The sequence below is a fragment of the Neovison vison genome, chromosome 12, assembly GCF_020171115.1.
Source record: "Neovison vison isolate M4711 chromosome 12, ASM_NN_V1, whole genome shotgun sequence".
In the NCBI taxonomy this organism is placed as follows: Eukaryota; Metazoa; Chordata; class Mammalia; order Carnivora; family Mustelidae; genus Neogale; species Neogale vison.
This window is the reverse complement of record NC_058102.1, coordinates 42,936,165-43,050,793: the sequence shown is the minus strand read 5'-3', so window position 1 is coordinate 43,050,793 and position 114,629 is coordinate 42,936,165. Positions and strand designations below refer to the sequence as shown.

Below are 114,629 nucleotides of genomic sequence, written 5' to 3'. Positions count from 1 at the left end.
GAAATGGATGGGAAAAGATTAAATTGATTAATTTAATTGATTTAATTAATTTAATTGATTAAAGGGAAATCAATTAAATTTTAAACCTCTGAAAAGTAAATGTATGTTCTTTTAGGAGATTTTATTTTAAAATGTGACCTTATAAAATAACAGGATACAGACAGTATAACTTTTAAAACCTACACAACTATAGCAGAGTTAACACCACCTCTACAAACCAAAGAATCAGTCAATTCTGCCATTTCTTTTGTCTGAAGACAAAAAACAAAAACAAAAACAAAAGAAACTATTAAATTAATTCAGTTTCAAAAATCAGTTATGTTGAATTGTTGACTTCTATGGGCTAAACTATCTAGATCTCTTTCTTCTCAACTAAAGCAATCACCAACCTCCTCAGATATAAATATTAAAAATCATTTTAAAATTTATTTTTAAACAGACATTTTTTAAAGAGAGAGAGAGTGCAAGCAAGAGAGGAGCAGAGAGAGAATGTTAAGCAGACTCCTTGCTCAGCATGGGGTCTGACATATGACTTGATTTCATGACCCTGAAATCATGGCCTGAGAGGAAATTAAGAATTATATGCTAACTCACTAAGCCATCCAGGCACCCCCAAATGTATTTTTAACATGATTGAGAGTTATTTTGTTTATATTGCTAAATACCTAAGAATCTCCACATATCTGGATGATTATTGCTATTCTTTAAAAAAAAAGAAAAAGCCAAATGATTTTATATTTCAAATATGTTTCTATTAGTCAAGATTCTCCAGAAAAGCAGAACCAACAGAGAGAGACGGAGACACAGAGAGGGGAAAGATTCATTAGAATTGTCTTATATGACTGTTAGCTAGCAAGTCTGAAATCTGTAAGGCAAGTTGGCAGGGTGAAAATTCAAGTAAGAGTTGCTGTTGCACTTTTGTGTCTGAGGTCTTGGAAATCAGGCAGAATTTCTATCATGCAATCTGAAAACAGAATTCTTTCTTCAGGAAATCTCTTTGCTCTAAATGCCCTCAACTGATTGGATGCAGCCCACCCTCACATGGAGGGTGATCTGTTTTACTTAAAGTCAACTGATTGTAAAGTTAGTCATATCTAAAAAATAACTTTACAATGATAGCTAGAGTAGTGCTTCACCAAACACTTGCCATCATAGTCTAGCCACACTGACACATAGAGTGTCACCACAGTCTAGCCATACTGATACATTTAAAATTAACTATCACACTGCTATTTGTCATCATCTTTATTGAATCATTATCTTTTCGGTAAACTACTGCTATTTGTTTAACTATGGCATTGTTAAAATTTAGATCCATAATTACTCCTTAACTTGCAGTTTGAAATAAGTGAAAGGTAAGCTGACACATATACATATATTTTGTGTTGTCTTCACGGATTTTTTGAATTAAATTTTTTCATGAATAATTAAAATATCCTCTGATTTTTAATATAATCATCTCCTTATCTTCTTCAGATACCTTATTCATCCAAAAGCATATTTCCTTAAATCAGATTAACTTAAGTTCTACAGAACACATAAAAAATTAATTTTTATAGATTATATTCTCTGGGGGAGGAGTCAAGATGGCAGAGAAGTAGCAGGCTGAGACTACTTCAGCTAGCAGGAGATCAGCTAGATAGCTTATCTAAAGATTGCAAACACCTACAAATCCAACGGCAGACCGAAGAGAAGAATAGCAATTCTAGTACAGAAAATCAACCACTTTCTGAAAGGAAGGACTGGCAGAGAAGTGAATCCAAAGCAACGGGAAGATAGACCCTGGGAGGAGGGGCCGGCTCCCGGCAAGCCGCGGAGCAACGGAGCACAAAATCAGGACTTTTAAAAGTCTGTTCCACTGAGGGACATCGCTCCAGAGGCTAAACCAGGGTGAAGGCCACATGGGGTCAGTGTGGCCTCAGATCCCGCAGGGTCACAGAAGGATCGGGGGTGTCTGAGTGTCACAGAGCTTACAGGTATTAGAACGGGGAAGCCAGCTACAGAGACAGAGACAAGAAGTGAGCTCCCAGCTAGGGATTACCTTGAACAGGTCGCAAGCTCAGTGAGCTCGGAGCGTGGCCAGAGGCCACAGAAATGGGAGTAATTGGGCGCAGTTCTCTGAGGGCGCACTGAGGAGTGGGGCCCCGGGCTCTCAGCTCCTCCAGGCTGGAGACTGGGAGGCTGCCATTTTCATTCCCGTCCTCCAGAACTCTACAAAAAGTGCTCAGGGAACAAAAGCTCCTGAAGCAAACCCTAGCGATTACTCAGCCCAGCCCCTGAGACATCTGAGATAAGCAAGAGGCTTAAAGTCTGTATCCTAAAATTACCCATACTTTTCAAGTGAAGACAATATCTCTGTAGACACAACAGAAAAGTAAATCATATTCAAAAAGAACATCTGCAGCATAACTTTAGTAAAATAAATAATTTAGTGATAATTTATTTTTCACATTGCTTGTAAAGAAATAGATGATTCTGTCAATACACTTTAACAATTCCAATGCCTTCAAGAAATTTAATGAGTTAAATTGTATCACCACTTTCAAGATTAAACAAGTTAAAACTCTTTGAGGGCTAGATGAATAGGCTAAAATTTCAAAGTTCAAAAAGTCACAAGCTATAAGAACTTATGAGAAAATGAACATCTTTTAGTACCACTGGGGAGAAGAATTTCCTTTCCTATTCATGGTCCTTCTGGCTTGACTAAGAATCAAATTTTCATGAGACAGATTAACAAAAGAATATCAAACTTGATTTTGTATGTATGGGGAATCCAAACAGACATAGAAATTCCAAAGACAGGCAAAATAAGGTATATATATCATTCTGAACTACGGAGAAGGGAACAGCGATCTGGATCTCAAAGAGGAGGAGTGCAATTCACAGGAAGATCAAAAAGTAAACGTTTAATAAATGTTTGCTGGAACTTTCAGAAACAAGGGGACAAAAAACAAACAAACAAACAAAAAACAAGGGGACCTAGAAGACTTTGATCAAACAGACCCTGCTAGGTTCCTCCCTGTCTATCAAAACTAAGTCATAGTATAATGTAGTCATCTATGGCAATAACTCTCTTCCTGGAGCAGTCCTCTATCTAAATTCTTTATAGAGACCTCACAGTTGCAGGGAGATAAAGAGCTTTACCTGAATCTGCTGGGTTTTGATTGTTTTTGAACTCAAACTAGTCTTTATGCCAGTGTCCCATCTTGGGATGGCCTGCCCAAGGCCTCTGATATAGACTCTGTGATTTTAATACATAAAATGTTAAACAGTGGTTAAATAATCCTCAAATATAACATACCCCTTTAAATTTTTTGAAAAATGTATTTTAGAATGTAATACATTTGAAATGATTCTTGTATGAAGTACATAATGCGGACCGATTCACTGAAAGACTGAATATTTTGCAAAACATTCTCAGCAAACCCAACCTCTTTCTGCACAAAACAAACTACCTGGCTTTATGGGTCCTTTCTCTGTACTTCCATTTTAGTCACTTGAGTTTAAAAACTAGCTCTACCATATACTGGCTGGTGACTTTAGAACAATTATGTGACCTCTTTTTCTGAGTTTTCCATCTGTTAATCAGATAATCGTAGTGTCTGTTTCTTAAAGCATTTATGATTTAAATGAATTGATATTTTCCAAGCATTTAAAATAGCCCCAGATAGTTCTGGAAACACTAATGACAATTATACAATACTGTGAATGTAACTGCCACTGAATTTTACACTAAAAATGGTTAAAATGGTAAATTTTATGGTAATGTGTATTTTACCACAATAAAAAAAAATTAAAAAATAAAATAAAATAGTGCCTGAAACAAAGTAAGAATTTTTTAAATAAACTAAAAGTAGCATTTACTGGGGCACCTAGGTGGCTTAGTTGATTGAGCATCTGATATCAGCTGGAGTCATGATCTCCGGGTCCTGAGATGGAGCCAGCATCAGGCTCCAAACTCAATGGGGAATCTACTTCTTCATCTCCCTCTCCCTTTGCCCCTTCCCCTGCTCATGTTCTCTCTCTCTCCCTAAAATAAGTAAAATCTTTTTCAAAAATAGCATTTACTACTCTGCATCATAATTATTAGTTTATTTGTATCACCCATAACTAAAAGCTTCATATGGATAAACTACATATTTAGTTTGTTCAGACTACATATTTAGTCTGTAACTCTAACACCTATCAGGGACTCAGACATATAGGAGGTCCTAAAGAAATACCCATGATTGAGTGTGGTGTCCAGCAATAGGTTGCCTAAGAGATAGTAACTTCCTTCTTAGTATAATTATTTAAGGAGAAGTATAATGATCTCCTATTAGTGATGTGTCAGAGCGTCTGACCAATACATAGGACTAGTAAAATTGTCTAAAATTTCTTCCTAATCTAAGATTTCATTATACTATTTATCTTGTGCCTTGATACAGCAATTTTCATAATCTAACAACAGTACCAACATAATAAAGGAATTCCATCTTTCACCACATGCCACCTCCATCCCTGTGTTAGTACCTTTGGTACTAAAACAGTTGTAGTCTTTTCAGATCTCCTGGTATAATTACATGCTCTTTTCCCTTTGCTTAGAATGTGCTCTGTCACGTGTATGCTTCACATTCTTGAAGTTACGTTCTCTAGAAAGGCTTCCATGGTCCTCATAAAGGGTGTTAATTGTCCCATACATGCTGCAACAACATTTTGGTTTTGTTTTTATCACATGTTAATAGAGTTACCAGTTTGCTAGTTCTCTAAACTATAGGCTATTTGGCAGTAGAGTCTGGGTCTTTCTCATTACCTAACACATTGCCTGGTAATAAACACTTATTAGAAGTATAACAGCATGAATGGAACCATCTTGTGAGGTCTACTGCTTTCAATTGTATACATCATCATTTTTCAAAAGATTATTTATTTTATAGAAAAAGAGACAAAGAGCAAGACCATGACAGGAGGGGGAGAGGAAGAGAATCTCAAGCTGACTCCCCACTGAGAGGGGAGCCCAAGTTGAGACTTGATCCCACCACCCCAGATCATGACCTGAGCAGAAACCAAGAGTCAGAGGCTTAACCCACTGACCCACCCAGGTGCCCCTGTACATTGTAATTTTTTAAAGCACATTTTTAAATATATTTTGACCAGCCAGATGCCAATGCTTTCTTTGTGGCAAAATTCTGTCCCAGTGTCCCTGATTTCAAGTACCTCTTCAATGCCATGGAGCACGGTTTGTTATATGCAAATGTGTATCCCAAGCCAAATATGTGCTTTTATTTTGCGCCTAGAACTTACATTCCTCAAAGCAAGTTTTCTTCAGCAAAATGTTTAAACGCAAAGAGACCAAGCCAAAATCTGCTAAGACACTAGCCATTTTGTCTGAAAGAAAGAAATGAAAACAAAAAATGAGTTCTTACCAACTGTGAACAAGACAATTTGTCAGAGATGATGAACTCTGATATTATAGGCTGTCTATACAGATCTGGTGAGATGAAATGAAAATACTTTAACCTTAGGAGAACTTGATGTTTTCTACTCTACCCCCTACAAGCTAAGCTTTCCAGTCTTCCATTTATTCTGTGGTTCCTCACAAAAGATTATTAAAACACTAACAGAAAAATCTCAGTAAGGAAGTCCGAATTAAAGATGAAATGCCTTTGTCCATGAGGATAGGAAAGGGTGCATCCCGCACTAAATTTTCAACTCAAGAGGCAAGAATGGAAGAAAAAGATCTACTGAATTTTCAACAGTATCAAAGAAGAATGCTCATTTCCCCTTGCATAATTAGAAAGTTCCTCAAACACGTTCATTATTCAGCAACTGGCATTCAGTACAGATGGCTCATTAATAAACGATGACACATCATGTGGTATCAGAAATCAACTTTGGATAATATTTAGTTTTTGGTTTTGTTTTTTTAAAGATTTTATTTTTTATTTGACACAGAGAGAGGTCACGAGGAGGCAGAGCGGCAGGCAAAGAGAGAGCGAAGGAAGCAGGCTCCCCGCTGAGCGGAGGATGGATGTGGGGCTCAATGTGGGGCTCGATCCCAGGATACTGGGATCATGACCCGAGCCAAACGCAGAGGCTTTAACCCACTGAGCCACCCAGGTGCCCCATATTTAGTTAGCTTAGTTTAGTGAAAAGCCTGTACTCCTTTGACTCAAGCCTTTCTTCGGTTAGTTCTGCAGATTGCTATGACTCTCGGCGCCTAAACCTAGGACTTCGTTACCGCTTCTTCCTAAGCGCCTCCAAAAGCAGGCCCAGCTTGCGTGGGTCGGGGCGTGGCTTGGTTGGGGCGGGCTGGCGCGTGCGCACTGGCCTGTCTGCGACGGGTGGACCATGGAGGCTCCAAGGCCCTTTGCGCGGGAATGGTGCGCCCAATCACTTCCTCTGATGCGAGGAGGCGTTTTGAGGCTGTGGCTACTACTGCTGGATTTCGGTTTGAACGCGACACTTCCTCACGAAGAGGATGTACACTTTATCAATGAGTACGTGAACCTCCACAATGAGCTCCGGGGCAACGTCCTCCCCCGAGGGTCTAACTTGCGCTTCATGGTGAGGCTCTAAGGCGGTTGCCCAAACCAACAACCTCCTTGTCACAATGCCACCCCTCAGCCTCAGAACCCGGGCACGGCTTCACTGAGGTTGACGGATCGCAGGGAACAGCACTTTTAGTTTGGGTTTAAAAAATACCCTCAGATAAAAAACACGTCACTGTGACACGGTTATTGCCAAGATTTTGCACAGTACTGGGATTTGCAGTAGTACTCAGCTGAGGGATTGTCTCAGTCACCTCATCCCAGCCCTGGCCTTGATTTTGCATTCCCTTACAATGTTGTTCTTCCTTTTTCCTCCATTTTCCCCTCCTATTTCCATTTTCACCTCATCAACTGTTCTCTTGCTACTAGTCTTTGTGACTGTCATTTAAATAAATATTCTCTTACCAGGCAATTAGGAGCTTCCAATTTATATTATTAAATGATATTAGAAGGACTGTTTCCATAGACATAAGTTTTTTCTTCCTTCTGGATTTGTTCCTTAGACAAATTCGAGAAATAGGATAAATAAATTAAGGGTATGGTATTTTATTATATGATATATAGCAATTGCTCTTCTAAAGGACTATGCCAAATTAAGCAAATATCAGCAGTGTATTAAAAGATATTTTCCCATAACACAGTCATGGGAAGCAATGACTAAATGCTTACAAACTTGGACTTGAGAGTTGGACTCCCTGGATTTAAATCCAGGCTCCACAGTTTACTGACTCTACGTAGCTATAAGTAAACTACTTAACTTTTTTGTGTTTCAGTTACTTCCTTTGTGAGATAAAAGCAATAATCATGCATAACTCATGGGATTATTGTGAACATTGAGTGAAATAATGCTTAGAAAACACTTAGAATAGGGACTAGTACATAGTAGCATGTGATATATAAACAATATGCAAAACGAAGCAATAGAAGGATAGTCCTTGGAGCATTGTTTGCAGATGGAAAGCTGTCTAAAAGGCCATTAATAGGGGAATGGTAACAGGTATTATAAAATATACATATTGGGGAATAATACTGTGCTGACTTGATAAAACTTGGGTAGATCTAGTTATGCTAAAACGGAACAATCTCTCTTAAGTGAAAACTGCGAATTTGAAGGCCAGTTATATTGTGTATGGCATGATTACAATAGTATAGAAAAAAAACCACCCAATACCTACCTATAGCATCCCTGCTTATATCTTATATTTGAATATGTTTGTATATGTATATATACAGAGATAGAGAAATGTATACATAAGCAATATTTTTTAACAATTTTTACCTTTGGGGAGGAAAGTGCGAGGGATATTCTAAAGAAATATTTGTTTTCTATATTTTCTATATGTATAATCTATGAAATTAACTAAGAAAACTCAAAGGAAATCTTGGTATTGGTTTTTAGAAATGTTTATTTTCAGATATATTACAGCATGTACAAAGCATTTTGATTTTACAACTTTCTTGTTGATTTATCTAAATGTACAGTGAATTTAATGAGTCTCAAAATAGTAATAAAATTACACATTTCTGAATATTTCTAGATAGGTAACAAGGGAACAGTATCTTGTGATATTTTCTTATATTTCTGAGACTATCCACAAAACTTTACATGTGCATCTTTTATAATATTCAGCAAGTACAACTATGTGTTAAAATTTTATATTTATAAAATATAGAAGACAAAATTTATGCCTGACTTTGTATTTTATTCCCCACATTACAATAGTTTGCATATACTCAGTATTCAATAAATAGTTCTTAGATGAATACTTTAAATTATTGTATTATTATGTAGAAAAGGAATGAGATTAAAAGTATATATTCTGAACAGAATACATGTTAGAGTATATAACCATTTGCATCATCTAACAATATGAATTTTAAATTACAATTATATAGATAGTCCTTTGACTCAGGAAATAATTATTTCATTTATGATTAACTCAAGAACATTTTCCCCCATAGAAATTCTACCAACAAGCTCATAAGCACAGTTTTGAATTGTTTTCCTTAAACAGAATATGAGAACTCAAGGAAAATAATTTAGAGAACAAGAAAAAAATGCTCATTATTATTATTTTTTCTTTGCTTTTTGCATTTTTTTCAGACTTGGGATATAGCTTTGTCACGGACTGCTAGAGCATGGGGGAAAAAATGTATCCTTGAACATAATAATCATTTAGAAGAACTAAAAATGGCCCATCCTGTATTTAATGGTATTGGTGAAAATATATGGGTCGGACCTGAAAATGAATTCACTGCAAGTATTGCTATCAGAAGTTGGTATGAAGAGAGGAAAAGGTACAATTTTGAAAATGACAGTTGCTCTAGTGTCTGTTCTAATTATAAACAGGTATCTAATTTTTATATTATTCAATAGACTCCTTACTTGAGTTCTACGAAGTTTTTGATTATGTTTCAATTTTATAAATAACCTCAAATGGTAAAGTTACTACTTCTAATAGAATCAAAATTCTAATCAGTCCTAGATCTTCAAAATGTCTGTGATTGCATCTATTATGTGAATCATACAGTTAAAACATTCCTTTAAATGTAGTAAATCTCATTTCCATACCCAAAAATGAAAGGTGCCTTTCTAAAAGTAATACACACTGGAAAAGGAAGAAACTAACAAATAAAAATTGTTTTTAAATTATTGACTGTAGACATAAGTAAAGAACTTCTTATTTTTTGCACAGATCTGTACACATACTACCATATAGCTGATTGATTTAAACATTTTAAGTGCAAATTAATGACGTTGTTTTCCTGTCTCGTCTAACAATCCACCTTTACACTTTATACTCCAGCAATACTGAACCACTTGTTATTTCCTCGATATACACTTGTTATTTCACTGTCACATTATTTATAATCTATATACTACACTGAGTACAGAGAGTTACCTTATCCATACATTCTCAACACAAGAACATAACATTATTTTGGTTTTCCATAAATATTTGTATCAGGAATCAAGAAATAATTGGATTAACTTCCAAGCTGGTTTAAGGGATGATTATTTTAAAAAAAGAAAAGGAGATGATTATTTTTCAGTCAATAGACTATGATGTCATGTTTTATGCAGAACTTAAAATCCTATGATTTTGTCACATTAAATTCATATCTAAGTTCTATCGAATGAATCGTGTTTCAAAGCTGTTTGATCCATTCTTTCTTCCAGAAAGTTAGAGTGGTTCTCCATTGTTTTGCTCATATCAAAGTTAGACTCCTTAATACGATTTTAATAATCCCAGTAAATTAACCAAGTCTACTCCATGATCTTCTCCTGTTATTTTTTCCTCTTTAATTCTGGTATCCTAGAGATTTTTGTTTCCTGTTTTTTATACCTGCTTAATTCCATTTTAACTACTGCTGACATTCTCTTCTCTATTCTTTTAATATATCACTCTGTTTCTTTAAGAATTGTTTTTTTTTTATTTAATTTTTTTTCAGTGTTCCAAGATTCATTGTTTATGCACCACACCCAGTGCTTCATGCAATATGTGCCCTCCTTAATACCCACCACCAGGCTCACTCAACTCCCCATCCCCCTCCCCTCCAAAACCCTGGGTTTGTTTCTGAGTCCACAGTCTCTCATGGTTCATCTCCCTCTCCAATTTCCCCCAACTCACTTCTCCTCTCCAACTCCCATTGTCCTCCATGTTATTCCTTATGCTCTACAAGTAAGTGAAACCATAAGAATTTTTTAAATTCTTTTTTAAAAAATTCTCATTTTTTTATTCTTTATTCTTTTATTTTTTGTTTATTTTTTAATTCTCATTTTTTAAAACCACTAAAGCTTGGGATAAAGAGAAAAGGATACCAGAAACTGTTTCTCTCTTCCACAGATGTTAACAGACAAAACAAGTACGTTTTTTGTTACGTGAAAGTATTTTAAATACTAAAGTCCTACAAAGAATTTCTGGAATATCTTCAATCATTCTCATATTGTCACTCCAATTCAAGACATGTTTTTCTTTTTATAGAAACCAGCTCTTTTATACATTTTTTTAAATTGCAGGTCCAGACTCTATTTTATTTTGTAATGGAATTTCCTCAACAAAAGAAGAGAAATGCTGACTGCATTCAGTTACCCTCTACTCTTATATTGCTTTTCCATCCTTTCTATAATCTTGATGTCATTTTTCTCCTTTCCAGTCACAACTTCCAGTATTCCAAAACTTCTCTTTTCGTTGATCCTCTCTGTGAATAACCTAGAACTCTCAGATTCAACAGGAGTTTGAAAATTGATTCAAGGTGTAAAACTCTCTGGGTCAGTGTTTCTCAAACTCTTTATCCTAAGGAAGAACCTGCTAAAGATTTCCTAAATAGAGTTTGGGAAATGCTTCCCTAAATCTATGAGAATTCTCTACCTGCATGCAAATAGAGAATACTTCATATTCCTTAAATTGCTTGGTTAACAGTTCCTTGTGAATTGACTATATTATTGTTTATAACATGACAATAAATGTTTAGAATCAAATTTTGTTTCCTTTGAAAATTTTATTTTAGCTTGTTTGGGACACATCTTACAAAGTTGGTTGTGCTGCTACTTCATGTACAAGAGTTGGACATATTAGATATGCAGTAATTTTCATATGCAACTATGCACCAGGGTAAGTTGTTTAAAATTTTAAAAAGAATATAAAAATAAATCGGGAATTTTTCAAGGTTAAATTTTCCTAACTTTCAAAATATTCTTCTAAATGTCTTTGTGTACTATAAAAGAATTAAATGTAAGATTGTAGAGATTTTAAATTGAAATAGTTTCAATTCTATATTGAAAAAAGTCATATTTTGGGCATATTGATTTAACATACAAATTAACCAAGGATTACTTCCTTAAAGAATTTTAACTTTGTGAATGGTGTAAGTGAATGGCCGAGTTTCATTCTTCTATACATAGCTGTCCAATTTTCCCAGCACCATTTAGTGAAGAGACTGTCTTTTTTCCACTGTATATTTTTTTCCTGCCTTGTCAAAGATTATTTGACCATAGAGTTGACGGTCCATATCTGGGCTCTCTACTCTGTTCCACCAGTCTATGTATCTGTTTTTGTGCCAGTACCATGCTGTCTTGATGATCACAGCTTTGTAGTAAAGCTTGAAATCAGGCAATGTGATGCCCCCAGCTTAGTTTTTCTTTTTCAACATTTCCTTAGTGAATTGAGGTCTTTTCTAGTTCCATACAAATTTTGGGATTATTTGTTCCAGCGGTTTGAAAAATGCTGGTGGAATTTTGATCGGGATGGCATTGAAAGTATAGATTGCTCTGGGCAGTATAGACATTTTAACAATGTTTATTCTTCCTATCCATGAGCATGGAATGGTCTTCCATCTTTTTGTGTCTTCTTCAATTTCTTTCATGAGTGTTCTGTAGTTCCTCGAGTACAGATCCTTTACCTCTTTGGTTAGGTTTATTCCAAGGTATCTTATGGTTCTTGGTGTTATCGATTCTCTAATTTCCCTTTCTATATTTTCATGGCTAGTGTATAAGAAAGTAACTGATTTCTGTATATTGATTCTGTATTCTGCCACATTACTGAATTGCTATACGAGTTCCAGTAGTTTGGGGGTGAAGTATTTGGGTTTTTCATAAAAAGTTTCATGCCATTGGGGAAGAGAGAGAGTTTGACTTCTTCTTTGCCAATTTGTATTTCTTTGCCAATTTGTATTTGCCAACCTTGTATTTCTCTTCATTGTCTGATTGCTGTTGCTAGGACTTCTAGTACTATATTAAACAACAGTGGCAAGAGTGGGCATTCTTGTCGTGTTCCTGATCTCAAAGGGGAGGCTGTCAGCTTTTCCCCATTGAAAATGATATTCTCTGTGGGTTTTCATAGATAGATTTTATGAAGTTAAGGAATGTTCCCTCTATCCCTATACTTTGAAGAATTTTAATCAGGAACAGGTGCTATATTTTGTCAAATGTTTTTTCTGAATCAGTTGAACCCAAAATGGATGAAAGACCTCAACATGAGTCAGGAATCTATCAAAATCTTAGAGGAGAGAATATAGGCAGTAACCTTTTTGACACCGGGTACAGCAACTTCTTTCAAGACTTGTCTCCAAAAGCAAAGGAAACAAAAGCAAAAATGAACTTTTGGGACTTGATCAAAATAGAAAGCTTCTGCACAACAAAGGGAACAGTCAACAAAACAAAGAGGCAACCCAGGGAATGGGAGAAGATATTCACAAATGACACTACAGACAAAGGGCTTATATCCAAGATCTATAAAGAACTCCTCAAATTCAACACCCAAATAATAGATAATCACGTGAAAAAATGGGCAGAAGATATGAACAGACTTCTCCAAAGAAGATATACAAATGGCTAACAAACACATGAAAAAATGTTCATCATCATTAGTCATCAGGGAAATTCAAATTAAAACCTCATTGAGATACCACATTACGCCAGTTAGAATGGCCAAAATTAACAAGACAGTAAACAGCAAGTGTTGGAAAGGATGTGGAGAAAGGGGAAGTCTCTTACACTGTTGGTGAACATGCAAGTTGGTGTAGCCACTTTGCAAAACAGTGTGGAGATTCCTTAAGAAATTAAAAATAGAGCTACCCTATGACCCTGCAATTACACTACTGGGTATTTATCCCAAAGATACAGATGTAGTGAAAAGAAGGGCCATATGTACCCCAATGTTCATAGCCGCAATGGCCATAATCACCAAACCATGGAAAGAACCTAGATGCCCTTCAATGGACGAATGAATAAAGAAGATATGGTCCATATATACAATGGAATATAATGCCTCCATCAGAAAGGATGAATACCCAATTTTTGTGTCAGCATGGACGGGAAGAGATTATGCTGCATGAAATAAATCAAGCAGAGAAAGTCAATTATCATATGGTTTCACTTACTTGTAGAGCATAAAGAATAACCTGGAGGACATTAGGAGAAGGAAAGGAAAAGTGAATTGGGGTAAATTGAAGGGGGAGATGAAGCATGAGAGATTATGGACTCTGAGAAACAAACCAAGGGTTTTGGAGGAGAGAAGGATGGTGGTTGGGTAAGCCTGGTGGTGGGTATTAAGGAGGGCACATATTGCATGGAGCACTGGGTGTGGTGCATAAACAATGAATTCTGGTACACTGAAAAGAAATTTAAATTTGAATTCTTTCTCCTTACTTACCATGTGATTGTTTACTCTACACCTGAATACCTTCCTATTATGGGAAATAACTACCTTCCAAAATAGCCTCCATCACTAGAGAATTTTGTGGGAAAATCTGAAGTTTTGTTATAGGTCAAGATTATATTATAAGTAATATTATTAAAATGTCCAATCAAGTGAGAAAATATCCTAATCAACATGTCAAGAAAACAGTAAAAATTAAGAAAGAATTTCTGCCGGGGCGTCTGGGTGGCTCAGTGGGTTAAACCTCTGCCTTCGGCTTAGGTCATGGTCTCAGGGTTCTGGGATTGAGCCCCGCATCGGGCTCTCTGCTCAGCAGGGAGCCTGCTTCCTCCTCTCTCTCTGCCTGCCTGCCTACTTGTGATCTCTGTCTGTCAAATAAATAAATAAAATCTTAAAAAAAAAAAAAGAAAGAAAAAATTTCTGCCAAATAAAATGCTCTGATACTAACCAAAAAGAAAACACAAACAAACAAACAAACAGAAAAACACATCAGTTACTGATTACTGATTGTATTCCTCTGGTTAGGGAAAATAAGAGAACTATGATATAAATCAAATCACACTCAGAAATCCCATTCCTGACCCTGTTTTGTGACCCTGAACACAGTCATACAAAACAAGTCCAAGACATAGCATCATTTTAAAATCTCTTAGGCTTCCTTTCATTTCATTTCATTACTACAGAATGAAAGCATTGGGATGATATCTGTTATAGGGAGAAACTTTTAAAAGTTAACTGCTAATTGGTATTGAAAATTTAGGGAACTAGGTACTGATTTAAGGGAGGAAAGAGGTTTCCTCTGAGGCACTAGTCTTCATTAATGCACTTAACACCTCTATACAAGGCACAGATTTGTCTACCAACAAGACCAAAAAAGGCTGACCATATTTAGTTTGTAGTCTTGGAAGGGAGACAAACAATAAATAAATAAACACATAAATAAATAACATTTAATTAGATAATAAAATATGCCATAAAACATAAGGCAAAACAAGCAGATGGAATATAGGCAAGGTAGTTGTAAGAGAAAGTGGCATTTGGCCTGAAGATGACTAAATATTTCAGATAGAAATAAGAGCATATACAAAACCTTTGAGCTTGGAATGAGTTTAGCATGTCTGAGAAATGCATAACTGGTAAGAGTTCAAGTGGAAAATTAGGTGACAGCTACCAAATAGCATGTTAAGGATTTTGGAACTTATCCTACGTAATGGCCAAGGCAATGGAAAGTCTTAAACAAGTGAGTGAAATGATCTTTTTTATGTTTTGAAAAGAACCCTTAAAAAACCAAAAGATTATCCTTGCTATTATATACTGAGCACTGAGTATAGGAAAATATGGGTACAAAGAGGAAGTAAACATAATTGGATTTTTTCTATATTACAGGCTATAGACTATGGTATTCTTTTTTTTAAGTAAGCCCTACAAACATTGTGGGGCCTACACTCGTGACCCTGAGATCAAGAGTAGCACGCTATACTGAATGAGCCAGCCAGGTGCCCCTAGTCTATTTTGGATTAGGGTTTTAGAATGTGCATTGGTTTTCTATTGTTACATAATAAGTCACCACAAATTTAGTGACTTAAAACAGTACCTTTTGTTATCAAATTGTTCTATAGGCTGTAAGTTCATGCACAGCTGTGGCTGGATTCTCTGCTCAGGGTCTCAAAGGCCAGTATCAAGAACTTGACTGAGTTCTTATCTCTAAGACTCTAGGGAAGAATCTGCTTCCAATCACATTACAATTGTTAGGAGAATTCAGTTCAATGTAATTATAGGACTTGGACCACATTTAGCTGCTGGCTGTCAGCCAGAGGTTCCTCTCAGCTTCTAGAGGCTGCCCACATTCCTTAACACAAAACTGCCCCCATCTTTAAGTCAGTAAAACCTTCTCATGCTTCAAGTCTCTGACTTCTTTTCTGTGACCAGCTAGAGAAAAGTCTTTGCTTTTAGAGTGCCAAATAATTGAGTCAGGCCCACCTGGATAGTTTTTCTTATTTTAAGGTCAACTGTGCCATATAACATAAACCATTATTAATAGAAGTAAAGTTCATCATACTCACTGTCCTGGGAATTAAGCAAGACATGTATATACCAGGGGAAGGGATTTTATGGTCCATCCTAGAATTTTGCCTATCATAGAATGGGAATTGAGAGGAAAGGTCAGTTTCTGCATATATCATGGAGTTAATCTGGAGCTAATAATATTAGTTTATGGATTTGATTGAGGGATAAATGGGATCAATAATCCAAGATGATACCTATGTCTTTAGTTTGATAAACTGGATGAATAATGATGCCATCAATTCAATAGGGAAGAACAGGAAATGTGTTTTGGTTTGGACATCTTAGGTGGAAATATAAATATGGGAAATGAAATGAATCATGAGAAGTAAAAAGTTCTGCAAAGATCTGGGATAGGTTTCTAAGCAGAGGACACTACTGGTATAAAAGCCCTGAGATAGAAATAAATTACAGTCTTGAATGAAATCACCTTATGTGAGAGCATAAAGATTTATTTTAAGGGTCAAGTCCTGGATCACTACCATATTTCAACTTTAGACAAAGAAGATAAGAGGAAAATCTAAATGGTGCTGGTAAGGGGTACTTGGAAGCCAAGTGAAAAACATGAGTCAATATGCTCAAAGTGGCTAACTGTATGAGATGCCTCTAAAAAAATGAAAAGCATGAGGAAAGAGAGATGACATTTTCATTTGATAAGATGAAGGTATTTGGTCACCTTAATTACAGTAGTTGAGTGCAAGACTACCCTATAAGTATAGTGATAATATGAAGCTACAAGGTAGGATTATTATACTTTCCACCCACCTGTCCCATAAGCTTTTCTTGAAATTTCTATCAGCCATTTTTCTTTTGATGCAAATATTGGCAAGTTTGCCCCATGAAGGATCTAGATTAGAACATACATTAGTCAACTCAGTCCAAGTTTTATTTTATATGTACTCAAAGTAGACAGTAATAGCTATCTTTCATAAGAATAGTTAGCAGAAAAATCAATCCAGCATAGTATTATGAAATACTGAGTAAAAATTAATATAAGAGAGACAAACTGAAAATTGGAATGTGTAGGGAACTGAATGGTACCGCACCCCCAGCAAAGATATAACCAGGTCCTAATTAACAGAACTGTCAATATTAACCTATGTGACAAGAATGAGTATTGTCTTATATGGCAAAGATGTGATCAAGATAAGGATCTTAAGAGGAATTGCTTAGCCTAGAATATTTAAGTGACCCTAAATGCAATCACATATATTCATGTAAGAGAGGGAAAGGGAAATTTGGCACTTAGTTACACAGAAGAGGAAGAAGCAAAGAGATCATAGAAGAGGTTGGAGTGATATATTAATAAACCAAGGAACTTCTGGAGCCACCAGAACCTGGAAGAGTCAAGGAAATCCCCCCATGAGCCTTTGGAGGGAACGCAGTCCTGCCAACACCTTGATTTTGGACTACAGGCCCCCAGAACTAGGAGAATAAATTTTTGTTGCTTTAATCACTGAATTTATACTAATCTGTTAAAGTAGCCACAGGAAAGTAATACAGAATGGAAGAATAAGACAGATTTGCCATAGAGAAAATATAAATCAATGACAACCTTGAACCTCTTAGAACACAAAGATGAAGAATGGAAATCAAAATATGTATAAAGAAAGAAAGGAACTATTTAGGACAGATAAATCTATAAACTGGTGCTCCTAAGGAACAGAGAAGAATAAATGGAGTATAAATAATAATCAAAGAAGAGAGAACATTCCTAGTCTATAAAATACTCATATAAAGATTAAGATCACTTGTAAGGATCAGAAAAAAATGAACTGAAATAATATTTATATATATCATTTTCTAGTGATTATAATTCAGTTTCAAAGACTCATATATTTCTAAAAAAAAAAAAAGTAAAATTTTAAAAATATTAATTAGACTAGCCTTGAACTTAGACATTGGAACTGCTACAATCAAATATGACCATGAGAAATTAAGTTTCAGTGATAGGTTATTTTATTAACTAAGCTAGGAAAAGATGTAGTGTGGAGGGAAAGCATTTGTTTATTTTTGGACATGTTGTATCTGTAGGTGACTGCAGGACCTTTTGTTTAATTAAATATATATTTGTGGGAGGTGCACCAAACGCTGACTAGGCAAGAGAATTCCATATTTTTAAATATGGTGTCTATCCTAAAAATGCTTGTGCTCTGTTGGGAAGGAAATGTGTAAAAATAAACAAATGTATAAGTAAGTAAATAAATCAAAAAGCAACATTAACAAAATGTACACATATGTATACTTTAAATAGAATAGAGTTGTTGTAAAAGCAGGTATGAAATGATAGAAACATTTACCTGAATATAGGTTTAAAGGTAAGGTAAGGGATCTGGGGTTGATGAAAATGACTTGACTCTAATGCCAAAAGAAGTAAATGATAGTATCCAAAAGTATTTAATAAAGAAAATTTTCTTTATTTAATAGTTAAGGGAATAGAGTTTGGCAGGTGGTGCCATTTTCTTTATTTCATAAACAGATAGCTAGAATATATTTTTCCCAGCCTCCCTAGAAATTTGGTGGGGTCCTGTGACAAACTTTAGCCAGTAGAATATAGGCCACTTTCAGGCCTACCCTTTAAAAACTATCCCCATGTTCCTTCACACTCTGATCTTCTTTCATCTGTTGGCTGGACACAGAGGATCTGGTGGAAGATTCAGTTGTCCTAGAAGGTGGCACAGCCATGGCTTAAAGTGAGCCAGTGTCCCAGGATGACTGTTCAGAGGAAAGTTCTGCTCTACCACTGTCAATACCTATACTTCTATGACATGAATTCTGCCTACCATTGGATGGAAATGGTGAAGGAAGGTCAGATCAGGATTTAGTTTGAAGATGGAGCTAATAATATATGCTGATTGATTTAACTTTAGGAGTGAATGTAATAGAATAATCAAGGATGATATATCTGTCTAATTTGAGCAACTAGATGAGTGGTGATACCATTAAATTAGGTAGAGAAGGCTCATAAATGAGTAAACCTTGGGGGAATAGAAAGTGTTCTGTTTCAGACACATTGGGTAGACAGACAACTATGGGAAATGTAAATGAATCATGAGACATGAAGGTCTAGGATAGGTTCCAAAGTAGTAAGAACTGCAGGTAAAGACTCTGGGGCAGAAATGAGTTGGTCCTTCTTGAGATCACCTTGTGAGAAAGTTAAGTATAGAAAATAGAACAGAAGAAACTTAAGGACGAAGCCCTTCATCACTACAGTATTTTAACTTCAGGCAAAGAGTTATCAGGAGTATAAAGAGAGTCTAGTGAGGTAAGAGAGAAACTAGAACTGTGCTGGCATTTTAAAAAAATAACATTTAGACTTATTTTCCCACCATTTTTTAATTGTATATGAGATTGTTCTTTTTCATGTTTTTCTGCATACATAATAATTTATGATTCGATGATATATCATATTGTAATCATTTTAGACATTCTGAATAACAGTTTAAATACATTAAGGATAAACAATGCATATGACCATTTGAAGCAATGATAATATGAAGAGCTATGACAAGTTCACAAATGTTCAGTGACAACCATATCACATTCACTGCTTGGCTATGATTTTAAGACATCATCAATGGTAACATGTATCCCATTTACAGAGATGTTAAAATATGAAAAGATGTGCATCTTAGAAGTATGAAATACAGTATATAACTAAAAGGAAATATCTAGAAAACAATATGTATCCTTAAAATAAAAACATGTTACATGAAATAATATTTTGCTTGCAATTTAATACAACTATTTCATATTTTAAAATATTGGCTATGAAGCACTAAATTTGATTTTATGAACTATTAAGGCTCATGACTTGCAGTTTGAAAAATAATGCCAATTTAGAATACTACTCTGATTAGATGATTGACAGCAGAGAGAAGAAAAAGAGGTCAGTGTGTAGAGTTACATGAAAGCTGTTTTTTATAACCTTGGTTACTAATGCATTTTTATAAGCTAAAGAAAGCCATCAATAAAAAAGAAAGAGGTAGACTATATTAGAACATACGAGGGAAGGGGGAGGTATTGAAGTGCAAGTTCTATATGGAAAAAAGCAGAAGAGAATTATAGGAAAAGTAAATGTAGAGAAAGCTTAATAATGAATATTTTTCTTCTTTTCTTGTTTAATGAAGCTCATGAGGATTTAATCTATTTCATTGATCTTTCAAAAGAAAAGATTCCAGATTGATTCATACTTTCTAATTTCTTTGTTTACTTTCTTTTTTGTAATTTTGAGATATTCAATCTTCCAAGTATCTTTTAGGTTGTTTTTGTTAAGGTATACAACATTCCTTTATCGTTAATCCTACTTAATATTGAAGATATTTACAGTTATATATTTTCTTCTGATTGCAACTTCTGCTGGCCCTTAGGATTTTGTGTGGTAAAACCTCTTTCTCATTACTTTCTATGGACTGTAATTCTAGGTCATTTTAATAAAATATGTTTACTACTTAATAGTCATAATAGAAAAATCATGATAGAAAATTGAAAAGAAATTAATGCTCCCATTTCTGTCTTCCAGTTACCCTCCCCAGTATTTTATCTTAAAAGATATATTCTATGCATATACCAAAGTATATCTGTCTTTGTGAGTGAGTGTGTGTGTGTGTGTGTGTGTGTTCGTGCGTGCGTTTCCACAATTCAAACAGAAGTCTACCTCACTTCCTGTGGTGTTCTTCAATTTTTTGTTTACTTAGTGATATAAACTGAAAGTCTTTCCATTTGAGTACACAAAGAGTTTCCAGATTCTTTTTAAGGGTCTTTACGGTGTTCTGTTTTTCAATGAGTGTGCAAAAGTTCATTTACACAATGCTTTCAGGGTGCCTGGTTGGCACAGCCAGTTAAGTGTCTGGCTCTCAGTTTTGGCTCAGGTCATAATCTTTGCAAATAGAAAAGAACTCAGTGGGAACCCTATATTTGCCTTGGCTTTCTCTGAGAGAATTCTCGAAACCAGAGCCAGAGAAACAGAATCCAAGCAACAAATGTGTTATTTGCTGAACATAGGAAATATCAGTGGTTATTGATGTTAAGATACCTTATATTCAGGATTAGGATCCCGAAGAGGAGAGGATTGCAAAGAAGGACACCCCAAAACCTGTAAAAATTATTTATGGGTCCTTGGTCAACTCCTAAGCTACCCATCCTAAGACAAGATTCTGGAAAGATTAAATAGGAACAGTTGCTCAGAAGCTGAAAATCCACACAGAAATTTCAGAAGCTGCACAGCACTGAGAAGACACAGTTGCAGTCTGGGCTCAGCCAAAATGGAGAGATCAGCCTGGGGACTTACCAAGCAGAACATAAAAATCCAGAAAATATGAATACATTTGATTACATAAAAATTTAAAATTAATTTATAGCTAAAGAAATACCATAGCTATAACCAAAGAAAAGACAATATAGTGTGAAAATATATTTGTGGAATATATGGCAGAATTAGTCTCATTAATTTGCAAAAAATTCATACAAATAATGAAGAAAAAGAGAAACAACACAGAAGAATAATTTAAAGAAGATATGAAAAAGGTCATTTACTAAAAAGAAAAAGTCATTAATCATATGAGGAGATATTCAATTTCACTCATCATTGAAATAATTCAAATAAAAACAAATACGAGTTACTACTTTTCACTCATCCATCTGAGATGATAGAAAAGCTCGACACTCTGCACATATGATGGGACAGTAAATTGGTATAATCTTTCTGGATTTGGCAGAATAATAAAATTTAAAATATACTTACTTTTTATTCTTGTAATATCCTTATTAGAATTTTATCATTTTAATATCTTCATGAAAATAAGCCTATATATATATGTATATGTATATATATATATATATACACACACAAGGATACCCATTTCAGTATGTTTTAATAGCATGAAACTGAAATTTAAAAAATAATGACTCAAGTAAGAGCAGACCTAACAATTAATTTACCATGCATTATTGTATAACTATTGAAAATACTGGTGTCTTTATGTACCAATCTCACTTGTTAGATGAAAAAGTAAGATTCAGAACAATAATAAGTAAGACTGGGTCTTTTGTTACAGCAGCTAGCATTATCAGAAAATACAGTGATTCAGAAGAGAGAAATGGGAAATTTCAGTTAGGTGTGTAGGTCTGCTCTACTAGTCATTCAGAGACCCAGCTTGCTCCCATCTTGTTTCTTCACCACTCCCTGGAGGCAGAATCTATGTCTACAGATCAAGACCAAGTCACAGATAACGGTTTGCTTAATCTCATAGTAAGGCAAAAGAAACGTGTTGTCTGCATGACCATCTCCTATAGCACAAGTGGGAAGTGATGCACATTACTGCCATTTGCATTCCATTGGATATAAAACTGATCACATGGCCACATCTAAGTTGCAAGGGAAATTGGGAAACATAACATGGTTAGCCAATAATGTGACAAGCTAAAATACTGTTATTTCTGTATTTAGATATTTAGATTGATAGCTAGTAGTCTATCACAATATATAAGTACTGAGAATTTTTATGGGGGAAAAAAACACTTGTTTCTGGTAGGAATCATAAGAAGACGTTAAACAGAAGTTATCTCTGGGAAGATAGGAGGAAAAGTAGAGGAAGGAGACATTTTCCCCTTTAAAGTTGCCCTTCTCCCTCCTTGACGGAGAGTCAGCTTCTCTCTCTAACCCTCTCCCCTCTCATGCTCTCTCTTCTCTTTCTCTCAAATGAATACATAAAATCTTTTAAAAAAATAAAAATAAGGTTACCTTTTCTGTTTCTTCCTTTCCACCATATACTTACAAGTATTATACATGTATTATCTTTACTTATTTATTTACTTTAACATCAATGAAGGATATCTGGATTGAGATCAGATAATTATTTAAGACATTTTTAGAAGACAATAATAACAGGATTTGTAGATCATTATACTAAGTAATGAGAAAGAGGAGGGACAGTGTCCAGTCAGTTAAGCATCAGACTCTTGGTTTTGGCTGTGGCCATAATCTCATGGGATTGAGCCTCACATTAGGTGGCTTCCATGCTCAGCAAGGAGTCTGCTTAAAGATTCTCTCCCTCTGCCCCTCCCCTCACTTGCATGTATGCCCTCTCTCTCTCTGAAATTAATTAATTAACTAGTTAATTAATTAAATCTGTAAAAAAGGAAGTAATAAAGAGGTAACAGTCAAAGAAGATTCTCAGAATTATAATTCAGGCATGACTGGTATTGCCATTAACTGCAATGGGAAGATCATGAAATCCATCTTGAACATAATTTAAGTTGGCTGTGATTTACCTGCATTGAGATGTTCAATAAGCAGTTGGTTATATAGGTCAGAAGCTCATGAGTAAGGCATGGAATAGAACAAATATTTGGAGTGCAAGACTACATAGGGTAATTGAAATCATGTGAGTAAATGGGATTGCCTAGTGAGAGGTATAGAGTAAAAAGAGAACAGGACCTCCAGAATCTTATGCCAACATTTAAGGGCAATTAAAGGAAGATGAAGTGTGGAGAGGAACCTAAGAATGATCACACAGGTAGGAAAAAAGAAAGAAGAGTATCATAGGAGGCATAGGGGAAAGCATGTTTTTAGAAGGAAGTAGTAGTCCAAAATTTCTAAGAGGTCAAGCAAAGTAAGGACATTAAAATATCAAATTAAAGAGAAGTTCATTGATAAGCATAAGAAGAGCCATTTCTGTGGAATAGAGGAAAATGAATGAATTCTGGGCTCTTTTATTGTTGTTTTTATTTTGTTTTGTTTTTAAAGTGGGAAAGATGTAAGCCTATTTAAATATTGATATGAAAGGTCAAATACAGATAAAAGCAATTCTTTGTAAAGAACAAAGGCAGAGTGTGAGTGTGAGTGTGTGTGTATATACATATCCAAAGGTACAAGTTCCTGAGAAAAGGAATGTTATTAAAGAAATTAGCCTCTAGGAAGGAGGGACAGTTCTCCAGTTGTATTTAAAAGGAAGGAAGAGGGTACCTGGGTGGCTCAGTTGGTTAAGCAACTTTGGCTCAGGTCATGATCCCAGAGTCCCAAGACAGAGCCCCACATCGCCATCCCAACTCAGCCAGGAGTCCACTTCTCCCTCTGACCCTCTTCCCTCTCATGCTGTCTCTCACTCTCTCTCAAATGAATAAATAAAATCTTTTTTAAATTTTTTTTTAAAAAAAGGAAGGAAGAAGGAAATAGGTATATTTGTCATGTTTAGTGAAAAAAAAATTCCCATGTTTCAATCTAAAGGCTATTATATTTCACTGTGAAGTAGGACAGATAATGTCCTGAGAATAAAGGAGACAGTAAAGCTAGAATTTTGAGGTTTGGGAAGGTTTGAAATAGTTATGATGGAAAATGAGGGAGGAAGCTGATTAGAGAGACATAGAAAGATTCTCTACCTCCTAAAATGATTTTTTTCCCAGCAACACCCAGCAGCCTTGAAGCAGACATGGAGCATGCAGACTGTTAAGGTTCTGTCATTTTTTCCAGCACTGGGGTTTTGTCAGGTAGACATAAAGGAAAACAGTAATGGAGTTATAGGGTCTTAGCCAGATAATATGCAAAGCAATAGACCTAGGCTTTACTGAGAAGAGACAGTAGGATAGATAGGGATAAAATAGACTTGCAGTACCAATGAACTTAATGAAGAAATATGACAGAAGTAAATGAGTGAGCAAGCTGCAAGGATAGGAGGCTACAGTCAGTGAATGGAATGTATGATATTGTGAGTTCAGAGGTATAGTTTTAAGGGATAACAAGATCCAGAATGTGACTCCAACAATTATGGAGTGTTATTTGAGATGGTAAAGACATCCAGTAACAGGCTAAGCCTTTGGATGAATCATCCATAAGCACATTGTAATCATCTATGTCCCAAATTTAGGGACAAGAACAATTTTGCCTGAAAAGGGAGATGGTGACCAAGGTACCAAAATGAATGAAGCACTAGATCAGAAGGAAGATGGTATCTTGGGGAGGATTAAAGGATAGTGCAGCTAAATAATATCCATCTCAAAGTAGTGTTTAACTGTGGGTCCTAGACCTGAGGTACAAGATGTGAGAGTGAAGGGAGGAGATGTGATAGAGTTACAGAAAGGATTGGGGCACCTGGGTGGCTCAGTTGATTGAGTGCCCAACTCTTGGTTTCTGCTAAGGTCATGATCTATACAGCTCTATAGCTCTATCATAGAATTTAAATAATGATCTTCTAGTGGACTTAGGCTTAGACATGTGTATAGTTATTCATTAGGCCACCCAGGCAACACAGCCTTATCTAGGGCCTGGACACATGTCCTATGGTAGTAATATCCTGAAGGTATGGCCAAATATGAGTCTAAATAGTGTTCCAGAGGACTGTTTTGACTTGATCTCAGCAAACCTCTAGGCTGATTCTTGGAAAAAGCAAATGCCTAAAAAAAGAAATTTGTCTGTTTCTTCAAGTACTTCCAGGGAAGCTTTGAAATTTCAATGGAACTTGCTGGTAATAGGTATTTAATTTTCTTTTCTCCTAATCCAGGCCAATAATTCCAATTGCAATTGTGGAGTTGTACTGTAGATTTGGACTTAACTTGATTTACGTTAAACTTCTTACAGACTCAGAACAAGAAAAATATTGGCATGAGAGAGTATTAGTCTGACATTTCTGGCTATATAATATAAATAGTGATATGAAATTCAAATCTTTGGAAAAGAAGACCCATTGTATTCTACCATGATGTAAATTTATTTTGGTATATATTTCTAAGTTTTCACCCTTCTTCTGGATGGCCCAGAGTGACCTAACCAGGGTCTTCGGTGCCTAATATTTGTTTTTAAAATTTTCACCTATACACTGAGTAAATAAGTATTCTCGTTAAATATTATTTCTCTGCCTATCTTCCCTCTTTCTCAACCTAAATCCTTCATATAAACTTCCCAAGTTGTGTCTATTGTGTGGCCTCTCTTTCTTACCCAGCCCTGGGCAATTGATGTAATAATTTCTCAATTCTTCCCTCTGTTCTAAACAATGAATTAAACCAAATTTGTAAAATCCCATTTAAATTTATTTGTTTGTTTATATATTTACTTATTTTTAAGGCAGACTTTGAGTAAATCATGCAGCTGGTTCTTTAGGACAATAGGCATTTCAGAATTTTACAAACTTTTCAGAAAATTAATATATCATTTCTATAGAAATTTTTATATATTTGTACCAAGCAGAAAGCAATTAATTATAAAACATTCTATAACATCATTTTGAAAGGAAATTTTTGCTACAAACTTAAAGCAGCTTTTTTTTTTAAGATTTTATTTATTTATTTGAAGACAGAGATCACAAGTAGGCAGAGAAGCAGGCAGAGAGACAGAGAGAGGAGGAGAAGCAGGCTCCCTGCTGAGCAGAGAGCCCGATGAGGGAGTCTATCCCAGGACCCTGAGAATATGACCTGAGCTGAAGGCAGCGGCTTAACCCACTGAGCCACCCAGGCACCCCTAAATCAGCTTGAAAACTCATTCACACTTAAATTACAGTACTTTGTTTTAAGGACATGGGGATTCATTTCAGAAAAGACTATTTTCTTGGGGGGAAAAGGAGAAGATTACATCTCCAACTTCAGTACTTCCTTAAGTCCCTTTTCTTAGTTAAATCACCTTAATAACCTAACTAAAAATTGGTAACCATATTATTTAAATGATGAAATTTGAGACTTTTTTCTAACTAAATGTTTTCTGCTTTTTTGTAGAGGATCTCTGTCGAGAAGGCCTTATAGACCAGGAATAATTTGTGCTCAATGTAGCAGATATGACAGATGCACAGATTTTCTATGCAGTAAGATAAAGAAAATAACTTAAACATTAAAAAATCCATAACACATTTGATGACAAGAAAAATGAAGTATTGAACACTAGTTTTTTCTTTGTCATGTTAATATTGTTCTTTTGATCAGAGTGTTGTTATTATATTAACAAAGGAGGGTTGAAACTGTATCATCTCTAGAATTTTCTAGACCACCTTTTTGCCCTCTATTACCCCTATTTCTTCCCCTAGAGACCTACCACAATGTCTGAAAGAAGGAATGAGAAAGAATAGTTATCTCCTAAAGAAGCTTGCTAGTTAATTCCTGAAATAGCAGCCTGTTTGAGAATGACTGCTCTAAAGGATAGGATAGTCTAAAATATTTATAAAGAGAAAAGAAGTAAAATAACACACATTTAGTAGCCTTTTCTTTTAGTTTTTTTTCCTCCAAAATATTCAAAAGATAGAAGTAGAAAATATATTTGGGTAAACTTTTCCTTAATTTTTCCAAACATAAGAGCATGTAATCCAAAAGTACAGCCATACCTGAAATATAGGATGCTTACAAGAATGTGTTGGGGGCTAAATTGAGACAGTAAGGGGGCACATTGTAATTTTGTGATAAAGAAACGAATGGACAATTTCATCATAATATCACTGCTGACATGAATCCTCTCCAACATTCTTGCCCTTGCTTCTCTTGAATCAAGATGCAAAATCTTGCTCTTCCTCTTCCCCCTTTCTTTCTCCTCCTAGAAGAATTCAATCCTAAAAGCATTAAGTAGGTCAGAACAAGGTAGGCATCTACACAGAGGGCCAGAGGATGTGACATATTAGAGCTTAAGCAGAATGACAAGGGATTCATACACAGTGAACATGAGAAGACAGCCTTAAACAGGGGAGGACAAAGTCCACATGGGGGTATAGTCTTATACAGAAGGTTAGAGCCTCTATGGAGTGAAATAGATGTCCATGAATGAGGTCAGACTTAGGGTATCAGAAACATACCAGAATGAAGGGATCTCCATACCAAGAGGGTTCAATATGTGGTATCTGAGCCCCAGTATGTGGAGAAAGGCATCAACATGGGGTAGGATTGAGAAGCTTGGCGTATAATAGACTGGACATGTAAGGACTACATCCATGGAGGGATGGTTTGGCACTGGTTGGTTGAACCCAAGCGGAATGTGAAAAGGATTCACATATAGGGATGCCCTGGTAAGAGGTATTAAAATCTATGTAGATAAGAGAGCATCTATGTTTAGAGGCAATTTCACATGATGTATCAGAATTCAAACTAGGTGAGGGAAGCTTTAATGTGGGAGGGAAGTGGCCTGGCATCTGGAGGGGTCAGAGCCCTAGTGGAGAAACAGAGGAATCTACACATTGGAGAAGCCCAAAACTGGGTTTTACAAGTCTGAGCGGGGTGGGAGGGGATCTAAGTGGAGGATCAGCCTATGGGTTGCCAGAGTAAATACAGGATGCCCAGTTAAATTTGGACTTCAGGTAATATATATATATATATATATATATATATATATATATATGGTATAAGTATAGTCTGAATATTATATATATATATTTAGTATAAGTATATTCTGAATATTGCATGAGATATACTTGTCCAAGAAATTCTCTGTAGTCATCTGTGATTTGAATTCAACTAGGCATCCTATAAATATTTTTAAGTTTTTATTAAAATTACAGTTAGTTAACATATAGTGTAATATTGGTTTCAGGCATACTATATAGTGATTCAGTACTTCACTTAACACCCAGTGCTCATTACAACCAGTACTCTCTTTAATCCCCATCACCTATTTAACCCATTCCCTACACACCTCCCTTCTGGTAACCATCAGTTTTTTCTCTATAGTTAGGAGTCTGTTTCTTGCTTTGCTTCTTTTTTTCTTTTTTCCCCTTTGTTCACCCGTTTTGTTTCTTAAATTCCACATATGAGTGAAATCATATGGTATTTGTCTTCCTCTGACTTATTTCACTTAGCATAATACTGTCACTCTATCCACATCATTGCAAATGGCAACACCCTATATTTTTATTTGCTAAATCTGGCAACTCTATAGCCTAGTGTGGGGTATAAGAGCTCAAGCAGAATGAGGAGGACACCCATGTAGGGAAGAGAGTAGAGGCAATAATGAAACTGGAAACCTACTAGGGATTGATCAAATAAACAAGTAGATTAAGGATAATGGAAGCCAGCTTTCTCACTGTCAGAGAATGGAGTATTAAAAATGTAAAAGAAGAAAATAAACATGAATCTTGTGATGAATTGAAATTAGAGGTATTGAAACTTAGGGGTTTCAATAAATATAAATAACATAGATGTAAATGTTTGTATATGTATGTATCTATACACATATACTCCTTAGCTCAGAGATGGTTTTGGAGCAGTGACCTCCCACCCCCAAAGGAATGAGCAAAACTAGCACCCACATCTTGGTTTCCTAATTTGAGCCTGCAGTAAAAGAAATGAGGGCTCGTTTGGAGAAAGGTCCCAGGGCTGGGGCAGGGGAAATAGAAGACCATCTTTTCATATCTAAAAGCAAAGAAGTGCTCAAAGAGTGACGGGGACATGTAGCAAAATGGACACACAGGACACAGAAGACAACTTAAAGGGCTCTTAGTGATCAAACCTAGGACAATTTGAGTACCAAAATAAAAATAAAAATTATAACTCCTTGCATATAACAGGAAACCCTGATTCATACTAATGTAAATTAATAAATTAATAAATGAATAAATTAGAAGTTTGATGAGGAACAATATATTACATAGTTCCACAGTAACTCCCTATAAAAATATTTCATTACTAGTGGGAAAAGAGTAATTTCACAATGGAGCAGCCCAGCCGGACACCATCCTAATAAAGTGATCCATGTGAACATCAACAGTAATTGGAAAAATCAAGACCAAAACCCTGCACCACCTGAGAGGATGCAATGAGAATAACACAGCATCTCTTCTATGATACTCCTGCAAAGATGCATAACTAGGTCCAATCACAAGGAAGCTCAAAAAAGTCCAAATTTCAGGTTTGTTTAAAAAAAATTAAAGATTTGTCTGCAAGATAACTAACGTGTTATCTTCAAAATATGCCAAGATCATTAATGTCAAATAAAGACTGAATCACTGTCCCAGACAGAAGACAATAAAGAGATGTGAAGACTAAATGTAATGCATGACTCTGAACATGATCTTTTGTTACAAAGACACTATTAGCACAGCTGGCAAAAAAAAAAAAATGGAATGAGGTCCAAAGATTAGAAGATAGTAATGTAATAATGTTAATTCCTGATTTTGTTGGTTATATTACCGTCATGTAGAAAAATATCCTTGTTTGTAGGAAATAAGTACTCTCAGATATATCAGAATGGCCACTTGCATTAAAATGGTTCAAAATAAGTTATTTGCACTGTATTGCAGCCTTTTTCTAAATGAGGGATTTTTTCCCCCATTTTATTTATTTATTTTCTTCTCAGTGTTCCAGCATTCATTGTTTATGCACCACACCCAGTGCTCCCTGCAATACATGCCCTCCATAATACCCACCACCAGGCTCACCCAATCCCTCTCTCCCCTCCAAAACCCTCAGTTTGTTTCTCAGGGTCCAGTCTCTCGTGGTTTGCCTCCCCCTCCAATTTCCCCCAGTGCCCTTCTCCACTCCATCTCCCAATGTCCTCCACGTTATTCCTTATGCTCCACAACATTGCTGTAAAACTGATGAATAATAATTTTAGACAGGCGCTCTTGAGAGCAGCTAGGGGGAAGAGATTCCATACATACAGAGGACAGTCCATCAGAATAACGTCAGACCTGTCCACAGAAACCTGGCAAGCCAGAAAGGGCTGGCAATACATACTCAGGACACTAAATGAGAAGAACATGCAGCCAAGAATACTTTATCCAGCAAGGCTGACACTCAAAATGGATGGAGAGATAAAGAACTTCCAAGACCATCAAGTTTTAAAAGAGTATATGATCACCAAGCCAGCACTACAAGAAATATTAAGGAGGGTTCTATAAAAGAAGAAAGAACCCAAGAGTATCATAGAACAGAAATTTACAGAGACAATCTATAGAAACAAGAACTTCATAGGCAACATGATGTCAATAAAAACATATCTTTCAATAATCACTTTCAATGTGAATGACCTAAACGCTCCCATAAAATGGCACAGGATTGCAGATTGGATAAAATGACAGGACCTGTCCACATGCTGTCTACGAGAGACCCATTTTGGAACTTAAGGATACATCCAGACTGAAAGTGAAGGGATGGAGAAGCATCTTTCATGCCAATGGGCCTCAAAGAAAGCTGGGAGGGGTGCCTGGGTGGCTCAGTGGGTTAAAGCCTTTGCCTTCAGCTCAGGTAATGATCTCAGGGTCCTAAGATCAAGCCCCACATCTGGCTCTCTGCTCGGTGGGGAGCCTGCTTTCTCCTCTCTCTCTGGCTGTCTCTCTGTCTACTTGTGATTTCTGTCTGTCAAATAAATAAATAAAATCTTAAAAAAGAGAGAGAGAGAGACATTCCTTTAAAAAAAGAAAGAAAGAAAGCTGGCGTAGCAATTCCCATATCAGATAAATTAGATTTTAAACTAAAGACTGTAATCAGAGATAAAGAAGGATACTACATCATTCTTAAAGGGTATATCCACCAAGAAGATCTAATAATAGTAAATATTTATGCCTCCAATATGGGAGCAGCCAACTACATAAGACAACTGTTAATCAAGATAAAGAGTCATATTGATATGAATACATTAACAGAAGAGGATCTTAACACACCACTCTCAGTAATAGATCATCCAAGCAGAAAATCAATAAGGAAACAAGAGGGGCGCCTGGGTGGCTCAGTGGGTTAAGCCGCTGCCTTCGGCTCAGGTCATGATCTCAGGGTCCTGGGATCGAGTCCCGCATCGGGCTCTCTGCTCAGCAGGGAGCCTGCTTCCCTCTCTGCCTCTCTGTCTACTTGTGATTTCTCTCTGTCAAATAAATAAATAAAATCTTTAAAAAAATAAAAAAAAATAAGGAAACAAGAGCATTGAATGACACATTGGACCAGATGGACCTCATAGATACATACAGAACATTCCACCCTAAAACAACAGAATACTCATTCTTTTCAAGTGCACATGGAACTTTCTCCAGAATAGACACATACTGGCTCACAAATCGGGGTTCAGCCAATACCAAAAGATTGAGATTATTCCCTGAATATTCTTAGACCACAGTGCTTTGAAACTGGAACTCAACCACAGGAAAAAGTTTGGAAGGAATTCAAACACTTGGAAGCTAAAGACCACCTTGCTTAAGAATGTTTGGATCAACCAATAAATCAAAGAAGAACTTAAACAATTCATGGAAACCAATGATGATGAAGACACTTCGGTCCAAAACCTATGGGATACAGCAAAGGCAGTCTTAAGGGGGAAATACATAGCCATCCAAGCCTCCCTCAAAAAAATTGAAAAATCCAGAATACACCAGCTCTCTTTACACCTTAAAGAACTGGAGAATCAACAACAAATTAAGCCAACCCCACACAGAAGGAGGGATTCTTTTAAATTTTAAAAAAAAAAGTTGTTAATGCAAAACCTAAGGAAAGCAAATCAATTTGAAATTTTTTGTTATAGGCAGGAAGGAGATAAGGTTCATACTGGACTATTTGTAAGAGAAATGAAGGTGATGAGATAAATTTGATTAATATTTATGGGGCAAAATTAGCAAATCTTAGAGAATAATTTGACATAGTGATGAGAAAAAAAGTCTAATATAAATACCAGATTTGGTGCAATGGATTGAGATATGAATTATATGAAGAGAGAAAGCTATGAAAAATAGATGATGGGTTTTGATCATCATTAGCTTTAAATACCTATTTGATACCTGAGTAGGTAAGACTCATAAGCTTAGGGTATATTTCAAGGCTCTATTTCAGAATCAAGAGCATATAGACACATCGAAAAATAAAAAAAAGGAATAACTCATCCAGGTACAACACACAGAGAAAGAAGAGTAGTATACTAAGAATAGGATCCTAGGGGTGGGGGAAAAAAAAATGAGAAATACTGAAAGAGAAGGGTAGAAACAGTGGAAGAGGGACAAGAAGAAGAGGATACCCCAGTGTTCCCTTTCATTAAAGTGTTCTTACTGACTTGGCAATATGGGAGAACATTGAATCTGGGTTTCAAAATCTGAGCCACGTGGGAGGGGTCCAAGTGGAGGAGCAGCCTGTCGGTTGCCAGATCAAATACAGGGTGCTCAATTAAATTTGAAATTCAGGTAAACAAAAATATTTTTAGTATATCTCAAATATACTTATGAAGAACTGAAAAGCTACATTGAAAACGATATAAGGAACCAAAAATACTGGAAAATACAGTAAGGGACAGGGAGGTCAAGTCTAAGAAATTTAAAAGACTAAAGAGAAAATTATAAGAAAGCACTGATAAATCTGATTCCTTATGTGAATAATTGGACCCCCTGACGACCAGAACAAAAATAATACAACAGAAAACAAAGCAATAGATAGATATACAGGTATTCAAAGAAATAATTTTTTTAAAAACCAGAAATAGAAATTCTTGAATCTAGACATTGAATACCTACTATGGAATGTAAGCTGGAAAAAAGTAAGAGGTTCCTTAAAAAATTAAAAATGAACCACATGATCCAGTAATTTCACTTCTGGGTATTTATTTGAAGAAAATGAAAACACTAACTCAAAAACATATATGCACCCACATGTTCATTGCAACATTATTTACAATAGCCAAGATGTGGAAAGAACCTAAGTATTCATTAATGGGTGAATGGGTAAAGAAAATGTGTTATATCTGTATCTATCATTACACACACAAAAGGAATAGAATTCAGCCATATTAAAAAAAATGAAATCTTGCCGTTTGTGACAAAATGGATTGCCCCTGAGGGCATTTTGCTAAGTGAAATGTCAGAAAGAAAGATACCATATGATCTTACTTAAATGTAAAACCAAAAACCAAGCTTATAGATACAGAGGATAGATTGCTGCCAGGGGTCGAGGTGGGCAGTGGGCAAAATGGGTAAAGACAGTCAAAGGTAGAAACTTCAACTTTTAATTATAAAATAAATAATTCATGAGGATGTAATGTACAGCATAGCAACAGTAGTTAATAATAATGTATTGCATATTTGAAAGTTACTGAGAGAGTAGAACTTAAAAATTCTAATCACAAGAAGAAACTTTTATTACTATATATGATGACAGATGTTCACTAGATTTACTGTGGTGATCATTTCAATAAATACAAATACCAAATCATTTTGTTGTATACCCAAAACTAATATAATGTTATATGTCAATTATACCTCCATTGAAAATAAATAAATAATAAATAAATAAATAAAATAAAAACAGCCATTTAAAGATTCAAAAAAAGATAAAGAAAGAAAGAAAGAAAATGGATAATATGTGCCAGGAAAAAGTGATGCAAATTAGAGGAAAGTAAAGAATCCTTCAAGCATCCAAACCAAAACGTAAAGTAATTCATTGGAGTTTAATAGTCTGGGTTGAGTTAGGAAAACAGCCACTTTAAATATTCTGACAATACAGTGTTGAACATAGAAAATAGAGCTCACATGAATGGTGTAAACTCTAAGAGAGCAAAGATCACAGAAGTTGCTATGAAAAGGCGGAGAAACTATAGTTAGAAGGTCAAAGAAGCAGAAACAGAAAACCTCTTAGCTTGAAGCACCAAAATAGGTGGTTCTCAAAAGCTTACAAGAAAATTGCTGCAATTCTCAAGAATCTTTGAAAAAGCTCCCACCAAACGGTCTCAGTATTTGACAGCAAAGCAGGTAGTTTCCTATTTGACCAAGCAGCCACTGGGAATCTCACATCTGTTCAGGTATCTGGCGAACAACCACCCATGGAGAATAATAACGGTTTCTTCTTCTCTTAAATCTTCCAAATTTCACATGCGTTCCTGTCATTGGCAAACTCTAACTTGGAGCTATACAGAGGAAGGAATTCACAGAAAGGTAGTTAGTTCCTGATTTCAGGTAAGCAACACAGGATCAACTTGACACCAGTGTGATAGAATGCTGCATTGGCAATTGACAATCCTGCATATTTTGGCTGGTGTCAAAATTTTCTGTAATAAGAATTAATGCCAAGACACAGTGGAATAATTCCTATATTGTTCTTAATGCTGTACATAAATTCAACCAAACCTATTATTCAAATACAAGCAGATAAACAAATCTTGTGGAAACACAAAGAAATTTGTGGTACATAATACTCAACAAGCACTTTCTCAATAAACCCCTAGAAGATGGCTTTCACCAAAAAGAAGAGATGAATGGAAAATGAAAAGCTACACTGGAAAAACTATCTAGAAGCATACTTTAATCAATAGACAAAGACTGAATTCTTAAGGCTATAATTACAAAACAAATGTAAATATAATAAATGTTGACAATATAAAATGATATAATTAATAAAACTTGGCAGAAAAAGAAAGAGATAGAAAAATGTGCTTAATTTCCCCATCTTTCATAGCAAGGGGCCAAAAGCTATTATTTAAAGCTGATAAATCAAACAATAGAGATGTAAATAGATTTAAATGTATTTAATATATTCAATCAAGTGCAAAAGTAAAAGAAGAATGTAATAATGGAAAATAGTAATGACAAATGAAGGAAAATCCAAGTAAGAATTATGTTAATTACATCATAGCTCAAACTAAGTGATCAACAGCTACACATACACAGAATGAAGTAGAGAAAATATAGACTTTGTGGTAAAAAAAATTTTTTAAAGGAGTGCCACATAGAAATCATTGTATAAAATATGAAGTAAAATAAGCACAAAAGGCTGAAATAACATCAAAGATCTGATTGGTCAGTTCATCCCTAGGATTTTCTGAAGAGTGATTTCTAAATTTTCTTATAAGGTTAGTGCCAATTACAAGACAAAGCCTCTGATTCCCATTGGGCTCTCTATGTGTGAGAACTCATTTATCCTCTTAACACTTCCTAATGGAATCCAGGAATGATTTTTTGATCTTCTCTGCCCCAGTCAGCAGAGGGAAGGAAATTTATTTCCTGAGAAGTATTATGATAGCTTTGGGCTAGATAGCAGGAACTATAAACTCTATACGAGGCTGCATAGTTTACTTTGGGATGAAATGAAGAGCAACCAAAAGCTCCTGAAAATAAGAATTAGATGAGGAAAGTGAGTATATTCAGAAGATTAATTTGGAATGATCTGGGGAAAAAAGAGAGATGCATGTAAGAGATATTATAAAATCCTAGAATGTTGAAGATGGAAAAATCTTTACAGGACAGAAGTGAAATGATTCATACAAAGTGACAATGATTTAGAGACAGAATTAGTAATAGAATCCACATGTCCTCATTCCCATACTTCTATGTTCCCCCTAGCAGACTCAGCTGACTTTTACTAGAAGAGAATTATATTGTATTATATTTTGTGATGGGCTACTGGTTGGAGGAGGCACATTAAAGATGGCAGCATGATACCTGAGGACTAGGAGAATAATGTCATTATTTTTAGAAAAATTATTTTATTTCTAGAGAAAGAAGGATTTTTATATAATTCTTTATGGACTTTCTTTTTCTTTTTAGGTAATGCAGATCGTGACCAATCCGTATGTATGTATTGTTGTCCTTTATTTCTTGGACAATTTAACTACTTTATACGAAATCCAGCTTTCAATTTTGCTTCTTTATTTACAGATTACCGATTTTGGTATCCCAGATGGGAAGTTCCCCGGCCAATTGTGTGTGATCCACTGTGCTTATTTATTTTCTTTCTGAGAATGTTATGTTTTTCAATATGTATCATAGTTGTTTTGATAATACAGTCTCGGTTTCCAAATATATTATTGGAAGAAGAAATGATGCTTGCCTCTGATCTAACTGAGGTAGGGCCAGAACAGTTACAGGAAAAGGAAGAGGAGATGGAGGAAGAAGACAGGGGAAAGGTGGAGGAAGAGGAAGAATATAAAGAAAAGGAGGAGGAACAGGAAGGGGGTGAAGAGGAGGAAGGGGAGGGAGAGGGTGAAGAACAGGAAAAGAAAGAGAAGGAGGCAGTGGAGGATGAAGATTTACCACCACAATAAGACAAAAGTGTAATACAAAAAATAAATAAATAAAAACAAAAAGTAAAACACTGAGCTTTAATAAAAAAGAATATGTACAAACCATTACTGAAATACCTTTTATTCTCTTCTTTTTCTTATATTTACTCAACAAATTTAAATTTGAAAAACATAGAAACAAACTAACAAAAACATGTATTTTATAGTAAGTATTGTAAGACAAGTTCTGATGACAGAAATACTAAAGATCTGATGACAGAAATACTAAAAAAGATTTGACCAGTCTAATTACTTTTAAGATTTTACTGTGTTATCCTTATAAAGGAAGGAATTTCCATTTTCTAAATATGTCTATCTCTGTGTTTTAAATATTTCTTAAGTGGGTTAATAAGTTTCTCAAGTATTAAGATTATACATGCTACTGTGCTTAGGATCATTCTGACTCAAGATAACCATTTAATAACTTTTGGTTTTGTTATTTTTATCATTACGCTTACAGTTTTTTTTTATTTTATTTAAAATTGATTAATTACTATTGTAGTTGTTATTGATAGTGGTGATGATGGTGGTGATGATATTGACCATGTGATATCAAGGCACTGAATATCATTATGTATATTTGTATTGTGTGTGTTTGGGAAATAGTTTAAGTGGTACTGTACATGCTGTTAGGAGACAAATTTTTGTTTCTACTTCATGTTTGATATTTTATTAAAGCCTTGTTGTAATTCTTTATTAGGCTATATAATTTATTGCCACCAAGGACAAATAAATGTCAAAAGTTTAATTATTTGTGATTGAGCAATTAGGCTGCTTCCAAATTTATGTGGTAAAATAAAATAAAAATTTAAAAAGTTATTTGCTTATAGTTATTTAATATGTACAGTAAAAGTTCGCAAATTAGTAATATAAATTAACTACTTACTATTTGTAGTACTAGTAAGTGATCTGAATAAAAATACCTAACATAGCACACATCAAATTGTATAAACTCTGTATTTTTAACTTTATTATATTAAAAGCCTATTCTTAAATGGGGCAAGATGAGAATTATACAAAACGCCCTACATTTATGTAATTTCTATGTAGTCAGCCTCTTTTCTAACCAGCTTCCTAAGAAAAAGCCTTAAGTAGTGAAAAGGGCTGGTTCTCTACAATGATTTTATTTATTAGTATTTTCTGATATTTTTATACTATTTCACAGCTTCCAAGGTGGTTTCAAATAATTTTTTAATTTCCAAAACCACTCTATAGAGTTGATATTGCTTCCATTTTTAAAATGAGAAGACTGACCTTGGATTTGTGAAGTGTTACAACCTAGGACTCAAAACAAATTAATTTCTGGACATTCTGATGCATTTACAAGTATAAATTCTTCATGATCCCGTGTTCAGTTCCCACTATGATTAACATATATTTGTATATCTAACTTCTACCCATCTAACTTTACTCTTCAACATATTCTCCAGGTAATTTCATGGAATATAATTGCTATAAGCCAGTGGTTCTTCTCTGGGGGCAATTTTGTCACCTCTCTTCCAGGGACATTTGGCAAAATCTGGAAACCATGAAGCTGTGACCAGGAAGGTGCTACTGGTATCTAGTGGGAAGAGGCCAGGAATGCTGGTAACAATTTTATAATGCCTAGGACAGCCCCCACAGCAAAGAATTATCCTGTCCAAAATATCACCAGTGCCAAGTTGGAAAAATTCCCCTGTTGGCTTATCTCCACCCCAGATATGTGTAAATAATGAATGTATTGTAGATGTTATTGTATTTCCCTAATTTCTCATTTTTCTAAAAATCGTTCTCTCATTTTCTTTCCTACACTTCTTGCTTCACCTTTTTATATCCACAAGTTACCATGGGAACCATCATTTTGCTGTTGAGCTTCTGTCTTCTTACTTTGAAGATGGTCTACTAAGCACAGATGGGCGCAATCATAGTTTTTGGCTTGGAGATCCAGACAGACTTTCAAATGAGGTTCTCCTTGATGGCAAAAGTTGTAATATGTAAAGCTCTGAGGCTGTTTAGCAGACTGCATGGAAAGAAAGAATGAATACCAACAGAGAAACAGTGAAAGATTGTTGTCTCTGATGCTTAGTTTTATCCCAACCTTTCACACGTATTATTTTTCCAGAGTATATGCTATTTCCATCCAGTAAGTTTTCCTTAGGTTATTTTGAATAGGATTCTGTAACTGACTCAACTGATAGGACATTCATAGTATAAAGATATTTTCGTTAAAATGTCATTTATTGGGCACCTGGATGGCTCAGCTGATTAAGCATCTGCCTTTGGTTCAGGTCATGACCCCCAGTGTCCTGAGATGCAGCCCCACATCAGGCTCCCCACTCAGCAAGGAGCCTACTTCTTCCTCTCCTTCTACTTGTTACTCCCCCTGCTTATGTGCTCTCTCTTTCTCTCTTCTCTGTCAAATAAATAAATAAAAATCTTAAAAATAAATAAATAAATAAATGAAAAGTCCATTATTCTGAAACAGCATTAGCAATAATGACACTAAAACTGATATGTAGAGATTCTTTATAGCATCACGTGGTCAAAGAACAGGGTGTCTTTTAAAGTTTTATTTCCTAACTCTTGGTTCTTGGTATCATACCATATCTCTCTCCCAGAACCATACACCCTATGTACTTAGAATGCTTACTTTATTACACAAGTTATAGGTTGACTCCCTACACAAGGGATCATTAGTATGAATCTCAGAGGTATCAGGGAAAATTACCCTTACTCAGTTTCCATGGCACTGACTTTCAGGAATATACTTTGACCAGGATGTTCTGACCCAAATGGTCTTGAGTGGAAAAAGAGTACTTAAAGTACCATATATTCTATTCTGCATTATAAAACTGTAAGACTGTTAAAATGTTCCTGGCCCTAGTAAAGTAATTTCCAGCTACATTATGTGTAGTATATACTTGCCCTTGGTTTGACTAAGGGTTTGAGAAAGTGTCGAAGAGTCAGTACACTTAGTCAATAAATACTAACAAAATATTAGGTGATCCAATGCTATCCTGAGTCCTTGATTTAAATGGTAAGGATCAAGTACGTTATTTCTTAAAACTGGATAAAGGTAAGATTGTTGGGCTTTCTATTGGTTCCTCAACTCCCCACAGCAATGAACTGTAGAACTGGATGGTAATAAATACACAAAGGGAGGCTGGGGAAGAACAAAATGAATACAGAATGTTCACAAGGAACAGCACAGCAATAGGGAAGGAACTAGATAGAGTCATAAGGATTTGGTGACTCTAGAGGGAGTAGGAGGATTTGCAATTATTTAGCATAGCCATGAACCCCGTCTACAACATTCAACGTAATGTTGATGGGAAACCAGGTTGGCCAAAAGTGATGGGCTGGGGCAGAGTGGAGGACATCGGACATTTTCTTACCATTCCATAGCAAAAGAAATTGCCAAAAACATAGGCCCACTCAATTTCAAAGTACCACCTGAGTGAGGGAACTTGATTATGGGCAGTATTAGACAAGATCTCTAAAAATATTTTACATCTGAGAAATACTATTGATACTCCTGTTATTAAACAGATCTGATAGACTTCAACATTGCAGTAAGACATCTGATGGAATGCTAGCTTGTGTAATGTTCTATTCCTGAGGATCAGGCCCTCAGGAAACCCATACATGGTGGTGTTGGCTAAGACTCTTGGGGCAGGGAAGTCACACCTATACCTAGAAAAGATGTCAGAATAGGTGTCTATTTCAGTGAGAATGAACCACTGGCTTTTCCAGAATGAAAGGAGCCCAATGTAGTCAACTTGCCACCAAGTGCCAGTTGGTCTCCTCAAACAATAGTGCCATGTTAGAGATCCAGAATTCATCTCCATTGTTGGTAGATTCTATATACAGAGGTACCTGGAACAACACTGATAAATGAAAGTCTATGCAACTGGATCTGTATGTGGCATCCATGCATTCCATTTGTCTGCCCATCATACTAATTCTAGGTGGGCAAAAGACAAAGGCTAACAAATGTAAATTGATGAATTATTTTGTCTGCCTTGTCATTTGATGCATATGGTGGGCAATAATCTGTTTAAAAAAAAAAAAAAGTCTGCCTACCATTCCCACCTCTTATTTCCATTCATATGTCTCTGCCTCAGGTCTTCTTATTTCTTACCTTTCAATCCTTTTCCTTCCAAACTCCCAACCTAAGACTAGATATTTGCTATGGTCCATGTGATCATATTGATTCTCATGTCAAGCCACTTGTACTTACATAAAAAGTGGATAGTCAGGTACCATTCAAAGCTCCACCCTGAAGATTTTCTCTTACTGCTGCCTGTCCAGGCTATAATGCAGTTATTGTCCATTTTCTGCTTGTACCCACATTTGGACCAACTGATTGATAAATTAACATTTGGCTTTCAAAAATTACCTTTACCTAGAGGTTCAGGACTTCCCCACCCCCCCATAATAGTCACAAGTGTGAACTGAGTTCTGGTAAAACATGGGTGGGTGAGATGGAGGTCTAGGTTATCTGCTCATGTAGCATACTCCTGCCCTGTGGTCCCACTTGGATTTGATCCCATAATGATGCTTTGGTTCAACGTCAACTCAGATCATGTGTCCAATAGCTCCCAAATGTGTGGATATTCCTCCCTTCAAATAGATATTCATTCAAGTAAATGTCCATGGGTTCCTTTTGGAAAATGCTCAGAAAATCTTTAAAGTGCATACTAGTGGCCTCCTAGGAACTCAGTCACCTCTTCAGTGGTTTCCTGTGTAAAAACTGGCTCAGTTCCAGTAACTAAGCAAGAGATCATGATTTCTTGCCACTTGCTTCATTGGATCACTAGTGAAACCAACTGTGCCTGTTCATGGCCTCCTGAAGCCAATGTCAAGACAGAATTAGAAGTATAAGAGATTTATTAGTCAATGCCTATAAAACTTGAGGTACCAAACTATATTGTATGGGAAAGAGGGAAAAAAAAGAGTAACTTTATAGTGGAGAAACCTGATAAACACTATGGCAGCCAGGTGATCAAGATCAAGATCAAGATCAACAGTGGTAAGTCATGCTAACAGCATGTATCCTTGATATGATATGATGAAAATGGCATTTTACCTCTGTAGTCGTCTTCTCAAAAATCCAGTCAAATCATGAGAAAAAAATTAGACATCCCAATTAGGGGACAGTCTATAAAACACCAGTACTTCTAAAACCTTCAAAACCTTCCTTATTTTAAAAAACAAACAACAACAACAATAACAAACTTCCCTTAATTCATCAAAATAAGGAAAAACCTGAGACACCATCAGTACCAAAAGGAGTCTAAACCTAGACATAAGACTACTGAATGTAAGATGGTATCCTGACCAGGATCCTGAGACATAAGAAGGGCATTAGGTGGAAACTAAGAAAATCTTAATAAGTATGTGCTTAAGCTAACAAACATGCATCAATATTAGTTCATTAATTGTGACAAATATGCTGTAAGTTGTTAATAATAGGGGAAAGTGGGTGGGAGGTATGTGGGAACACTGTACCATATTCGTAATTTTTCTATAAATCTAAAATTGTTCTAAAATATGGTTTTTTAAAAAATTAAAAAATTATGGGACATGAAAATTACATAAAATTCAAATTCCAGTGTCCATAAATGAAGTTTTATTGGAATACAAAAATACACACAAAGCGTTGGAAGAGAACATTAGTAGATAGGGAAAGACTTCAGACTATAATGCAGATCTGACACCTGTAAAATTCAGTCAGAAAAAGGCTCAGACCACACAGTGCAACTCAGAAAAATGTCATCCCACACAAGGCGGGAAGCTGTGGTGCAAAAACCCCCTATAGAGATCTTTCGTTCTGGGAGAGGTATGCGTTGGGCAGTGTTGTCAGAATTTCAACCTAAAATCAAACCAGAGGGGGGAAAACAAATAAATCAAACTAGAAGACACAAAATGGAAAATCTCGTGTCCCTTCAGGATCACGAATCAGCCATTTATGGGAAATCAGGTCATTATAATGTGACCTCATCACACAGCTTCAGACCTTTCTAGCCTGCCTGTCCATTGAAATTTTCATATCATAGTCCAGGGATTCAATGGACAGGCAGGCTAGAAAGGTCTGAAGCTGTGTGATGAGGTCACATTATAATGACCTGAGAGGATCAATGACAGAATTTTTCCTGGGTTTCTAGGTACCTGGCTCAATGCCAATGTAACTCAGATTGTAGGACATGAAACATATGTCAATACGGAGGGGAGAAAAGGATATAGCACTAAGACTGAAAGATGGTAGGCTAGCCCATTCTGCTAGGAGGAATAGCAGAGCGCATCTATGGTGAGAATGGTGTGAGTGAGTAGGAAAACCTGCTGTCACTGAGCAAGTAAGGATGGGTTCTTTACATGGGAGCCTTGGAGTAATCAAAGCTGAAAGGCATGGGTGAGTTTAATGACTTGGACCCTGAGGGCCATAACAGAAAACTGTACTTCCAGCAGAAGACTGAAGGAGGGCTGCAGGAAAGAACGTTGTACTTTTTGAATTAAGGATACTTGATCCAGTTACTTGCCATTTTCCCTTGGAAAGGCAATTATAGACATTCTACTGGGCTGAATGCCCTGGTTGAGACTTTACTAATAAAGGACCCCATCAGTTTTAAGATCAAAGATGCCAGTAAGAACCTGGGCATTGTCAGAGAAGCATTTAAATAAAAAACATGCAGCTCATCAAAATAACCCAATTAAATGGGAATGATATATTCAGATTTCTGTTTGTAAATAAGGAGAAGCCATCTCCCTGGGGCTTGAAGATGATTTACTTCTGACATTGAAGGTGTGTTCCCCACTATATGAGTCTCTATGTACAGAAAGAAAAAACAAGATAGCGCTTGATTTGTGGATGGCAATGCTTGATTGATGAAGATTATTTTTCTGAAAGAATGCCAGCTAACAGAAAATTTCTAGTAAAAGAAAAGTGGGGTGCCCAGGTGGCTCAGTCGGTTAAGCATTTGCCTTTGACTCAGGTCTTGATCCTGAGGTCCTGGGATAAAGCCTGCTTTGGGCTCCTTGCTCAGAGGGGTACCTGCTTCTCCTTCTCCCTCTGCCTGCCACTTCCCCTGCTTGTGCTCTCTCCTCTTACTTCTCTCTATGAAATTAATAAAAACTTGGGGAAAAAAATAGGGGGGGTCGTAATCAGCGATATGGACAGTTATATACAGTATATCTAACACAAACCCTTTGATTTCATGACTGAGGCCTTGACAAATGCAAAAAAGGCTAAAAGACAAGACTATCCATAAATACAAAGCCAAACTTAGATACCAAAAGATCAAGGAATAACAGCATTTTATAGACATACAGTATAAGATAGACAAAAAGGAGCAAGAAATGTAATATGAAGTGGTGCCCTCAATAATCCATCTCAACCACTAAGCAGAGGGATAAATGAAAATTAAAACAGGCACTTTAAGTAATTGTAGCCTCCTTGATCTTTATAACTGGCATGGTGACCTTTAGCAGGTATTCATTTTACATGATTGAATTACTAACCTTCCTTTCGTAGCTACAAATCTTATTTTTCTTTCCGGAAGAAGCACTGAAAGCCCTTGCCCATCACAGAACAGGAATTGTACAACACAGAAAGCCTGTCTCATGGAAAGCTGTAAATGGGCACCATGAAATCTCCATGAATAAGGAAATGTCACAGGCCACTGCACCCCTCCCCCACTGATAAATCACACCTTATCCCTTTAAAACCCTCTTGGGGAGGCAGAAAGCCTGGAGTTGGCTTTGGGACCATAGTCTTCCTCCTCCACAGGTGGCCAGCCTCCTGAATAAAGCTCCTAGTCCTTTTCAATCAATACTGGTCTCTTGAGTATTGAACAATGGAAGAGAAGGGAAAGTGGGTTTCAGCAACAAAATTACTAGGCAAAACATGGCAGGGGAGTTGTGATGGAGCACTAAGGAGGAATATTCCAGGTTAAAAGAATGTGTTTCAACTCACGTTGCAGGTGATAAATGTAGATCACTAACTGAATTGTACCAAAGAAAGGGAGTTGGCAATGAGGGGGGAGACATGAATGATGCAGCTTTCTGAATAACTTCTCCAGAGGCAACTTATTTTCATGCCCCCTACACAAAGCAGCAAATAGCTATCTCCATTGTGTCCCCAGTCTGAAATAGAAACTATCCGCCCCCTCCTCCTCTTTCTTCGTTGTACTTGGAGTGTGGACATGAAGCCATGGATGGAGCCGTAGCCCTGTGACCATGAAATAAGCATGAGTACAAAAGCCACATGCTAAGGATGGTGGGATAGGAAAACAGAAAGTGCTGGAAATAAGGGCATCGTTTTGCTACTGCAGCAGTCCTGCACTCTCCACCTTTGGACTTCTTGCTATTTTAGAAAAATCATACCCCATTGTAGTTAAGTCACTGTGGATGAGTTGTTGTGCCACGATCTCTCCCTTCAAAACACCACCTCAGGGAGCTCCTCTGTGAATCAGTCAGTTAAACATCCGACTCCTAATTTTGGTTTCAGGTCCTGATCTCAGGGCTGTGAGATCGAGCCCTGCATGGGGTTCTGAGCTGAGTGTGGAGCCTGCTTGGGATTCTCCCTCTCCCTGTGCCCACCCCCCACCCCACACTTGTACTTGAGCTCCCACACTCTCTCTTTAAAAAAAAAAACAAACAAACTGAAAAGAGTGAAATTTGAAATGCAGAAGACTATGTTAAATGGACTGCTTGCTTGGAGCTCCCTGCTCATGCAAACCCATGATTTCATACCTGCATATCTTCCAGCTCAACATGAGCAGATAATGTCTTTCTTAAAAATAACAAATTATATATATATATATATATATATATATATATACATATATGTGTATATATATATATTTAGTTCTAATTTTCATGTTATTTTTGGTTTTTTTGTTTTGTTTTGTTTTGTTTTATTTTTATTTATTTATTTGACAGACAGAGATTACTAGTAGGCAGAGAGGCCAGCCAGGGGGCAGGGGGTGCAGGAAGCAGGATCCCTGCTGAGCAGAGAGCCTGATGCAGGGCTCGATCCCAGGACTCTGGGATCATGACCTGAGCCGAAGGCAGAGGCTTTAACCCACTGAGCCACCCAGGCGCCCATCCTGTTCTTTTTGTTTTAAACTAAGTTTGACCTACAGTCTCTCAACTATTAGGGAAGTTGCAATTTGCTTTCTCATTGATGACAGCTGTTCTCCTCAAAACCCACAAAAGGGTTATTGTTGGGGTCCATTCCACGTTAAAACATGTTAAGCCCCTAGGGCCTCCCTGGGCCTACTTAGCCATGGTGACTTCGTGTTACCTAGGTAGACATTTTGTTGTTTAATAAATGCCTCAACAGTTATTGATATCAGTTCCAGGTAACTATTGCTAAAACACACACCTAAAACAAGGCCATTTTGTTTATATCGGTTCTAGGTAACTATTACTAAAACACATACCTAAAACAAGGCCATTTTGTTGTTTAATAAACGCTTCAGCAGTTACTAGTATCGGTTCCAGGTAACCGTTACTAAAACATGCAGGTAGGAGACATCCAATCAGCCAAAGCCACATATGTAGATGTCTGCGATTGTGCCCTATAAAAACTAGCCTGTAAGACCAAGGGGGGTCGCTCTCTTGGGAGGCGGCCCTGGCCGGTCAGTCTGACTTCTAATGCTTGGTATAAAATAAAGCTTTACATTACTTTCGCTTTGTCTCAGCCTCGCTTCCCTGGCCGGTCAGTCTAACTTCTAATGCTTGGCATAAAATAAAGCTTTACATAACTTTCACTTTGTCTCAGCCTCATTTCCCTGGCCGGTCAGTCTAAGTTCTAATGCTTGGCATAGAATAAGGCTTTGTGTAACTTTGTCTCAGTCTTGTTCCTTTGATAACGGACCCAACATATGGGGGCTATTCCAGGATCAAACGACAAGAACTGAGCCAGCATCAGAATTTCTGGGAAAAGCCTCCGGAGGTAAGATCTCCATATTCTGTGAGATCTGGTCTGTCTGGTTGTGGAACTCCAGGGTATAGCCCACTGGGGAGAAGCTGGATGCAGCCATGCTCTACAGGGTTGCAGTGGATACAGGGACACCCCATCCTTCTTCTGGGGCCGAGCCCCCCCAAGGTGGTCATCTGGGTCTGTAGGAGGCCAGGAAAACCCCCACCAGCGGGTGAGGGCCGCTGGGTCTCTGTGTCTTTGTCTTGTCTTTTTTTGTCTGTTGTTGCTAGTTTCTAGGGGAGCAAGAAAATCCCCACCGGCGAATGTTTGTAGGGGACCGAGAAAATCCCTACCAGCGGCAGGTTCTCGGTAAGGGCCACTGGGTCTGTGGTTGTCTGTGTCTTGTCTTTTTGTTGTCTGTTGTGTTGTTTGTTGTGTTTGAAGAAATGGGACAAGCAGAGAGTAAGGGGACTCTGACTCTCATCTCTCCATTCCTCCTAATAGATTTGGGACTTCTCCCTTGCTTATTTCTTGTGTTAATTGCTATAACAGGTGCCAACTGTGGTTGGTCTAACTCGAGACAGAGAATTTAAGGAATATTCCCAAGCAGCTGCCAAAACTCCTTTTGTTTCCAGGAAGTTCCTTGCCTTCTCTGGCCCCACCTGGACTACCTAGCCCCTCCCCTTTGCTGGTGGAGCCTTCTGGCAGCTCCTTGTTCTTCTGTCTCCCCCTTCTGTTTCTGCACCAACTTGGGTGCAGCTTGCATAACTGGCCTCTAGACCATCCTCGGTGCTTCCTGCACCATGGCTCCTTCTCTCTTCACTGTCAAGGAAAAAAAAGAGCATCCTCTGGACCTAACACCCCCCACCCCAGATCTTCCCACCCATGTCTCAGGTAAACATTAAAAGTGGAGTGGTTCCACGTGAAATGTAAATCAGTATTTAAACTAAGTAAAGTTCGTTGGTTTAATCAAGGCAGACATGTCTTTAAAGTTACAGCAGTAAATGTGAAACTTCAATCAAAGTTTACTAAAGGTCAAATAAGCTCATGTTATTTGTTAAAATTTATTAGCAAAGCAATAACTAAACTGATGTTTAATTGTCTGTCTCAAAGTTTTAATGGGTAATTGTTAAAGTAATTTTCAAAGTCTTTCATAACCCGAAACTTTAAAGGTTTGCTTGGATGACAAATGGAATTAAATTTGTTGGACATCTAGGTCTTAACCAAATAGGATAAAATACTAAAGCATTAATTACTGGAACCAAGTTTGTGCTTTTGACTTCTTACTGCAAAAAATTTAAATCTGTTGGTAAACATGTTTTGTGCTTGACTGATTCATAAATTTGCCATCTACAGAATTCTGTTGTAATCATTCACAATTGGTTAATACTTAGCCATCACTAGAGACTAAAGTATTTCTAAGAATAAAAAATTCTGCTAACTATAACTAAGACTGATGAAAGTAAGAGAAAACAACCCTATATGTAAAAAGTAGGAGATAAAAAGATAAGAAATAGAAATACATTTTGTTAAAGATAAAATGTAATTTTTTCCTAAATGAAATAACTGTTTGAAAAAAAAATGGCTTGGGACAAAACCTAGATGCAAAAAAGTTGTAAAAGTTTTATGAAGAAAAATCTTCAAAAAAAAAGAAATTTTAGGTATGGTCAGAACAGATGAAAATTAAAATGAATTTTAAAATGTAGCACATCAGAATAATAAATCGCATGAAATGACTCCATGTATTCTAGAATACCAAAAGAAAAACGCCGTTAAGGTTTTTATTAAAAGTTTTAATGCTGTCTAAAAAACCAGAGGAAAGGCAGTTGACTGATGACTGATAGTAAGTTTAGAATAACTACACACACAAAAAAGAGGGCCTAAGAGAGTAAGTAGTTTTATCTTAAAAATATCTGGTTGCACCAGAACATGAAAGAAAATAATAAAAACTAAACTTGAGGGTATTTAGTAAGTCATTAAAGGCTTGGGGAAAGTGACCTTTATTTGCCTTGGTTTATAGGTTTGAAAGAGAACAATGAAATATGTTGGAAATTGAACCATATTAGATCAGTTTTGATGGATCCATTCACAGGAAGGAAAAAAAAAAAGGACTAATAAAACTTTTTCTATAAATGTTTCTGTTCTTAAAAAAAAAAAAAAAAAAGACTAAAGCCCTGTGTCATGACAAATCTATATTGGTGATCCACTCAAGTAAATATTGACTATTATGTAAACTAAGAAAACACTGGTATAAAAAATTTGTTTTCTTTCTGCTCAAAAAACAAAGTTTTCTTAGATTAATTGATCTGCTGTTAAGGAGAGAATATATGGTTTTCTCTTTGCCTGCCCAGAGAAACCAGTTTCTGTATTTTGTTTTATCCGTAATTCTATTTAAGCATGTGCTTTAAAACTTAAATTTTAGCAATTGTCAACAAGATTTAAATTGTAAATGAGATCTCTTTGACTCATAAGGCTTTTCCTTGGTATGCTAATTACTCAAAAAGTACTGCTAAACCAATGATAAACCTTGGGTTACATATGGGTAGATGCTATAACTATTATAGAAATTCTATGCATTTCCTAAAGTTTTAACCTTTTGATAAGGCCATCACGTGATATTGTAATTATTAAAATGCTATGTGTCACAGAAGTAACCTGATTCTCTTGCGAGTTAAACTGTAAAGCCATATCTATTCTGAATTTTTGTCATTTATAATTATTTTAATTCTCTTATAAAATAAATTCTGCCTTAAAGAAAATTCATATGGGAGACTTCCAGGACAAATACAGGTCCTTGATATCTTGAAATCCTGAAACTGAAATGAATAAAAATTTCCAGAACTAACTAAAACTACATTCAAACTAAACCGGAATTAGTAACATGGGACCTCAATCCCCAGTGAATGAAGAACTATTGCCCAAAGGAACCCCCTGACTGGAACCCAAACTCTGATAAAGGTAAGGAGAGTCTACGTTTCTACCCCCAGGCTCTGCTGGGAGGCCTCCATGCGACTGCAAGGAGACCCATAAATTCATCTAAAGTTAGTGTGGTGACTCAAGATAAGGATGTCTCCAGGGGCTTTTCTAAAAAGGCTTTTCTAAAAAGGCTTATAAAATGTATAGTCCAATCAACCCTGAGGTGCCCGAAAATCAGAGGGCAATAAGTCTTGCCTTTGCCAATCAGTCAGCCCCAGATATAAGGAGAAAACTTCAGAAAATTGAAGGGTTTGAAGGGAAGAATTTGACTGAGTTAGTGAGAATATCAGAAAAGGTGTTTAAAAACAGAGATACACAAGAAGATGAAAAATAGACCAGAAAAATGGTTAAAGTTTTGGCATTATATGAGGCGGGGAGGAAACAAAGGAAAAGAGGTCAATGAAAAGGAAAAAGGCAGGTAAAAGACGGTCAATGGAAAGAAAAGCCTAAGTACAAAGAAAGCTGGTAGGAAGCCTTAGCTTCAGATCAGTGTGCTTACTGCAAAAAAACGGGACACTGGGCCAAGGAGTGTCCCAAAAAAAGATGGCAATGCTGGCCACCAGAGACTGAAGGGGCCATGGTTCAGAGCCCCTCCCCAAACCTCGGGTATAAAAATGGAGGTGGAGGGAAAATCAATTGATTTTTTGATGTATATGGGAGCCCAATTTTCATCACTACTAGAGCCTATGGGAAAACTATCTGAAGAGAAAGACTGGGTACAAGGGGCAAATGGCACAAAGAGACATAAATAAACAACGAAAAGGACTTTAAATTTGGCCCATGGCTGTTCCCGGCTGGCAGTACTCCCTCCCCTGGGAAACAAAGAAAGGGAACTCCATAGAACACACCTTTGCTTCCTGTCAAAAGGCCAAAACTGGGGAATACCGACCCATTCAAGACTTGCAGGAAGTTAACAAATGGATTGAAGATATCCACCCAACGGTGCCTAACCCCTATTACCTACTCTCCCTCCTGAGCCCCAAGAGAACCATATATACTGTCTTAGATGTCAAGAATACAAGAGAGTCTCAGCCCCTCTTTGCTTTTGAGTGGTCCAACCCACAGAAAGTGTTCCAAGGCCACTCACCTGGACAAGAACAAACGCCCGAGTAACGGAGTATCAGGCCCTCCTCCTCAACCAACCGAAAGTGACTTTCTGGTCCCCGGCAGTGCTAAATCCATCCACCTTGCTGCCAGAGGAGCTGACTGACCACAGTTCTTGCTAATAGCCGCTGAGGACTATGAGTCACGCTTGCAGGGGACAAGCCACTTTATTTAGACTTTGATCTCCAAGAAGGAGTGTGTTCACTGAGTCCAGGAAACAGGTAACGAACCAACTGATACCCCACCCCACCCACACAACTGCGGGGAGGTCCTAACCCAGGTCACAGGAATAAGGCCAGATCTCAGAGACACTCCCATCCTGGACTCTGTTCACAGACAGGGTGGATGAAAGAGGTATGCGGGTGCTGCAATGGTTTCTCCTGAGCAGGAACTCTGAAAAGCAGCCCGGCCACACATCTAGAGGAACAACAGGTATGTCTTTGCTACTCTCCATATACATGGGGCTATTTATAAGTAAGGGGCCTATTAACAGCAGAAGGAAAAGAAATTAAAAACAAAAAATACTGGCTCTCCTCCAGACTATTTGGGACCCGAAAGAGGTGGCCATTATGCATTGTCCAGGACACCAAAAGGGGACTGATCTGGTTTTAAAAGAAAACCAATTAGCAGATCAAACAGCAAAGCAAACAACCAGGAAAACAGCTCAAGAACTGGTTACACTCCCGGCTCCAGCCCTACCAGAAAAACCAGATTGTTCAGAGGAAGATTTAAAATATTTACAAAAATGGACTAAATGGACTAAATTGGGGCGCCTGGGTGGCTCAGTGGGTTAAGCTGCTGCCTTTGGTTCAGTCATGATCTCAGGTCCTGGAATTGAGTCCTGCATTGGGCTTTCTGCTTGGGAGGGAGCCTGCTTCCCTCTCTCTCTCACTCTCTATGCCTGCCTCTCTGTCTACTTGTGGTCTCTCTCTGTCAAATAAATAAATAAAACTTAAAAAAAAAAAAAAAAGAGGCTATAGGTCAAACCTCTATTTAAAAAAAAAAAAAAAAAAAAGGACTAAATTAAACTATAAAGGGGATTGAGCTAAGACCAGGACAAAAAAGTTAATTCTTCCTCGAAGACTTAAAAAAAAAAAAAAAAAAATTTAGTAAACCGAATACATCAGGGCACTCATTTAGGGACACACAAACTAAGGAACTCACTGGCAAGCAATTTCAGGTATCTAAATTAGGGCGTATGGCTCAGGATATAGTTGATAGATGTGCTCAATGTCAGGCAGTAGAAGTGGGAAAACTAGGATAAAAAAAAAAAAGAAGTAAAAACCAGGAGTTTATTGGGAAGTGGATTTTACAAAAATAAAATTAAAAATGTTAGTTTTTATAGATACCTTTTCAGACTGAGTAAAAACCTTTTCTGCCTAACATAAAATAGCAGGAATAGTAGCCAAAAACTACTAAAAAATAATTCCTAGGTTTGGGTTGCCTCTCGTGATTGGGTCAAACAATGGCCCTGCAATTGTGAGTTCAGCCTCATGGGCATTGGCCAAGGCCATGGGCACTAACTGAAAACTACATTGCGCTTACCGGCCCCAGAGTTCCAGAGAAGTAGAGAATTGAACCGGACTCTTAAAAAAAACCTTGACAAAGTTAATTCTGAAAACTGGCGGTGGATGGGTAGATCTCCTTCCCTTGGTCCTCCTTAGGGCACAATGTACAACCTACTTAAACAAGGTTACCCCATTTGAAATAATGTTTGGGAGACCCCCTCCACTCTGCCCACGACTACAAGAGGTTGCCCTAGTGGAAATGACTAATCAGTCTGTATTCCAGTCACTGCAGGCATTACAGTCTGTCTTACAAAGAGCCCACACAGGGATCTGAACTGCCTACACTGAGATGGAAACGGAGGTAAAACCACAGCCTTACCAACCCAAAGACTTGGTTTGGATACACCGCCACCGAGTGAAAAACTTAAAAAGTCTCACTGGAAGGGACCGTTTACTGTCATTCTATAGAGGACCCGAGGGATTCCAACATCTTACTGCAGGAATAAAACGGACAAAACCTGCAGTTCCCATCCTAATTCTAGCACTAACTGATTCTTTAAAAAGTCAAAGAATTGACTAATCTCCAAAGAAAAGGGGGGATGTTGGGGTCAATTCCACGTTAAAACATGTTAACACCCTAGGGCCTGCCTGGGCCTACTTAGCCATAGTGACTCCATGTTGCCTAGGTAGATATTTTGCTGTTTAATAAATGCCTCAACAGTTATTGATATCAGTTCCAGGTAACTGTTGCTAAAGCACATACCTAAAACAAGGCCATTTTATTGTTTAATAAATGCCTCAGCAGTTACTAGTATCGGTTCCAGGTACCCATTACTAAAACATACAGGTAGGAGACATTCAATCAGCCAAAGCCACATATGAAGATTTCTGTGATTGTGCCCTATAAAAACTAGCCTGTAAGACTAAGGGGCGTCGCTGTCCTGGGAGGCGGCCCTGGCTGGTCAGTCTGACTTCTAATGCTTGGCATAAAATAAAGCTTTACATTACTTTCACTTTGTCTCAGCCTCATTTCCCTGGACAGTCAGTCTAACTTTTAATGCTTGGCATAGAATAAGGCTTTGCGTAACTTTGTCTCAGTCTCGTTCCTTTGATAACGAACCCAACAGCTATCAGAACAAACTCGCTTTTTCCTGTGTGTGATTTTATTTTGTTTCATCTCTGCTGACTTCAACCTTAGCTATCATATGAACTCAGACACAGTCCATTGGTAGGGTTCCCATTTGGTTTTTGATCTGGCTTCCAATTTCTCAATCCTTTCTGCCGGGTTAGCCTCTCCTAAGCTCTTAGCCCTCCTTAGAGTAGGTAGCCTGATGGAAACCTGGCTGAACCTACCTATATTGGGTTAATAAAAATGGTAACTCCCTAGCAAGACTGGTTATGAAAAAAAAAAAAAAAAAAAGAGGAAACAAAAATTATCAACATCAGAAATAAAACAAGGAACACTACTAGGGATCCTGGAGGAGAAATTAGAAGAATAATAAATGAAACTAACAAAAATACCTTTTTGTCAATAGATTAAATGATTTAGTTGGAATGAGCAAATTCTTGAATGAGTCCACCTTCAAAACCAACGTGAGAATAAAGAAAAAATCTAAGTAGCCTCTCATTAAAAAAAATAATAATTTTAAAAAAGATAACTATGAAAGGTCCAAGACTGTATGTTGCTTGCAAACTAACAAGTTAGTCAAACACAGTTTCAAGGATACTGAGAGAAAATACAGGACTTCTGGGTCAGAGACGAAGGACAGTATTTTATAGCAATGGTAATGAATTAAAGATTTTTAAAAACATTTTTTCTCTTTTTTCCTTTTATTTTTCGATTTTATTTATTTGAGATAGAGTGAGAGAGAGAGAGAGAGAACAAGCAGAGAGAGAAGCAAGCTCTCCGCTGAGCAGGGAGCCCAACCTGGGGCTTACCAGGACTCCAAGCTGAGCTGAAGGCAGACACTCAACTGACTGAGCCACCCAGGCACTCCCCCAAAATTTTTATTTCTTAAATTATATTTATATTTAAGAAAGCAAACGGTCTTTTATGGCCTGTAATAAAAATACAGTTGCCCATGGAACCACAACTGGCATAACATGCTAAAGATGTTTTAGCAGAGAAACTGCCAAACGAAAACAAAGGGGAAAAAAAAGAACTAGAACGTTGAAAGGAAACAGCAACATCTTGTTGAAACCACCACTACCTTTGAGTTGATCAAGTTCAAAACCACTTCCTTCTCCCAAGTGAGAAATTTATTAGGCTAAAAGTGTGGAGCTACTTGAATAGTATAGATGTTAACTGGGTAAGTCTCAATGTTATGATTATATTGGCTACATTATCTCTTTGACCGTTTATATTCCGTATTCCTACCTGGAAACACTTGGGTTATGTTCAGATACCTAAAGAGGTACTCACGTTCAGATACAAGACAAGCTTATCTCATGAATGATTAAATCTAGCAGCATCATACATGATGCAAATACTTCATAAACACAAGTATTAATCTATTAATATTTATTCATTTTTTCCTGTGTATGGATTTAGAAAGTGATTTATCTTTTCTGTATTTATAATAATTTTAAAAGTTTAGCCATCACAATTATCTTAAGATAAATTGCTTTCAGAAAAGGACTGTTTTTTTTTTTTAATTTTTAAAAATGACTTATTTATTTATTTTAAAAAGGAGAAAGAGAGAGAGCACACACACAGGTGCACATGTGGGCAAGGTTGGGGGTAGAGGGAGAGGAAGAGAATCCTGAAGCAGACTCCCCTAATGAATGTCCAGCATCTCTTACTCTTTGGAGGCCTTATGGACCATAAGGTCCACCACCTGGTTGCTGTAGCCAAATTCATTGCCATACCAGGAAATAAACTTGACAAAATGGTCATTGAGAGCAATGCCAGCCCCAGCACTGAAGGTGGAAGAGTGGGCATCACTGTTAAAGTTGCAGGAGACAACTGGTCCTGGGCCAAGGATGCCCTTGAAGGGATCTTCTATGCCTGTTTTACCATATTTTTGATGTCATTGTATTTGGCAGCTTTCTCCAGGTGGCAGTTCAGATCCACGACTGACACACTGGGGTTGGGGACATGGAAGATCATGCCAGTGAGCTTCCCATTCAGCTCAGGGATGCCTTGCCTAGAGCTTTGGTAGTGCCAGCAGAATCAGGGATGATGTCCTGGACAGCCCTTTGGCCATCACACTGCAGCTTCCCAGAGAGGCAGTCCATGGTCTTCTGGGTGGCAGTGATGGCATGGACTGTGGCCACGAGTCTCTCCACAATGCTGAAGCTGTCATGGGGGACCTTGGTCAGAGGGTGGGTGGTGCAGGAAGTACTGATGACAGTCTTGAGGGAGCAGTCCTACTTCTCGGGGTTCATACCCATCACAAACATGGGGGCCTCAGGAGAAAGAGCAGAAATAATGACCCTCTTGGCTTCACTCTTCAAGTGAGCCCCAGCCTTCTCCAGTGGTGAAGACCCCAGGGGGCTCCAGCATCGCCCCATTTGACGTTGGCATGCTCTGGCTCCTGGAAGATGGAGGTGGGCTTTCCCCTGATAACAAGTTTCTTATTCTCAGCCTTGAGAGCACCATGGAATTTGCCATGAATGGAATCATACTGAAATATGTAGACTACACAGTTGAGGTCAATGAAAGGGTCGCTGATGGTGACAATATCCACTTTCTGAAAGTTAAAAGCAGCCCTGGTGACCAGGCACCCAATAGGGCCAAATCCATTTCCTTCGACTTTCACCATTGTGCCTCAGGGATGTGGATGGCACTGTACCAGAAGATGCAGCTGTCTGTTGAACAGGGAGGAGCAGATAGCCTAGAGTCTTCTAATAATGAGGCAAGGTGGCATTATCACCAATGTCTTTCTAATCCTAATCTCATATTGATAAGAAACCTGAATTTACTATACAGTTTGCAGAATTATAAAAAAATGGAATATTCTTGTAAGTACAGATTCGTACACAAAGTTCCTAGTTGAAAATATTCTTAAACTGTATTGGTCCATACTTCTGTGCTAGTCACTATATTCATACTGCATATCATATATATATATATAAACATCACTAATAGAAATATAATGCAAGCCATATCTGCTATTTTAAATATTTTGTATTTTAACAAAGTAAAAAGCAGAAGGTAAAATTAATTTTAATAACAGATTTTATTAATCTAACTTATCCAAAGTAGTATTATTTCAACATTCAATCAATATTAAAAGTATTAAAGAGATATTTTACATTTTTTGTTTCATACTAAGTCTTTAAAATCCAGTGTATATTTTATACTTAGAACACAATTCAGTTTAGGCTAGCTATAGTCCCAGTGCTCAGGAAGCCACATGTAGCTAGTGGCTATGGCACTAGATGGCACAAATTTAAAGACTCAGATCTTGCAATGCCCCAACTCTAGAGTGTATCTTCTCCAATATCCCACCAGGCTTCTGATTACTTAATATAATTTGAGGTCGGGATTCTGAATTAGAGGGTATATTGACTGAAGTTTTGCATCCCCTCCAGATCCATATGTTGAAGCCCTAACCCTCAGTGTGATGGTATTAAGAGAGGGTCTTTAGGGAGTAATTAAGTCTAGATGAGGTTGTGAAGGTGGAGCCCCCATGAAGGGATTAGTGTTCTTATAAGAAAAGGAAGATGGGGTGCCTGGGTGGCTCGGTGGGTTAAAGCCTCTGCCTTCAGCTCAGGTCATGATCCCAGGGTCCTGGGATTGAGCCCCACATCAGGCTCTCTGCTCAGCACAGAGCCTGCTTCCCCCTCTCTCTCTGCCTGCCTCTCTTACTTGTGATCTGTCTCTCTGTCAAATAAATAAATAAGATCTTTTAAAAATAATAATAAAATTTAAAAAAGGAAGAGGAAGAAGCCAGAGCTCTTTTTTTCTCTCATTTTCTCTACTATGTGATGACAGAGTGAGAGGGCAGCCCTCTACAAGCCAGAAAGAGGCCTCTGACGACCAACTGAATCTGCCAGCCCATAGAAGGTGGGATATCCCAGTCTCCAGAACTGTGAGAAATAGAGGTCTGTTGTATAAGCCACCCAGTCTGTATTTTGTTGTAAAACTTGAGAAGACTAAGGCAGAAGGAAAGATGGTAAGAGGTAATGTAATGAAGACAAACTGCTTCTGTGTCATAATTTAGTGGAAAAGGAAAACGTGTGTAAAGGGAAAAAGAGAACACAGAGGAAAGGAGAGTCAGAAAATGCAACAGAGAATGAGAAACATTTGAGTTGGGCCTTATGGGATGAGTAGAAGTTGGACAAAGAAAGAAGTAAGAAAATGACACTTGTGTCAAAAGGAACCGAATCACTGATTCAGAGAAGAACCTGACATTTTGTGCCTGCCGAGAACCTTAAGGAAGCTGAATTACAGGAGACCAGTTCCTCAGGGTGGGTAAGTGGCTTAAGGATTGCAAAAGGCTTGGATACACCACTGCTCAAAATAAAAAAATGTATCTCATTTAAAATGCTGAGGAACAAAACAAAACAAACAAACAAACAAAAAAAACATGGTGATGATGACCATCAACATAGTTTTTCTACTTTCTAGAATTCTACTTAGTAAAAATAAACCAACACACATTCTTTGATCAAGGATTGGCTGACCGAGCTCACAGAGAGATCCCAAAATAAGAATTTGGAAGATACTCGTGTGAACATGCTTGTGATTCCTGATCATTGGTATCTAGGCTAGATAGAAAAGGAACAAGCAGGCCAGAGTCAAGGGAGAGGATGAATGAAGGAATAAGATGAGAAACTTTTGAGTCACCAAAAGCACAGGCAGCAGATTTAGTAACAGGGACTGGGAGGTGGGAGGCAGAAGATTGTAGGAATTTAGAGGTAGAGTAATGCCAGTTAGAGTTTGGAAGTGCAGCAACCCTAGTTGATAATCCATGTGAATGATTTCTTAAAATCAATGAAGTTGATTGAGTGGGCTAAAAAGTTTGTGCAGGGTGTTAGATATCTAAATGGAGACAACAGTTATAGGCTATGGCCCAAGTCCTTGAGGACTTTAGGGAAGGTTTGAGGAGGATGAGGGTAAGAATGGAATTCAGTGCAAATGGATGTCATGTACTCACAAAGTCTTACTGAAGAAAGCTTGGGTAGCAATGGAAACAGCAGTAGAAACCTGGGAGAATTTTGGTCCTGCATCCTAAGATACAGAGAATGAGAATGAATAAGTGCCTTCAACCTAAGTACTTTGCCAGAGAAAAGTTTTCATTATGGCAAAGAGAAATCACGTGGTGGTTCTCAAATGGCCATAACCCAGAAATACTGGGAAGAGCTGATTAAAAACAATGACAACTTGTGGTGATGTGAACTGTCAAATGCACAGGATATGGATAGGAGTCATTAGTATAAAGAAGAGAGATGAGGGGTGTCTGGGTGGCTCAGTCAGTTAAGGGTCTGCCTTCAGCTCAGGTCATAATCCCAGGGTCCTGGGATCAAGTCCCACATGGGGCTCCCTGCACAGGGGGGAACCTGCTTCTCCCTCTTCCTTTGCCCCACCCCCTCCAGTATGCTCTGCCTTTCTTTCTCTCTCTCTCTCAAATAAATAAATAAAATCTTTAATAAAAAAATATGATAAGAAGCTTCTTTCATTTGCTGTAAACTCGAGGAAATTACTTAACACTTAACTTCCTCATCAAAAATTTAGCTATATAGTACACACTTTCCAGGATACTAATGAGGGTGAATATTAGCTGAGAACATGGTGGGCCATACTATAATGGAAAGTATAAGATCATGGATCTCTGTCTTGTGAAAGGACCACGAACTGGCAGAAGAGAGCCACCTGCTTGGTATAAGTGGAATAGTCCAGATAGGCTTATTTGTCTTCCCAGTGTCGGGCAGGGTAAAAGCAAAATGGCGGAAGGTGAAGGCTTGTTGCTATGGTAACTACATACCAGCTCTCAGCCTCTCCACAAGAGAGTTCCTCTTCCTGCACACAATGTGCAGTTGGTACCAAGCTCTTTGCTGAGCTACTGTGAGGGTGGTAGTGTAACCGTGGTAGCACGTAAAGCAGGCTCTGAGGTTGCCTCTGTAAAGCGCCATGAAGGCACTTGAGGGAGGGCACAATAAGAACTTCTCTCTTGCCGCCTTCAAATCAGAACAGCATCGCTCCACAGAGAAACAGAAAAAGGAGCATCAGGCAGATTTTATGCTAAAACTGAGTTAAGTCATATTTGGACTCTTACCAAACTAAGAAATGCAACCAGAGGATGTGATGCTTCAGTAAATGTTTTCCTCTGAAACAGATCAAGCTAGGGAAAGTTTTTAGAAATGTGTATACATAATTCTTGTGTATATATATATAGGAAGACAAGTGTGGCAACGTTTAAGAGTTCAGAAATATATGTTACTCAAGTCTCATGCTAACATCATCTTTGAGTTCATATATTTAAAAGTGACTACTCTCTTTGAGATTGAGCAGAATTGATCCCAGTGCTTATAAATTTCATTTGGATGCCATCTCTCTTGTTATGTGAAAGGCAAAATTTAGAAGTTCCATGTGACTTCCTTTTTGGAAAAAACTGTTTCTTGAGGTCTGTGTAGCTGAAACTGAAGTCAGGAAGTGATAAACTAAAACTCAGCATGCAAAAGGATAGAAAAGAAGTACTTAATATGTATGTCAACCAGATGCTCTCCTTGATGGGACTTCAATCAGACTCCTCCAAAGTCCTGTTCTTGACTGGGCCTCAACGTTGTCCCCCACTCCCACCCTTCCAGACCTGTATAGCCCAACTTTATCAACAATCCTATCAGCTGAGAGTATCAGGGAGCAAGAATTTCCATCCCCTGCAAGGTCTTTCCAGCTGGATTAAGAATCAGAGTGACATGAGACATACAGGAGAAAATAAAATTTAATAATGTATGTACAGGGAATCCATGTAGACTAGGAAATTCCAAAGGCAGTCAAGCAAAACGAGGTATATATTAAGAAGGGAAGAGAGGTCTAGGACTTCAGAGGAAAGGAATGTACTTCACAGGGGGTGATAAGAAGAGCAGATGTTTGGTAATTAGATGCTTCCCCTGACATATAGATAGTTCACTCAGATAAAACTTATCTCTGCTAATAATCCCTGTTCTGGGAAAGACCCCCAGTTTAGATTATTCTATCTAGTTAAGGGAGGGGCAAAAATTTCTCTTGAGTTCACAGGGTCTTGCTTAGCTTCAGCTCAAAATAATCTTTAGCTTCAAAATAATCTCAGCATAAGCCTCCAGAGGGGCCCATCTTGAGGTAGCCTTTCCTTGGCCCCTGTAAGAGAAAATCTCCCTCACCCTTGATATATGACTATCTTTAATATCTAATCAAATTCCTCATGATATCCAATCAGTCTGGCCTGCTCTTTATAATTTTCCATCCCCCAACACCTTCCTCAACTCTTGTTTCTTGGCTGTAAATCCTGAGTTGTCTTTACTACATTCAGAATTGAGCCCAGTTCTATCCTGGGGACTCTTTACCCCTATTGCAATAGTTTCTAAATAAAATCTATGTTTTACTGCTTCAGCTGGTGTCTAGCTCAGGTTCTTTAAGACAATATGTACAACCAGGTTCATATTTATACATTATTCCAACATTTAGGATAATATATGACCTCAATACCCACATGATGGTGTTGGAAGTATAAAATAATACAAGTTCTAAGAGGGTAATTGGACACTATATATTTGGAATCTTAAAAACATCCATACCTTGTTACCCAGTCTTTCAATTTTAAGGAATCAATCCTACTAAACTTGGAATAGGCTTTATATATAATATAATCATAGCAGCATTATATATGAAGAAGATAAAGAAAAACAGAAGACAATCTAAATATCCAACAATAATTTGTTACCTAAAGTACAATGCATTAATTTGAGGAAACATTGTACAGCCCTCAAAATGTTAATGAAAACTTAAAATAGCCAAAAACATACTTATAAAATGAAGATAAGTATAGAAAAATTAGCAAGATACAAAATTGCATAAAATCATGTCCTCGTTTAACAAATAAATCTCTGCATGTCTATTATATATGTATATATTAAAAACACACATATGTCTATGAAACGTTGAAAAGCGCACCAAAATGTTGAAAAAGGGAATCTTCTAGTAGGTTTTTTTTCCCCCTCCTCAAAAAGTTGAGATTCTTAGTTGCAAACAAAAGAAGTCATTCTGGCAAAATTAAACAGAAAAGGCCCTTACTAAAAGAAATTAGCTGACCAGGTAACACAGACTACAGTCTACCCTTCTTAGAGCAATGCCCAGGTCTGGCCAATAAGAAAACCATCACTTCTGTTGCTGTCAAGCACCAGAAGGATTTTTCTACAACTGCTGGCAACCAGCAACTCTAGAAACCTTCCACCTTTTAAACTGCAACCACAGACGCTGTACCACAGGTACCTCTGTACCTGTTACTACTCATCCAGTAAAAAATGGAAACAGTGTGGGGGCTATTTCTTCATGTTTCTCATCTCCAAATCAAAGTCTTGGAGGGTTTTGAGCAAAGGAGTGATATAACTGACTTCTATTATGGAAGGGATGCTTCTGGCTGCTGGCAGGAGAATATAGAATAGGGGCAGGGAAGGAAGCGAGGAGACTACTTAGGAAGGTAATGCAATAATCCAGGTTGGAGGTGAAGATAGGTTGATTGAAAAGGGAGTGGGGAGGGACGCCTGGGTGGCTCAGTTGGTTGGACGACTGCCTTCGGCTCAGGGCGTGATCCTGGAGTCCCGGGATCGAGTCCCACATCGGGCTCCCAGCTCCATGGGAAGTCTGCTTCGCTCTCTGACCTTCTCCTCGCTCATGCTCTCTCTCACTGTCTCTCTCTCTCAAATAAATAAATAAAAAATCTTTAAAAAAAAAAAAAAAAAAAAGGAGTGGGGAGAAGTGGGTGGATTCCAGATATATTTCAATCAGATTTGCTAATGGATTACATGCAATGTGTGAAAAAAAAAATCAAGGGGGACTCCAATATTTTGGCCTGAGAATTTGGAAGACTGGGTCATATTATACTAAAAATGAGTAAGGAATAGGCAAGGCTAGGTAGAGAGAGATAGGTAGGGGGCTATGGGATCAGGCTTACAAAAATCACAAAAGTGTGGAGGTGTAAGGAAACCAGAGATAAGGGAACAAACCAGACCCTGCCCTAGACATGTGGGGAGAGTTGTCCTTTTTATGATAGTCATCTGTGACCAACAAAGAATGATCAGACCCTAAAAAAAAAGAAGTAATCCATTAAAGATGTTATCACCAGTCCAGTCCTTACTCAAGCCAAGACATCACAAGAATGATATGACCACAATCTCCCTGGTCAGTTCTAAATAAAAGACTGACAATGGAGGCCCTCATTGGCAACCCTGTCCAGACCCCTTTCACTCCAGAGAGCTTTTTCTGTATCCTTGTTTAATAAACTTCTAACCCTTTGCTCACTCTTCTTTGTCTGTGAGATTCATTCTTCAACTCCATGAGACAAGAACCTAACTCTTCTGCTTTAAAAGTGGGAAGGATGGTATATGGAGATGACAAGTAGAAGCTGAATACATGACAGGAGCTCAAGGAATATAGAAATAAAGAAAATATTTTGCATAGTGGCTAAGATGGTGGGTTGGGATTTCCTGTTGGGTCTAAGTACAGCTCTGGGCATACCTTGCCTTTTTTGGTCAAAATCCTATTTTCATGAAGACTAAGGAGTCTCCCAGAGGGAACTCTGGCTGAGTTTGAACCAAAAGAAAGTTATTTAACCTTGACAGTAAGAAAAGATTCTGAACAGCATGAGGACTATCTCTTGGATTTACCTCTTAATCTATATCCCATAAGAACACAGAGAGGAGATGTAAATAAAAACTAAAAAGGACCTGGACATGGAACACTGCTTTGAGACCCATCCTTATGGCCTGGCTCCTTTATGGAATAGTGACCCCACAAGAAAAATGACCAAAAAAGTAGCATTGTGCCTAGAAAAGTAGCATAGACTATTGGTGGAAATGGATTTATTCACCAGCTAATGGAAAACAAATCCTTGGACACCCTCTTATGGATGGTTTTGCAAGGCTTTGTGGTCCTATGTTAGTCAGTGAGAGCAAGAAGCAGGGAGTGTACATTACTATCCTAACTTGATGTGGTTGGCTCTGCTTGGGGAAGAAAACTCTGGTTAGAGTATGTATTTTTTCTAATAAAGAGTTGAAAATGAAGGGATTCAGAACAAATCTCCCCAAAATATGCCACTTTGAAATGTGGACTATTTTGAACTGAATGCAATAAAGACCCTGTAGGCTCAGGGGAATCATTCCCCCTCCCTAACTGCCTAGAAGAATCTAAACTAGGAGTCTTTATTAGAATAGAGTTATTATTAAAGGGGCACCCAGCTGGCTCGGTCTGTAGAGCATGCAACTCTTGACCTCAAGGTTGTAAATTCCAGCCCCAAGTTGGGTATAAAGATTATTTAAAAATAGAATCCTTGGGTGCCTGGGTGGCTCAGTGGGTTAAGCCGCTGCCTTCGGCTCAGGTCATGATCTCAGGGTCCTGGGATCGAGTCCCGCATCGGGCTCTCTGCTCAGCAGGGAGGCTGCTTCCCTCTCTCTCTCTCTGCCTGCCTCTCCATCTACTTGTGATTTCTCTCTGTCAAATAAATAAATAAAATCTTTAAAAAAAAAAATAGAATCCTTTAAGGAAGAGGGGTAAGATGTAGAGGAGCAGGAAACCAAAATATCATCAGGTCCCAGGAGTTCAGCTAGATAGTTATCAAACCATCCTGAACACCTACAAACTCAACAAGAGATCAAAGAGAAGAAGAGCAGCAACTCTAGGAACAGAAAATAGACCACTTTGCAGAAGGTAGGACTTGCAAAAAGGTGAATCTGAAGCAACATATGGGAAGATAGACCGCAGGCTGGGGCGGGGGGGGAGGGAGGTTTCTGTCAAGTGAGAGAGCAGTGGAGCACAAAATCAGAACTTTGAGAAGTCTGCTCCACTGACGGACATCACTCCAGAGGCTAAGTAGGGGGTGGAGCCCTCCCAGGGACAGTATGGTTTCAGATCCCTCAGGGTCACAGAAAGACCAGGGAAAACAAAAACTAAAAGAATTTGTAAACACCAATCAGCGCTACAGAAAATATTAAAAGGGGTTCTGTAAGCAAAGAGAGAGCCTATAGGTAACATAGACCAAAAAGGAGCAGAGACAATATACAGTAACAGTCACCTTACAGGCAATACAGTGAAACTAAATTCACATCTTTCAATAGTTATCCTGAATGTAAATGGGATAAATACCCCAATCAAAAGACACAGGGTATTAGATTAGATTAAAAAAAAAAAAACAATAATAAAGACCAGAGCAGAAATCAATAACATAGAAACCAAAAGAAGAGTAGAAAAAAATCAATGAAACTAAGAGCTAGTTCTTTGAAAGAATTAATAAGATTGATAAGCCCCTGGCCAGACTTATCCAAAAGAAAAGAGATAGGATCCAAATTAATAACATCATGAATGAAAAAGGAGAGATCACAACCAATACCAAAGAAATACAAACAATTATAAGAACATATTATGAGCAACAAGACGCCAGCAAATTTGACAATCTGAAAGAAATGGATACATTCCTAGAGACATATAAACTATCAAAACTGAACCAGTAAGAAATAGAAAATCTGAACAGACCCATAACCAGTAAAGAGATTGAAGCAGTCATCAAAAATCTCCCAAAAAACAAGAGCCCAGGGCCAGACAACTTTCCAGGGGAATGCTACCAAACATTTAAAGAAGAAATAAGACCTATTCTCCTGAATCTGTTCCAAAAAATAGAAATGGAAAGAAAACTTCCAAACTCATTTTATGAGGCCGGCATTACCTTGATCCCAAAACCAGACAAGGACCTCATCAAAAAGGAGAATTAGAGACCAATACCCTTGATGAATGCAGATGCAAAAATTCTCACCAAAATACTAGCCAATAGGACCCAACAGTATATTAAAAGGATTATTCACCACAACCAAGTGGGATTTATTTCTGGGTCACAAGGTTGGTTCAATATCTGCAAATCAATCAATGCAATACAAAATATTAATAAAAGAAAGAACAAAAACTATATGATACTCTCAATAGATGCTGAAAAAAACATTTGACAAAGTACAGCATCCTTTTTTTTTTTTAAGATTTTATTTATTTATTTGACAGAGAGAGAGATCACAAGTAGGCAGAAAGGCAGGCACAGAGAGAGAGAGAGAGAGAGGGAAGCAGGCTGCCTGCTGAGCAGAGAGCCCGATGCGGGACTCGATTCCAGGACCCTGAGATCATGACCTGAGCCGAAGGCAGCGGCTTAACCCACTGAGCCACCCAGGTGCCCCGTACAGCATCCTTTCTTGATCAAAACTCCTCACAGTGTAGAGATAGAGGGTACACACCTCAATATCAAAACCATCTATGAAAAACGCACAGTGAATATCATTCTCAATGGGGAAAAAACTGAGAGCTTTTCCCTAAGGTCAGGAACACAGCAGGGATGTCCACTATTTCCACTGCTATCCAGCATAGTCCTAGAAGTCCTAGCCTCAGTAATTAGACAACAAAAAGAAATAAAGAGCATTGGAATTAGCAAGGAAGAAGTCAAACTCTCACTCTTTGCAGATGATATGATGTTTTATGTGGAAAACCCAAAAGACTCCACTCCAAATCTGCTAGAACTCATACAGGAATTCAGTGAAGTGTCAGGATATAATCCTGCACAGAAATCACTTGCATTTCTATACACCAAAAGCAAGACAAAAGAAAGAGAAATTAAGGAGTCGATCCCATTTACAATCGCCCCAAAACGATAAGATACCTAGGAATGAACCTGACCAAAGAGGCAAAGAATCTGTACTCAGAAAACTATAAAGGACTCATGAAAGAAATTGAGGAAGACACAAAGAAATGGAAAAACAGTCCATGCTCATGGATTGGAAGAACAAATATTGTGGAAATGTCTATGCTACCTAAAGCAATCTACACATTTAATGCAATCCCTATCAAAATACCATCAATTGGGGGTGCCTGGGTGGCTCAGTGGGTTTTCAGCTCAGGTCATGATCCCAGGGTCCTGGGATCAAGCCCCACATTGGGCTCTCTGCTCAGCAGGGAGACTGTTTCCCCAGCTCTCACTCTGCCTGCCTTTCTGCCTACTTGCGATCTCTGTCTGTCAAATAAACAAATAAAATCTTTAAAAAAAAAAATACCATCAATTTTTTTTCAACGAAATGGAACAAATAATCCTAAAATTTATATGGAACCAGAAAAGATCCCAAATAGCCAGAGGAAAGTTGAAAAAGAAAACCAAAGTTGGTGGCATCACAATTCCAGACTTCAAGCTCTATTACATACCTATGATCATCCAGATAGCATAGTGCTGGCACCAAAACAAACACATAGATTGATGGAACAGAATAGAGAGCCCAGAAATGGACCATCAACTCTATGGTCAACTAATCTTTGACAATGCAGAAAAGAATGTCCAGTGGAAAAAAGATAGTCTCTTCACAAATGATGTTGGGAAAATTGGACAGCCACATGCAGAAGAATGAAACTGGACCATTTCCTTACACCACACACAAAAGTAGACTCAAAATGGATGAAAGACCTCAGTGTGAGATAGGAATCCATCAAAATCCTTGAGGAGAACACAGGCAGCAACCTCTTCAACCTCAGCCGCAGCAACTTCTTCCTAAAAACATCACCAAAAGCAAGGGAAGCTAGGGCAAAAGTGAACTATTGGGACTTCATCAAAATAAAAAGCTTTTGCATGGCATAGGAAACAGTTTACAAAACCAAAAGACAACTGACAGAATGGGAGAAGATATTTGCAAATGACATATCAGATAAAGGGCTAGAATCCAAAATCTATAAAGAACTTACCAAACTCAATACCCAAAGAGCAAATAATCCAATCAAGAAATGGGCAGAAGACGTGAACAGACATTTCTGCCATCCAAATGGCCAACAGACATATAAAAATGTGCTCTACATCACTTGGCATTAGGGAAATACAAATCAAAACCACACCAGTCAAAATGGCTAAAATTAATGAGTCTGGAAAGGACAGATGTTGGCCAGGATAAGGAGGAACCCTCCTACACTGTTGTTGGGAATGCAAGCCAGTGCAGCCACTCTGGAAAACAGTATGGAGGTTCCTCAAAAATTTGAAAAGAGGGCACCTGGGTGGCTCAGTGAGTTAAGCCGCTGCCTTCGGCTCAGGTCATGATCTCGGGGTCCTGGGATCGAGTCCCGCATCGGGCTCTCTGCTCAGCAGGGAGCCTGCTTCCTCCTCCTTCTCTCTCTTCCTGCCTCTCTGCCTACTTGTAATCTCTCTCTGTCAAATAAATAAATAAAATCTTTAAAAAAAAAATTTGAAAAGAGAGCTACCCTATGACCCAGCAATTGCACTACTGGGTATTTACCACAAGGATACAAATGTAGTGATCTGAAGGGACACATGCACCTGAATGTTTGTAGCAGCAATGTCCACAATAGCCAAATTATGAAAAGAACCTACATGCCCATCAATAGATGAAAGGATAAAGAAGATGTGAGATATATATATATATATATATATATATATATATGCAGCCATATGTGCAGCCATCTATATATATATATATATATATATATATATATCACACATTTCACAGCACTCACCATAGCACATACCCTCCCCAATGTCCGTAACCCAACAACCCTATCCCTACCTCCTTACCCCCAGCAACCCTCAGTTTGTTTCATGAGATTATGAGTCTCTTATGGTTTGTCTCCCTCCTGATCCCATCTTGTTTCATTTTTTTCCCTCCCTAACCCCTATGACCCTTGCCCTGCCTCTCAAATTCTTCATATCAGAGAGATCATATGATAATCATCTTTCTCTGATTGACTCATTTCATTTAGCATAATACCCTATAGTTCTGTCCACATCGTTGCAAACAGAAAAATTTCGTTTCTCTTGATGGCTGCATTATATATATCTATATATATATCTATCTATATAGATATAGATGGCTGCATTATATATAAGCCTAATGATTCACAGACCTATACCCCTGGGGCAAATAATACATTATATGTTAACAACAACAACAAAAAAATTAACAATGTTAAAAAGAATGATAATAATAAAATAAAATCATTTAAAAAAAGAAGAAGAGGGGCATCTGGGTGGCTCAGTGGGTTAAAGCCTCTGCCTTCAGCTCAGGTCATGATCTCAAGGTCCTGGGATCCAGCCCCAGATGGGCTCTCTGCTCAACAGGGAGCCTGCTTCCTCCTCTCTCTCTCCCTGCCTCGCTGCCTATTTGTGATTTCTGTCTGTCAAATAAATAAATAAAATCTTTGAAAAAAAATAAAGAAGAAGAAAAATTATTACCAGAGATAAATTTTATCTGAGTGACTCATGTGTATGTCAGGACAAACATCTAGTTATCAAACAGCTCCTATTCTTATGGCCCTGAGAATTGCCTTCCTCTTCTTTGAAGCCATTAACTTTTACCCCATTCTTTAGCTCAGGATGACACATATACCTCATTTTACCTCTTGGTCTTTGAACCCCTATGTATGTGGGGTTCCCATACACATGAATTTAAATTTTATTTTCTCCTGTTACTCCATCTCCTGTTAGTTTAATTCTTACACCAGCCAGAGAAACTTTTAAAGAATAGAGGAAAATTTTTCCTCTCCAACAAAAGGAAAGTAGTAGGAATACAAAAGACTGGATTATTTCTTCCTTAGGTCAAAATAATTGAAAAAATACCACATGACAGAATCGTTAGTAATGAAGGGTAGCAAAATTTGCCACCCCAAATTACATCTCTTTGGGATAAGGATTATCTTGAGCTGGTTATATTTAAGAAATTGCAGAATAGAAAAGCTCTGAAAACGGAGTAGATATTACCCTTTTGTAGGAAACATTTACATTTGCAAGGAAAATCTCTATTTGTCAGCCTCTCCCCCTTTCTGTGCCTGCCCCCGCATAAGAAGAGAGGGATGCTATCTTTCTAGAATTTATAGAAACTCTTATAAATGGAGAAGGCAATGATTTAAATCAGCGTAAGGACCATACCCTTGTTTACTGTGCTTTTACTGTGTTTACTGTGCTTTTCCTGATAACCTCCTGTAACTGCCTTTCCCCTCCCTCCAACAAATTCTTTCTGTATTTAAGGCAGTGGCTTGGGCCATTTCAGGAAGTTTTTCTGGGTATCTTTCATGCATACAGGAGGTATATATGTTATTAAACTTGTGCTTATCTTCCAGTGCTAATCTGTCTTTTTATTATAGAAGGTGGCTCAGCCAAGAATCTAGAAGGGTACTGGGGAAATAATTTTTCTTCCTCCACAGTTACAAGAAAAGATTCATGATAGTTATAGTTATGCTTGAATACACAAATATAATTAACCTTATCCTGAGAACTACATATAACCCCAAGCTCCCAGTTATCCAAGTTAGACAAGACATGAAACTTTATAAAGTTACTAGTCTTAACAAGGCAATTTTTTTTTGAAAGCATATCTTCAATTGTTGAGTAGAGAAAAGAAATATATTTAAAAAGAGAGAAAAGAAATGTATAATGCAGCTGAAGACCTCAAAACATAAAAACCAGGAAAGTATTTCAGTTTAACAAATGAAACTGTTAGTATTTCTGCTTTGTATATTATCTTAGAAGAAATGAGTTTATTCATTAGTAGGAGCATGTCTCTAGTCCAATGTGTTTATGTGAGAAGGACCTTTGAATAAAAAGTGACATTTGCCTACCATTTTCCATTTGATCTCCAAAGATGCTTAAAAACTAATTATAAAATATCATTATGGAAAATTGAGTCCATCCATTTCTAAAATTAAGAAAATAAATAATTTACATTATTCAAATGAATATCAAATGCAGTGGCATAAAAAAAATCAAGACATAAGGAATCTATTAAGAAACAAATTTAACACCATTCTGAATAATATGCATCAAAATCCATTGTGAATCTATCACAATGATTTTTATACTGTCAAGATATATTTTTTCTAATAATTAACTTATTTAAATGTAATTCCATAAAGTATGAAAATGTTCTAGGTGGTTTTTTTTTTGTACCTGTGGGACACACATATGCATACCTATGTTATTAAAGGGAAGTAATAATAATAGTTAATAGAAGTAGTATTTATGTGTCTTGCATGAACTGAATTTTTTATTTTACAAATAATTTCTTATCAATTCAATGAAGTGGATATTATTACTATCCCTTTTTTAAAGATAGGGAAACTAAGGAACAGAGAAGTAGAAGGCTCAGCTCTACAGTCAGTACATAGCACCGCCTTTGAACCTAGACAGTTTAAAGAACCTGTTGCTCTTGGACAGCTGGGTGGCTCAGTCAGTTAAGTGTCTGTCTTCAGGTCAGGTCAGGATCCCAGGGTCCTGGGATCAAGTCCCAAGAATCGAGAATGGAGTTCCTTACTCAGCAGGGAGTCTGCTTCTCCCTCTTCCTGCCCTTCTCCCTCTCTGACAAATAAATAAATTAAAGGAGAAAAAAAAAGAACCTGTGCTCAACTCCAAACAGGATTTGCAGTCAGGCAGACCTGATGTTGCCATCTCAGTAGTGACGTGCTCTTGGTCCAGGTGTCTAAGTTCTTTAAAAAAAAAAGTCTCAAGATTGGGATAATAATGTATCTCCCCCAGCTACTGTGCAAGCACAGGGAGATAACGGATATGAACCAGCTCAGCCTGGTAGCTGCCGTCCCTGCCGCCACGTGGCCTAACCCACGTGGTTTCAAATGTCAGGTTCTTTCCTAAATGTGTGTAACTTCATGCGTGGGACCCAGGCTAGGCAAAGACTTGTTTCCTCATCCCAGCTTCCATTTTTGATGTTATGCTACTATGAAAGCAAGGCCTAGACAAATTCTGCTAAGTGTCTAAACATTCGTTAGCAAGCAGTTACAAAAACAGTTCCGCTCCAACCATTCACTCGTATGCGAGGCTCGCCCAACACCCCTTCTCAAGTCGGATCCCCTTCAGGCCAGGGCTGGGACCAGGGACTCTGTTAGAGAGGGTGCTTGGCCATCTCTCTTAAACCTCCTTCATGCCATGGCAGGGGGATATGTTCCGTCTTCCCACATACCATCCACTTTGAACAGCATTCATGTTGCCAATGGAAACTGTTAACATCCTTACCCTCATTAACAAGCTCTCTGGTGTCAGTTTTCCTAACTGTATGTGAAGTGCTCCAAGCACCTCTGGAGTGTGGATTCCTGAGTAGAGTTCTTCAGTGCTGACTAATGGCTCCTAGGATAAGGATTAGAGTTAACTTGGACTCACAAGCATCCAGACCACTGGCTTGTACCAAGTTATTATTGTGTGAGGTATTACCACACAGACAATACAACCGTGTCTTGTTGGTGTTAGGTTGATAAACGTTATAGTCCTTCCCCCTTTTGGGACCCTTTCCCTCCATCCATTCCCACCCACCCTCATCCTCAATGTAGAAGGTGACTAGCGCCTCTTGAAACAAAACATCTAATTAGGGATATAGTCTACATCATTTCTCCCCAAGAAATAAGAAAGTCCATTGTGGATCTAAAAAAAAGGGGGGTGGTCTAGAACAACACAGCAAGGGTAAGATTTTTCCCGTAATACATATAATTATCTCCAGCTATTGGAACTGTTGCTTTTTGTATTTTTTTTTTTAAGAAGGTTCTTAAGTAAAACATGCAGGGATAGAGAGCCCTACCTCATCATTCATCCACAAGCCCTTTAGTCTTTTACCAATGCACGGTTTGATCAGCAGTGCATATGTGTTAACTTGTGTGTAATTAGAAAGATCCCACGGTTCTCCAAAATAGAAATGTTTTAGTTTTTTTTTCTGATTAAAGAAGATATATGCTCACTGTAAAAAAATTTCCATAATACAGAAAAGAATAAGGAAAGTAAAAAAAAAAAAAATCTAAACTGCCACTATTCAGAGATAAACACTGAGAACAAATCTTTCTTAACACACACACACACTTTTCAAGGAGAGCATGGCGACGACCCAGGGTAAAGAGAGGACTGACTCAGTCAAGTTGTAAGCCTTCCTGAAAAGAAGTGGAGGCGTGTGTTTGCAACCTAACTGCAAGTTCCTGTTCTGAGTAAACTGCTTCTGTGGGCTTTTGTTGTGGAAATGATTTTGTTGTGGAAATTAGGAACTTCAAGGGTTTGGGGGATTGTTGAAGTGATCACAAAATGTCACTGAATTTCCTGTTTGCAAGGTTTTATTTTTCTTGTTCTGGTGCTCAAAATTCAGTCTAGCTCACAGACTCAGAAGAAGGAGGTCTGCCTCTTACCTCAGAAGGTCTCACTGTTGACTATCACTACGTTGATCAAAAGGTTACCTCTGAGCCTTACACTAGGAGTCTCAGGTCAGTAAAATGGAAAGGAATGCCAGTACAATTTTAGGCAGCCTGGACACAATTGAGATTGAGTATTACATAAATAAGTAATTGAGTATTTTGTAAGGTTGTTGGGGGGGGGGCCGGCAGCAATAATTTCAGTCTAGAGTTCTGTAATACTTCTTTTAAGAATTTCCATCGGGGCACCTGAGTGGCTCAGTGGGTTAAAGCCTCTGCTTTCGGCTCAGGTCATGGTCCCAGGGTCCTGGGATCCAGCCCCGCATCGCTTCGGGGCTCTCTGCTCAGCAGGGAGCGTGCTTCCCTTCCTCTCTCTGCCTGTATCTCTGCCTACTTGAGATCTCTGTCTATCAAACAAACAATAAATAAAATCTTAAAAAAAAGAAAAAAAAAAGAATTTCCATTAAAGGGACACCTGGGTGGCTCAGTTGGTTAAGCATCTGCCTTCAGCTCAGGTCATGATCCCAGGGTCCTGAAATTGAGTCCCACACTGGGCTCTTTGCTCAGAGGTGAGCCTGCTTCTCCCTCTGCCTACTGCTCCCCTGCTTGTGCTCTTTCTCTCTCTGACAAATAGATAAATGAAATCTTTAAAAAAAAAAAAAAAAGAGAGAGAGAGAGAGAGAATTTCCATTAAAAATAATCCCCCAAGCCTATTCCGTTCACCATATCTCTTGATTTTCTAAAATACTGGTGTTTTCTAAAACCAGATCCCACCCCAACTACAGCTAAAAAACCCTTCTGTAACTTTCTATTCGATTTCTGATAAAATCCAAACCACTGGCAGAATCCAGAAGTTTTCCCTGATGTGACTCTTACCTCTCTCCCCAGCTGGATTCTAAATTCCATGAGATCTAGTACCATGTTTCTTACCATCTCTACCGAGACCATCTCTACCATCTCTACCGAGAGAGGCAACATGCTGTGGCTCTTTCCCGGTTCTTGCCAAACTTCGTATTTTCACCTTCATAGCTGGATACTAGACAGGGAAACTGAAAGAATCCCATGAGGAGGAAGGGGGGCTCTTTTTTTCCTTTGCTTCTTTTCCAGCTTCTGGTCTTACTAGGATCTACACCCCCTCCCCATTCTACATATGCCTTGTAATGCAAATAACATATGTCCTCCTTTATTATTACTTTTTTAAAGTAGGTGCAATGCCCAGCGTGGGGTTTGAATTCATAATCCTGAGATCAAGAGTTGGCATAGCTACAGACTGAGCCAGTCAGCCCTTCTACATATGTCCTCCTTATAAGGGATGAAGAGAGAGGGGCACCTGGGTGGCTCAGTCGGGTAAGTGCCTGCCTTTGTCTCAGGGGTGTGTGTGTGTGTGTGTGTGTGTGTGTGTCTTCAGTAAACTCTGCTTTCACCTCCTGCTGGCTCAGGTCTGATTTCCATCCTTCGCTAAGCCAAAGACCCTCTTGTTTGGTCCTGTGGGACCCTCGCTGGGTAACTGGACAGGGTCTGCCTGCATCAGGTATGTGGTCCCTATCCCCTCCAGTTCTCTTCACCTCCTTACCCTTTCTTTGCTTGATCAACACCAGTCTGATTCCAGCCCAGCAAAGACGTCGCTGCTGTTGTAGGAAACCATTCTGACCCTTCCCAGAATGGCTTAAGCATCCTCTGTAAGTCCTTAGCCCCAGGTGCCGTCTTCTACCTAGACCTTCAACTATCCGTGACCCTGTCACCACCATCTCACAGCCCATACGTCTCTGAACTCCTGGTGATAAAGAAAATCTGTGTTCTAAGATGGCCGACCAAGCCAGCAGGGGAATCCCAGTCCCTGCCCCAGGGCCCTTCTGGGTTCTTCTTCCTGCCCCACTTTGTGCGTGTGCCAAAAGTGTACCACGTGTACAGAAGTAGAAGTGTTATCAATTACCCCCGTCGCTTGTAGTCTGGGCTCAGACTTCTGGAGCTCACTCTTCTCTGAGCCTGCCGGTGTCTGATCAACTTCCTATCTTCCCAGATCTTGAGAGCCACTTGGTCCTTCTGCCGGGCAAGCCAGTCCAGGTTCCGTAACACTAGATCTCAGTGTTTATCTCCTATTACGAAACTCATTACCCAGAGCAGAAATTTAATAGGTGTTGAGTTCATGAATTTGCCGGTTCATGGGATCCTCCCAAATCCTCTCTGATGAAGGGGCTAGAAAAAGTTTTATTGGCCTCATTCAGTAAATAGGCAGCTGCTGAGGATTATAGTTTGGTAAACTTGTCCAAGGTCTTACAGCTAGTGAGGAACAGAACTTAAACTAAAATGTCGAATTGAAACAAGTGCTCTCTCTCCCACTTCTCCCTCTCTTTCCCTTGGTTCCACACACACACACACACACACACACACACCCAACACACACCCCATCGAGAGTGAATTCTGTCAAGTTACGATGTTAGCCAGATATTCCAACTGATAACGAGTCTTAAAAAAAAGTTTCTGAAAAGCATGTTGCCAGACGTTTATAGACGTAAGAAACATGTTTTTATTTAACCACCAGAACCTCCGTAAAAATTGAGACTGTTATTTCTGGAGATTCTAGAATTTCCTTTGGAAATATCCCCTAACTAAAAGAAAGTCTGATGCAGCTTCATGAAAATCTAAGTTAGAGTAGGTGCTGTGTTCCGAGAGCCACTGAGAAGGCGGGGTTAACAGCCCCAACGCGGCGGCAAACCATGTAAGAGGAAACCCATTTTTTTTTAAACTTGTGATGAACTCATGTTCTGCTTTTTGTTTTTTCTGAAAGCTGAAGTCCGTACCGGTGAGAGAGGCAGCCTGCCAGGACCCGCGGTGGCTCTGGGGTCCCGCCTCCGGGGACGCCGTGCCAGGCACACTGAGCATGCAGGTCGCCCTTGTGATGACAGCTTGGCTGGTTTCCGTAGTCCCCAGTCACGAATACGGAGCGAATAGTTTGCCCGACATCAAAAATGAAGATTTCATCAAAGACTGTGTTCGAATTCACAACAAGTTCCGATCAGAGGTGAAACCAACAGCCAGTGCTATGCTATACATGGTAAGGAAAAGAGCAGTATCGTGGCAAAAGTAAGTAAAAAACAACTCATGTGTACTGACTTGGGAGGTAAATCCTTGCTAATCTGGAATGGGTTTTTTTTTTTGTTGTGGTTTTCATCTTGATTCATGGGTGTGGTGAATTCATAATCTGATCAAAAGGATTCCAGTTCAGCTCTCATAAGTGAGCTCAGGAAGTACCTTTCACTTCTCTTTTGAGATATTTCCTTTCCTCTGGTTATAGATAGATTTTACCTTTTTTTTTTTTTTGTCACTTTCTTCCCAGTTAATTTTTGAAGGTTTTGTTGTTGGTTTATTTTTTCTCGAAACTTGCTTTTTTTTTTTTGCTGCTAGCAGACAATTGGCCTTCTCAAGAAGGTAGCATGGCGTTTCAGGAAAGGATACAATTTTGAAGCTGGTTTGGGTTTGAGTCCCAGCTCTGTGGCTGTGAGCGGGTTTTTAACGTGTCTGGGTTCCTTAGGGTAGGGCCACATTTTGTATATTAAATTATATAAACTATGTGAAACACAGCATATTCTGCATGTAATGGGTCCACAGTGAAATGCTGATCTGTGTCCCTCATTGAGATACTGAATTCTGCAGAACTCAATCATCAGGTTTCCCAGTGGCCCTCTAAGTGGAACCTACTCAGCTGGAGGACCCGAGGGCAGCCGCTCCTTCTCTTTTCCGGTCATCACCCTCAACACGCTTCATTCCCCATTCAGATTCTCACTCTGCTCACTTCTAGTATGTTGTCTGGTGACAGTTTTCATTCTTTCTGAATGGAAAGGGATGGCAGCTTGCTTAATTCAGGAGGCCGGCCACCTGGGCAGACTCTGGTCCAAAATCCAACTCCAGGCTTTCTGCCTCGCCCTGTTTTAAAGGGACAGTGAGGAAATGCAGTGGCCTGTAACGTTTCCTGATTCCCCCACAGATTTAGTGGTGCCTGCCTACAGCCTACGGGGCTTGAGGGTTGTGCAAGAGATTAATTCCGGTTCTGTGACGTGTGAGGGCTTTCTGTTCTCTCAGCTGTGGGAGGCTGAGTCACCCTCTCATCACCAGCATTCTCGTCATTCAGTGTCTACACTGATCCCTCTTCAACTCTTCTTCCTCACTGTAGTTGAAAGATCTTCAAAAACCCCAATTTTCATTCTTGACCTTCCCGTTGTTTAATGTTCCTTTTGGCAGACGTGGGACCCAGCACTAGCCCTAATTGCAAAAGCGTGGGCAAGAAACTGTAAGTTTGCACACAATGGACAGCTGCATTCCAACAGGCTGCACCCCAATTTCTCTTCAGTGGGAGAAAACATCTGGACTGGCTCTCTCTCCCTATTCTCTGCATCTTCGGCCATCACAAGTTGGCACAGTGAAGTGCAGGACTATGACTTCGAGACTCAGAGATGCACCAAGGTCTGTGGCCATTACACTCAGGTAAGCGTCTGCCCTGTATTCTCTTTTGGAAACCGTCTTTTCAAGGGTAAGGAGAAACCTGGAATCTGGTGTTAAGAAAATATCTAGTAAGCTGCTGCAAGATTGCAAGATTGCTTTAAAAATAAGTAAGTGGAGCAACTTGCATAGCCGGGAGGTAGAGCTTGAAGAGTTCAGTTATGGGCGTAAACCTAATGGTGAGGCTCACCAGTCTGGACAGACTTCCAGTGTTTTACTAACAGCAACCCCCCTGGGGGATTTTATTCCATTCCTGAGTCATCAGAGGACGTGACACTGAATGCATTTTCAGGGATGGGTCCTCTATGAAATTGGAGACTTGATTTGGGGTTCCAAAATTGGGAGAAATAAGAATCTCTGACTGAGGCTTCAATTTCATATCCTCCCGTTCCTGTGAGTGTGGGCGGAGAGCCCGTGATCTGTCCCAGAGGACAAGAAAAACAACAGTGAGAGGCCGCCGTGTTAAGTAAACCATCCTGTGGCTATTCTGCCCCCCAAATCTACAGTATTTAGTCCCAGTGGCCACATTCAGAGGTGCCCATTGAGTTTTGTTTGTTTGTTTGTTTGTTTGTTTCACTCAAGCTGGTTTTGGTTTCTTAACCCCCTGAGGCATGTTTGCCACATGGAAACATATCCCTCTGGTAGCAACTTCTGTGGTCTTCTTACTCTGCTGCCTCCCTACCTCCACCACATTTCATTTATTTACTTTCATTTCCTGGCAGTCTTTGTCAAGCCAATAACTAAAGGGGCTGAACCCATGCCTGACTGGTTCTAATGTACAAAAATGTGTTGGAATGAGGTCTGAGGGCGGAAACATTTTTTTAAAAGATTTTATTTATTTATTTGACAGAGAGAGATCACAAGTAGACAGAGAGGCAGGCAGAGAGAGAGGGGGAAGCAGGCTCCCTGCTGAGCAGAGAGCCCGATGTGGGGCTCGATCCCAGGACCCTGAGATCCTGACCTGAGCTGAAGGCAGAGGCTTAAACCACTGAGCCACCCAGGCAACCCCAAAAACATTTCTAACAAGGTAGTTAACTTGGAATAATAGGTGTTTGTAAAGAGCAAAATATTGTTGGAAAAACTCTCAATGTAGTTCAGCCTGATAGAGCCTCTGGTCTCAGTGGTGTGGTTCCAGGCAAAACGATGTTGGCATCGCTATTTATTATTATGATGTGAAGGGAAGGGCATATTTCAGTGACATTTTCACCTCAAGATTATTGTAAGCAAGGAAGAGTTATCAAACCACCAGTAGCATTCGTCCCTTTCTGGAAAATAAAAGTAAGGTTTCCCCTAGACTTATCCCAGAAATCATTTATCTTGGCTTATGTTCACAAAAATATTGTAGCCAGAAAATTGATTCCATCAGAATCCCGCAAGTCCTCAAGGGCCAGAAAGCTAATTCCAGGTTGTCTACAAGGGGTACCTGGTACCATTAAATGTAGGGCTGTTTAAATTTCCAAAAATAATTGTCAGTTTGCCGGTACCGACTCCCATTCAGTTGTATTTAAGCTTCTACCCTGCATGAGGCACTGTTGTAAGGCATCCCTGCCAACCAGAGCCTGGGACGCTCGCTTATGTCCTACCACGTAACTGAGGAGTGCAATAGCCAAGAAGTCAAAGTGAAGAGAAATGCGGGGTGGGGCGGGGAATGAGGGACACAGATGGCAATGGCCCCTGACCCTTAGGAGGTGACCTTCTTTGGGGAGAGACATGTGTGTAAGTGGATGTAATATGGCGCTAAGTGGTAAGTTGTGAGGAAACTGACAAGGTGCCGTGTGGGCAAAGAAGACGCAGCAACGTATCTGGCCAAAGGGAGGTCTGGAGACATAGGCATTGTTTAAATAGCAGGAGCTGTACCAGTTGGTTCTTGAAAACTAAGTGAGAGTTTATCAGATGGAACAGAAAAGGAAGAGATCTCCAGGCAAAACTAACAGATATACAGTGGGTACAAATGAGCCTTGTACTTCAGAAGAATGGCTAATAGCTCACCACACCAAGTATGAGAAGATCAAAGACTGTTAAACTGACCATAGACTCCTTTTTTTTCCCCTAAAGATTTCATTTATTCGTTTGAGAGAGAAAGAGCACACAAATAAGGGGAGTTGCAGAGGGGGAGGGAGAAGCAGACTGACTCCTCGCTGAGTCAGCCAGGAGCGATGTGGGGCAGGATCCCAGGACCTGGAGATCTTGACCTGAGCTGAAGGCAGATGCTTAACCGTCTGAGCCGCCCAGGCGTCCCGACCACAGACTCCTAACCCATACAAGTCAACACACTCCATGTCCATCATTCTAGGGACTAAAAGCAAGAGGAGGAAACTTGATTTTATGTCATATAGACCTGAGATTTCAGAGACGGCCCTCTCCAAATTAGCAGAGCTTACTTGTAAAATTTCCCCTTAACATCTAGGACAAAGAAGGGCTCACATTTCAGACATGAGAAAACTCATTTCCTTGCATACAGGTATCAGAGCCCGTGCTGAGTGATCCTAACCTGTTCTCAGGATTAGAGACAACTACTTCCTACCCCCACTTCTGAAAAGCAAGCCTTATCCTGCACAGGGAAGTCTAGGGACACCTTGGGATACAGCAGCTGCAGCAACTACTTTTAAGAGAGTGTGGTACTCGGCTCTCGGTGGTTTCAGATCTCCTTCAAATCTCACCACAAACCTGTCAGAAGCCGCAGTCATCCCTATGACATCCCAGTCACCAGGCCCAGAGAGGTGAAGAAGTTGTTTTCCCAGATCTCACGTCCTCGCCTGTGTGCATGCAATCTCAGCAGGTCTGCGGGAGATCCCCTGAACACCAACCCCAGTGCCCCCCAGTAAGGTTCCATTTCCTCTGCCACGCATTGAAAGAAACAATCAGGAACCAGGAGAAACTCACCAAACTGCAAGCACACATGCACATCGCTGGGGGGGGGGGAGTGGAAAGGAACTGCTCGCCCAAAGAAGGTGGTGATGAAGTCTTAGAATATAGATAAGGTTCAGTGACATGGAGTTCGGAGCCCACGGACAAGAAAGAACTCGTGAGACGTCTTTGGCGCAAAATGGTGGTTTATTAAAGCATGGGGACAGGACCCGTGGGCAGAAAGAGCTGCCCTGGAGTTGTGAGGGGTGGTCCATTACATGCTTGCAAGTTGGGAGGGGGTCAGGGATGGTGTTAGTCTCTAAGGAATTTTGGAAGCAAGGTTTCCAGGACCTTGAGGAGCTAGCTGTTGCTGGGGAAAAAAAGTTATTCATTACCAGTAATAAAACCTTTTCGTGAGACCCTTTAGATGTGTATCAGTGGGCCATATGCTTGGGAATGATTGTCAACACTATCTTGGAGGGTTTAGAGATAAAGTTTCCAAGGGAATTGTTAAAGTAGACTTACAGGATTCTGGCTGGGCGTAGGGATCGGTCAGGCTAGGATTGCCCTTTGCCCTTAGCAAAGTGTTGAAGTGGAGGCAGTTGAGTCCCTAGAGGAATGCCACTCTGCCTGTTTTAAGGGATTGTCAGTGGGTAAGGAAATTGAATAATTTTTCTTCGGCCTCTGTTTCCTACATCAGTGGTGCATTAGAACGGCTACAGCCAATGATAAAAAAACTTCAGGTATCCTTAAAGAAGTTAGGGGTTAACACTATCTCTGGATTGAAGAAACAACTATGTTCACAAACCAAGAAACAGCCATCTCCCTTCACAAGCCGAAAAGTTCAGGCATCCCTGGCAGTGAACACTTCGGCCACCACAGGCAGTGCCGAGACAGAGCAGCTGAGAGAAAGGCTGCCCGGCGTCTTCAAGCAACCTGGTGCAGACAGGCCGCCCAGTTCAGGAAGACTGGCTGAAGCTCTGCCCACACAGTCTCTGGACAGAGAAGCACCATTTGCTACCACAGAGGAGGGGGAGGAGGATGAAGTTCCAGATCTTGCAGAATTTTTTTTAAAGATTTTACTTATTCATTTGACAGAGAGGGAAAGTGAGGGCACAAGCTGGGGGCCCTATGTGTGGACTGGATCCTGGGACCCAGAGATCATGACCTGAGCTGAAGGCAGATGCTTACCCATGAGCCACGCAGGTGCCCCTGGATCTTGTGGAATTCTGATGAGGCTTCCAAGAATGAAGCAAACTGACCTGAGTCATCTTCTGAGGAAGACAGACTTAAGTTACGGGGAGCTGCTATTTTATATGATGACTGCTTTTAAAAATTTTGTCCACAGATCTGATGAAATCTAGATCTCTAATTTAATTTTTTAAGCCCAAACTTCTTGGACACTATGCTCTTTTCAGTTTTTGCTTAGACACAATTCATTCTTAGCAGCTAATTAAGCTGAAGAAACCTCAGAATAAAGTTTGAAACAAGGCTAATAAAGTTTTGCCTAGTTAAAAAAAAAAGAAGAAGTAGAAGTTGTCTTCCCAGTATCACATAGCTAGTAAGAGGAAGAGCTGCGCTCCGGAAGTCAGGTATGTGATGAGGATTATATAATAGGATTTATATAAATTTATATAGGATTTATATAAATTTACTAGATAATTATGTAAATTATCTAGTAAAGTACTGGTACTTAGTAGCCATTATACAAAGTTTAGAGCTCCTGCATGAGCTGGTCTTTTTGCCAGTTATATTGGAGGGAGATTTTGACAGCCTGGTAAACATGACTTTAGGTCAGAATATAATGTTTTCATCCTTGCAAGAAATGTTATTGGGAGGTTCAAGACCACTCAGTTGCCATTTTAAATTCTTGCTGGAAATTATCTCAAGTGGATATTATAACCCTCGCTTATCCTTATCTTCTACTAATAAAAAGCAAGCTATTTTCAGATTTTGGCTGGTGCAGTTTGGTTGTATAGAGTGAAGACAATACATTTAGATCCAATTACTAACTCATAAAAATGGGGTATTTCTTGACATGTTAGGTCAACACTTTAGCTAAGTCTTAACTAGAGATATATTTGCACTGTGTAATAATTTTGGTATATTAATATGGAGGATTAGATATTTTGTTGCCTGAAGTTCGCCTTTCTCAAACTTAGGAGTTTAGTGAATGGAAGTTTGACTTCAATATACGGGCGGGGCAGCGCTTCAGTTTGGTAGTGTTGAGAATGCCCACTAGATGGCATCAGAGATCTCATTTTTGGCTTTAATCCCTGCGGCACTGCCACCCTCTGGAAGTCGTTACTCTTATGGAACCAATGAAAGTGGGACAGGTTTCCCAGTTTCTCTATCTGGTTTTATATATGTTGCAGTGTCACCATACTCGTGATCGTAGTGCCTGGTAATGAGTCAGAAGGACTCATACTGAGACTTGAAAGATGGTAGGAAGAGGGCAATAGCTCCAAATGAGAGACATACCTGCCCCCCTAAGATCCCCAGATGCAATGTTTTTGTTAGAAAGGAATAAAGAGTCGTTCCTAGTTCCGCTAAAAGGGAAAGCGCTCTGAAGCATCTTGCTCAGGGCGTGGACTGTCCTCACAGTACTTTGTGGTCAGGCAGAGGTAGGTTCCAACTTTCATCTACAAAAATAGGAGCCATACCTCTTTTGTGATTTGTTACAAAATTAAACATGATGTTACATGGAAAGCGCTTAACACTACCTTGGCACCTTGGCATTCACCAGGTGAATTCCCAGTAATCAATAGTTCTCTTTGTTTTTTTGTTTTGTTTTTTTTGTTGTTGTTGTTTTATAATTTGGCTTTCTTCCTTACCATTTTAAAAAATAAAATAAAATAAATGAAAACATACAACAGGAATCTTCCTGATAAAAGATAGCTTTCAAAAAGTTTAAAAAAGAAAAAAATGAGTAATTAGAGAATAAAACATGAACATTTGCTGAGTACGTTCTTATAAGCTCATTGAAAATGTCAAAAGAGGTCCGTGGAGTCGATAGTGTTATCCTCACTAAATGGTGAAGGAAGCTAAGGTCATGGTCACGGAGTAAGTGTCTGAGCTGGAATATGAACTCCATCTTATAGCCCTGGACCCCACAGGTTGAACCCAGAATCTAAATGCCGCATTGGTGGTTCAGCGATAGAATTCTCGCCTGCCAGAATCTTAAGTACCCGTAAAGCTTTTAAAAAGAGACCAACCTGAATGGAGGATAAACTGTGGGACAGCCATGCAATAAAGAAGTGAGCCTAACGGTACGAACGGATCTCAAATGTTTATGCTTAATGCAAGAAGCCAGACCGGAAAAACCACATTTAAACTGATCCCATTTCTGTAACATTCTGGAAAAAGCAAAGTGATAGAGACGGAAAACAGATCACTGATTGTCAGGGGCCGAGAGATCGGGGAAGAGACGACCACAAAGGAACACAAGAGAACTTTCGGGGGGCGATGGAAATGCTCTAGGTCGTGAATATGATGGTGGCCACACACTATGTTTTGCCAAAATTCATGGAACTGGACACCTAAAAAGGATGGGTTTTACTGGGTGTTAATTACAAACTGACTTTAAAAAAAAGACAGACTAATTAAAACAAAGTGAATGGTAATTAACATTACACACCCTTGGAAACCACGAGGCCAGACCAAAAAAAGTAAAAGACAGTAAAACAAAAGAAACAGTGTAAAATGCTAAAGATGTGTGTGTGGGAAGCCCAAAGATTAAGAATATTTGAGGTAAAACAACACCTGAAGAAAGTGTTCAAAAACTAAAGAATAAAAAATATAAAATGATTTACTAAGGTGAGAGCAAGAGGAAAACACAGACGACACTGCACCCTGTTAACATGCATAGTAATCACTTACAGAACCTCTTAAAATATAGATTAAACTCTTTTTTATGGCTGAGTAGTATTCTTACATATGTAACACATTTTCCTGAAAAAGGAATCCTGCTGTTTGCAAAAATGTGGATGGACCTGGAGGGCACTTTGCTAAGTGAATGAAGTCAGGCCAAGAAAGACAAATACCATCTTAAATGTGGAATCTAAACAAAAAACCAAACTCTTAGAGAATAGACTGGTGGTTGCTTGGGTTGCGGGGGGGGGGGAGGGGTGCAAAATAGGTGAATGTGGTCACAGGCTCAAACTTAAAGTTCTAAAATAACAAGTCCGGGGTTGTAACGTGCCGCATGCTGACTGACCATGACTAGTAATATTGTAGTATATATTTGAAAGGTGCTAAGAGAGTAAATCTTAGAAGTTCTCATCACAAGAAAAAAAAAAATCGGTAACTATATGGTGATGGGCATGTTAAATAACAAAAATTCATCTAAGTAATGTTAAAGATCTAATTGGCTTTATTACCTAATTCACGAATCAGGCAGCATCCCACCTAGCAAGCAGAGGGGAACTCCAAAGGGCTACAGAAAGGGAAAGGTTTTTAAAGGCAGGATAAAAAGTCAGAAACAGGAAAAAGGATTATTTCAAGTGAAGTCATCTTCCTTTGGGGAGAAAAGGGTCTTATTAGGTGGTTTACCTCATCTTCCTTTGGGGGATGGAGAGGTCCCTGGGACAGATTGGCTTATTGGTGCTGACCAGAAAGTTCCTGACTGATCTGTTGAGACTGCATTTCTGGGGTTGCTTGGGTGGCTCAGTCATTAAGCATCTGCCTTTGACTCAGGTCATGATCCCAGTGTCCTGGGATCAAACCCCACATTGGGCTCCCTGCTCAGCGGGGAGCCTGCTTCTCCCTCTCTCTCTTTCAGATAAAGAAATAAAATCTTAAAAAAAAAAAAAAAAAAAAGTGGGGCAAGGTTGAAAGTGCAATTAGGTTAGGCCGTAGGCCCCAGTTGGTTGACATGGCATCGCAGAGTGACACCCCTTCAGGCCTGTGATTTTCTTTCTGACACATGTTAACTAGATCTATTCTGATGATCATTTCACAGTGTATAAAGATACTGAATCATTATGTTGTACACCTGAAACTCATGATGTTATATATAAATGATATCTCAATTTAAAATAATACAGATTTCAAGGACAATTCAGTGACTCTCCTTCAGCAGGACTGAGATGGGCCCAGAAACCTGTATTTCAAACAAAGCTTCCCAGGTGCAATCGCTCTGAGATACAATGAAGAGAAATTTAAAACTTTTTAAATAAATGCAAAAACAATTGGAAAGTATAAGTGCAAGGATCAGGTCCAGGGTTTCATGGCCATAACGAGAGGCTCTCAACCTCAGCTAGAGGCCTCCGTTCAGGCAGGGGATTCCTGTGTGAGACGAAAGGCTGATCAGGAAGGGAGCCCGTCCCTGCTGCAGGAGAGCGCTTCTCCTCCGCTAGCGGGAAGCAGCAGCTGCCCACCCACGGTCTGCCCAGTTGCCAAACCAAAGAGGACAGCATGCGGAGAGCTGAGGCCCTACCTTCCCTTCCCTCCTGCCCGCTCAGCCTCCCTCGCCTCTCGCTCACCCACAGCCCCATCTCTAAGCCTTGGAGAAGCGGACTCAGGTCCACACCTCAATTCTCTCTCCCTGAGGTTTTCACTGGGGTTTTTTTTGGTTTTTGTTTTGTTTTTGTTTTAAGTAAACTTGAACTTTTTCCTGCAGCCACACCAGCCTTGTCTCAGTTCGGTGAGTCTTTCTCCTCTTGGGTTAGCATGTGTTGCCATTTCTGGAAGAATTCTCCTGGCTCTTAGACCAGCTCACTGGGCTTCAGTTCAATCTCACTAAGTCAGAGCAGGTGCCCACGCTGGCCGGTACCTGAGCCCCCTCTGTCCCCACCCACACCACAGTCAAACCCTTGCATAAAGGCCCCATGGCAGCTTTTCTCTACATTTTGTAAAGGCACCCCCCGGCTCCAACTCATTCACCTCTGTATCTCCCATATTTGGCATAATTCTTGTCACAAAATTGCTCTTGAAAAAAAATGAGTAAAAATAATTTCACATGCAATTTGGTATCACTGTAAAAAAGGAATGCATTTAATTGCTGGTTTATCTTCAAACACTAGCTCTTCAAAAATGTTTTGTTTTGTTTTTTCTTTTAGGCTTCTGTGACATCAAACATTCCTGGTTAAGATGAACTGTATAATTTGTGGTGCTTCATGCAAAATGAAAACGTAAAGTCCCTTGTTCAAAAATTAGGAGAAAATTCTGACCCTGGGGTCCAGTGTGATAGCCAGGCCACTCTCCCTGAGGCTGCCTCTGTCTGTCCTTGGTTTCCCTCCTACGTCACTCAGCACTCCTTTCCAATCTGCTTTGCTGGTTGATTTTCTTTTTCTCTTTATCCCATGCTCTCATTTACTTGTTTATCTATTATCTTTGCTTATGATCTGATCTATTCCCATGTCTTCCAGATTCCTATCTCTAGCCTCGCTCTGTCCCCTGAACTGTAGATGGCCACTTTTCAGCCCTAAAGTCACTCTGCACTTGCACGTCTCATAGGCATCTCAGAGGTCACGGGACCTGAACAGAACCCTTGTCCATGCTCCCCCTAACCCTCTTCCTTCCCTAGTTTTCCTAAACTCAGGAAGTGTTACTCAGGCCCCAAATGTTCCCACTTCCTCCACACTCAAAGCAAAAGTAAATCCTTTCAGCTTTAGCTAGAAGCTGAACCATGAACCTGATGGATTCCCAGGAATGTGCCACTACCACCACCCCCGTGTGGGCCACCATCTTGTCGGCCATCTTGTCTTTGTTATACCACTAAAACAGCCTCTCAAACGCCCTCCTTCTTTCTTCCTTTGTTCTTCTCAGTCCACTGACTTCATAACAATGAGAGATCCTCCTGAGATGGGAAAAAGAGTCTATGCTCACTTGCCTACCAGATTTCCCACAACCTGGCCTTCTGCCTCTTACCTCAACGCCAATGAGTCTCCCTATTGCCTGGATCCCAGCTCTGCGGGCCTTCTCTCTGCCACTCTCACAGCCAAGCCAGTTCCACCGCAGGGCCTTTGCACCTCTGCTCCCTCAGCACGGAAGGCTCTTCCTCCCACATTTCGGTCTCTGCTCGTTCATCCCCAGTGTGTCCCCTCCTCCAGGACACCTTCTCTGGACCCACCTCCCCAGCACTCGCTATTTTATTTCAAGTGCCAGAAATTATCTTACTATTTCACACAGTCACACCCCAGTAATAATAATTCCAATTCTTGTTTCCAGCTGAATTCCAAGCACCTGCATGCTCCCCGGTAGCAATGGCTCTACCTGCCAGAGTGAACACACCTCACTATGTTGAGGAAGGCCTAATCATACTCAGATGTTCACTTTATTGTCTCTCTATTGCTACAAATCCTTATTTTCTTTCAGGTCGTGTGGGCAAACAGTTACAAAGTTGGATGTGCAGTACAGCATTGCCACACAGTCGAAGGCTTTAGACATTTAACCAACTTAGCACATTTCATATGCAACTACGGACCCGGGTAAGTACCCACATCAACCTCTTTCTAAATTTTTTAAAAATCTACTTTAGAAGTATTTATTTTCCTTATGGAATATTGGGATGATAAAGTGTAAAAAAGAAAATTAGTATCACCACTAATTCTTCCACCCAGAGATCTACCCCATTAACACATGGTACATTTTTTTCAGTGTATGTGTTTCTCTGTGTGCACCCTTTACAAGTGTTACATAAACACACACACACACACACACACACACACACAATGCGTATTTTCTTAAGGTTTTTTTTTTTAAAGGTTTTTTAAAGATTTATTTGATGGAGAGATAGAGGGCACAAGTAGGCAGAGCAGCAGGCAGAGGGAGAGGGAGAAGCAGGCTTCCTGCCAAGCAGGGAGCCTGATGTGGGGCTCGATCCCAGGACCCTGGGATTATGACCTGAGCCAAACGCAGAAGCCCAACTGACTGAGCCACGTAGGCACCCAACATTTTTTTTCTTTAGTTTGTTGCCCTTGAAATCTGGGTTTTTCCAGTCTTTGAGATTCCAAAAGATTTGTTAAAAACTTCTCTCTCTTTCCCTGAAGTAATGTTCAGAAGAAATGTTTGATAGTTTGACTGAGTGTAGGTAAGAGTGAAAGCACTAAAATCTGGTGTCATGGAAGAGAACAACTTTGACCTAAAATCCCAGAGTCAAAAAATATGGAAAACACAGGAAAACCCAGCCAAAGCCATTAAGTCAATCAGTGGTGACTCTTCATGACATTTGTATAGCTTAATAGTTAAGATACGGGGTCTTGAGACTCAGTACCTTGGTTCACTTACTGTGTGATCTTAGACAAGTTACTTGATCTCTCTGAGCCTCAGTTTCCTTTCCAAAAGATCGGGATAATAAAAGCAACTCTTACCAAGTAGCTGTGAAAATTCCATGAGAAAGCTAGGTAAAATACCAGGTATATGTAATACCTGGCAATGGTGATTATTTGAGAAGTATTCACAGTTCTTGTTATGGGGCACAAATGTGAAGTCTCCTGGCTTAGACTCACTTTACTTGCCTTTAGAGTTCTAACCAACAAGCTGTAAGACTTATAACCAGTTATAATGCTTCTATAGAGTAACATTAATTTATTAATACAAATAATTCACACATTCACGTATTCAACAATATTTGTCTCCTGAGCTTCAAAGGAGAACCAGCCAGACACAGTCCCCACTCTCATGGAATTCATATTTATGGGGCAGGGAGACAACAAAAAATACAAATCAAATGACAGCATGATGATAGGAGCAGGGAAAGAAGCACCAGTAACGTTGTAATCGACACTAGCAATAGATAAAATGATTTACTTGAGCGTAGGCATGAAGAGTAGAAAGGAACCAGACGTGTGAAGAACTTCACGAACCGTTCGTTGTCTGCCACAGAAATCACCTGCTGAAGCTTCTGTGGAGAGGATTCGAGAACGGACAGAGAGCAGAGGGCATGGACCACTGAATGAGATGTGACTAGGGGAAGGAGGCAGCTCAGCCCTTGCAGGGCCGTGTAGGCCACAGCAAATTTAACTGAATTCACATCACAGTCTCCAAGTATTTTAAGCAAGGGGGTGACAAGACTTGCTTTACAATGGGAGATCATTCTGTTTGAGATGTGGAAAATGGATTGGAGGGTATGGGGTGGGGTGGGGAGGTCATGGGGCCTCTCTAACAGAGACCAGTTAGGGAGGTCCTCATTTTCTGCCTTCTGAGCTGGGTCTTCTCATAGGCCCCCATTCCACATACTTCTAAGCGGTCCAATATCCTCCTCATATTTCTGGGATTTCCTAAGAGTGGGGTGCAGGCTGCTTAATTCCCCTGTCGCCTGTAACTCAAGCTCTGGACACGGTCGTTGCCCAGGAGAGTTTTGACCCCTCCTGGCTGCTTCAGGTCTCTCTGATCTGCATATTTCAAACATGGACACAACTTTCCCTTCAGTCCCCTGGCCCGTCTGAGCTAGGCTGTCTTGTGATTCGCGGAAGAGAGGATTACAGCACGTTAGAGGAGATGACAACCCAGACCATCAGGTGCTACAGGACCTAGTGTGCCCTGTCTTAAGGACCCTTCCTCATGTTTATCTTTTTCTTTAAAGATCTATCTTTTCCCGGGGCACCTGGCTGGCTCAGTCAGTCAAGTCTGCGACTCTCGTTCTCAGGGTTGTGAGTCTGAGCCCCATGTAGGGCACAGAGATTACTTAAAAAAAAAAAAAAAAAAAAAAAAATCTGTCTTTTCTCTTCCTCAGTCCCAGGGCCCTCTCTCTCTCAGGCTACCTGGGGAAACACTAACATTTCCTGCTTCTTTAGGGCCAGAATACTTTAGGGCCCTTAGTCTCAACTGTTCCTATCCAGACAAATGAGGCCTTTCCAGTAGCATTATTTCTCCTGGGATGGATTCTGCTACTTCCCTAGAATTCCACAACTGCCTTGTCTTTAGCCCGGTTTTGAAGTAGTAATTTCTTCTTTTTCTTTGCAGTTTGGAATACACAATTCAACAAGAAGAATGACATAGCATAAACGATTTTATTTAAAACATTGTAGAACTTGACCACTCAATAAGTACTGTGCTTTCTAACAGTGAAAGCTATCCCCATGATTAATGTGTATTTTGGAGGCTTTTTATAATTGTTATCAGAATATTCCTTTGACTATTTTCCACAGTGTAAAGTAGGCATGAGGATGAATGGTTTCTGAAACAACCTAGATTAATTTGGAGCCAAACAAAATTAGAACATATATTTGGTGTTGGAAACAAGGTGTTAATAAAAAGTAATGTCTCATTGCCTGGGTGGCTCAGTCAGTTAATCGGCTGCCTTCAGCTCAAGTCATGATCCCAGGGTCCTGGGATCGAGTCTGGCATTGGGCTCCCAGCTCAGCAGGAAGCCTGCTTTTCCCTCTCCCACTCTCCCACTTGTGTTCCCTCTCTCGCTGTGTGTGTGTCTCTCTCTCTGTCAAATAAATAAATAAAATCTTAAAAAAAAAAAAAAATAGCCCCTACTTCAAGTCAACTGATAGGGATTGAAAAAAAAAAAAAAAGTAATGTCTCCTTAACTTTCTTAACTTCAGAAGCAAAACTATAGTTAGGGGAGGGGCATTGAGTCCATGAACTTAGATTAGGAAAAAAATTAAATCTTTTACTTTCACTAATCTCTACTGAAAATAACATTTCACTATGTATGAAGACAACACTTCCATCACATAGGCAATGACGTGACTCTGTGTTAGTACTACTTCTATCTTTGTAAGTATCAGTTATTCTCATAGCACATTCCACTTGCTGCAGAGATCTCAAAATATGGTTGTAATCTATCATTAAATGTACTATCATCATTAGACTTCTTGTTAGATCTTGAGAAGCACATATTGCTATATCAAAAATATTTTTAACATTTTGATAACTATTTGAGCTTACTCAGTTTCCTTTATAATCTTACAAACGTTATTTTATGCACTTAAAAGCAAACAATTTTGGGACACCTAGGTCAGTCAGTTAAGTGCCCAACTCTTGATCTTGGCTCAGGTCTCTATCTCAGGGTTATGAGTTCAAGCCCTGTACTGAACTGATTTAAAAAAAAAAAAAGGAAAACCAAACTATTTTGAGAGTCCATAGGCTCCACCAGAACTGTCAAAGGTACCATGACACAGAAAAGTTAAAAACTCCTTTCCAAAAAATGTGAGTATAATGGCAGGTTTACTGCAATGCATGTACTGGTCTCATCATTACTATTCTGAAGATATTCATGGGGATATAAAATGTCTGTGTATTATTTCACTTTCTAGTATATGACTTTGGTCAATTTACACTCTGTGCCTCACCCCTAGCTATATTGGGGATAAATAATAATAGTATCTTCCCCATAAACTACTGTGAAAATTCATTCATTCAAGGATGCTTTTTATTATTCATATCACATCTTTTATGTGAAAACAAACTGCATACTATAAATTTCCACCAATCTCTCGTTCTTTTCTTTTGGAAGGCACTTAACCCAGCTAAAGGCCTCATGTCCAATAAAAACCATGAAGGCTTGCTAAACTGAGAAGAGTAAATATGAGTCATAAGACCTTAGGATGAGCAGTTTTTTGGATGGTAGTGATCATACAGACCAGACAGTGAAGCAGAGCAAGCGTTGCCCTAGAGTCAGACCAATCTGGATTTCACTGTGACTCTGACATGTACACATTGTGATTTTTGATGAGTTAACTTCTGAGAGCTTTAGTTTCCCTACCTGTAAAATAAAAATAAAAATAACTTCCATAGTTGTCTTAAAGAGTGAAATGAGATGATACAGGTGAAGACATAGGTTCATAGAAGGACGCATAGACTAAAACTCTGTAAATATTAACAGGCTTCCACTTTCCTCAACCCTGGGCATCTGTGGACTTCCACCCTACAGATTTAGTCAGAGTCACAGTGAATTTCACTGCACAAAAACAAACAAAAATCTCTCCTAATGGACAGCTTTTTTCTACTTTATAGACAAAGCTACCAAAGGCCATATAGAAAAGGATCTACTTGCAGCGCCTGCCCCAGAGATGACAAATGTTTGGATAACCTTTGCAGTGAGTAAAAGGAAAAATCTACCAATAATACAATGTGTTTAAAACTATAAAACTTTCCCTGCAGAGTTAAGAATGTAAATGTTCGCTTTAACCTACTAGCTATTTTCAGGGAAGCTGCATCAGGTAGCAATCAAACTGATGGCTTACTGTCCTGGGAATGAACATATATTTAAGGTAAATTTAAGGAAGCAAATAATATCCTTCTTATTTAGCTCTAATCAGTACAACAAAAAATGACTGTGAGAATACAAACTGTAGACCCAGGATTTGCTAATTTCAGCAAGATCAAAAAAACTCCTGATTTGTGAACACTGATTTCTCATCTTCACTCCAGGTATAGCCACTTTTTTGATCTGCTCTCTGAGTGGTCATTTCTCCGCTGGTTCCATCATTCACCTCACTCAGCTTTGTTAATGTGTAGCCACTATGCAATGAATCCCTTCCCAGAGTTTTAACATATTAACTGAATTTTTTTATATCGCTACAATACTATAAAGCATATTATTTTTCCCAAGTTAGGCAGTATAATATAGGAGTGAAAACCACACATTTTTGAAAGAGTATGACCGGGTTCCACCACTGTGACCTTGGGCAACTGTTTGATTTCCTCAACAATAAAGTGTAGATGGCAGATATCTCTTCACAGGTTTGATGACAGATCAAGAAAAAAGGAAAATATTTATATTTAGAACAAGAAACTGGCATACAGTAGCACTCAATAAATATTACCTATTATCCACAAATTCATCCTTCCTGTACTCCAAATGTTGAGTGTTTTATGCCCAAACTTTGTCACATTTTTATGCCCATGAACACACCTCATGCTTCTTTAAAATCCGTGGTGAAAACTGAGACAATTATTTTTAATTATTTAACAAATAATTATTGCCACTGGTTAGCTATCTTTCCCACTGGATTCTGAATTCCAAACAGGTAGGAATTATGCCTAATTTTCTTATACCTTAGTCTGGCTGGCAAAAAAAGCACTAGTTTGAAGCACTGTTTCCTTAAAAAATACTCCTCTTTAGAAATCTAGATAGCAACAACAACTTCACAATGACAGAAGAAAGTTCCTCGAGTTTTAGCTTTTAATCTTGGGAACAAGCTTTAAATGGCCTCTAATCTTGTGGGATAAAAACTGAGAAAATGAAGGCCGTGAATCAGTAATGAAAAGCCCCTGCGCCCTTAAGAAGAATGTAGGCAAACACACTAGTGTGCATGAGGGTAAAGAGCTTTTAACAGATTCCATCTCTCAAATATTGGAGGAAAAAATTCCTTTCTTGTGCTTTAGGTACTGTTGGCAGGTTCAGTAAATACCCATGGAGGTCAAATCAGGATGGTTTTGCATAATGTGCTGGATATGTTAATGATACATGGGATGACTTTAGCTAGTGCAAGAATGTACATTTATTTAAATATTCAAGAACTGAATACTTATCATTGAAAAAAATGTCTATGTAAGAAAAAGTGTAACAAGCACAGCACATTCTTGATTTCATGGTGTAACTGCAAAAAAGTTAAAGTAGCAGCAGCTTCCTGGTAATTCACTGCAAAGCCCAGTCACAGGTTTGATGATCAGTGCTGTCACAAACACCCCGGCCACATCCTTGCTGGACTCCACTACAGAACTCAACAGCAGCTGCCAAGCACTGATGTAGAAAGGGTATCTATTTGATTAAAAAAGTATCAAGAAGGCTAAGGAAGATGTAGAATTTCCTACCTACTGTTCTGAATGTCAAAATCTGAATAAATCTCAGTGAAAAGAGAGGAATTATGACATGATGCAAACCAAATCCCTTTAAGAGAGAGGTCATGGTCTCTTTATTACTGACTGATCATTAACAGTATTGCTCTTCACAGGGAGGAACTTATTTCCAGGAAAATATTTTAATACATTGCTCACGTTGATTGTTACTAACAATTATTTTTATTTTTAAATTCTAATAGTTTATTTTAATTGTATTTATTATCTGCTAGTTAAGACATATAAAATTATTTTCCACTTACAGTAACAGTATGCAAAAAGTTTATATAGAAGGTCAATTTAAAAATGTCACATTAATATAGTACAAAAAATATTTAATAACCAATGTTTGGAAAACATTATAAGAAACTAAAATCAAGTTAATGGTCATAATTAGAGACTTAGCTTTTTTAAGCAAAATAAAGCCTCACCAGTACAAATTTTTTTCTTTCTTCCTACTTTACAGCTAACCTAAAGCGAGACAAAGTCACAGGTATGTACATAAATCATTGCTCCATTAAGATCTATGTGAATTATGTTACTGCATTCTGAGAAACAACAATTAAGGATATTTTATGTTTGTTTCACAGATTACTACTCGATTGTGCATCCTGATTGGCCAATATCTTCACGCAACAGATACCTATCTCTCTTTCTCATTGTTAGTCCACCAATCCTAATACTGAGTGCTATAATAATCCTTTGGGTCAAGCACAAATACCCTCAGTTCTTCTGAACTAATAAAATCCACAAAAAACACAATTCATTCACATATGTTGTTGTTTTTTTTTTTAATTAACAGTTGGGTATATAGTTCTTATTTCTAATTTTAAAACATTTCAGAAAAAAACACATTGTTGCACTAAACCCTTAACAAAAAGAAAAAAACTGTTCAACTTCCTACCTCTAGAATAAACTCATTTTTACTTTCCACTTTTCTATGAATAACCTTTGTTTTCAGGCTACCACAGCTGTGACCTTCTGTAAGGTACCCAGCCTCCGTGTGTCTTAGCTCCTAAAACTACAAAATGAATGTGTTCGATTTAGGTAATTCGAAGTACTCCACTGGCCCTCATTAGTAAAAACATTTCTACATAACTTGTGCATGCTGCTTCAATTCTAAACATCTGGTTTTCCCCACTCTCTTGCAATCTGAGGTCTTCGGTTTACCATTTTCCCAGACTCACAAGAGTGATTAAGGGATTTAAGAGGCCTTGCTTTTTTTGCTTATGGGTTGTTTAAACATAATGTAAAATGAGATTATAAAAAGAAATAAGCCCAAATGTTTACTTGTTAGCATTAGAAAGAACACTGCAAAGTCTGCATTTATTTTACTCAAAACCGAACACTGGGACATGATTCTATCTAAAAAGACTAACCAGCAGCATCAAGCACTGGATTTGATGGATAATTACAATAGTCACATCTGGAAAATCTTTATAGAAAACAACCTAAAAATTACACCAAAGTCATGTTTAGGCCAAACATGCCAAAACAGATTAGGTACAATATATACAAGGTGAATATATACTACTTTCTAGCACAAAGCTTTTAAAAAAAACACAGAAAATACAATAATTTATATTTATAAAGAATATTTATATTTATATAAACACTGTTTTGAAGAATGACACAAACTCAGAAAAATGTGATCAGAGTATTCCTTCTCACACATAGGCTACTAATGCCCTAGTATCTCAAAATCCTTTACAAAAGGAGATAGCTTACAGAGTTCTCATCCAGGGTTTCTTTTTAATGTTACTTTTTTTTCTTCTTTTTTTTTTCATCTGCTTCCATTTTAAGCTTAACTTCTTCAGCTGAAAGAGCTCCCAGTTTCTTATTCTTTGCTTTCTTAACCTTTTCCTTGATGGCGGCCACATCAATTTTATTTTCAGTAGAAGCTAGACAAATTAAAAATGATATATGTAATTCTTTAGGTTTTACCATATAAAACATAGAGAGTATGTATTTGGTGCAATAATTTCAGAGTACAGGTGAAAGGTCATGTTTTAAGATATAAAACACCTGCCTAAAATATAAAAACAACTGTCTAAAGTTAGACATTTAAGAGAAAACAAATGATAAAGTACTTTAAAAATATATTAGTGAAAGTACACATGAAAATGGCATTATAGTTTAGCTTTTAAAATAATTACTGAATTCAACAATATTAAAACTTAATTTTTTCCTTTAAATTGTACTTGAGATTAGTTTTGCTTATATTCTTATCCATATTTTAGAACTTAACAGTACTCATTAATATGCCAATTTTCCATTCTGCCCATTAAAATAACTTAAAATTTCATGAATAATATTAAAATGTAGCCCTTCTAGCTTCTGTAATTTTAATTAACTAGTCATTAAGCTTTAGGTCAAACTCTACTTCATCTAATACCACACATAAAAACTTAAAAATAGGGGCACCTGGGTGGCTCAATCAGTTAGGTGTCTGCCTTTGGGTTGGGTCATGATCTCAGGGTTCTGGGGTCAAGCCCCACATCAGGCTCCCTGCTCAGCAGCAAGTCTGCTTCTCCCTCACCCCCGTCCCTCCCCCCTGTTCATGCTCTCTCTCTCAAATGAATAAAATCTTTAAAAACAAAAAACAAAAAGCCTTAAAAATGAAGTTTTCTAATTATTAGTTCAATGAATGACTAGTAGTACTTTTATTTAACAAGGTTTTGGTAATAAAGACAATGATCTGAGAGTATTTGGAGATCCTCCTAACAGAATCCAACCATGGAATCAATGCCAAAACCTTAAACAACAAAGAAAAAAGGAGAAAAAAATGTAGGTTTTTCTCATAATTTAAAAAGCAGTATTCAGAGCATAGGAGAATCCAATGAACTTCCCAGCAACTTGAGTAGAGATGTAAAGCTTTTACTATCATGAAATAGCTACATTTTAAATCATTATAAAGAGAGATTAAAATGGCTACTAAATGACCTAAGTAAAACTCATAGGCTGAGTAAACTGGAAATTATAATGCTTATGACATTTTAAATTTTTACATAAGCAATGATCTACACTGAAACACAGACTATTTTTAGAGCTACTAACACTGATATAATTAATATAGGATATTAAAATAGCAATGTTATATCTGGTTTTAACCAATAAGTCAGGTACAATGATGCCAGTGACTTCCCTCCCCTCACTGTGTCACTGGCTACTCTGGAAAATTATTTCAGGAAGAGTACAAGTGTTACTAGTGGGAAAGAAAAAGAGGAAAGGGTAGATCAAATGAGGCTAGGAATGAAAAGGAAAGACACAAAACTTTTTTTTTTTTTTTTAAATCTTGGAGCACACAAGGAGGGAGAGGCAGAGGGAGAGAGAAAATCCTCTAGTGGACTCCTGGCTGAATACAAAGCCTGCCACAGGGCTCAATCCCAGGACCCCGAGATCAGGACCTGAGCAGAAACCAAGAATTGGCCGCTTAACCAGCTGAGCTCACCCAGGTGCCACACACTATCTTTTTAATGGGTCCTAAGATAGTGTGTCCTTTAGCCCAAGGTGATCAGAAATCCATCATAACAATACAGGAATCAAAACTTTAAGCCACAGATCACATTAAGAGAAGAAAAGCATAACCTCTGATAAGCTCTTTCTGAGAGGTATGACAACAGAGCTCAGCGATCTCACTGCTTTAGTTACTTCTAAATCTACAGAAGATTCACTGCTCTAGTTTATAGCTTTCACAACAGAGTCCTACTCCAGTACAATCAGAGGTCAGGAGAGGACTGTCAATGCAGGACACTCTTAGTCATTAGCTGCTAATAAATTATATAACACCTCAGTGGTCTCGTCCCTAGGATTAGTGATTAATGGTATGTCAACAGAACTGATGAAAGATACAGTTATGTCTTTAGTTAACACTCAAAGAGATTCAGAAAAATTCCCTATTGGGTTTACTTTTCAGCAAGACTTTAAACCAATAAATGGAGAACAAGCATTTACCTTCCTTTGGTTTCACAACTGGTTTTTCTTTAGGTGGAATAAAAGCTTTGTTTCTTTCCTCTTGTCTCTTACTAAGAGCTTCTGCTTGTTTAGCCTGGATTATTAATAAGAAATACGTTAATACAATTTATCGTTAAGTAGGAATTCAAGTTTCTATGAATTGTGCTATCAACGTTGTGAACTACACAGTCTTACCTTTATAGCTTCCATTTTCTGTCGCTTCTTTTGACTTGCCTTCAGAAAATATTCACCACTAGCCAATTCTTTATCAATCTGTTAAAATCAGTATTTACAATTATATCAGAAACAAGGTCAATGAGAAGTCATTACCTGAGAAAGGCACAATGTCCTTGAGGTAAAGAGAGTGAGATCAAAAATCTATGGTCAATTCATAAAGGTAGTGACATAAAAAGAAGATGTGCTCTAAGCTGAAGAGAATACAAGCAAAAAGCACGGAGGTAGGAAAGAAGGTGATGTGTTCATGAAATACACAGCAGGTGGTTCTAGATGGGACAGAAGATCAATGATTCACAAAGGTGTGAGGAAACTGGAAAGATTATCTGGGGTAAGCTTGAAGAAACTTGAATGCCACGTGAAGAGGGTGGGCTATGATTTAGAAATGACTGCAGGTTTCTGAGAGAAAATGAGGAGACCATAGCAGCGTCTCAAAGGTACAGAAGAAAGAAGAGATAAATGCTTGGAATAAAGTAATGGCATGCAAACTGAAAAGAATTGTTTGGATTTGGTGACTAATTCAAAGCTAATTAGAGAAAGCACTAGCTTTTTCATCAAGATAGAACTGACTTATCTTACATTAACACATTATTGTATCTAAGGCAGTTAAACTCTTAATACTCTTAATAGTTACTAAGCTCTTTATAATTACTAATCATTTAATCCTCATTAACAGTCCTCAGAAGATGTTTTTATTATCTCCATTTTATGTAGAGGGAAACTGAGGCATGGATAGGCTAAATAAGTTGCCAGTCATGAAGCAAGTAAGTGGCAGAGTAAGTCAACTGAGACATCACTATTTAAAAAAGCTTAGTCATAGGGAAGAAAGACATGATAATTCCTAACTACAGGACAAGGCCATAAGATGTATAGCAAGTGTTATGAAATGACATGACAGCTGCGTAAGTAAAATCCACTTTCCCCCAACAAACAGTTCCTCTGTTTGCTTCCCTTTACAGAACAGACCTCATGAACAAACATCTCCATTGTTTTATCACCATGATCATTATTTCTTTTTCCCCTCTGACCCTTCATCAAACTTCTGAAATTCAAACTCCAAATACAGGGCTGTGGAGAAGACAGTACACTGAAAGGGATGTGTTTACATGCTGACAACAAAGCATCAGTAGAAAGCAAAGACTTTAAGATACAGCCAAGGAGGGAATCATAAAGTAAGACCCCTCAGGAGACAGGCAAAGATAGAACTCAAAGAACAGGTAAAGAAAAAATTGGTTCAGGTGGGAATAAAAAATTATAGGTGAGAGAAAAGGAAGCTGAAGGAATTCTCACTTGATGGTCTTAAATATTTCCATAAAATAAAAAGCAATGTCATCTTCTAGGAGTGAGAGGTTGCTTCAAGAATTAAGAGGACAGGGGCGCCTGGGTGCCTGAGTGGCTTAAGGGTCTGCTTTCCGCTCAGGTTATGATCCCAGGGTCCTGGGAATGAGCCCCATGTTGGGCTCCCTGCTCAGCGGGGAGCTTGCTTCTCCCTCTGCCTGCTGTTCCCCCTGCTTGTGTGCTCCCTCCATCAAATAAATAAAATCTTAAAAAAAAAAAATTAAGAAGAGAGAGTTATCTGAAGTTGGAAACATGAAATAGTGGATTTAGTCCAAAGATAAGACTTTCTCCAGCTATGTTTACCACATTCTGGGAAAGAAGTCAAATTTTAGGACTGATCAAGTTTGACAGTTTTGCTGGACAAGTACGAAAAGAAGGAAAAGGCAACATAAAACAGTGATGGACAAGAGAGAAAAGGAAATTGGGGAGGGGGGAAAAGAATGAAGCCAGAAAACAGGTAATAAAATGAGAGCATTGTAATTTAGAAAAAGGACGAACGTGAGAATTTAAGATTTCAAAACTAGAACAGTCACATGGCACACAGTCACAGGAAAGATGCTAAAGCAGAGTGAGACCATTAACGGTTAAAATGTTAAATCTTTTTTATCCACAGAACATGCACTGTGGCTACAAGGGCACAACTGACAGCAACCACCTAGACATAGTTTACACTCCTACTGTGAAGGCCCCACTCTCCACGCCCACAAACGTAGCTAAAAATAAGCCTATTTACATTTAACTTTGGTTAAATGTCATACTTGTCCACACACACACACACACACACACAGTCTACCTAAATTACTCTCCATAATGTTTCCAACAAAACAGATTAAAATGGTTTCCCCCTCATATAAAGAAATTCAACATTAAAAACTGACCTGACTTTCTGGTTGTGGTGGTGGGAATGGTGTGTACTCTTTCTTGACAGTTTTTTTCTTTGGTTCCTTGCGTTTATTCACATTCTTGTGCTTGAACTGTGGCAAAAATCTTTCCCAACTTTGTGATCTTAATTCAGAATCTTTTGCCAACTCTCGTTTGATCATTAAGGTCTTTAGTCATGGGGATATATGAACAAAGTAAGAATTTTTAAGATTAACTATTGTTCCTATAAATAATTAAGTTAAAATGAGTATTTCTTGGGGCACTGGCTGGCTTAAGTCAGTTAAGCATCTGCCTTCAGCTCAGGTTATGATCTCAGTGTCCTGGGATTGAGCCCCACAGTGGGCTCCTTGCTCAGCAGTGAGCTTGCTTCTCTCTCTGCCTACTGCTCTCCTTACTTGTGCTGTCAAATAAATAAATTAAATATAAAAACAAAACAAAACAAAAAAAAAACCTCAAGTAGTTCTTAATCTCCTCAGTAGGAGCAAAACAGTTCCATAAAAAAAAAAAAAAAAGTAATCTCAAATTAAGCACGAGAAAACCATTAGAAATTTAGATTAAATGCAGAACTTCTGGGAGCTCAGTTAGTTAAGTATCTGCCTTCAGCTCAGATCATGATCCCAGGACTCTGGGATGGAGCCCCAGATTGGGGGTGGGGGAGAATGTCCCTGCTCAGCAGGGAGTTTGCTTCTTCCTCCCCCTGCTCACATGCGCACATGCTCACTCTCTCTCAAAATAAAAATAAATTAATTTTTTAAAAAAGAAATGCATAACTGTTCAAATAAATTGAGATGAGAATTGAGATGAGACTAATTCAGCTTTTCATCCATTAGTTCATTAAAACTATTAAAACTCAACTTAATAGGAGCAGGAGAGTTCTTAATTAGCAATGTTCCCTGAAAGCAGGAAGTTTTTCGTAGTACTTTATCACAGGGAAAGAAAACAAACACACATTCTCCTATCAGATAAAACCAATATTCTCACATTTCTCCCACTCCATTTGAGTTTTGCACACAATGGAACATCAAAGGATGCAAACCAAACTTCAGATATAAGACAAGCTCTTTTTATTTTTAATGTCCCACGGCAAGTCAAAACCATTCTTTCACCCCAATCTATCAGTGACTCTGTAACTTCATCAAATTTAAGTGGACTACTTAAAAAATACACCTCACAAAATAGCTCATCACAGCATGATTACATTTCTAAGTGTAATCATGAATGCTATGCACATAGTGATATAACAGACCTCTCAAAAAGTTTATAATTTGAGCATTAAATTAAAAGAGTTTTAATACAATCTGATATATTCGATCAATTTAATAGAAAAAAGCCCAATTCTGAAAGATCTCATTTTAAATATAGTAATAGGCCTATCATTCAAGAAAACTCGATCATTACCATCTACGACCAAGTCTATGAAGCTTATTTCCTTTGTTTTAGAACTATGTCGTACATTATAAGATCCCCTTTCAATAGTTTTCAGACTGCACACCACAGAGACTTAAGTCTCCAAGGATGTAACTACAGGACTCGGGTAGAGTTCAGTGGGCTGAACTCTACCTCTAATTTACCCTAAATATTTCTGCTTTATCTGTTTTGTGCATTTGGCTTCCGTAAAAGATTTAATTTCAAGAAAGGAAATATTTCTGTAGCTAAAAGAAGTCTGACAACCACTGTTATAGTAATATATAATTAACTCACTTTAATGTTATAAATTGGATGAATATTCTTCATAGTATCTAGAACTACTTTTCGAACCTGAAATTTGCAAAGAAAAATGAATTAGTCACTTACAAAGATTTTAATGAACTAAGTGGAAAGGGATTAATAAACGAACCGGGCAATGACTACCCAAATGAATATAGTAGTTACTTCAATTGCTTTGAGTGACTTTTAGATCTTTCGTTAAGAGTCAATCTCTCTTGGATGCAATGAAGTTTCTCAACTTTACTGCTAAAATATAACATACAGAACTAAAATAAAAACGTTTTGGAAGTGTGGAATTTAGGGAGAAGGCAGCTAGATTTAAGGTCAGAAAATAAGTGCTCAAATAATGGGAATGCCACTTGATAAGGGAAAGTTACCTAATGTTCTGTTCCAGCTTTCTCATTTGTAGTATGGAAATAAAACTATTTCAAGGCTCTCCGTGAAAATTAAATAATAAATATTTAACTTCACAAAACTGTAGGGTATTCTATATATATGTTATTATTGCCACATGAGAAAAGGGCAGATAACTTATGAAAAAGAGGTCCAAGAGAACTGCTATTATAGGTCCTGGAAACGAAACAAGACCTCGCAGCCAGATCCAGACAACCAAAGCAGTTAACAGAAACTGTAACTGTTACACAGATTTTCTCATAACATTAAATCTCACAGTTAAAAAAAAGTTCATCAATACATTAAATAAACATTCTATTAAAATTCAGACCAAAAAAAAAAACAACTATTTTAAACGAAAGACATTTTCAGAATCTGACCTCTACTGGTTTATATAGGTTACTGCAAATCACCATTTAATTCTCTCATCACTTGTTCACATGTAACTACATATTTCCCACATGTACTACAGACTAAAATCTTGAATAACCATTTAAAATTTGTAGTGGAAAGAAGGATGATGTGCAGACCTTCTAATATGGAAATGGATACCTCTTCAGTTGCCAAAGGTTGGCCATAATATGTTAGGATCTAGGAGTGATGATTCCCTCAAATAAAAGCACAGTTTTTACCAATGGGAAATCAAACAAAGCACATTCTAAAAAACAGTAATTGTTAAAACAGTGTATTATCCAATGAAGTATTATAACCAAATTACTTAATTTGTTCTCTGCTAAAAATTAATGGAAGACAGCAAATAGTTCTCACCTCTTTTAAGCCATTAAAAGGTCCAATGACTGAAACCGTGTTTCCCTGAACCATAATATAACAGTTTGTTAAGAGTTCCAAAGCCTGTGTCAGAAGAATAAATTGGAATTCAGTACATGAAAAACTAAATGACAGAAGAAAACACTTAAGTTTTCCACTGATAAAACGTACCTTCAATGTAGATCCTTTGGGACCAATGAGGCGTTGTCTTCTTTTTACAAATCTTTCTTTATTTCTCACTAAAGAACCTATTTTAATGATGTCACATGCAACATCATCCTGAAGAATTCGTACTGCCTTTTAGAAAAATGAAGAAAATATTTCATTAATATGCTCTACAAATACATTTATTTTCAAGGCCCAGGTTAATGAAATCAAAGCAGAAAAACGAAAACTCTAAGGAGGGATGCAGTGTTATATATGTTATCTCTAATGATGCAAATAAAGCAAAGTTTTCCTAATTCTAAAGTTACCTGTTCAAATGAAACACTCCTTGCTAAAAGTTTTATTAGGTCTCTGGCTCTAATGATAATATATGGATCAAAAGTCTTCTTTGTTGTACAGACCGTCATACTGCCCTCGATCAGGTCCAGGGTTGCATTAATATGCTGCGAAAAGGAAAGAGCAAATACGTAACTGTCTAAAAATCAATTCAATTTTACATAATTATAGAGCTTAACCTAATCAAACTATTAATTACTGTAAATTAAGCTGTAATTTAATCAACTTCCTCCTTGAAGCTGAGTAGTTGATGTAAATAATGAACACCTGATTACTTTCATACTTGGAAGCATCTAAGAAACGCAGGCAACTGAAAACATTTATACTTACTTGGCTTTAGAATACTTTGTACTTATTGGAATAAAGATTACTTCCAGTTTAAAAAATCTCTATCAACACAAATGAGGCCACAGTTAAGACCTAGGGTAAGAATGTAAAGCTACATATAGTTCACCTATACTGGATGCAGCTCTGATCTGCCATCTGCTCCTTAGGGATGGACTTTCTTTTGCAAACTTTCTTCTCATTGGTATTAGCTAAATACAAAGTAAAAACAAATTCTCACAGGTTCAGAAAGAAGCAATAACTGGAAAGTTACATATTAACTCTTAACAGGAAGAACCAGATTTCAATAAAGCAAACTAAAATGTCATTTTCTGACTAAAAGCATACTCTGAAGAATATTTCAATGTAGTGAGTAATGAACAATTCAACATAAGGATGGATCTCTATGAGTTAACAAGAGTCCAGTCTAAAAATACACAGGTAAAACAGCTTGTGGTTTGCTGAACCATCCTAATACCTAACAGGCACAAACAACTCCAGAGCAGTCGCATAGTTGAGGAATACACTTTATATCACTACTAGTGTGTGCACACTGCCTACATACACACATATAAATGAATCAAAAGTTTCATAAAAATGAAACTTATCCTTACCATATGTGATATATTATTTCTTTCTTTCTACTTATTTATTTTTTGGGCACATTTTTTTTTAAAGGCTTATTATATCCACTAAATGGACTTCCTGCTCCACTAACAAGTTTCAATCCACAGTTTGAAAAACAAAAGCAAATATGTCGTCTAGGGAAAATGACAGCAGCAACATACAGGGGAAAACTGACCACATCCCCATTTTCCATTTAAAATGAAAATTAAGAGGGTGCCTGGGTGGCTCAGTGTTAAGCATGTGCCTTCGGCTCAGTTCATGATCCCCGGGTCCTAGGATCAAGCCCCACATCAGGCTCTCTGCTCAGCAGGTAGCCTGCTTATCCCTCTCCCACTCCACCTGCAGGTGTTCCCTCTCTCACTGTGTCTCTGTCAAGTAAGTAAATAACATCTTTAAAAAAAATGATGACAATTAAGAAATCATCCAGGAACATGCTTCAACTCAAACTATACAGAAACATGGCAATATCACAGTACAGAATAGAATAGGCATCCTGAAACCTGGAGTTCACAGGGGAGTTTCAGAAAGTCCATGAGATCCCTAAAATTCTAAAAGTATGTGAATTTTTCAAAGTTATCTATTACTCACGAAATTAAAAATAAGTGGAATATACAAATAAACTCCAGGGGCGCCTGGGTGGCTCAGTGGGTTAAGTGTCTGCCTTTGGCTCAAGTCATGATCCCAGGGTTCTGGGATCAAGCCCCACATCTGGCCCCCTGCTCAGTGGGGAGCCTGCTTCTCCATGTCCCTCTTGCTGCCCCTCCTGCCCCCCCACAGCCACCTGTGCTTATTCTGTCGAATAAATAAATAAAAGCTTAAAAAAAAAAAGAATAAAGCTTCTATCTGGCTGTTTAAAATACCGGGGGAACCAGCTGGATTAAGCATCCAGCTCCTGATTTCAACTCAGGTCATGATCTCAGGGTTGTGAGATAGAGTGCCATACAGCACCTGAAGTTCGGAGCAGAGTCCGCTTGGGATTCACTCTCTCCCTCCCCCTCTGCCACTCTCCCCAATCACACATGTGCATGGGAACTCCTGCGCTCTCTCTAAATTAGATTTTTCTTAAAAACAAAAACAAAGAAACCAAATTAGCCAGTTATGCTAACACTTTTAAAAAATGAGCATATTTATTTAAAAATAAAGGTATAAGAGCGAAAATCTCAAAGAAATATATAAAATGTGCATACATGTTCATTCAAGGCTTTCTGAACCAATGGCCAGCACTCTTTCAAGTAAGCTTCCCTATATTTGGGGAACAAAGTTGCAAAACTACTCTCCTCCAAGAGTCCTCTGGGATTGTCTTCTTTGGAAAAAGCTGGTTCCTTCCAACCATCAGGAACAGTGAGGAGTTCTGATTCATCTAAAGAGGGGAAGAAACTTACAAGTAAGATTTTACCCTTCTTTCAGACACTTTTTATATGCATACATTTACATGTTTTCCAGAATGTTCCTTGTAATTCCAATTCCCATGCTCTTTAGACTATTCAACAAAGAACATGCCTCTGTCATTATTACCAACACACTGTATTAAAATTAACTGTATATACTTCCACCTCCTAAAACAAAGTTCCTTAAGGGGAGGAACCCTCCTTGGATTCACAGTAATTCACATATGCCTGACAGAGAGTGGGGTACTCCAAAACCTTCTTGCACTACACTATCAGAATTAGAGATCCAAACACCATTTTGTTTACATGAGTATTTTCAATATAACATTTTGGACTTTGCTGAATTGCAGTCTGTGTGTGTGCGTGTACGTGTGTGTATGCATATATAATTGTGTTTGTGTGCACACACACATACATAAAGCTTAAAAACTGATATTCTGCTGTATATTTTCAGTTACCAATCACTGGTAGAGTTTTAGACGTTCCAAAAAGTTTTCATATGCCTTATTTCTGTATACACCTTCATCATGACAACTGTGAAAGGTAGTAGGAAGAACCAGTATTATTTTCCCAATTTTATAAAAGACATTCAGTCCAAAAAGATTCTGACTGGTCTAAGGAGACACAAAGGTGATTCAGTCTAGGTCTCCTTTCAGTGAAACAAAATGTCTCCCAAGGTCATAAATTGATCTCCCACTCATTTATTAAAACTCCTGGTCCCAGATTTTAGATTAAATCTAACAGCTATGCTTTAATTGAGTTCTCCTCAAAGATATGACCCAGAGGCCTGCACTGATCAGCATAAAGTAGGAATTAGGCAAAAATGCAATTCTTGGGCTCCAACTCAGACCTATCAAATCTGAATCTCTGGGATGAGCCCCAAGAATCTGTGTTTTAATAACCTCATCAGGAAATTCTTATGCACACTAAGTCTGAGAAAAGGGCCTTTGTAGTTCATGTTATCCACCACGGGTAAACTTGCTTCTCTGTCTTATACTCACATCTACTTTGTTATTTCTGGTTCAAATCACAGAGAATTAGCTACTCTTCATACACCACTCACTTCTCAAAATCCTTTAAAAAACAAAAAACCTCCAATTCTACAACTGTGATTACTTAAAATGCATATCTTACCAAGTCTCTACCAATTTAAACACTTCAGTAGCTACAAATTTAAAAAAAAAACAAAACTAGCAAACGAAATATACAGGAGTTTCACAATAAAGTGCAAATAGCTAAAAAAAAACATTAACGCGTTAGTAATGAAGAAAGTTCCAATTAAAACCCCCACCAGACACCATTTCATACCTACCAAAATCAAAGAAATTCAAAATGCAGATTTTTATCAAGTGCTAGTGTGGATGTAGAGCAATGAGAATTCTCATTCACTCATTTCCACTAGTGAAAATATAAACTGACACAACCCCACTTGGGAGAGATTTAGCACTACCTGCACATAACCTAACTTTCATGGATCTAATCCCATTTACATAATCTGGAGAGAACTCTTAACATGCAAACCAGGAGATACACAAAAAGACGTTTATAGGAGCACTGTTTATAATTAGCAAACAATGGGAGCAATCCAAATGTCCACCAACAGTAGAATGAGAATATAAATAAGTGTATATTCATAAAAGGAAATCTCATCAATATCAAATGAAAAGAATAAACTACAGCTACAAGTATCATTGACTCAAGAAGGAAAAAAAAAAAAACACCTTAGCCTAAGAAGCAAGAACAATGTCTACAGCCCTCTTACATTCATATACAAGTAAAAAACTGACAAAATCAAACCACTTTGTGCATTGGTAGTAAAGATGATGCAGAGAAAAGAAGATCAAAATGATTCAGGATGGTTACCTCATGTATTGTCTAGGAAAAGACTATGATCTGAGAGGTGCTCCTAGGAGGGTCTGGAGTATGAGGTTTTTTCTGCGTAACGGTATTAAGTGCTCCTTTCTCACAGTTGGGGTTTATTCTTCAAGCTGTACATGGACTGTACTCTGCTACGTTACACAATTAAAAGTAACAGAACCCCTTTAATACTTCCCTAACTCCTTTAATACTTCCCAAGGTTTTTAACGCTTCCAATAAGACTACTCGGGTCTTGGGCTAGTTCTTTATCCTCTCTTCCTGTCGTTCATACTGAAAAAAATGTATAAAACCACACTACAAAGACGGCAACTTCAAAGAAAGGCAGTCGAACATTAGAGAATGAGTCGTGTCGTCTAATATATTAGCCGTTTGACGAAAAGGAGTAATGATAAATATTCCAAAATTTCACTAACGGACAAACTAGCGTTAAGAACACGCCAGACAGCTCCTTCTCCTTATCTGTCCCACTCCTTTATTATCAGCGCTCACTCATAGGTATAACGACCTCCCACTCCTAGCCCGTTCCATCTCTCATTTTGTCAACGACTTGCAGCCACCGCCGCGAGAGTAAGGGCCTGCGGCACCCTCCGTAATTTAATGCTCTTCCTTTTCATTAAGACAAACTCTGCAGCATCTTTACTATGAAAGGCCTCCAGCGAAAGCGGCTAGGAACACGTGGCTGGCACCATACCTGCCAGTCGGTCCCGCAGGCCTGGCTATCATCCTCAATCCTCAGCAATGATAGCTACTCAACTTCACAGAACACACTCAGGCAGCACTGCAAGCCCCCAGCCAGCGAAAGAAAACAACTGTAACTCAATATCCAAAAATCAGATTTCAGTTCTCGCTCAAACTTACCTCGGTTCTCCGGCTTCGGCTTTTTCTTACGAAACTCACTTTTCCCGTCCGCGATAGCTTGTCCGTTCACCGAGGAGGACGCCATCTTGGAATTGCTTCCGGTGCTACCGGAAGTGGAACTGTTCTTAAATCCTACCGGATTTTGGTCCTGAAAATCTATCTACTAAATACGAGTTCCGTATAATTTAGAAGAGATCTGCGCAATCTCCGTGCGCGCGTACGCTAAAGTCCGCATTATTTGCACAACTACAAGTGCTTCTCCTGCGTAGCCAATGGAGAGCTGGAGACTTCTTTCCCAGGATACATAGCAACACGGAGTTTAGCTGCATGCTGGGAATGGTAGTCCAAGACTATAGGCAAGCTGGAAACCTTATTACCGTAGTTTTCTCTCGTCCCGATATCTTACTTAGGACCCCGAACTCCAGGGTTTGGCCACAGAGTGCAAGCGGTCTAACCTTGAAGTCACTCACTCATTCATTGATAATATTTATATGACTGTCAAGTAAGTGCTAGGTCTAAAGACGAAAATACATGATCGTTCACGGCAGGGAGTGACAGAGCTACCATTTATTGTTAGACTACGTTGTGTCGGCAGTTTATTTGCATTTCTAATTCTTAACATTAAAACAAACAAAATTCTCTAAGCTTGTTAATTTTTTGTAAGATAAGTTTTAAAAGTCTTTTTTTCTGATGGTAATTCCCTAAAGTCGTTCTAAGCCAGAAGGATAATAACTGACACTTCGGGGTGGTTCGCCTCACCTAAGATTTCCCAAACACCTCAAGACGTGAAGTTCATCACTACTACAAATTTTCACACTTCTAAAAAATCAAAAAGTGGTTAGACTGAAGATGAGACTTCTTTTGATGACCGATCTTACTATTTGCCATTTCTAAAATTTTCTGCAGCACACTTAAGGAAAGTCTTTGATACGTTTTATTTCTTGGGTTAGTGAAACTAGAAATGTTTATGTGAAATCCACCCTTGTGTGTCTTCTATAAAAACTTAGATGTACATAAGGTACATATATAAAACAGACTTAATTAGGGACAGAGGGTCCCAAGACACAGGATTATGTTAAGACACCCCCCCCACACACCCCGGGCTCCTGGTTGGTTCAGCCAGTTAACTGTCTGACTCTTGGTTTCAGCTCAGGTTATGGGTCCTGAGATAAAGCCTCAAGTCAGGCACTGCACTCAGCGCCAGGTCTGTTTGTCACCCTGCTCTTCCCCTTCTCACACACACTCTCCCTTAAAATAAAAAAAATAAAATCTTAAAACAACAACAAAAAAAAGAGGTATGTCCTTTTTTTTTTTTTTTAAGATTTTATTTATTTATTTAACAGACAGAGATCACAGGTAGGCAGAGAGGCAGGCAGAGAGAGAGAGAGGAGGAAGCAGGCTCCCCGCAAAGCAGAGAGCCCGATGTGGGGCTCAATCCCTGGGATCATGATCTGAGCGGAAGGCAGAGGCTTTTACCCACTGAGCCATCCAGGCGCCCCAAAAAGAGGTATGTCTTATAAACAGCAGGCCATGATCTCATCCCTATATTGTTGCAGTTTACTCAAAAAGCAACAACAAATCCTGGGGCTCCTGGCAGGCTCAGTCAGTAGAGCATGTGACTCTTGATCTTGGTGTTGTGAGTTCAAGCCCCAGGTTGCATGTAGAGATTACTTTTAAAAAATTTTTTAAAAAGAATCAATGACAAATTCCTATAATAGACCAAATAACAACTGGGGAAAGTTATAAATTGAGAAGCAATTCCTTCAGTGTTTTCAGGAATCCTATGAAGCAGGTTTTTATTACTGTTATTTTAAGGTACTTTTAAGGTACCTGGTGAACAGGACATCAAGTACAGGCAGTCTGATCGTTAGCAGCTTCAGAAAGGCTACTAAAAGGATTAGTTGTTACAAATGTGTTGGAAGAAGGACTGAGTTTTCAGCCTCACAGCTTTTGAAGTTGAGGGTATTAGTTCCTCAGTGGTCTCCAGCAGGCCTACTCTGCAGTCTTTGGATTTGCAGTAGTAGAGTTAATCCAAATATCTGATAAGCATATGATGCTTAACTACTTCATACTACTTCATACTACTGTATGAAAAGCATGTAAACATAACAGTGAAATATCACTTCTCACCCACTAGACTGGGAAAAAGAAATAATAAATACATATATTTTTAAATGATAATCTGATGGAAGAAAGTGTACTCCCATACACTGCTGGTGAAAATGCAAACTGTCACTGCCTTTTTGCAAAACTATCTTAGCAATATAAAATAGGGACATACTCTTCCACAGTAATTCCACTCCTGGAAAACTGTCAACTAGAAGTAGATGTATGTAGTAGATGTATGTAGTAGATGACTAGTAGATGTCAACTAGAAGTAAAGCACCATTCCATTGAATGTATGTATAACTGTCAATTACTGCCTATGTAGAAGTAGTTCCCTGAAGGAACTATGGAGCCACACCCACTATCTGTTGCCAAGTTTCCCACCCATCCCTGTTCGGTTTCCTATAACAGGAAAAATAATCTTAACTCTGACTCTACACATGGAAAATGCTAAAAAAAAAAAAAAAACTTCCAGGTGCCTGGGTGGCTCAGTGGGTTAAAGCCTCTGCCTTCGGCTCAGGTCATGATCTCAGGGTCCTGGGATCGAGCCCCTCATCGGGCTCTCTGCTCAGCGGGGAGCCTGCTTCCTCCTCTTTCTCTCTCTGCCTGCCTCTCTGCCTACTTGTGATCTCTCTCTCTGTCAAATAAATAAATAAAATCTTTAAAAAAAAAAAAAAGCTTCACATGTGGTACATACCCAGTAGGTGTTAGCTATTATTTATTTATGGTGGCAAAAAAAAAGCATCTTGGCTATCAATTAGAGATATAGTTAAATAAACTGATATTATTTCACAGTGGTGAGATTTTATGCAACCATTCATAAGAACTAATTAAATCTAATGAAGATATTACTTAAAGGCATTGAGCCAGATACAGTACATATATAAATTGTTATATGTTATTATTTATATAATTATCCCATTTTAAAAATAATTATCTCATTTTGGGTGCACCTAGTAGCTTAGTCAATTAAGCGTCAAACTCTTAGTTTTGGCTCAGGTCATGAGATCGAGCCCCGAGTTCAGCTCCATGCTAGGTGTAGAGCCTGCATAAGATTTTTACTCTCCCTCTCCTTCTGCCCTTCCCCATCCAACTTGCATGCTCACTCTCCCTCTCAAAAAAAAAAAAAAATTCCCGTTTTTATAAAGCAAACCATTCAATAAATATTTTGGGGCATTTTAGGTTCTGTTCTAAATACTTGGTTCTATGTGCTAGATATAATAACTATATGTACGTGAATATATGTATGTGATTATACAACAAAAGATTTGGAAGTCTACACATCAAGGTTACAAGTCTGGCTATCATAGGGATGAAGGTAGAAAAGAAAAAGGAAGTAGGCAAAGACTTTAAAAATAGGTAAAAAAATAATAATCTTTAGAAAAATAATGTCAACAAAAGTAAAGAAGTCTGCATGAAAGCCTAGAAAGCCTGGGAATCTAGGAAAGACCAAATTTGAGAAACATATTCAGCCAGTCTTGGAATGTTTGCTGTGCAACAAAATGTTTCATGTGTCATGGTGTTGGAATAAAATATGCTTGCAGGATATCAACTGCTTCCTTCAAGGCCCCATTTAGTAAACTCTGTAGATATGGAAAATGATGTGTGTAAATACTTAACCAACCTCTTTTTCTTCAGATGTAAAATGAGAGAGTTGAGTTAGATTATTGCTTCTTTAACTTTAGCCAACCTCAGACTCACATGGAGGGTGATCCCACTCCTAGTTTATAGTTCAGTAAGTCTGAGAGAGTGCCCAAGAATTTACAGCCTGGAAAACAAGGAATTATCCAACCCCAAAATGTCAATAGTGCCAAGGTTGAGAAACTTGTATCTACAGAACTTAATTTCTGTGATTCTACTTTAAAAGGCTAGTAAGGACTTTATTCTAAACCAGGCATGCAATGAAAGCAAAGTTTTTTCCCACTTTTTACCTACCTAGGGCAGAACTTGCCTAGTATCAAAGCCAAAGTTTCCAGATGGCTGTTCATTATTATGCTGAGCTCCTTGGTGGACAATCCTGCTCCATTTTTCTCAACTTTGCCTGTCATTCTGGAATCCTGTGGTCTCATTACCCAAACAATGATACTGGTACATACAGTGGAAGCTTGAGGCCTAGAGACACTCATTACTGCTTGAATATTAGTCCCTCTGGGCCCCAGGCCCACAGAACATTAATATTTCATTGGGCCTCTCCTACTATTTCCAAGGCAATCTCCCATCTTTCTCTTCTTGATTGTTCTTATTGATAAGCAACAGCTTTGATTTAATTTTCAATTAAAATATTCTTCTCCCTAAAGGAAAGCTGGAACACATTTCATGATATTAGGTTCCACCAAAGCAACAGAAGGCTTTTTAATGCATGCATGAATATTCAAGATTTAATCAGTGGCATGTGAAATGTATTGATACTGCTGAGAAAATTATTATTTTATGCAAATAGAACAAGCAAACTATAGTCTTTTATTTGTTTACATGACACCAGGAGAATATCTGAACTTCTCTAAGCAGATTTCTAGTCATTTGTTAAATCTATATGCTTCTCCCATCCTTTAGACAGTGGTAACCACAGATGGCCCTTGATGAAATGAATTTTTTTTTTATGAAATGAACTTTTAGATTATTTATTTCAAACATTTAATGGATCTATATTTAAACAAGTCATTTCATGATGTTAATAAGAGGGCAACGTGGCTTCTCCATTGTTTCAAAATCTCGAATTAAAAAGTGTAGCTATCTGATACACTTAGAGACTGGAAATTAGAGTTTAACACTACATTTTTGCTTTTGATCATCTATTAGTGACTTTAATTTCTTTTGGTATATAAGTCCCTTTACTAATTTGATGAAATTAAGGGACTCTTTCCCCAGAAAAGCACATATATTTGGGTAAACATATCATTTTACCCATCGTTTGATGAGATGCTCACTTTTCTGTCACACGCTTTCATAAAACCTCTAGAGGATCAAGCCATCAGGTTAGGTTAAGGACCCTTACCTTAAAGCAACACAGGAAGAATGTCTCAGAAGCCCGGATCTGATCCTATGAGCACTCAAGTTCCCTGATCTACGAGTTCTCCAGAAGAGGCAGAATTAGAGTTTTAGTATGCTTTAGTACTTGCATATAAGTGTACTTCCCAAGATTCCTTCCACTGCAAGTAATAGAAAATTAACCTAACAAGTAAAAAAGAGGATTTATTGGCCTACATACCTTGGAACTGGACCCAAGACCTCAATAATATCATAGATACATTCATGCTCTTACTCTATAATAATCTCTCTCTCTGTCCATCTGTTGGCTCTGTTTTTTCTGTGCTGCCACAAAAACACACAATGTGTACTAGAGTAAGTATAGCAAATTATGCAGGGGATTAAGAGTTTTTCAGGTTTTACCCATCACCATCTCTCATTCTCATGCCACCATTTCTTTAAAATAAGTCACATACTTAAAGAATTACTTAGCCCCGGTCACAAGATACAGGAATTATGAACTAAAAATTTTAGAGAGTGTGTGTGTGTGTGTGTGTATGTAGTAACTCCATATTTGCTGTGAGGATTTTAAAATGTATTAATTGATCTACTAGGCTGATTTATATTTCTCCAGGCATTTGCCATGATACTGAAAAGGTGATCTGCTATAATTGTGACGACTTGGTGTAACCCTTTTTTATAATAATTATTCTCTCATGTAGCATATTTCCCTACAGGAAATAGCTACATATTTTTTCTTTTAATTTTGAAAAGAATAAAAAAAGAAAATGCAAGGAACAACAATATATAAATACATCATTCAAGAATCCCTCTACCTACGTTTAATAAATACAAATTTCGTTTATCATTTTGGTCCCAGATTTACACTAATATTTCTATCATAAAATTTCACATATATGCAAAATGAAGTCACTCCATAGTCTTGTTTCTCTCTTTTCTAGAAGCAATAACTAGATGTTTTGATTTTTAAGAACTATTTCCGACTTAGAAGGAAGCAGTAGACTAATATAACAAATGCTTTTGTGATCATAATTAAACTTAAGGCATAAAATATTTTCAGTTAAATCCCCTATCCACACCTCCCTAATCTCATCCCCCTACCAG

The 114,629-nt window shown here is 38.2% G+C and overlaps 3 protein-coding genes and 1 pseudogene across 6 annotated transcripts; 2 read left to right on the top strand and 2 right to left on the bottom strand.

Moving 5' to 3' along the window:
• The first annotated feature begins 6,330 nt into the window (after positions 1-6,330).
• On the top strand, positions 6,331-36,656 carry GLIPR1L2 (GLIPR1 like 2). Its single transcript, XM_044227910.1, has 6 exons — positions 6,331-6,546; positions 8,635-8,880; positions 11,043-11,146; positions 26,456-26,541; positions 36,160-36,186; positions 36,271-36,656. The coding sequence occupies exons 1-6, from the start codon at positions 6,331-6,333 to the stop codon at positions 36,654-36,656; spliced, it is 1,065 nt and encodes a 354-aa protein (XP_044083845.1).
• A 12,684-nt stretch (positions 36,657-49,340) lies between these two features.
• Positions 49,341-94,341, top strand: GLIPR1 (GLI pathogenesis related 1). Of its 4 annotated transcripts, XM_044228329.1 has the most exons (8): positions 49,341-49,536; positions 50,236-51,090; positions 75,287-75,553; positions 76,738-76,980; positions 87,160-87,272; positions 91,753-91,835; positions 94,046-94,072; positions 94,170-94,341. In XM_044228329.1, the coding sequence occupies exons 3-8, from the start codon at positions 75,380-75,382 to the stop codon at positions 94,313-94,315; spliced, it is 786 nt and encodes a 261-aa protein (XP_044084264.1). In that variant the 5' UTR covers positions 49,341-49,536; positions 50,236-51,090; positions 75,287-75,379; the 3' UTR covers positions 94,316-94,341. The 4 variants fall into 4 exon arrangements, with proteins under 4 accessions (XP_044084264.1, XP_044084266.1, XP_044084263.1 ...); XM_044228331.1 differs by lacking the exon at positions 49,341-49,536 and having other exon boundaries at positions 49,544-51,090; positions 94,046-94,066; positions 94,164-94,341; XM_044228328.1 differs by lacking the exon at positions 49,341-49,536 and having other exon boundaries at positions 49,544-51,090.
• LOC122892151 lies at positions 54,875-55,930 on the bottom strand (annotated as a pseudogene).
• Positions 94,342-95,157: 816 nt separating the features above from the next.
• Positions 95,158-108,549, bottom strand: KRR1 (KRR1 small subunit processome component homolog). Its single transcript, XM_044228327.1, has 10 exons — positions 108,432-108,549; positions 105,495-105,667; positions 103,329-103,463; positions 103,027-103,152; positions 102,856-102,939; positions 101,689-101,745; positions 99,984-100,154; positions 97,729-97,806; positions 97,534-97,627; positions 95,158-95,480 (listed from the first exon to the last, which is right to left on the bottom strand). Exons 1-10 carry the CDS (start codon positions 108,514-108,516, stop codon positions 95,338-95,340), a joined length of 1,146 nt encoding a protein of 381 aa, XP_044084262.1. The 5' UTR covers positions 108,517-108,549; the 3' UTR covers positions 95,158-95,337.
• Positions 108,550-114,629: the final 6,080 nt, after the last annotated feature.

Bases quoted from the DNA above. Each gene is read 5' to 3' on its own strand.
- GLIPR1L2 (XM_044227910.1), top strand. From the start codon at position 6,331: ATGGAGGCTCCAAGGCCCTTTGCGCGGGAATGGTGCGCCCAATCACTT. The intron at 11,147-26,455 runs GTAAGTTGTTTA...GCTTTTTTGTAG, and splicing joins ATATGCAACTATGCACCAGG to AGGATCTCTGTCGAGAAGGC. The intron at 36,187-36,270 runs GTATGTATTGTT...CTTTATTTACAG, and splicing joins AGATCGTGACCAATCCGTAT to ATTACCGATTTTGGTATCCC.
- KRR1 (XM_044228327.1), bottom strand. From the start codon at position 108,516: ATGGCGTCCTCCTCGGTGAACGGACAAGCTATCGCGGACGGGAAAAGT. The intron at 103,464-105,494 runs GTATGCACATTT...TCCTTTTCGCAG, and splicing joins AGAAAGCCTTGAATGAACAT to CATATTAATGCAACCCTGGA. The intron at 95,481-97,533 runs GTAAATGCTTGT...TAATTTGTCTAG, and splicing joins AGTTGTGAAACCAAAGGAAG to CTTCTACTGAAAATAAAATT.
- GLIPR1 (XM_044228329.1), top strand. From the start codon at position 75,380: ATGCAGGTCGCCCTTGTGATGACAGCTTGGCTGGTTTCCGTAGTCCCC. The intron at 75,554-76,737 runs GTAAGGAAAAGA...TCCTTTTGGCAG, and splicing joins CCAGTGCTATGCTATACATG to ACGTGGGACCCAGCACTAGC. The intron at 91,836-94,045 runs GTGAGTAAAAGG...CCTACTTTACAG, and splicing joins ATGTTTGGATAACCTTTGCA to CTAACCTAAAGCGAGACAAA.